Source organism: Nomascus leucogenys, chromosome 10 (assembly GCF_006542625.1).
Source record: "Nomascus leucogenys isolate Asia chromosome 10, Asia_NLE_v1, whole genome shotgun sequence".
NCBI lineage: Eukaryota > Metazoa > Chordata > Mammalia > Primates > Hylobatidae > Nomascus > Nomascus leucogenys.
In genome coordinates this window covers 66266884-66401974 of record NC_044390.1, presented here as the reverse complement: position 1 = coordinate 66401974, position 135091 = coordinate 66266884, and the positions used below count along the sequence as shown (strand labels likewise).

General features: G+C 44.7%; 3 protein-coding genes and 2 pseudogenes across 4 annotated transcripts; 3 read left to right on the top strand and 2 right to left on the bottom strand.

Annotated features, from left to right (window-relative positions):
* Window positions 1–15455: 15455 nt before the first annotated feature.
* PPP2R1A (protein phosphatase 2 scaffold subunit Aalpha) lies at window positions 15456–52019 on the bottom strand. The gene is made up of 15 exons (XM_030821203.1): window positions 51776–52019; window positions 40206–40296; window positions 36216–36316; window positions 30781–31013; window positions 29451–29598; window positions 29172–29327; window positions 26054–26168; window positions 25873–25943; window positions 25283–25417; window positions 21976–22149; window positions 21590–21650; window positions 20711–20865; window positions 19599–19741; window positions 16071–16162; window positions 15456–15914 (listed from the first exon to the last, which is right to left on the bottom strand). Exons 1-15 carry the CDS (start codon window positions 51851–51853, stop codon window positions 15898–15900), a joined length of 1770 nt encoding a protein of 589 aa, XP_030677063.1. The 5' UTR covers window positions 51854–52019; the 3' UTR covers window positions 15456–15897.
* An 18407-nt stretch (window positions 52020–70426) lies between these two features.
* On the top strand, window positions 70427–87947 carry ZNF836 (zinc finger protein 836). Of its 2 annotated transcripts, XM_030821200.1 has the most exons (5): window positions 70427–70737; window positions 72281–72422; window positions 73861–73955; window positions 81474–81600; window positions 84514–87947. In XM_030821200.1, the coding sequence occupies exons 3-5, from the start codon at window positions 73941–73943 to the stop codon at window positions 87180–87182; spliced, it is 2811 nt and encodes a 936-aa protein (XP_030677060.1). In that variant the 5' UTR covers window positions 70427–70737; window positions 72281–72422; window positions 73861–73940; the 3' UTR covers window positions 87183–87947. The 2 variants fall into 2 exon arrangements, with proteins under 2 accessions (XP_030677060.1, XP_030677061.1); XM_030821201.1 differs by lacking the exons at window positions 70427–70737; window positions 72281–72422 and having other exon boundaries at window positions 73808–73955; window positions 84514–87421.
* An 11014-nt stretch (window positions 87948–98961) lies between these two features.
* LOC100604343 lies at window positions 98962–99516 on the bottom strand (annotated as a pseudogene).
* A 2930-nt stretch (window positions 99517–102446) lies between these two features.
* Window positions 102447–127609, top strand: ZNF616 (zinc finger protein 616). Its single transcript, XM_003269872.2, has 4 exons — window positions 102447–102649; window positions 111435–111522; window positions 117942–118068; window positions 124987–127609. The coding sequence occupies exons 2-4, from the start codon at window positions 111511–111513 to the stop codon at window positions 127191–127193; spliced, it is 2346 nt and encodes a 781-aa protein (XP_003269920.2). The 5' UTR covers window positions 102447–102649; window positions 111435–111510; the 3' UTR covers window positions 127194–127609.
* LOC115837165 lies at window positions 107686–107773 on the top strand (annotated as a pseudogene).
* Window positions 127610–135091: the final 7482 nt, after the last annotated feature.

The window sequence follows — 135091 nt, the reverse complement described above, 5'->3', positions numbered from 1 at the left end:
CCTGAACCCGGGAGGCGGAGCTTGCAGTGAGCCGAGATCGTGCCACTGCACTCCAGCCTGGGTGACAGAGCCAGACTGCATCTCAAAAAAAAAAAAAAAAAAAAAAAAAAAGAATTTAGCCCATACTGAAGAGAGAGATGATCCGAGAAGATTAAAATCAGTAGAGCTTCACTAAGGACATGTGGAACCAGGACCTCCTATTTCAGAGGAAAACACTCCCCAAGCCCTGAACACAGGTGTAGGAGAAAAGCATGTGGACAAAACAATCTATTCCTGCCACAGAAAGAACAAACTCTTTTAAAAGTTCAATACTGGCCAGGCGTGGTGGCTCATGCCAGTAATCCCAGCACTTTGGCAGGCCAAGGCAGGCAGACCACTTGAGGTGAGGTGTTCAAGACCAGCCTGGCCAACATGGTGAAACCCCGTTTCTACTAAAAATACAAAAATTAGTCGGGCATGGTGGCAGGTGCCTGTTATCCCAGCTACTTGGGAGGCTGAGGCAGGAGAATTGCTTGAATCTGGGAGGTGGAGGTTGGAGTGAGCCGAGATCGCACCATTGCACTCCAGCCTGGGCTACAGAGTGAGATTCTGTCTCAAAAAAAAAAAAAAAGTTAAACTCCAATACACATATGCATCAGTTTCTTCAACCCAGGAACAAAAGAATAACTGAAAATTGCCCTGCAAAAAAGGCAAATCCGTTTTATCCTCAGACAATATCTAAATCCATGTAGTATTAGAGCTTTCTAGATGAACTCTAGAGTCACTGAAACTCAAGATAATAAGACATTCACTGGCTAAGATAGAGGAGAGTCAATAGAGGAAGAAACCCACTCCCAGGCAGAGCCCATGGACATTCCTGTGACTACAGCATTTTCTCCTACCTTGAACAGAGGCAGTTATGAGTCCTACATCCAAATAGCCACCTCTGAGACCCTTCTCTTCCCTATAGGTTTTCTCCCTCTTCCTGTAATGTCAACCCAAGACTTCACTGGAGACTGCAATTGCAAAGACTGGTTTAGAAACAGAAATTTGGCCAGGTGCGGTGGCTCACGCCTGTAATCCCAGCACTTTGGGAGGCTGAGGCGGGCGGATCACGAGGTCAGGAGATCGAGACCATCCTGGCCAACACAGTGAAACACCGTCTCTACTAAAAATACAAAAAATTAGCCGGGCGAGGTGGCGGGCGCCTGTAGTCTCAGCTACTCGGGAGGCTGAGGCAGGAGAATGGCGTGAACCCCCGGGGGGGCGGAGCCTGCAGTGAGCCGAGATCGCACCACTGTACTCCAGCCTGGGCGACAGCGAGACTCTGTCTCAAAAAAAAAAAAAAGAAAGAATTAGAAATTTAAAAAATAGAAGTAGGCTGGGCGTGGTGGCTCATGCCTGTAATCCCAGCACTTTGGGAGGCCGAGGCGGGCAGATCAGCTGAGGTCAGGAGTTCAAGACCAGCCTGGCCAACATGGTGTAACCCCATCTCTCCTAAAAGTACAAAAATTAACCGGGCATGGTGGCAGGCGCTCGTAATCGTGAGGCTGAGGCAGGAGAATCGCTTGAACCCGGGAGGCAGAGGTTGCAGTGAGCCGAGATCACACCATTGGACTCCAGCCTGTGGGACAAGAGTGAGACTTCATCTCAAAAAAAAAAAAGACTAGAAGTGAAATTGTTTTGAAAAAAAATCCCCAGGATTTCTCTTTTTTTGTGTGTGTGACAAACTCTGTTTTAAATCCGTTTCTTTAGATTCTGTATTTGTCTGTTTGGCACCTGTCCATCACAGGGCCAATTATATTTATTATATTTCCTTATTTTCTGTGTTCTTGGTGCTGTGACTGTGTCTTCCCTGACTGGGCAGAGACTGCCCACCTTGGGGCGAGCAAATTCTTAGAGGTAGAAGTGGGTTTCCTGGAGCCAGCCTTTCCTATGAAAATTTACCCACCCAGAGCCCATGCCCCCAACCCTCTCCTTGTCAAACTCTCACACACCAAGCCAATATTCTGCTCTCCTAAGTCAACACAAAGCCAGGTACCAGACAACTAGGAACAGCCCCTTTTCCCAAGGCCCTCAGGAATGCTTCAATCTGGCCAGTCCTAAACTGTGTACCCTACTCTGCCCTACCTTTCCTTTAAAAATCCCATTGGCCTCTCTGTGTCATCACTCAGTCACTTTTCTAAATTAAGACCCATGCACTGAATAATGTCAGAGCTAGAAGATAGAAGGCTGCTTCTGATGTGGTGAAAATTAAGAACAAAGGGATTTTACAGGAGGTCGAGAAAAATGCCCTCTTTGGTTAAATCCTGTAATTTTAGATTCTGTGAGCATCAGAAATCAGGGAGCAAGATCCAAAACATCTGTGACTATAATATGAAGCCTCACACATGTGCAGTGATTTATATTTACCACCTCCTTTCACGTGCAGAATGCCCTGTGAGACTCACAATATCCCTGCGAGGAATGCCGGCAACGTGCTATATCACTGGAGGATTCGGACTTAGAAAAGTTAATGATTTGTCCAAAGGCAGCAACAGGAAGTTCTGCCTCTAAAACCAATCAATACTCTTCACACTACATCTCAGCACCTCTAATGGAGAAGACCCCTTGGTGACTTTGTTATCCTTTAATTCCTGAAATTGGGCAAACAATATAATGGGAGATGTATCCCCAGATTCTGCTTTCTTTATGCCTCCCTGTGAAGCCTCTCCTTTCTGAGAGGGTCAAGCTGTAAGAACTGACATCCTCAGAGACTGGGAATCTGGAACTCATGAGAAGGAGAGATTATGAGAAACTCATAGAGGTGTCAGCATTGAAAAGGGAGATTCTGCTGGGTGCAGTGGCTCACACCTGTAATCCCAGGACTTCAGGAAGCTGAGGCAGGTGGATCACTTGAGGTGAGGGGTTCGAGACCAGCCTCGGCAACATGGCAAAGCCCCATCTCTATTAAAAATACAAATAGCCAGGCGTGGTGGTGGGTGCCTATAATCCCAGCTACTGGGGAGGCTGACGCAGGACAATCGCTTGAACCTAGGAGGCAGAGGTTGCAGTGAGCCGAGATCGTGCCATTGCACTCCAGCCTGGGTGATACAGCGAGAGTCTCTTTCAAAAAAGAAAAAAAGAAAAGAAAAAAGAAAGAAAGGGCAGATTCTTGCCGTGTGTGTTAATCTGCTCAGGCTGCCATAACAAAATGCTATCGACTGGGTAGCACAAACAACAGAAATTAATTTTCTTAGTGTTGTGGAGACTGGAAGTTCAAGATTGAGGTGAAGGCAGGCTTGCTGTTTTCTCCTTGGTGTGCAGATGGTCGCCATTATGAAGTGTCCTCAAAGTCTTTATGTGCACGACACTCTGGTGTCTCTCTCTGTGTCCATATTTTCCCTTTCTATAAGAACATCAGTCAGATTGATTGGATCCCACTCTAACACCCTCATTTTAATTTAATCGCACTTAAAGGGCTCTATCTCAAAACACATTTTAAGGTACTGGAGATTCGGGGCACTTCAACGTTTAGATTTGGGTAGCAGCACAAAATTTTTCACGTAACACCTTTCAGCGATCCACCCTTTGGCCCCTTTTGGCTGAGCAAAGTGGCTTATGCCTGTAATCTGAGCACTTCTGGAGGCTGAGGTGGAAAAATCCCTTGAGCCGAGTTCAAGGCTGCAGTGAGCCATGACCGCCACTGGGTGGCAGAGAAAGATCCCATTTAATGAAGCAAAAAATGAACTAATCAAGGAATTTAGGATACCCATAACATTAAATGCTTATCATTTTTTTGCGTTGAGAACATTTTAGATCGTCTCTTAGCTATTTTGAAATGTACAATAAATTATTGTTAACAATAATCTCTACTGTGCTAACAGTAGAGCTTATTCATTCTAACCATATCGTTGTACTAATTAATCAAAATTTCTTCACCACCACCACCCCGACTTTTTGCTGTACAGAAGTTTTTGATATAATCCTGATGGTCTATTTTTGCTTTCATTGACTGTGCTTTTTGGGTCATATCCAAAAATCATTGCTTGGACAAATATGATGTAGCTTTTCTATGAATTATTCTAGTAGTTTTATAGTTTCAGACCTTATGTTTAAGTTGTTAATGCATTTTGAGGCAATATTTGAATAAAAATCAGATTTAAAAACCCCAATTTTATTGTTTTTCTGTGTAGATATCCAAATGCATCCTTCCACATCATGTGTTCTTGGCACTATTGTTGAAGTCAATTGACCATGAATGCATGGGCTTATTGCTGAGCTCTCTATTCCATCCCATTGGTCCATGTGTCTGTTTTTATGCTAGTGTCATGTGTTTTGATTAATATAGCTTCGTAGTAGATGTTGAAATCAGGTAGTGTTATACATCCAGCTTTGTTTCCTTTACCCAAGATTATTTTGGAAAATTTGGGGGGTTTTGGGTTTCATATGAATTTCAAGATTGTTTTTTCTATTACTGTGAATAATGTCATTAGAATTTTGATAGGGATTGCACTGAATCTGCACATTGCTTTGGTTAGTAGGGGCATTTTAACACTATTAATTCTTCCAATTCCCAACCACGACATATCTTTTCATTTTTTTGTATATTCTTCATTGTTTTATCAACATTTTATAATTTTCTGTTTACAGGTTATTCATCTCTTTAGACAAAATCACTTCTATGTATTTCATTGTTTTGCTGGCTATTGAAAATAAGATGGCTTTGATTTCTTTTACAGAGTTCATTGTTAGTATATAAAAATGCAACTAATTTTGCTCACCAATTTCATATCTTTAAACTTTTTAAAGTTCATTTATTATCACTTATTATTTCTAACAGTATTTTTGTTTAGTCTTGAGTTTTCCGTGTATAAGGTCATTACTAAACAAGAATAATTTCACTTCTTTCTTTTTTATTTGAATGTTTTATATTACTTTTTCTTGCCTAATTGCTCTGGCAAGACGTTCACCACTATGTTAAATAAAAGTTGGTGAGAGTGTGCATCCTTGTCTTGTTCCTGATCATAGAGGCAAGGCTTTCAACTGTTCATCTTTGAGCATAGTATTAGCTGTGGGTTGGTCATATGTGGCCTTTGTTGTGCTGAGGTACATTCCTTCTATGCCTAATTTGATGAGAGTTTTTATCATGGAAGAATGTTGAATTTTGTCCAATGCATTCAGTGAATCTGTTGAGATGCTTATATGGATTATGTTTTCATTCTTTGTATGTGGTGCATCACATTCACAGATTCGCATAGGTTGACCCATCCTTCCTCCAGAGATAACCTACCACCTCATTATGGTAAATAATCCTTTAATGTGTTGGCTTTTTTTTTTTTTTTTTTTTTTTTGAGATGGAGTCTCACTCTGCCACCCAGGCTGGAGTGAAATGGCACTATCTGGGCTCACTGCAACCTTCACCTCCTGGGTTCAAGTGATTCTCCTGCCTCAGCCTCCTGAGTAGCTGGGCATACAGGCACCTGCCACCATGCCCAGCTAATTTTTGTATTTTTAGTAGAGACACAGTTTCACCATGTTGGCCAGGCTGGTCTCGAACTCCTGACTTCAGGTGATCCACCCACTTCAGCCTCCCAAAATGCTGGGATTACAGGCGTGAAGCCACTGCACAGGTCAATTTTTTATTTTTTGCTAGTATTCTTTTGAGGATTTTTGTATCTAAGTTCATAGGGAATGTTGACCTGTAGCTTTTTCTTGTAGTATCCTTGTGTGTAGCTTTGGCATCAGGGTAATGCTGGCCTCAAAAAAGAGAATGGAAATGTTTTCTACTCTTAAATATTTTGAAGGAATTTGAGAATGATTGGCATTAAGAACACAACACGTCCTGGGCTTTACTTTGATGCGAGTGTTTTATTACTGATTGAATCTCTTTTCTCATTCTTGGTCAGTTCAGATTTTTAATTTGTTTTTGTTTTTCTTAATTTTATTTATTTGAGACAAGAGTCTCCCTCTGTTGCCCAGGCTGAAGTGCAGCGGTGTGATCTAGGCTCACTGCAACCTCCAACTCCCTGGTTAAAGTGATTCTTGTGCCTCAGCCTCTCAAGTAGCTGGGATTACAAGCATGCACCACCACACCCAGCTAGTTTTTGTATTTTTAGTAAAGACACGGTTTTGCCATGTTGGCCAGGTTGGTCTCAAACTCCTCACCTCAAGTGATCTGCCTGCCTCAGCCTCCCAAAGTGGTGCGATTACAGGGGTGAGCCACTGCATCTGGCCTAATTTGTTTTCCTCGATTCTGCATTAATGAAAGATTCTATTTCCTCATGATTCAGTCTTAGCAGATTTTATCTTTCTAGGAATTTCTCCACTTCTTTTAGATTGTCTAACTTGTTGGCATATAATTGTGGATAATGTTGTCTTATGACCTTTTGTATTTCTGTGGTACTAAGTGTAATGTCTCATCTTCCATGTCTGATTGAGTCTTCTTTTTTCTTGGTTTGTTTGGCTAAAGGTTTGTGATTTATCTTTTCAGAAAAGCAATCTTAGTTTCAAGGATCTTCTCAATTGTGTTTTTCTGCTCTCATTTTTTTCTGATTACATTGGATCTTTATTAATTCCTTTTTTTACTGACTTCCAGTTGTTTGCTTGTCTTTTTCTAGTTCCTTAGGGTGTAATGTTAGGTTGTTTACTTGAGAGACCTTTTTTGTTGTTGTAGGCATTTATTGCTCTAATCTTCCTCCTTAGAACTGCTCTTGCTGCTTTCCATAAGATTTAATATATTGTGTTTCTATTTCTGCTTGTCTCAAGATACTTTAAAATCTCTCGTGATTTCTTTTTTGACCCATTGTTTGGGAGCATGTGGTTTAATTTTCCCATATCCCTCCATCTTGAAATTCCTCGTTATTGATTTCTAATTTTGTCCCATTGTAGTAGAAACTAATACTTGATATAATTTCAATTAAATTTGGTAAGATTTGCTTTGTCTTATCTACATGATCTGTCCAGAGAATGTTCCATATGCTTGAGAAGAATGATACTCTGCTACCGTTTCATGGAATGTTCTGTGTATGTCTGTTAGGGTACATTTGGTCTAAAGTGCAGTTCGCATCCAATGATTCCTTATTGATTTTCTGTCTGAATGATCTGTCCACTATGGAAAGATATTTAAGCTCCCTACTAGTATTGTATTGCAATCTGTCTCTCCCTTCAGATTAATATTTGCTTTATATACTAAGGTTCTCTGATGGTGCACATATCTACATTTACAATTCTTATATCCTCTTGATGAATTCACCTCTTTATCATTGTATAATGACAATTTTTGTACCGTTATAGTTTTTCCTTAATGTTTATTCAACCTCTACTCTGTTTTGGTTTCTATTTGCATAGAATATCTTTTTCTAGTTCTTCACTTTCCGTGTTCTTAATGGTGTCGTCTCTTCTCACAGCATATACTTGGGTCTTTTAAAAAATTATTATGATATTCGGTGTCTTTAAATAACTTAATCCATTTACATTCAAGGTATTTATTTATTTATTTATTTGATGGAGTTTTGCTCTTGCAACCTCCGCCTCCTGGGTTCAAGCGATTATCCTGTCTCACCCTCTCAAGTAGCTGGGATTACAAGTGCCTGCCACCATGCCTGGCTAATTTTTTGTATTTTTAGTAGAGACGGGGTCTCAACATGTTGGCCAGGCTCGTCTCGAACTCCTGACCTCAGGTGATTCACCCGCCTCGGCCTTCCAAAGTGCTTGGATTACAGGCTTGAGCCACAGCGCCCGGCCTCATTCAAGGTAATTATTGATAGTTAAGAACTTACTCCTGGCGGGGTGCAGTGGCTTATGCCTGTAATACCATCACTTTGGGAGGCCAAGGCGGGCGGATCACAAGGTCAGGAGTTTGAGACCAGCTTGGCCAATATGGTGAAACCCCGTCTCTACTAAAAATACAAAAAAATTAGCTGGGTGTGGTGGCAGGCACCTGTAGTCCCAGCTATTCGGGAAGCTGAGGCAGGAGAATTGCTTGAACCTGGGAGGCGGAGGTTACAGTGAGCTGAGATCGCACCACTGCACTCCAGCCTGGGTGACAAAGAGACTCCGTATCAAAAAAAAAAAAAAAAAGAACTTACTCTTCATTTTATTATTTCCTCATTGTTTTGTAGATTCTTTGTTTCTTCCTACTCACTTGCTGTCTTTGTTATTAGATGCATTTATGAACTGGTATGTTTAAATTTCTTGCTTTTTATCTTTTGAATACTTACTATAGGTTTTTTGCTTCATGATTAGCATGAGTCTTACATATAACATATTTTACTTATAAATGGCTATTTTAACCTGATAAAAAGTTAACTTCTATCACACAGAAAACACTTTTATTCTTCCACCCACATTTTATATTTTTGATGTTAGACTTCTTTTATATTGTATATCCCTAAACAAGCTAATATGCCTATTATGTTTAACAGTTTTGCCTTTTAGACTTTATACTCAATATATGTGATTACCATACTTCCATTAGTGTTAGAGTATCCTGAAATTTGATTCTGCATTTACTTTTATCAGAGTTCTATCCTTTTACATGTTTCCATGTTACTACTAAATGTCCTTTTTTTCATGTTAAAAAAAACTCCCTTTATCATTTTCGTAAGACAGACCCAGAAGTTATATACTTGCTTAGCTTTTGTTTGTATGGGAAAGTCCATATACAACGTCCTTCATTTCTAAAGGACAGCTTGCTAGGTAAATTATTCTTAGCTGCCAGCTAAGTCTGCTGATAGCTTTATAGATTTCCATTGTAAATGATGAGTCTCTCTTCTTTTGTGCCTTTAAAACTCTGTCTTTGGGCTGAGTGCAGCATGCCTGTAATCCCAGCATTTTGGGAGGCCAAGGCAGGCAGATCACTTGAGGCTAGGAGTTCAAGACCAGCCTGGCCACGATGGTGAAACCCTGTCTCTACTAAAAAATATAAAAATTAGCCAGGTGCAGTGGTGTACACCTGTAGTCCCAGCTACTTGGGAGGCTGAGCATGGCTGAGGCATGAGAATCGCTTAAACCCGAGGGGCAAAGGTGACAATGAACCAAGATGGTGCCACTGCACTCCAGTCTGGGTAACAGATCAACTCTGGCTCAAAACAGAAAACAAAAACCCCTGTACTTTTGTCTTTGATTTTTGACAGTTTATTATAACATGTCTTGCTGAAGTTTTATTTGAATTAAAACTAATTGGAGACCTTTAAGCTTCCTACACCTAGACATTTATATCTTTTCCCAGATATAGACATTTTTGGCTACTATTTCTTTAAATAAGCTTTCTATAGCCTTCTTTCTCCTTTCTTTCTTGAAATCCTGTAATGTGAACTTGGCTCTTTTGATGCTGTCCCATACATCCTGATGACTTTATTTTTTTTATATTCTTTTTCTTTCTTCTCCTCTGAGCACGTATTTTCAAATAACTTATCTTCAAGTTCACAAATTCTTTCTTCTGCTTGTTCAATACTGTTGTTACCCCTCTCTATTGCTTTTCTCATTTCACACACTGGCTTTTTCAGTTCCACAATTTCTGGTTTTGATTAGGTCAGAGTATACATAGATATCTAAGAGATGAGGCAATACAGCTGATATCTGGGTTACATACAGAATAGAAAGGGAATTATAAATGTATATAAAGTATGATGAGAGAATGAAGGTGGAAAGTAAGGAGGCCCAGGAAAGATGAAGTGGTGTCAGGACAGGTGGTAGTGAACCCATGCCCAAAGGATTAAATAAACCAGTAACTAACAAAAATTATGAATTTACAGAACAGCAGATAAGAAATAACTTTCTGAAATGCTCAAACTCCCTCTACAAAACTGGCCAAAATTGGTTGAAACCAATATAGCCAAATGGAGTTTGCACAGACCAAGCATGCTGATGTCACAGCCTGAATTTCCTCACCATGTTTCAAACTCCTCCTAAATGTGTGTATGATGCATGAGGAGACATGAAGAGAACTGTGCATGCCTGAAGACTTTCCAGAGCTCTCCTTTCCTTCTACCTATCACCTGAGAACCCCAGAATCCACCTCCTAAACGTTTTAAAATTGAATTACTGCCTTAAAGTCAGCACAGGGAGACAGATTTGAGCTTGACTCATCTTGAGTCAACTTACAATAAAAAGCTTTTCTTTCTCAAAAACCTGGTGTCAAAATATTGGCTTTCAGTGCCTCAGGGAGAGAGCTCCTTTTGCTTGATAACAGTAGTATAAATTAGACCAGATAGTATTAACAGGGGCTGCAGGTTCATCTTCTTAGTGCCTTTCCCCACCCTTAAGAATCCTTTGGGACTGTTCCATTGCTGTGTGATGCAGGCACAGAACCCAAGAGTGAACATGCTGAGAATTCTCAATGCCAGGCTGCCCAAGGCCACAGTGAGCTTCAGATAAGGGAGAACTATTCCTTTGCTCTGAAAAGACTTCGTGACTCAGGGCTGAGCTCAATCTAAATGACATGCAGCATTAATTTCATTTTCTACTTACTATGTAGTCTGGGGTTCCTCCTGTTTCTCTGCCACCTAGAGATCAATTCATTTTTATCAATATTTGGGAAAATCAGCGACATAAATCAGGTAACGGGACCCTAGACCCAGCCTCCAGTATCCTGCCCTTTGCCTGTTGGTCTTCCAACTTTTCTAAATAAATTACACTAGTACAGAGACACACTGACATGCAGACTCTCAGGAGATACCAGCACATGAGCACTTCAGAGCAGTTTGGGCATGACAGGTATCAGTGAGGGTTAGGGCTGGGGCTTCTGTCCGAAGTTCATAATCTGTGTGTGCTGGCTAGCTCCTGGGAAAATCCCAGGGTTTCTGTGGCCATGGGGGAGATTATTCAGAGAGGGCAGAATCCCTGCAGAACGGTGTCTCCTGGACACGTTTATCATTTCCCTTTTCATGTGAAGGTCTCTGGACCAAGCCTCCATGATACGGCTGATCTGGAGACCAATGTGGACACTGTGAAAGCCTCTGATCACATCGGAGAGTAAGTCCTGGCCTCAGGAAGCAGGCTCCTATCTGACAGAGCTCCACGCTCCTTCCTCAGTAGAAGACCACAGGCTGAAAAAATCAATTGAGAATTGCAAATCTTTTAGTTTCCCAAAGAAGGAAATTTTTAAAAAGTATTTTTATCCATGTTAAGAGTAACAGCAGCTACTCAGGAGGTTAAGGCAGGAGAATCACTTCAACCCAGGAGGTGAAGGTTACAGTTAGCCGAGATCGCGCCACTACCCTCCAGCCTGGGTGACAGAGCGAGACTCTATCTCAAAAAATAAAAACGGCTGGGTGCGGTGGCTCACCCCTGTAATCCCAGCATTTTGGGAGGCTGAGGTGGGTGGATCACCTGAGGTCAGGAGTTCGAGACCAGCCTGACCAACATGGAGAAACCCCGTCTCTACTAAACATACAAAATTAGGCGGGTGTGGTGGCACATGCCTATAATCCCAGCTACTTGTGAGGCTGAAGCAGGAGAATCGCTTGAACCTGGGAGGCGGAAGTTGCAGTGAGCTGAGATTGCACCATTGCACTCCAGCCTGAGCAACAAGAGCAAAACTTGTCTCAAAAATAAAATAAAAGCTTAGTATCTGTACAAAACGTATGAAAAAAGAGGAGTAACAGCAAAGGAACATAGACCTGAATTAACTCAACGTAGAAAGCCAGAGTATTCATGAATAATAAATATCTGCCATTTGCCTAGAGAGTGAGATTGGAGTTCTAGCCCCTCATTCTTATTTCCAGCATCAGGGAAGGTCCATTCTCCCTATTGCTCTAGAATATGCACAGGGTAGAGGAACAGCAGGGTGAGGGCTGAGGCTAAGCCCAAGCTAAGGGGTGGGTGGGAGCAGATTCCCACTCCTCAGCTTCTCTCAGGAGAGGCATGTGCTCTTGGGGACAGAGGACAGCGATTCCCCATGAAGAGTTGGGGTCTCAGGTTTCCCTTCACTCCTCCGAAGTCTGGGAAGGACCCAATTAGCCAACCTAAACTTCAAGCTACTAGTCTCTTACCCTTCCTAGAGGCTGACTGGGAAAAATCCAGCCCTATGAAGCCTGTAACCCCATCACCTTGCAGCTCTATGGCAAGACATCAAGGGAGCAGGGGAAGTCCTGCTGGAGTCAGGGCCTGGCACTGAATCTTTATTGGATTTTCTCTTTTTGGCAAGTTCCTCAATTATTTTTTTTTTTCATATAGAGTCTCGCTCTGTCACCCTGGCTGGAGTGCAATGGCCCAATCTAGGCTCACTGCAACCTCTGCCTCCCAGGTTCAAGCAATCCTCCCGCCTCAGCCTCCTGAGTAGCTGGGATTACAGGCGCCCTCCGCCACACCCAGCTAATTTTTTCACATTTTTAGTACAGACAGAGTTTCACCACATTGGTCAGGCTGGTCTCGAACTCCTGGCCTCAGGTGATCCACCCACCTCAGCCTCCCAAAGTGCTGGGATTACAGGCGTGAGCCACCGTGCCTGCCCTATTTTTTTAAATTTATGCCTCATGCCACCAGCTTGGGTAGGTGAACCTAGTGTCCTCCTTCCCTCCAGGCCTGATGGCCATAGGCAGAATCTTGTCAGTGCCCTGCAGTTCGCTCCTCGGGGCTGAGGCACCACCTCGTCATCTTCATCTGCCCGGGAGAGCCACGGTAATTCTCTTCTAGCAACAACCACAGCTCAAGCACCACAGGCAGATTCTGCAACCTGAGTCAAGGGCATGGTGATTCTAGAGCGCTACTCGTGTGCCCCTATGTATTAGCCAAAGGCATCAAGTGACTCAGCAACCTCATCCGCATCCAGATGTCTGGGTCAAAGCGGTGGAATGAAGGGGTCAGTGAAGATGCTGTTGGCAAAAACAGCCAAAGAAGTGCAGTCATCACAAAAGGAGACAAAATTTGTGTGTGGGCTCTGGAGAACAGTGCTTGTGGAAGGAACCATGAGAAACGGCCAGTGTAACTGCTGGGATTTAGGCCTAGAGACGGGGAGAAACAGGCCAGGGTCGTGCGTCCTGGCTCCACACAGTCTCTCCACCCTGACCCAGCTCCAGCATCAAACTTCAGCTGCTACAGAGAAGGCCAGGTGTATGGAGCAAATAAAGCCTCCAGCCTGGGAGATTAGACACTGCTCCTAACAATGGACTCAATAACTTCCCGTTCATCACCTGATTGGATTCTTCCAACTTGAAGCTCACAGAAGGTGAGTTACTCAGTCCCTTCTCCTGAGAGCACTCCCTCGTAAGACACTTGAACGAGTCTCCACTGGGGCTCTGCTTCTAGAGGACATGACCCAAGACACCAAGCAACTCCTGGTTAACTCAGGACTCTGCCGGGGTTCAATAACTCAAGCTAACCTTCACCCTCATCTCTCATACTCACCATACTCACTCCTGTGGTCGCTAAGTATCACCTCATTACCCAGCACATCCTGGGTATCCATCCCACCTCCACCTCCTGTAATGATCCCATTCCATCACTTGGCCAATCTTGCAGCTTCAACTTATCCCTGAGCCTTGTCTACATACGCATGTCCAATTCTAGACCCCACCTCTGAGCCCTAGCACATCCTCAGCCCTAGAGCCAGGTAGCATTAACCTCACTCTCAGGAGAGAAAAACTGGGTATTTAAGGCAGGACTTCTCAAACTTCAGTGTGCAGATGAACCTGGGCATCTTGTTAAAATGAAGGCTCTGACTGAGCAGGTTGGGGCAGGGGCGAGAGGCTCTGCATTTCTAACAAGCTCCTGAGAATGCAAAGGCTGCTGGTCCACCGCACTCTTGTTGCAATGGACCAGCAGCGTTAACCATGGGGAAAGCCAAGGTTTAATGTCAGACTTTGGTGTTTGGTTACACGTGTGTTCACATTTCTAGAGCAGTGGTTCTCAACTGGGAGAGTTTATCGCCCAGGGCATAAATGGAAATTTCTAAAGATGCTTTTTGGTCTCCTTCAGCCTCATCCCCGAGGGCACAATAAAGTCTAACAAAGAGTAGGGATGTGGTAATATGAGGGCTGAACTGGTGAAATCACCTTGTCACTCAAAGCCACATTTCCCTTCCACCACCTGTGTCAACATGTGCTCAAGCATCATTTCCTCTGCGAAACCCTTCCATGCAGACACCACCAGCCCTACGTCCCTTGCTCCTTTCTCCAGGGTGCTCTGGGCCCCTCCCTGCATCAGTTAGAATTCCGGTCACCTTCAAGTGATGAAACCCCAAACGAACAGGCACTTGACCAGTTTAATTCTCCCAGGTGACAATACTGGCATGGCTCTTCACAGCCGCAGGGAGCCAGGCTCCTTCTATCTTGTCCTGCCTTACTTGACCTTCACTCCTGAGATCATTTTCTGGACCAAGGTGGCAGCTCCTACTCCAGCCATCTGGTCCACATTCCAGAGTGCAGGAAGGAGGAAAGGTGGGGGATCACGCCTTGCCCCGTAAGAACACTTCCGGGCCAGGTGTGGTGGCTCATGACTGTAATCCCAGCATTTTGGGAGGCCAAGGTGGGCGGATCACCTGAGGTTGGGAGTTCGAGACCAGCCTGACCAACATGGAGAAACCCTGCCTCTACTAAAAATACAAAAATTAGCCAGGCATGGTGGCACATGCCTGTATTCCCAGCTACTCGGGAGGCTGAGGCAGGAGAATCGCTTGACCCCAGGAGGCGGAGGTTGCGGTGAGCCGAGATCATGCCTCTAGCTTGGGCAACAAGAGCGAAACTCTGCCTCAAAAAAAAAGAACACTTCCTAGAAGCTGCACATACCACTTCTGTTCAACATCTTTTTGGCTAGAATTTGGTCACAATACCACACCTAATTTCAAGAGACACTAGGAAATTACCTTGAATCCATACAGTCATGTGCCCAGCTAAAAATCAGAGCTTCTATATTAGGAAAGGGAGAATAGACACTGAGAGACAACTGGTCTATCTTGCCATAGTTCTCTCCCTGGTACCATCCTGATTACTCTGAGACCTCCTGGGGACAGGGTACAAGCCCTTCTTCAAGAACACAGGAAATGGCCCACAGGGGGTTCTCTAGCAATGTACAGCTAACTCTGCTTCTCATGTTGTGTACTTCTCATGTTGAAACTATTACACACTTTCCAGGTACTAATTCACTTGGTCCTCGCCACCCACCCTGCAATCTAGGTACTACTGTCACTCTCATTTTACACAATACAAAACTGAGCTCATTAAGACTTAACAAGCTACTTCTGGTCACACGTCTATTAACCGAGGGAGCCACAATTTGGACCCAGGCAGTCTGGTTCCAAGGCACCTGCTCTTAACCCCCCAAATACTCGGCCAACACCTATGAAACTGAACTGCACTACAGGACACCAGCCAGAGCACCTCGTGGACCCTCTACCCCACAGGCCAGCAGCACTCCTGGGGGGATCCCCAGAGAATTCTTTCGGGACATAGGGGTATAATGGGTCCTGTAACAAGATCTTCTCCAGAGAAAAGGGCAGATGTTATGGCTCTGGGGTGGTGCCCCCTCCTCCATGCTGATGACTAAGGCCAGAGGACTGACTACTTCTAGACCTTTATTTATCTGTGAAAAGGGGGAAAATAAAAGGAATAAAATAAAAACAGTACAGTTGACACACAAAAAAAAAACCAATGAGAGGGAGGACGGGAGGTGGAGAAGTAAATGGGGGAGGGGTTCCCATTACAGCAGCAGGATCCAGTGACCTGGGATGCTCACATCTCTCCCCAACTTGGGTGGAGCAGCCCCTTCCTCCCAGGGTTGCTGTCCTGTCCAACCCCGTGCTCCCCCAGCCCGTTGGGAGGTGGACAGTGAGACATCTTCCCAGGCTGGGGAGAGGAGGAACCGTGCTGCGGGAAGGGGCCTGGGGTCAGACCATGCACAGGGAGTGACAGTCAAAGGCCCCCCAGTGTCTCCCCAAAGAGGGACTTGTGGGGGTTGGAGGGTGGACACCAGAGGCCAGTGTTTGCTCCTCTTCCAGCATCAGGCGAGAGACAGAACTAGGAAAACAGGAACAGGCAAGAATCAGAACCACAGCCCTCTCTCTGCCCACAATGCCATGGTACCTCCCCCTCCCAGAAGCTGCTGCCCGCAGGCCTAGCGCCTGTTCTCAAAGTCCACCCTCCAGCTAGGGCTCCGTGCTTTCTAGGTCTTACCAGTCAGAGCCTCCTGGGCAAAGTATTTGACGTCCACATCCTGGTCCTGGGTCAGCTTCTCTAGGATGGGCTTGACTTCACTCTGCAGGGTGCTGGAAAGCGAAAGGAGACAGGGAGAGAGAGGGTAAGCCAGGATGGACTGGGGCAACAGGTGGGGACATCTCTTGAGCAAGAGGGTGTACACAGACATGGACACACCAAACCCAAGGTGGGAGGAGTCTCAAGAATCTGGGACACACACAGGAATTAGAAATCTCTGATCACTGCACAGGAGGGTGACCACAGTTCACAATATTTTGCATATTTCAAAACAGCTATAAAAGATTTTGAATGTTCTCATCACAAAGAAACTGCAACGTTTAAGGTGATAGATACGCTAATTATCCTAATTTGAACATTACACATTTGCACATATTATTGAAACACTACTATACCCCCATAAATATGTATAATTATGTGTCTATTAAAAGCAAAATCAGGCCGGGCGTGGCAGCTCACATCTGTAATCCCAGCACTTTGGGAGGCCAAGATGGGTGGATCATCTGAGGTCGGGAGTTCCAGACCAGCCTGGCCAACATGGAGAAACCCTGTCCCTATTAAAAATACAAAATTAGCAAGGAGTGGTGGTGCACGCCTGTGCTCCCAGCTACTTGGGAGGCTGAGGCAGGAGAATCGCTGGAACCTGGGAGGTGGAGGTTGTGGTGAGCCAAGATTGCACCATTGCACTCCGGCCTGGGCAACAAGAGCAAAACTCCGTCTCAAAAAAAACAAACAAACAAGGCCGAGCATGGTGGCTCATGCCTGTAATCCCAGCACTTTGGGAGGCCCAGGTGGGCAGACCACTTGAGGCCAGGAGTTCAAGACCAGCCTGGACAGCATGGGAAAACCCCCATCTCTACTGAAAGCACAAAAATTAGCCAAGCATGGTGGTGCACAACACAAGAACTGCCTGAACCCAGGAGGCAGAGGCTGCAGTGAGCCCAGATCACACCACTGTACCCCAGCCTGGGTGACAGAGTGAGATTCTGTCTCAAAGGAAAACCAAACAAACTGCAAAAAACCAACCAACCAACCAGCCAATTAAAGGTCAGAAGTATGACAAACAAGGACAGACTTCTCTGGGGCCCCAAACAGGGAGATCAGAGTAGGCTGGGAAAGTGGAACAGAATCTCAGAACCCCCAAGTCTCTGAGGCCCAGCAAATGGATCTTTCATTGATTTCACACATATTCACTGAGGTCTACAATGTATTAGGAGTGAATATGGAGCTAAATCACTCTTGATTTCTGCCATGAGGCACCCGGGCCAGGAGGAAGAGACCAAACTGGTACGTGTGAGGGGAGGGGTAAGTGGCCCCAAGGGGAAGTTCCTGGTCCTCCAGGAGCCCAGAGGAGGCATCCACTCTCATCTATGGGGCCCAGGGAAATCCACCTGCACCAAGAGTCAATTGTTTTGGAAAACAGAGGAGGACTTCGGAGAGAAACTAAAGCTGAGGTTGTGTTCTGGAACACATAGAGAGAGGAATGTGCAGGCTTTGTGGGTCCCCCACTTTCAGCTGACAGCTCCCTGTTCTCCCCAAATAACCACTATTCTTACTTCCATCATCTCAATTCCTTCATTCTGCCTGTTTCTGAACTTGACATAAATGGTGTGTTTCCTTGGGTTTGGCTCCTCACTCAACATGGTATCTGTAAGAGTCACCTGTTGCTGCTTAGAGCAGGCATTTGTTTCATCACTGCTGAATAGTTTTCCACTGCAGCAGTAAACTAAAATTTATCCACTCTACTGTGGACAGACATGGAGGTTGTTTCCGTTTTTATGGCTACTATGAATAAAGCTACCATGAACGTTCTTCTGACAGAAACAGCACTCACTTCTCCTGGATAGAGACCCAGGAGTGGAAGGGCTGTTTCACAGGGTGTTTGTATAACAAGCTTCACCAAATTCCACTCCAGTTCCACTCCCGTTTTCAGAGTGATCAAACTCTGAATGTACAGCCCCAAGTGCGATGGATGAGATTTCCAGCTCTTCTATGTCTTCACCAACATTTGCACCACTGAGTCTTTTTTAATGTTGGCTGTTCTGGGAGGTGTGTAGTGATATGTCACTGAGCTTTAATTTGCATTTTCCTGAAGGCTAATCATGCTGAACACCTTGTCATATGCTTACTGGCTATTTGGAGATCCTTTTTCAAGTGCCTATTCAAGTCTTTTTCCCCCATCTCTTTCTTGTCCTGCCTGATTTGTAGGCAGGTATTGTGGATGAGTCCTTCCTCAGAAACATACATTGCAGACATCTTCCTCCAGTCAGTGGCTTGCATTTTACTCTCAAAATGCTGTCTTTTGAGAAATAGTGCTACATTTTACAGAAGGTCAACTTACCCATCACTTCCTCCGGTTTGCTGTTTAACAAATCTGTGCCTACACTAACTCATGAAGATATTTTCCTACATTTTCTTCTAGGCCCTTTGTTCTTAAAATCTTTCTGGTTCTGGTCTGTCATCTCAAATTCATTTGTTTATGCATTGAGGTGAGACTTCTGTTATTCCTACGTGGGTATCAAACTGCCCCAAATATGTTTTTTAAAATACATACATTTCTCCACTGAACTACAGAGGTGCCTGCTGTTAAACACACGTGGGACTGTTTCTGTGCCCTTGATTCCATCCTATTGGGTGATTTAAATATGCTTGTGTTCACATCTATTTTAATTACTGTGGTGTCATAAGTCTTGGTCTCTGGTAGTATAAATCATCCAACTTTGTTCATTAGAAGTGTCAATTTTCCACTAAAGAACCTGCTAAGATTTAATGGGCTTATATTGAATCTAAAGATGAGTTCAGGGAACTGTCCCATCCATGAATATTATGTAGGTCTGCTTTAATTTTTTTTGAGACAGAGTCTCGCTCTGTCACCCAGACTGGAGTGCAGTGGCGTGATCTCAGCTCACTGCAACCTCCGCCTCCTGGATTCAAGCAATTCTCTTGCCTTCAAGGCTCCCAAATAGCTAGGATTACAGGCGCGTGCTACCACACTGGCTAATTTTTTGTATTTTTACTAGAGACGGGGTTTTGCCATGTTGGCCAGGCTGGTGGTGAACTCCTGACCTCAACTGATCCACCCACCTTGGTCAGCTCTGCTTTAATTTCTCACAGTAGTGTTTTACAGTTTACACTGCAGGTGTTACATACACATCTTTCATTGAATTTATTCCTGGCTATTTGATATTTTTGGTGCAATTATAAATTATACACATACTTATATAAAACATAAGGTGATTTCATTTTCTAATGACTTGTTGCTAGTACATAGGACTGCCATCCCATCACCCCCTCTTTCTATTTCATGCTGTGATGTTCATTTTACAGTTGAGAAGAAAACAGACCTTGAGAAGGGAAGGGAGCCAAGGTCACACAGCAAGCCAGGAGCGGTGCTGGGCCTCTGACCTTGGGCTCTACCTTCAAAGGTCAAAGATTAAGGTGCCCACAACAAGGCCCCTGCCAGTGTGTGCGGGAGTATCCAGACCTCACCTGTTGTCCAGGATGGGCCCTATCTTCTGCAGAGACTTGGCCACATTGAAGCGGACATTGGCAACCGGGTCCCCAGCCATGCGCAGAACTGTGGGCAGCATGTGCTTGGTGGTGATGTCCTGCCCACAGACCTCAGACAGCACCTGGGGGCCAATGAGTGGCAGGGGTAAGTATGCAAAGCTTCTGGCTAACTCTCATTTCCCGCTGCCTCTGACCAGGCCACTCTGGTGATCATCAGGCCCTACAGAGGCTGAGCAATATGGGTGACTCAGTTAGTGGAGTGAATCTCCCAACTCCACTAACACCATCCTAACACCACGTCTCCATTCTGCGATGTCCCAGTTTCTCTGTCCTCAGGCTTCCCTTAATTATTCTGGAGATGGACCTTAATTACCAAGCCCTAGGATCCCTCCTTAGAGCAGTGATCTCCAGAGTGTGGCATGGGAAGACATGATCAGAACACTTAGTTGTATTTATTTTTAAATCCCTTCCTTTCAGCTCTGTGTATGGTTTACACATAAATAAGTAGTACATGAGATAATTATAATCATAGGAAAAGCAAATAGACAGGAGCACTTCCTATCTGTAGCATAACTGTTCTAAGCCCTGTGCGTGTATAACCTGATTAATCTTCACACTCACTAGGCTGTGATTACCAGTATGAATTCCTTACAAATGAGAAGACCAAAGCATGAAGGGGTTAGGTAACTATCCAAGGTCCATAGCTAATGTATGGCGGCACCAGAATTTAAAACTAGGTCTGACCTAGAGCCTGTACATTCACCCACCGCACCACAGATAGAGACACACATTTCACAGGGAAGGAGAGGGGTGCTCATAAAGGTTGAGATCGCTGCTCCAACAGGTCAAGTCTCCCAGGCCCTGAGTCCCTCACCATCCAAGTCCCCAGTCCCAGAGGCCCTATGACCCTGATCCTGGGAGCCCCAACCCCTTGCCTGCAGTTCCCCCAAGGACTCATCTCTGAATAGAAGATCCCCTCCATGTCTCCATTCCCAAACCAGGTGTCTCCCTTGGGGAACCCTCTAGCATCCTTCCTCTCCCCGGCACTCCAGTTCCCTAGGGATGGGCCAGCAGGCAGGTGGAAGGCTCACATTGATGCAGAAGAGCGTAGTCATGCGGTGCAGGTAGTTGGGGTCTCCGGACATGGCCAAGACCTTGGGGATGATTGTGGCATGGGCCCACTCCTTCCCAAACTTTTCCACTAGCTTCTTCAGGTTGCTGGTGGCTGCCTCGCGGATGGCATATACTGCAGAAGGGTGAGGGTGAGACAGACAGGGATTTGGAGGTGAAGAACTGATGTGGGCAAACTGTAGGTCACACTCACCGTGGCTTACAAAGCAGCCCCTAGGTGCCAGGCCGCATGTGAGCCAAAGAGAGAAAAAAGGGCTTACTATGTGCTGTATCTATTAACTGTTTTTTTTATAGACTATCTTTTCAACCACTCCAAGAGGTAGGTTCCACTACTGGCTTCATTTTACAGATGGGCAAACTAAGGCTCTAACAAGTGATTTGCCTAAATTATGTGGCACTTATTACTTCAAACAGGGCTTCACAGAGATAAATATTACCTTTTAGTTTTTTCCTCTCTTAGTGTAAACAATGAGCAATTCTCATAATGGCCCCAAGGGACCAGAATAAGAAGTTTCAAAGAACGAGTGTGGGGCTCATTCAAAGACAGCAGGTGACTTTAGATCTGACAGCCCCAAGGGCAGGATTCAAAACCCTGGTCTGGCTGCTCAGTGGCCCTCTGGCTCTCCACTACACCAGGCAACCCCTGGGTGATCTGTTTTGTCCTCCTCCCACTCAACACTTCTCTAGGACTCTAACAAGCACGGGAGCTGGTCCATACGAGCATCCAGTGGCACGGGGAGTGACTCTAGCCTCCTCCACTGCCAGCCACAGCCCCAGCCAATCCATCCTGCCTTTCTGGAGCTCCCACCTCCTCTTGCTGCTCCTGTGGAGGCACTCACCATGATCCACAAGCCAGGCCATGCACAAGGAGTTAAGTTTCTCATCAAAGAACTCCACTCCCTACAGGAGAAACCAAGGGTTCCACGGTAAGCGTTCCAGGAGAGCAAACAGGGGGAGCTGCTAGCCACACCCCAAGGAACCTACACCCACCCTAGAAAGACCGACACTTCTCAACTTCATCTGAGGTGCTCCTTTCCCTCTTCTCTCTTATTGAATCCAATGCATCTTTTAAAGCCCTATTTCCTGGGTCCCTTCCTTCGACTCCCCAGGCAGTTGTCACAGCCTCCACTAAGCCTTCAAAGCCCCCTGTTTCCCTATCACAGCCCTGGACATACTGCACCTCCCCTGGGGCAGCACTGCCTGGCCCCCAGGCCTCCTAACTCACCAGCTGTCCAGCCAGGAGGGGCATGTACTCAATGATGGCCAGCCGCACCCTCCACTTGGCATCCTCAGCCAGCTCCACAATGGCAGGGAGCAGGGACTGGGACAGCTGCCGGATGCCAATCACCTCGTTCACACAGTCCAGGTTGGAGATGATGTTCAGTCGTACCTCAGGGCACTGAGGAGAGGAAAGAAGGATTCTGAGAGAATGCAATGCACACAGCAACCCAGGACAGGATGGAAAGAGCTCAGCTGCATCAACTTTTATGGACATCTCCCGAGGGCCTATTCCTGTCCAAGCCCAGCTCCCCATCCTGGGGACACATTAACGGCACACAAAACCCAAGCAGCATGGATCACTAAGTCAAGCAGATTTTTAAACCTTACAATAGTATCACAAGAAATGTTTATCCATTTTGAAAGGACTTTAAGAATTACAGTAGGAAAATATAGCACCCTGGAAAAAAACAGGCAGACATGATTCTTCTAATCCTAGCTCTGCTGCTTGCTAACAACGGTTCCTTTCTGGACATCAATCCACAACATGGGAGAAGGGAAGGAAGAAAACTATTTCCTTATAAAAACTATTTTAGTCTAAAAAAATAAAGGAGCACTGAAATGAATCAATAACCAAGTGAACGAGCCTGGCAGGCTTGGGCTGTTGAAACCCTACACATTCCAAAGATAGGACTGGCCCTTGCCCGGCTCAGCCCTTGCTGTGTGAGCCTCAAGGTGCTGAACGCATGAGAAGAGAAGGCTCAGAGACTATACCTTACCCATCTAAAAAGACTTCTTTTTGGTGCACCAATAAAAAGGTAGCCTTTTTCATTTAGACAAGTTTATAAATTCTGGTGAGAGTCAAAATGTGAAATATAAAGTTTATCAATCTAAAATGGAAATCTCAAACATAAGTCATATAAATTCCTCACACCAAGAAAACCATGCTGGTTCTTTTCTTCTAAGAGAAGCTGCCCTGAGACAGGCTGGCAGCCAGCACATGATTACCATATGGTGCTTGCTGAAGGTGAAACTGGAGAAAAAATGCTCCAGTCCTAGCACACTTGCAGCATGTATGGGCTTGCCTTCACACTGGGCTGAGCCTGGATCCTTCCCTGATGCCAGAGGCAAAATGCTCCCCAAAACTCTGGAGAGGTGTGAAATGACATAGCTGACAACTTGAGGGGCTCTCACCTGCCAAATTATGCCCATTAAAGCATCAAAAACAAATAAAAATTGTATTAATATCTATAAAATGATTATAAAAGAAACAGTGCATGTGAAGCATAACTCAGATAAACTACTTAAGTCATAAAATTCGTCATGAACATTAATGATGATTCAAACTTTTAGCAACTGACGTAATTAACTGATTAAAAATAGTACAGTTAATCACCCACTAATAGGGAAAAACAAAAACAGCAAAAATATATTAAAAATAGCGCACTTTTTTCAATGTATTAAAAAATTGACTGTAATTCTGGGGCTAAGAGATTACTCCACTGTAACGGAACTGAGTAACATAACTTTTAGGGGCATGGGGGACTGAAATGTGATGCAGTACTTTCTGTTACAGTATTTCCTCCAACTTTCTAGCACACTGTGTGTGTGCCTGTGTATAAAAAAGAAAGAAGGGGATGGGGAAGAGAGGACTGAGGCTTTTGGGAACAAAGACGTCACACACCAGCAAATGATTGCACCATCTGCCCAGTTTTTCACCACCAAGGCAGAAACCACCATGTGGTCCCTTCTGCCTCCTGAACAATCCTGAATCCTTCTGTATCACTGCAGCCTCGTCTCTACATACCACTTAGTCTAGCCTCAGCCTTCCAGACTCCCACAGCCTCCGGTTTGGTCTTCCTACACTGCTGCTGGCCGCCTCACTTCAATCTTTCCTTCACGTAAGCCTCAGGGTGCCTTCTAACACCAACTCTATTCTGGCTCTTCCGCTTGCCCACAGTCAAGTCCAAACTCCTTCCCCAGTGGTCACCCTGATGATCTCTCCAGTCATCACCCAGCACCGCCTCTCATCCTTTGTAATCCAGGCAACCTGAACTGCCGGGTGTGGTCATGTGACCCTCCTGGCCAATGGGTGTATAGGGTGGCAAGCACATGTGAGGAATCTCGTCCTTCAGAGGACTGGGCCTGCTGTGGTCTGTGCCTGACCCCTCCATGCCAGCTAAGAGATGCTAAAAATTGGAGTAGTTTCCTGAGATTCAGAGACAGTTGAGGTTCAGCAGGGCTAACCCACCAGTGTAGGACCACCTAGACTGTTACGAGAGAGAGAAAAAAAATCCACCATCTAATTTAAGCCAGAGTGTATTCTGGGGTCTATATTATAGCACCTTAGCCTAAACCCTAAAAAACATGAACTCATCCTTAACAGCACCTGTAACACCTTAATGGCATCATGGGACTGCCTGTCTCTCTCCACTGCCAGTCTCTGAAGGCTTTTGAGGACCAAAACTCTTAATCTAGGCTGGGCGCGGCGGCTCACGCCTATAATCCCAGGCCTTTGGAGGCCAAGGCAGGAGGATCGCTTGAGATCAGGAGTTCAAGACCAACCTGGGCAAAATTTTCCTGTCTCTATGGAAAATGTTTTTAAAAATTAGCTAGATGTGGTGGCTCTTGCCTGTAGTCCCAGCTACTTGGGAGGCTAAGGTGGGAGGATCACTTGAGCCTGGAAGGTGGAGGCTGCAGGGGACCATGATCACATCACTGCACTGCAGTGTGGGCAACAGAGCAAGACCCTATCTCAAAACATAAATAAATAATTTTTTTTTTGAGAGAGAGTCTTGCTCTGTTGTCCAGGCTGGAGTGCAGTGGTGCAATCTTGGCTCACTGCAACCTCCGCCTCCTGAGTTCAAGTGATACTCCTGCCTCAGCCACCCGAGTAGCTGAGATTACAGGCACCTGCCACCATGCCTGGCTAATTTTTGCATTTTTAGTAGACACGAGGTTTCACCATGTTGGCCAGGCTGGTCTCGAATTCCTGACCTCAGGTGATCCACCCGCCTCAGCCTCCCAAAGTGCTGGGATTACAGGCGTGAGCCACCGCACTGGCCATAAATAAAAACTTTAAATTTCTACTCTATTTTTCATATCCTTAATGTCCCGGAAAGGACTCATGCAGAGTGCCTGGAGGAATGAATGCATGAACACACAGCTATGCCCACAAACATCCAACTCAGCAAAGATCTGGATGTCTGTTGAGATATCAGGAGATTCCTGGTCAATCTAGGTAAACCCTAACAATCTAGATAGACCCACCTGTTCCCTCTACAAACCCAGAGCTGAGATCCTGGCACTCTTACCTCATCCTTCAGCTGAGCCAGGAAGAGGGGCAAGAGGTGCTCGATGGTGTTGTCTTTGCCCAAGATGGGAGAGAGACCCATGATGACTGAGGCCAGGGCAGACTTGACATGTTGGTTGGCATCGGACACCAGCTCCTGGAAGAGAGAAGGGGTAGGCACAGGGGTCAGCGCAACCCCTGCAGCAGCAAGTGGCCAAGCAGATGCCAACTCCTAAGAGACAATAACCTGCTTCTGCCCCTCTCCTTCATAGAGCAGGGGATGGCTTAGGGTACAGGGGAAATCACTGTTCCTTATGCGTACCACCTACTTAGAGTTCAATGACCCCTGCTCTCAGCAGTCTCCACTCCAACCCCAAAACCCTGTGAATGAGAGGACTCAGTGACGTCTGAGGTTCTAGAAAGTACTTCCACCTTTAAGGTCAGCCTCAAGCTGCAGTCAGGACCCCTAATTGCTTGAAACCCAAGAGCTGCCTGGTCCCAGAGGGCTGGGAACCTAGTTTTTGCAGCTGACTATCCCCAAGGCCTTGTCTCCAGCCCCTCTTTTTGGCAGGCTCGGATCCACTTGGTTCCTTCCATCAAACTCTCTGTTACCTTGATGCAGGGCAAGATCTGGGACATGATCACATTCTCCCGACAGTCAGCTGAGAGGTTTTCACAGAACTCTGTGGACAGGGAGAGGGCGGCAAAGGGAAGTGAGACCTGATGTGCTAGTTCCACCTCCAGCCACTCGGATACCCACCCCACTCGCTGTGTTCCGGCTGCCAGCACCAACCTTTGACCTTGTGGGAGGCTGCGGCCCTCACCTCGGCCTCACAGTCTTTCATCAGGTTCTGGAAGGCAGGGACCAGGTCTGTCTTGGTGATCTCAGGCCCCACTGCTTTCTGGAGCTGCACACAGGAATGAGGAGTGGGAGAGTGAGAGGGCCTGGCAGTTTACTCTGGGCTAAGGAGGCCAAAATCGAAGTGAAGGCACCAGTATTAGGCGCCAGAGCGTGGGCCTTGGAAGCAGTACTAAGATCTAATTCAAGCGCCAAGTCTGGCCCCGGGGCAAGGCTCTTCACCTCGCTGAGGCTCTTTTGCTTCCAAAGAAAAATGAGGACTGCAAGGGCACCTACCTCACAGTGTTGTCAGCATTAAAAATAACAGATTTCCATATTGTTCAGGCTACTGGGGTTAAGTTTTCTGTTACCAAAAACATTTCTGATCCAAAAACATTCAAATGATACAGTGACTGCAACTTTTTGATTTATATATGGCTGTATTTCTTAAAGATCTGTTACCAGAAGTACGAATTACTTTTGTAATGAAAATAAAACAAGAGGCCGAGTGCGGTGGCTCACACCTATAGTCCCAGCACTTTGGGAAGCTGAGGGGGACAGATTGCTTGCGTCTAGGAGATCAAGACCAGCCCAGGCAACACAGTGAAACCCCGACTCTACAAAAAACACAACAATTAGCCAGGTGTGGGGGCGGGCACCTGTAGTCCTAGCTACTCAGGAGGCTGAGGTGGGAGGATCACCTGAGCCCAGAAGGTCAAGGCTGCAGTGAGCTATGACTGTGCCACTGCACTCCAGCCTGGGTGACGGTGTGAGACCCTGTCTCAAAATAAAAATAAAACAATAAAGATTGACAGGGAAGAAGGCACTCTAGGGCCGGGTGCAGTGGCTTACACCTGTAATCCCAGTACTTTGGGAGACCAAGGTGGGTGCATCACTTGAGGCCAGGAGTTCGAGACTAACCTGGGCAACATGGTGACACCCTGTCTCTACTAAAAATACAAAAATTAGCTGGGTGTGGTGGTGCACACTTGTAATTCCAGCTACTTAGGAGGCTAAGGTACGAGAATCACTTGAGTCTGGGAGGTGGAGGTTGCAGTGAGCTGAGCTTGTGCCACTGTACTCGGACCTGGGCGAAAGAGTGAGACTCTGTCTTTAAAAAAAAAAAAACAAACGGGGGCACGCTTGGCCCTGCCTGTTTCATAGCACCAGGCATGGAAAGATGCATGGCTCCTGCTGCAAAGCTGGTTCCTGAAAACCTGGTAGGAAGCAGGACAGTTCATTATGAAGACGGGAATGAACAAGTAAAAATCTTGAAGGACCTCATGATATCTTGGGAAAATATTGCCTTTTATTGATCTTGCAAATATTTACTGAATGTCTACTGTGAGCCAAGAACTGGTTTAACAGCCTAAAATTCCTGCCCTCATGGAATTTTTATTCTAAGACCCAGCGTGACACAGTTTATGCAGCTCAGGAGACAAGGATGGGAAGAACCTTCCCTAACTGTGGTGATGGTACGCTATTCTGAAGCTCTGAGTCCTTCCCGCAAGTGCCAGTGGGAACCAGCATAATTACGGGCAAAGGGCGCCCCAGGGTAGAGTGCCACTCAAGGCCTCTCTGATCCCACCCTGCCCTCTCTCCTGCTTTCTCTCAGGCTGGGCCGTCAAGATCAGGCCTGAATGTTCTTGCTTGCACTTGCACTCACCTCCCAGGGTTTTTTGTCCTCTGGCTGGAACAAAGTTCCTATCTTAGCTCTCACCCACTTATCTTCTAGAACCAGCTGCAACACCACCTCCCCTCGTCAATGCTTCCAAGGCCCCACATCTGTCTGTCTGTCCCACACCTGTTGACACTTTATAATCAAATTTCCCCTAAGTCAATCTTCCCCTTCAGACTGCCTGGCTCCGTGAAGGCCAGGAATGTGCCGAATTCGCTGGCCCAGCAAATAGCTGGTGCTCAGCAAACATGTTTGTGGGATGAGGCAATCTGGATCCCTGTGGAAGGAGCACTGTCCTGAGAGTCACAGACCTGGAGTCTTGTCCCCTTTCTGCCTGGCTAGTAGTGTCACTCTGATCAGTTAATTAAACTTTCCGGGGTCAGGCGCGGTGGCTAACACCTGCAATCCCAGCACTTTGGGAGATAAGGCAGGTGGATCACTTGAGGTCAGGAGTTCGAGACTAGCCTGGCTAACATGGTGAAACCCTGTCTCTACTAAAAATAAAAAAACTAAAAAGGCCGGGCGCGGTGGCTCAAGCCTGTAATCCCAGCACTTTGGGAGGCCGAGGCGGGCGGATCACGAGGTCAGGAGATCGAGACCATCCTGGCTAACACGGTGAAACCCCGTCTCTACTAAAAAAAATACAAAAAATTAGCCGGGCGTGTTGGCGGGCGCCTGTAGTCCCAGCTACTCAGGAGGCTGAGGCAGGAGAATGACGTGAACCCGGGAGGCGGAGCTTGCAGTGAGCCGAGATCGCGCCACTGCACTCCAGCCTGGGGGACAGAGCAAGACTACGTCTCAAAAAATAAATAAATAAATAAATAAATAAATAAAAATAAAAAAACTAGCTGGGTGTCGTGGTGGGCACCTGTAATCCCAGTCCCTCAGGAGGCTGAGGCAGGAGAATCGCCTGAACCCGGGAGGGAGAGGTGGCAGTGAGCCAAGACTGTACCACCACACTCCAGCTGGGCAACAGCACTCTAGCCTGGGTGACAGAACGAGACTCCATCTCAAAAAAAAAAAAAAACAAAACAAAACACACACACACACAAAAACCCCACCTTTTTGGGCTGTGTCTTCCCCTTTGTGAAAGGACAGCTTGATTATGTCAGGAGCACCCCACATGTGCTACCCTTCTCTGCTCCTGTGGCACTTTCCTCCATGTAGCCTTAACTTAGCCTCAGAATCCTTCTCAAAGCAGCACTTCAAGATGCCATGTCAATCAATCAGGATTGGCATATGAAGTGAGACGCAGTTAGATGATCATAGAGATCTTATTGCTCAAACGCCCAATGATTCCGTCGGCCTAATGCTAAACCTGAGCTCCTATATGCTTCCCTTCTGAGGGTATCAGTGTCCCCACCAGTGGGACAATGTCAACGGTCGCTCATCTACCTCTGTGAACTTGTCAGCCACCATGTAGCGGACGCGCCAGGACTTATCTTCAGCGGCCTGGCGCAGAGTGGGCATCACCAGGGCCTCCAGATCCTCCTGGGGCAGAAGCTGGGCGATGTTCACGCACGCCTCCACCGCCAGCAGCCGCACCGAGTCCTGGGGAGAGGAGAGGAACAGGGGGAGGGCAGCAGAGGCCTTGCTGAGCTCTGGGATTCTCCTTCACGGGCAGGGACCACCAGAAGGAGGGGAGAGCAGAGAGGGCCAGGAAGCAAAACTCACCTGCTCGTCAGAGGCCAGGTTGGAGAACATGGGGATGATCTCACTCTTGACGTTGTCCAGCTCCAGCACCTTGGCAAACTCCCCCAGCTTGGAGGCTGCGGCCCGCCGCACCATGGGGGTGTCATCTGAGCACAGGTTCCGGAAGTACCTGGGAGTCGGGGATGGGGATCCTGAGGCAGCAGGCAGTATGGCAGAGAGGAACAAGCACAGACTCTGCAGTCGTGTGGGTCCAGGCTTTAGCTGAATGCTTGGGCAAGTGATGACCCCCTCTCTATCTTCCCAGCCCTATGAAACGGAGCTGATAGTAACAGTACCTACCCCACAGGTCCGCATGAGGGTTAAATGAAATAATGTGTGTGAGAGACTTCGCAGATTGCACATAATAAATCTAGTCAATGGTAAGTGCTGACGATTACATCATGACCATAAATGCTTAACCAACGGGCCAGGCATAGTGGCTCATACCTGTAATCTGAACACTTTGGAAGACCAAAGCAGGAGGATTGCTTGAGCCCAGGAGTTCAAGACCAGCCTGAGCAACATAGTGAGACCCCATCTCCGCCAAAAATAAAAGATGAGCCCAGCGTGGTGTTGCACACCTGTGGTCCCAGCTATTTGAGAGGCTAAGGCAAGAGGAATGCTTGAGCCCAGGAGGTTGAGGCTGCAGTGAGCTATGATTGCACCAGTGCACTTCAGCCTGGATGACACAGCGAGATCTATCTCAAAAAACAAACAAAAAACTGCTTAACTAAAAGGCTGGTCTAGAGCCACAGAAAGGCTTTATTTTTCAGCAGCAATTGCTTCGGTCAAAGATGGCGGGGGCCAGTGTAAGTATCTAAGCATGTGTACAGCCGTAAACCAGAGTTCTGGAGTGAGTCAGGCTCAAACCTGGGCTTGATGGTCAACTGTTTGCAAAGTAGAGGAGCAGGAGGCTGAAAACTGAGGTGGTTTATCTGCCAAAAGCACTGGACCTGGGATAGGCTGGAGATACCATCAGATGTGATTTGCTGAAAGGTTTTATGTTCCAGATTTTGCTCTAAGTGCTTTATGTGTGATAATTCTTTTAAATCCTCACATTAACCAGTGGGAAGGAGGACCTGTCATCATCTCAATTCCTAAGTGAGCAAGGGGGCAGAGGTGGTAAACTTACACTTGGCTGTGTCCAGAGACCAACTCTCAAGGATGTGGCCTATCAGGTGGTAAGCAGGAGTGGGAGTGGAGAGAGTTCAGGGGCGTTTGGGCCCCAGCTAGACCGAAAGGAGTCTGAGGCTTTAGAGAAGGTTCGAGCTGAGGGGGGAGCCTGGAGCTTCCAAGGGGGGCAGAGACTCACTGTCGAAGTTCCGCCTTGACAGCACTGGACACTCGGGGGTAGCAGACAGAGAAGAGGCCGCAGGCCGAGGTGCGGGAGGTGAACCAGTCGCCGCCCGCCAGCCGCTTCACTAGCGGCACAAAGTGCGCCTCCAGGTCAGAGGGCGAGTGCTCGTGTGAGATGGCCCGTAAGGACTCCACTGCCTTGTCCCGCACCACTGTCTCCTCCACTGTGGCCAGCGACTCCAGAGGTGGCTGTGGTGAGAACACGACGTCACTGGACGGCTCCCTCTCCACCATCCCTGGCCCTGGAGCCCCATCCTGCACCCCGTCATGGGCTCATGTCCTCAGAGAAACCTTCCCTATTACCCATTCCAGCCTTCATTAAAATAGCCTTTAAAAATGGTTGCAATGAATGATTCAAAGGAAAAAAGGAATATTATGCCAGCCAGCAGGTCTCTGTCAGCGTGCCTTCCACAAAGGTTCTTATTTAGGGGTCCTTGAAGGAGTTTCACTGGGGTCCATGAACCTTAAAATTACACACGTCACTTTCTGAGGAGAAAGTTCTTAGCCTCTCAAAGTGCAATGATCATCACTGACACTGCGCAGAACATCTATTCACTGTGTGTACTAGGCAGGACCACCGTGTTGTACCAGGGGTGCTTATTCTTCCTCACTGAATTCTATAAAGCAAATCCTGATTTTAAAGAAGAGAAAACGGGCCGGGCGCAGTGGCTCACGCCTGTAATCCCAGCACTTTGGGAGGCCGAGGCGGGGGGATCACGAGGTCAGGAGTTCGAGACCAGCCTGGTCAATATGGTGAAACCCCGTCTCTACTAAAAATACAAAAAAAAAATTAGCTGGGTGTGGTGGTGCGCGCCTGTAATCCCAGCTACTCGGGAGGCTGAGGCAGAAGAATCCTTGAACCCGGGAGGCAGAGGCTGCAGTGAGCCGAGATTGCACCACTGCACTCCAGCCTGGGCAACAGAGCGAGACTCCGTCTCAAAAAGAAAAAAAAAAAGAAGAGAAAACTGAGGTATAGCCTGGCTTGCCCAAGCTAGTAATAGCTACAGGTCAGGATCGAAAACCTGACCTAAGCTTCCCATGAAGAGTTACACACAGCTCTGGTGACTGAATTGGGATCTCATGTTTCTGGGGGACTATGGGGCCCGGGACTGCTCGCTGGTGGTTACTGTGGGCCTAGAATGACTGTACTCCTTCAGATACATATGACTGGCTCTCCACTGTATCCCCAGAGCCCAGCAGCACTCTTAGCACAAGACAGGAACTCTTAATTAGTAGTGACCTACTGAAAGGAGACTCAACTTATCCCAATATGTTCAAATAAAGGTGTGGAGGTCTCTGGTCTGAAATTCAACTTGGGCTGACAGGTATTAAAAGCAGGGAAAAAAAAATCATAAATGGAAATGCCTCCAGGGCCCAGTCAAGTAACAGAATGATGCCATCAGCCAAGGTGACAGGCAGGGGTGGCAGGGGGCGTGAATAGGAAGAGGCAGGCACTGTGGCACCCTGGAGAGCATGTAGCCCAGGGAGGGCAGGTGCTCCCCACCAGCTCCAAGGACTGTCACTATGGGAGAATGCAGCTGGCAATAAGCAAATCTGATTTTCCAAATGCAGCCCTCAAAAAAACTCCAGAGTCTTGTATGTGAGAAGTCTCATGTAACACATGCTACAACACGGATGAACCTTGAAAATGTTATGCCAAGGGAAATTAGCTAATAGTCATAAGGACAAATATTTTCTGACTCCACTTACATGAGGAATCTAGAACAGTCAAACTCATAAAATAGAATGGTGGCTGCCAGGGGCTGGGGGAGAGGGAATGGGGAGTTCATGTCCAATGGGTTTGGAATTTCAGTTTGAGGAGATGAAAAATTCTGGAGATGGATGGTGCTAATGGCTGCACAATGTCAATAAACTTACTGCCACAGAGCTACACACTTTAAAATAATTAACATAGCACATTCTACATATATTTTTACAGTAAAACTATTTAAGAATAAAAACAAATGTTTAAAAATAGCATTTAAAAATAGTTGCAATGAATGATTCAAAGGAAAAATGTAATACTAAGCAAGCCAGCGTAATGTCACTGTCACAGGTCCTCATGCTATCGTGACGTCTCAGGTTCAGGATGGTATCATGGGAGTGTGACCATAGGTGTGGTGTGACTGGGATACCGCAGGGACAGAGTTCCTCTTGTTCACCTCAGTTCTCCCACCACCTGGGCTGGCACAGAGAAGGCACTCAATCAACACCTGCCAAGTGACTACAGGTGGAACTTATGGCAATCTATTATAAGGAGGCCTGGGGACAGAGGCTGAGCAGCAATTATGTAAGCCAAGGTTCTCTTCTCCAGTAGGCTACTGCAGGAGGTAGTTCTCAAAGTGTGATCCCTGACCACCCTGCAGCAGAATCTCCCAGGAGGCCTATCCCAGCGTGGACCAAAACAATCAGAATATCTGGAGGCAGGGCCCAGGAAAGTACATATTTAAGAAACTGCAATTGATGCCTTTGCACAGTGAAGCCTCTCTGTGAAGTCTGGGGGCAAGGGTTCTCAAACCTGGAGACCACCCAGGGTAGGGAGGAGTGTGAACCGCCTAAAATCCTGTGTACTTTTATAAGAAAAGGGTCGGGAATTTAACAGATTCTCAAAGGGATCCATAATACCAAAAGAGTTAGGGGCTGCTGGCTGGATGCAGTGGCTCACGCCTGTAATCCCAGAACTTTGGGAGGCCAAGGCAGGTAATCACTTGAGGCCAGGAGTTCCAGACCAGCCTGGCCAACATGGTGAAACCCTGTCTCTACTAAAAATACAAAAATTAGCCAGGCATGGTGATGGGTGCCTGTAATCCCAGCTACTTGGGAGGCTGAGGCTTGAGAATCACTTGAACCCGGAAGGCAGAGGCTGCAGTGAGCTGAGATTGCAACACTGCACTCCAGCCTGGGTGACAGAGCGAGACTCTGCCTCAAAGAAAAAATAAAAATAAAAAGAGCTGCTGACACAGAAACAACCCTCATACCCAAGCACGGTGGCTCACACCTGTAATCCTAGCACTTTGGGAGGCTGGGGTGGGTAGATCACCTGAGGTCAGGATTCCAAGACCAGTCTGACCAACAAGGTGAAACCCTGTCTCTACTAAAAATGCAAAAATTAGCTGGGTGTGGTGGCACACGCCTGTAATTTCAGCTACTCGTGAGGCTGAGGCAGGAGAATCACCTGAACCTGGGAGGCACAGGTTGCAGTGAGCCAAGATTGCACCACTGCACTCCAGCCTGTGCAACAAGAGTGAAACTCCATCTCGGGAAAAAAACAAATCAAACAAACAAAAAACAATCCTCACACTGCAGCTACAGGAGTCTCTGTAATTAATTCCATTTCACCACTGCTGAGAGCGAGGGCCGGGAGTGAATCTGACACATCTCTGGGTTTCCACAGCCTAGAGACCTTGCTCAATGTTTATGGAATGAAGAAACTACACAAAGCCATTTTCTATTTCTTATAACCTGTCAAAATCCAGGTTAACAGCCACCTCCTCTAGGAAGCCTTCCCTGACAACTTCCCATCCCACCTAAGCAGGTTAGGTGCCTCCCCTGGGTTTTAAGGACCCTCCTGCCTCCCTTGTTTACAGCTCTGAAAGCAACCAGGAGCCCTCTGAGGATAGTACATAGGAGTGGCTAAGAATTAGGGGCCTGGGATCGAATCTGGCCTCTGCCTCTTCCCAGCTTGGGCAATTCACTTAAATCAGCCTGTGCCTCAGTTTCCTCATCTGGGCAATACAGCTAACATCAGTATACAATTGTGTAAGGCTCTTGGGATGTGCGCTGCAGGCAACGAGCAAGCACAAGCTATTCTGATCTAACTCTTCTCTAGTTTCCAGCACTGCCTGGCCCAGAGAGCCCCAGGATATGTCTGCTGGCTGACACGAACGTCAGGCACATCGGTCACAGGGAACTGCTTCCCAAAAGGAAGCGTGGGTTGACTGGGACTTTCCTCACTGAGAATGTTCTGTTGGGAGACCCTGGCCAGGTAGAAGAAGGATCCCTGGGTCCCAGCCCAGCTCCACAGGAAGCCTGAGTCCCAACCTCAGTTGCAGACCCTGGGGGCCCTGGTTGAAGCCTTGGGGTTTCATAAAAATGATGTCTTCTGCTCCTAAGTCCTCTGAGAAGCTACTGAAAGCTATGAATTCACTGCTCAGAAGTCCCACCTGACAAATACCAGGCAGAGGCTACAGACAATTTTGTGAAATTCAAGGAACTCCTTCCAGGCTGGCCCCCAAACCTCATCACGCTCATGCTAAGAAGCACTGTTTTGTGTAAAATGTATGAAATGATCTATTTGTATACAATTTTCTGTGTGTCCATACGCACAAATTATACACATATGCCCAGATGAAGGCTGAGAGACCAGAATTTAATGGTAACTATCAAGTTTCCTTAGATAACGCTGTTTGGGAAAAAACAAAGTGTTATATTTACTCAAATCCCAAGATCCCAACAATGATAAGCACCATTCTTTATACACCACTAAGAGGGAGAAAGGCTGCTGCTAACTGTAAAACACCATCAAGTGCTGGTGCCACACTGTATCTCTAGCAACAGTGAAATACAGAATCACTGGGGGAGTGGGGCAGAGGCAGAGGCAGCAGCAGCGGCCCAGCACTCTGAGAACAGTGAAAACCAGGGGACTAGGCAACCTGTAGGGTCTGCCTTCCTAGGTCATCTTCTCTCAAACAACGCTTCTTGTTGGGATCTGACCCATCTTTGTGTCCCTAGCCATCACCTAGCACAGGACACACAGGCAGGCAGTGGGGTGGGGACCTGGCAGACAGTCAAATGGACAGACCAAGAATCCCAGCTCCGCCATCTACTAGCCATACAATCTTGAAGAGATGCTTAACCTCTCAGTGCTCCAGGTGGCTCACCCAGAAACAGGGAATCCCTCCTACCCCAAAGGCTGGATATGATGTCACAGCAACAATAATGACAACTGCAGTTAACATCTGTTAGTACCTACTAAGTGCCAAGTACTGTGCTAGGGCTCTTCAAGATAATTTAAAAAGGTTTTCATAACCCCATTTTGCAGATGAGAAAGGTACAGCACAGAGAGGTTAAGTAATTCTCTTACAAGTCACACAGCAAGTAAGTGGTAGAACCCAGCCTGACTCTAAACCCACAGCCCTGTATGTAGAATCCCAGGTAAGGCCTGGCACTGGGCACCTACCTGACCACTAAACAGAAAGGATGACAACTGCACCCTCAGTTCACGATATTAAAAGCCACTACTGACTTGTTGGATTAAAGCAGATGTCCATGGCCCGGCTGTTCTGATGTGATCCCCACGCTCTCCGACGTGCTCCCCTCCCTGCCCTAGGCCAGCAGGGCCATGGGCCGACTCTAAGGGGTGGGCAAGAGGACTTTCTGCCTTCCACTCACCAGCAGGCAGTGCACGTACTCTGGGCCTCCCACCAGGGTAGTGAAGGTTCCCAGCTGTTCTGCCAGGGCCAGGAGGACCTCATCTTCATCATAGATGGTATCTGTGGAACCAAGACAGACTTCGTGACTATGCCATCTCAACTCTGACCCCAGCCCAAGCTCAGAACACACGGACTCCATTCTGCTTCCTCAGGCTGTCAGCACTGCTTTCCCATCCGCCCACTTGCTCCCCACTCTCCACCTGGGCTGACACAGAGATTAAGGTACAGGCTTGGCTGGGATGAGAGAGCCGTAAGTCCTGCTTCTGCCCTCTAGCAGGTGTGGAACACTGACTGAGTGATTCCACCTCTCTAAGTCGCAGCTGCTGCGTCTGTAAAATGGTGTTCACCATCCCTCCCTCGTAGCAAGGGTTACAGTGAGGAGCAAATACGACCAGCTGTATCAAGCGCAGAGCATGGTCAACAAGCTTTTTTGGGGTCCAGCTTCTCCCCTCAGCGCTGTTCCCTCTGCCAGAAATTTATTTTTATCCTTGGAGATTCAGTTTAGCTACCCCTTCTTGGAAGACTTCTAGGATGTCCGCTGGAACACCTTCTCTGGGCTCAGTCTCTCTCTCCTTCCATGCCACCTTTACCACATCCTTAACAGGCTATCATCAGCGAGCCCAGGACTGGCTCCTCTCTGTGCCCCAGTTCCTGCCAGAGCTGAGCACAGACAGACAGCAATTCAAGTTTGCTGAAAGAATGAATATGTGAAGGGAAAATCTGTTCTGTCCCTAATGCCCACATCCAAAGGCCTCTCTCTTAAGCTCCATCCTCTCATCCCTGAGGCAGTGCGAACTGCTAATCTCTGCACGGCACAAGCTGCTAATATCCCTGGCATCTATTGGCACTTAAACCTCCTGCATTTAAGTTGGGTATATGGCAATCCAGGAGCCGACTGCATTTCCCAGACACCCTTGCAGTTGGCAAGGCCATGTGACCTTGCTCTGGCCAAAGGGGTGTGAGTGTAAGTGGTGGGTTTAACTTCTGCGTCACCTCCTTACCACAACCCTCTCATTTAAGTACTCACTATCATCATCCCCATTTTATGGTAGGTTCAAATCTTGCTTTACTGTGCGGTGCTTATACAACCATTCACTTCATCTCTCTGAGCCCTTCTCATCCCCTAAATCACAACGGCGCTGTTCTCACTTCATAGGGTTGTTCTGAGACTAAAGGGAAATAAATGCTTTCAGTGAAGAGCTCAGCACAGGGCCCAGTAGGAGGGTTAGTATCTCTGCCTCTTCCTTCGATAAATAAATTCTCACCAATATGACTCCGACTACACTGTTTTTAGGCTCGTTCCCAGCCTCAGTTGCCCTGGCTCCCTCTGCACGCAGTTAAAACCACCCTCCCTGTTTTGTCTCCTGAAGACCTTATGCATATCCACGGACTCAATTCTTATTCATCTCTATCTCCAGTCTAGACCTTATAGCCAAGCAATGCTGCCGAAGGCCAAACACCTGGGAGCTGCCAGCACCTTGCCTTTCCACCAATCCACAGAGAACTATCCTACTTGGAAGGGTTGGCAGCTCCTTCTGAGCCAAGCCTGTCAACCCGCCCAACCTAAGGTCACTCTGATCATCACTAGCTGTCGCCTGGGAGACTGCAACAGCTTCTTACCTGGTTTTCCTGCTTCCACCTTTGCCCCTACACCACCTGATCTCCCAGAACCCAGAGTGACTCTTTCAGGTGTAAAAGAAATCCTGACACTCTTTCATTTCAATCTGCCAATAGTTTCAAAGAAACCTAATCTCACATGTTGTGGTCACTGTTCTTCTCCAACCTCATGTCCTAGTCTCACTCTCCCTTAACAATCTTGCTAAACCCATGGCTACCTCACTGCTATTCTTCCAACACACTGAGCACACATCTGCCTCTCCCCACAGCCTGAAATGCTCTTCCCACAGAGTTCCACATGGCTGGTGCCATTCCACTCAGGACCCTCTGCCATTAAGCTTCCATAAAAACCCAGTGGGTTCAGAGAGCTTCCAGATGGTGAAACACGTGGAGGTTCTTGAGGGTGGTGGGCTCAGGGAGGGCACGGAAGCTCCAGGCCCTTCCCCCCATACCTCACTCTATGCATCTCTTCATCTGTAACCTTTGCAATATCCCTTATAATAAACCAGTGAACATAAGTGTTTCCCTGAGTTCTGTGAGCCTAATCAAACCCTTCGATCAGAAGTTCCAAACGACCAGCGACTGGTGGGCGGGGTTGGGGACAGTCCTGGGGACTGAGCTGTTAATCTGTGGGATCTGACACTGTCTCTGGGCAGACGTGTCGGAACTGAATTAGAGGACAACCAGCTGCTGTTCACTGCTTAGTTTGGGGGAAAAAACCCAGACATACGGTCACCGAAGTCATATTCTGTGTTATGATTGCTGTGGTGTGAAGGTAGAGGAAAGACACAGAGTTTTCCCTACACACCCCGAGTGTTAGGTACTGCTCTTATTAGACTCCTTTACAGACAAGGGAAATGAGGCTAAGAGAGGTAGAGTGACCTACTCAGGTTTTCCTAGCAAGTCAGTGGCACAGCTGCTTATTGCAAACCCAGGTCCCTCCAACATTTTTCCTCTACAACTTCTTCACCACTTTATTATCCTGCCACGCCTCAGCATTCTAAAGCTTTCAAGTCTCCCCAACAGTTCACCAATAGAAGCCACCTGGTTTGGGGCCATTTGTTCAGCGTCATACGAGCAGACACCTACTCTTCATGTAGCCTTCAGTCAGACACACCTGCACCCCTCAGTCACTGGCTGTGCCACCGTAGGCGAGTCACTGCACCTCTTCAGGCTCCAATACCCCATCTGTCCAGTATGGGGAGGGGTAACAATCTCAAGCTCCTTCCTTCCCAGGGTCATCACTAGGTCCAAGTAAGACGATCTCATACACAAGAGTTTAGTGACAAAGCACTCGAAACCTTCAGCTGTGATTTCAGCTGGTAATAAGTATAAAACATGAAGTAGTAATGGGAATAATGATAACAGAGGATTTACTATTAATTGTGGTCCAGTCTGTGTCAGACAGTGTACTAAGTGCTTTACCTACATCCTCACAAACAGCAGCGCGTAGTAACAGCCTGGCAGCTATCGCTTAGGCGGCACGTACTGCACAGTGTCATAAGCACTTTACAGTACCTTAGTCTTCATGTTATTAGGTTACATAATTATGCCCATTTCACCTGTGAAGAATCTGAAGCAGGTAGATGTAAAATATCTTGCCCAAAGTCATATACCTAGAAAGTGGTAGAGCTTGGATTTGAAATCAGTCATTAACCAATGCTGTCAAGTTAAAGGCCAGAATGACTAGATAAATATCCCTTCTCAGTTACCTCCTAACTGCATGACCTTGGGCAAATGAGTCACTTCACCTCTCTACACCTTGGTTTCTTCATCTATAACATGGGGACAGTAGTATTACCTGCTTAAGGTACTGCTGTGAGATCAGCTGGGTGAAATGATGGTGATGTATGTTTACTGAGTACAGGCAGCTTTCTAAACACTTTATATGAACTCAATCCTCACAAGATACGGTGTAGAACACCACCTGGCATATAGTAAGCATATCGTAAGTATTAGCAATTGTTATTAATATTGAATGCTCAGATCAACACTATGGCACATGGATGATTATCCCAATCTACAGATGAAAAATGTAAGAAACAGGTAAACTAACTTGTCTAAAGTCACCAGCTTCCAACTGTTGGAGCTGCAACTCAAACCTCGTTCTATATGCCTCTAGAACCCTTTCACCATCTGTCTGTCTCCATCATTCCAGACCATTCTTTTAGAGCAAGACTGCACTTCTCTGAATCCCTTTTCCCACTCCATAGTGTCTAAAACAGGGCAGACATTCACAAACAATATGTTAAATCCACAAGTCTTCTCTTATATAGCGAAAACCACCTCCCAAGAGTCCCCACATGTGGGCCCCAGGGGTCCCCTTTGTTACCTGTAAGGAAAGGCAGAAGCTCACTTCGGGTCCTTTCGACCCCAAGGGCCAAGGCGATGGTGGACAGCTTCTTGATGCTGTTGAGGCGCAGCTAATGAGAGAACAAGACGAGGAGGGGAGAATGTTAGAAATCCCAGACACGCATGAGTTCTGACAGCTCTGAACCCAGTCAGCCTCTGGAAGCCTTGCTTGGTTACATGTGAAGATGCTCAACAGTAATTTGGCAAACACCCACCAAGAGCCCCTGTGACCTCGAGTGAATCATTAAATAACAACAATAGTAGTGGCAGCAGCAACAAATGCAAAAACATCCCTTGGGTCTTATGGAGGCAACATCTACTCAGTCGCACTTTCCAGGACCACTCTGTTGAAAACTGTACTCCCTCTCCTCTTCTCTCTTCATCACTTTCTCCTGTACATAGTACCATGTAACACGCCAATGCACTGTACTTTAACAGCAGCAGCCATGTTTATAACACGCTTCCTCTGTGCCCGGTCCTCGGCTAAAGACATTCATACACCTGCACCCGTGTCACTAGCTGGAGTCCCATTTTACAGACAGGGAAACAGGCTCGGGGAACAAAAGCCCCTCTCAGGGTCAGACAGCTAAGATCGCATGGAGCAGGATTTAAAGCCAGGATTGCTGGCCAAGTGATTATAAAAGAACAAACAACACTCCAGCCTGGGCAACAGAGTGAGACTCTTTGTCTCAAAGAAAAAAAAAATTATTGTAATAAAATGACTACAGTAGTCACAATACCACTAGTATAGGAGGCTGAATAGCAGCCTCAAAAAGTTATGTCCCAGTGATGTGCATGTCAAAACAGTCTTTGCAGACGTAGTTAAGTGTGTCCAGGTAATATCATCCTAAATGGAGGGTTAACCTTAAATCCAGTGACAGTGTCCTTCTAAGAGACAGAAAGGAAGACAGATACAGAGGGGAAGGCAGGCATGTGAAGATGGGTGGAGAGACCAGGAGATGCATCCACAAGCCGAGGAACACAAGGAATTGCTGGCACCACCAGAAGTCCTAACTTCCAGAGAGGCATGGAATGGGTCTCCCTCAGAGCCTCCAAAAGGAACCAACCCTGCTGAGACCTTGATTTCAGACTTCTGGCCTCCAGAACTGTGAGAAAATAAATTTGTTGTGTTAAGCTACCCAGTTCATGGTGATTTGCTGTGGCAGTCCTAGAGAACTATCATATTTGGCTAACACACATAATAGATCTCACAACAAGCATTTACAGGTTGGGACCTCATTTGATCCTCCAGATCCTAGAAGAAAAGCATGGCTAATATCCTCTTTTCACCACTTTGGAAAGTGAGGATCAGAGAGGTAAACACACCTGCCAAAGCAAGCACCGAGGGGGTGTGGGATCCAAAGTCAGTTGCTCTGATGGCAGGACAGACTGTGGAACTCTCCCCTCATTTCTTCATCACCACGAGGCCTCTCCTATTATTAATAACTCCCGGCACTGTCACAAGAATGGAATGAGCTCATGAGTGTGAGAGTGGGAGGAAGTGCTTTCGTGAGGGGAGAGCGACTAATGGTCCCACAGGTGACCTTTCTTCCTGGATAGAGGCAGAACAGGTAGGGACAGGGTGAGGTTGAGGAGCAAGAGCTCCCTTAGCCTGTTCTGTTCTGAGGCCCCACATAACTGAGATGAGGTCTACAAGTGACTAAGATCTTGCGTGAGTTGGGTTCTCCGGTCCAGGAGTTGAAGAATATCTTTGGGATCACAGACGATGAGCATCTGATGAAGTGTTGTGATGGTCTCTCCTCAGAAAAATGCACACAGTAAATCTTTCATACAGGTAGTCCAAAAACTCACCATTCTGGCATCAAACGGACCTCAGGATAAAGTACTACAAAACCTGCAACCGATTTTCAGCTAAAAAATAAAATGTATATAGAGACAGACCTATAGAAAGATAAAAAACTCATATAGCAAACACTATCACTGACCTGGGGTGTAAGTATAGAGGTGCTCACTGCACTAGGCTAGAAGTCAGCAAAACTTATTCTACACGTTGCCAGACAGTAATTATTTTCAGCTTTGCAAACCTAACTACTGAACTCTGCCTGTGTGGCACTGAAAGCAACCATAGAACCAGAACTAGTGAAGCAAACAGGCATAGCTGTGTCCCAATAACTTTACTTGCAAAAGCAGACAGTGGGCTGAATTGGGCCCATGGACTGTAGTCTGCTGACCCTTGTATTAGTCTTCCAACGTTATGCATGTCTGAAAACTTTCATAATAAAATACTGTTGGGAGGCCAGGTGCAGTGGCTCATGCCTGTAATCCCAGCACTTTGGGAGGCCGAGGCAGGCGGATCACGAGGTCAGGAGATCGAGACCATCCTGGCTAACATGGTGAAACCCCATCTCTACCATAAATAGAAAAAGAAATTAGCCGGGCATGGTGGCGGGCGCCTGTAGTCCCAGCTACACAGGAGGCTGAGGCAGGAAAATGGCGTGAACCCAGGAGGCGGAGCTTGCAGTGAGCCGAGATCGTGCCACTGCACTCCAGCCTGGGTGACAGAGCGAGACTCTGTCTCGAATAAATAAATAAATAAAATAAAATAAAATACTGTGGGGAGTATTGACCTAGTTGCCTATTTCTTTCCTTTGTTTTCTCCAAGTTGATCTGTGTGTTCTTCTCTCAGCCTGAGATATGGGGAAATATACACATGGGCTAGGGCCACACTAGGTGAGCAGCAGCCCTGAGGACGATGAGATGGTGCAGGGAATAATCACAATTAATAACCATAATCATAAATGCCAGTACAATAGCAACAAACATTTATTGTTTGCTACGTACTTGGCAGCATTCCAAGTGATTGACATGGATGATTAACACATTGAATCCTCCTAAATGCTCTGAGGTATGTATTGTTAGCAGCATCCCCACTTCACTGACGCACAGAGGCCAGTGAGGACACTGATGCAGACAGAGGCAAGGCTGTCACTTACTGGAAAGCGATGAAGCCAGGCAGCCTGACTCAATTTCAATATCATACCGTCATTTAGGCAAAAATGTTTCTATCATGAAGCTTCCATAAAAACCAAAGAGGACAGAATTCAGAGAGCTTCCCGGTAGCGGAACATGCAGATTCTTGGAGGGTGGTATCCCCAGGGACGGCATGAAAGCTCCCTGCCCCTTCCCCCATAGCTCACCCTATGCATCTCTTCATCGGTATCCTTTGCAATATCCTTTATAATAAACCGGTAAACTTAAGTATTTCCTGGAGTTCTGTGAGCCACTCCAGCAAATTAATCATACCCAAAGAGGGGGTCGTGGAAACTCCAACTTGAAGCTGGGGATGCCGAATAGGTGGGCCCATGACAATCAGGCTGCTCTCCCATCCAGAGAGCCCCCTTCCTTCCACTGCTGTTCTTTGGGATTCTGCTTTTGGTTTCATTAAAAGTGTTTCTTCAGGCAGACAGCATCATCAATGCTTGAGAAAGGTGGCCTGGGGTGGTACTACAGAGCTGCACGTCTGGGTTCAAGGCTAAACTGCTTACATATTAGCTGTGGAATCTTGGGCAATCCTTGTACCTTTCTGAGCCTCAATTTTCTCATCTGTGAAGTGGGGATGATGATAATACCCACCCTCAAAGGGTTGTCTTGAGTACAAAATGACATTCTACAGGGACACCCTAGCACTAGGGGAAGATTAATAATGGCAGCCATGGCAACCACGCCTCACTGACAGCATCCTGATTTTGTTCAGATTATTAAGAAGGACATTGTGGCAGCTGGTCCACTGATGTTTCTTTCTTTTCCCTTTTTTCACCATGACAGAATAATAACAGTAAATATTTCCTTAGTCTCTACTGTGCCCCAGGCTTTAATGTTTTAACTCATTTGACCCTCACAATCCCATGAGGGAAATACAGAATCCCCCATCTTACAGCAGAGAACACAAAGGCACAGGGAGGTTAACTGCATACAGCTTACTGGTAGCAAAGCCAGGATTTGAATCCCAGCCACCAGGTTCTTAACCAGTACTATGGATTCATATTTGTTCTGATTTTTCTTTTTTGTTGTTCTTGTTGTTTTGAGACAGGGTCTCGCTGTTACCCAGGCTGGAGTGCAGTGGCACGATCGTAGCTCACTGTAGCCCTGACCTCCTGGGCTCAAGTGATTCTCCCGCCTCAGCTACCCAAATAGATGGGTCTACAGGCAGGTGTCACCAAGCCCAGCTAGTTTTTTAACTTTTTGTAGAGATGAGGCCTCACTATGTTGCCCAAGCTGCCTTCAAACTCCTGAGCTCAAGCGATCCTCCCACCTCGACCTCCCAAAGTGCTAGGATTACAGGCATGACCCACTGCACCCAGCTTTGTTTTTTTGGTTTTTCTCTTGCAGAGGGATGGGGTGGTGCCATGAATCCCCTTAGTAGGTCTAATAATGAATGCAATTTGAAAGAGGTGAACATAAACAACACTAGAAGGTATGTATAATAGCAGAAATAACATGTGAACACACTCCTGATTTCCACTGGTGACAGTCACAGGTTTTGCTAACACTACCTATGATATACTATAGCGATATTATAATTCATAACAGAAGTTAAATGTAAGTTAGAGGTTAATGAAAATAAAGATGTTATTTTTGCCATCCAAATTCATGGACCTGCCTGGGAATTGCAGATGATCCCCAAGTTAAGAGCTCCTGCACGGGGCTATACTGCTGTTCATAATCCTTGGTTTTCAGCTGTACACATGACCCCTGGAAAAGACATTTCTGAATTGCCTTTGCATCTGAATATGACTATAAGACTTAACATCTGGCCAATAAAATCCAAGTGGAAATGTTTTGTGCAACTTATAGGGATGGGGGTCACACTTATCTTCCCTCCTTCCTGTCTGGAATGGAGCTATAATGGTTGGGGCTTCGGCAGCCAACTTGGGGACCTGAGGTAACCTGGGGGACATGGAGGGTAGAATGGAGGATACAATCAGCGCATAATGTTAAGAGCCTGGGACCCTGACACCATGAAGTGCACAGGAGCCTGGATTGCCACCAGACATTTTGGTCATCAGTCGGAAATAAACTTCAAGCTCATTTAAGCCCGTTATTTAGAGTTTCTCTACTACTTATAGCCAAACTTAACCTCAACTAACTCTGCATATGACCTAGTTCTCGGCAAAGAGATATACAAGCAAGTCTGCTGAGGAGATTCAGGAGAGATTTTCCTCCTTCATGAAAGGGAGGAAGGGAAGAACCTGTGTCCTAAGCTGGCCTCTGCTAAACTGCACTAAAAAGTGCAGTTCCACTAGGACAGCAGATGCTGCTGGAATCTTATAACCAAAATAGGCCAGTCAAAAACACCACATTTCTGCGATATCTTTGAGCTGACCCAATTCTGTGATAGCTTTGAGCTGCTGAACTTGCTATATGAGAAATAAAAAGAACCCTTACTTGAGTAAACAACTCTTGGTTGGTGTCTCTGTCACATTCCTGATAGAAAAGCTATTAATATCATTTCAGAAACCTTGACTGGCCGTTGATCATGTCATATCCTGAGGAGAATTCCCTGGGCACTGACTATCTCCCAAGTGTGTCCCCACCAAGCACCTGCTACAGGTGCTGTGAAATACAGATTTGGGCTTCATCCCCATTTCCTTGCATACAACTCTTTAAATCTTTGGAATCTCCAAGGCGCTTTTTGTACGCTAATGTTGACTGATACCTTCAGGATGGGGTCCATGGTCACTGGAAAGATAGTCATGGAAAACAGAGAGGCATGATTAAAGGGCTGGGATTTTCAGCCCCACCCCACAACCTCCAGGGATCGGAGAGGGGCTGAAGGTCAAGGTGATCACCAGGTTTAATCAATCCTGCCTACCTAACAATGCCTTTATAAAAACCCAAAAGGACAGGGCCTGGGAACTTCAACATAGCTGAACACACAGAGGTTCCTGGAGGGTGGTGCACCCAAGAAGGGCATGGAAGCTCCACACTCCTTCCCCCATAGCTCACCCTATGCCTCTCTTCATCTGTATTCTTTATACTATCCTTTATAATAAACTGATAAACTTACATGTTTCCCTGAGTTCTGACAGCTGCTCTAGCATATTAATCAAACCCAAAGGCAGGATGGTCATGGGAACTCCAACTTGAAGCAGGTAGATCAGAAGTTCTGACGACCCAGAATGGCAACTGAAGGCGAGGGCCAAGGGCAGTTTTGAGGCCTGAGCCCTCAACCTGTTGGATCCAACACCGTCTCCAGGTCGTGTCTGAATTGAACTGGAGGACACCTAGTTGGTGTGTGCTGCAGAACTGATTGCTTGCTTGGTGGTGGTGAAGAATCCCTCCCCACCCCAACACACAGTTGGTCACGGAAGTCTTCTTCTGTGTTATTGATTGTTGTGTTAAGTGAGAAAACAGGAATTGGGATTTTCCAAAGAGTCCACCCATATGGTACCACGACAGCACTTACCACCCTAGACTGGGACTCTCTGTGTCCCAGCAGGCCTCAGCACAGAGCCTGCTCTGTGGTGAGTTAATAAATAAAATCCACCTTCCCACTATATGCACCTGTGGAAAGGGGACCCACTTTTGAAGATCCACCCTGCATTCAACCCATGGAGCCTTCCATAATATGAATGTATATGGTATAATCCCACATGAAGTATGTTTTCCCTTCACAATCAGAATAAAAGCTAAGGCCTTACTCTGGCCTACAAGGCCCAACACAATCTGACCCTAGTCTACTGATCCATTCTCACTGGGCCTGGCTTGTCACAACGGCTTCCTTGACAGCAACCAAAAAAACAAACAAACAGCCCAGCGTATTCCCAACCCAGGCCTTAGCACTTGCTGACTTGTTCCCACATGGTTCCCCAGATGCCCCATTTCCTCAGGTCTGCTCAATCCCTGCCATATGACTACCGCAGAACAATGCACAAGCCAATTTCACTGCATCTTCACAACCAGGCACATGCTGATTCCTCATCATTATCCCCATTTTGCAGATGAGGAATCTGGGCCCAAAGAGGGGAAAGTACTGCTCCAGGGGCACACAGGGAGCAAACTGGCAGAGCAGGGGTTCAAACTTCAGTCATCCTCAACTCTTCCCTCTACATTACCCACCAGCAAATCCCATCAGCCTCCCTCAACATGTCCTGACTGTAACCGTACTTCCCCCCTGCATGCTAACACTGGTCCTGGGTGCTTTGTAATGGCACCTCAACAGGGCCCAACCCCTATAACAGCCAGAGGAAGGATCCTTTAAAATTATATCAGAACCCATCATTACTACTCAAAGCCTTGCAATTCCTCCCCCTCCCTCCCATCTTCAAGGCCTTCACCTTGGCCCACAGGCCTCACTTGATCTAGTTCTGGTCTAGCCCTCACCTCCCACCACTTTGCCATTCTCTCTGCCTCAGTCACACTGGCCTTTTTGCTGTGCTTTGAATGCATCAAGCATCCTCCCACTCCTGGCCTTTGTACCAACTATTCCCTCTGCCCAGACTGCTCTTCCACGACCTGTTCATTTCATTCAAATCCTTGTTCAACATCACTTCCCCAGAGCAGCTTTCTCTAACCTCCCTATCTAACACAGCAGCCCCAGGTGCTTGCTCTATTCCCTGTATCTGTCTTATTTTGTTTTTTTTTTTTTTTTTTGGAGACAGGGTCTTGCTGTCACCCAGGCTCTCACTGCAGCCTCGATCTCCCTGGTTCAAGCAATCCTCTCACCTCAGTCTCCTGAGTGGCTGGGACCACAGGCCTGTGTCATCACACCAGCCAATTTTCTTTTTTTTTGGTAGAGACAAGGTCTCACTTTGTTGCCCAGGCTGGTCTTAAACCCCTGGGCTCAAGTGATCCTTTCACCTTGGCCTTCCAAAGTGCTAGAATTGGCCAGGCGCGGTGGCTCATGCCTGTAATCCCAGCACTTTGGGAGGCAGAGGCGGGCAGGGAGTTTGAGACCAGCCTGGCAACATGGTGAAACCCACTCTCTACTAAAAATACAAAAATTAGCTGGATGTGGTGGCGGGCGCCTGTAATCCTAGCCACTCAGGAGGCTGAGGCAGGAGAATCACTTGAACCCGGGAGGCAGAGGTTGCAATGAGCAAAGACAGCCTGGACGACAGAGTGAGACTCTGTCTCGAAAAATAAAATAAAATAAAATAAAATCAAAGTGTTAGAATCAGGCTTGAGCCACCATGCCCAGCAATTTTTCTTCTTAGCAATTACTGCCACTGACATCCCATTACAGATCTACTATCTGTCTCCCAAACCAGAATGTAAACCCCACAAGGGCAGCTTTGCTGTTTTGTTCCCTACTGTAAGTCTAGTATCTAAAACAGAGTCTGGCACACACTGATAAATATTTGCTGAACAAATAAATCAAGACTACAGGATTTCATATCCCATGTTCCTTCTAGTATCCTGAACTGTTTCAGACACAATTAAAATATCTGGCATATGAATATAATCAGCAACCGTGTGTCCCATCCCAGACTCTATTCCACCCTTAGGTCCTACTTCCTTTCCTGGCTCCTTCACTTCTCAGCTGCACAGCTTTGGCCATATTATTTATGGTGCTTCAGTTTCCTCATCTGGAAAATGTGGACAAGGACAGGACCTACTTCAAAGAGTGATTGTGAGAATTCAGTTAAGATCGTCAGTATTATTCCTCTGTACTGTACCTAGCATAGAACAAGCACCTACTAATTTGTTACACAGATGGTTTAAGTCAGAGGTTGGCAATTTTTTCCCTGCAAAGGGTTAGACAGCAAATATTTTAAGCTTTCAGGCCATCTCTGTTACAACTATGCAACTCCGGGCTGTAGCACAAAAGTAGCCATAGGAGTTTCCGGACAGATGAACACCTCGTGGTTCCTGGAGGGTGGAATGCCTAGGGAAGGCATGGAAGCTCCACACATCTTCCCCCACACCTCACCCTGCATGTGTCTTCATCTGTACCCTTTGTAACATTCTTTAGAATAAACCAGTAAGCTGCCTAGCTCTGATCCTGGCACAAAGACATCTCCCTACAAATGTTTGCTGGTTAGTGGATGGATGGATGAATGAAAGGATGGGAGGATAGACAGCTGAAGGAAGTGATGCTGGAGTTTAAAAAAAAAAAAAAAAAAAAAAGCTGGCCGGGCACAGTGGCTCATGCTTGTAATTCCAGCACTTTCGGAGGCTGAGGCAAGAGGATCACCTGAGATCAGGAGTCTGAGACCAGCCTGGCCAACACCGGGAAACCCAGTCTCTTCTAAAAACACACACAAAAAAATCAGCTGGCGGGGTGGCCTGCGTCTGTAGTCCCAGCTACTCAGGAGGCTGAGGCGGGAGAATTGCTTGAACCCGGGAGGCGGAGGTTGCAGTGAGCGGAGATCACGTCAGTGCACTCCAGCCTGGGCAACAGAGCAACAAGACTCCGTCTCAAAAAACAAAAAAAAAAAGAAAAAAAAAATGGCCATTACATATCTGTTCCCTCTTCCTGGGAGGCTCTCCCCCACCTTCTCTCAATCTCTTCTCAAACTCTACACCCTCAGAGGGGCCTTGCCTGATTGGCCTACTTAAAATGGATCTGCCCCACCCCACTTTGTACTTGCTGTGCCCTCTGCCTTCAGGCGTATTCTCAAACACGATCTCAACAAGGCCTCCCCTGACCACTCTTTAAAACTGCATCCCCTATCCCCCATCTCTCTTATTTTTGTCTCCCTAATGCTTATCCCCAGCATACTCTGTTTATTGTCTGTCTCTCCTCACTACAAAATAAACTCCCCAAGGCCTGGAGTTTTTGTCTGTCTTGTTCCTGCTATATACCAGTGCTTATAACAGTGCCCTACACAGAATAGAGGCCCAATTCAATATGGATTCACTACCACAACATCCTATTTGTTTCCTTCCCATCACTTTTCACACACTCATCTATTCAGCTCTGTTGACCTGTTTCACACCTGGATCCTGTATAGAAACTGGTGTCTCCAGTATATCCCCAGCATCATATCTCATACATGGCATATGTTTACTGAACAAAAGAATTCATACATAGGATAAATACCTATGAACTAGGTAATTATCCCCATTAAAGAGAAGAGGAAACAGGCCTAGAGAGATTAACTAACTTGCCCTTGTCAATCAGTAAGAAGTGGAAGGGCCGGGAGTACAACCACAACCTGTCTGCCACCAGAAACAGTGATATACCAGGAACCTAGGAGGCGAGACCCGCGTTTGGCAGGTTACCCATTGCACCTTGTTCAATTTTATAAATGGAAAAACAGACCTAAAGGGAGGATGGGACCTCTTTAATCACCACTTCCAATAATTACAGCTAATATTTATCGAGCCCTTACAACAGGCCTGACACCATTCTACTTTTTATTTGTGTCATAATTCGTTCAGTCCCTCACAAGTCCCTCCAGCAAGACCAGGACTACAATTAGCCCATATTTTATGGAACACAGAGACCCAAAGCGGTGAAGTAATCTGCACAAGGTCACATGGCAGGTGGGAAGTGGACTTGCAGTTCTAACTGTTCTCAACCCCAGACCAGCCTGGCTCAGAGCCTTGGGCCACCTCATCCCATAACCAGGAATGTTCATCCGAGCTGGGCGCGGTGGCTCACGCCTGTAATTCCAACACTTTGGGAGGCCGAGGCGGGTGGATCGCATGAGGTCAAGAGTTCCAGACCAAGCCTGGCCAACATGGCGAAACCCCGTCTCTGCTAAAAATACAAAAATTAGTTGGGCGTAGTGGCTCGCGCCGGTAATCGCAGCTACTTAGGGGGCTGAGGCGCTAGGATGGTTTGAACCCGGTACGCAGAGGTTGTACTGAGCCGAGATCGCACCACTGCTCCCCAGCCCCAGCCTGGGCGACACAGAGACTGTCTCAAAAAAAAAAAAAAAAAAAAAATGAAATGAATAAATGTTCATCCGTTTAGCAAATCCTTCACCCCATATCCTGGTCAATGGGAGGATCCGGGGAGGTGGGGAGGCGGGTTTCTACAACCTAATTCGCTCCTCAACTTGGCTAGTCCCCACCTTTGGTGGGGGGGTGTTTTTGCGTCCTCGTCCTCTTAGGACACCTAAACCAAAATGAGAGGCGGAGGAAGAGCAGGAATTAGGATGGCAGGCCTTCGCCTCTCGGTCCCCACTTGGCCCAGCAGTCGAAACCCAGAAAAGAAAAAACCTTCCCAGGTCCCGACCCACCAGGCGGCCCTCCCCTACTTGGAGCAAGTCATGCGCGCCCCACACCCCCAAGAGGCCATTCAGAGGCCACCGCCAATCACGGAGTCCTCCTCTCTCCCCGACCCAGTCCGCCGACCCCAGCCCTGGCTGCAACCTCCCAGGACCGCGGACCGCCGCGCGCACAGGGCAGGCCCGGGACCCTCGAGGCTAGCGCTGGCCCCCGCCCTCCACTGGGCCGACACCCAATCGGGAGCGCCGTCTCAATGAGTCCGGGCACCCGGGGAGATAAGAGACGCACGCTGATTGGCCGCCGCCCGCTTCCGCCACTCCCAGCGAACACTGAGTCTTCTCCGCGAGGGCCGCCCGTGCCCCCAGGTACCCCTCCCCGTCTTCCCCAAGACCCCCGTAGCCTCCGGACCTGAACGTCCTCATTGCGGAGTTCGTCTATGAGCACCGCGATGGGGTACAGCGAGTCGTCGCCGTCGGCCGCCGCCATCTTGGCTCCGTCCCGTTCCTGTCACACTGCGGCCAGCGCTATGCTGAAACGTGGGGGGGGCACCGCTGGGAGGAGAAGTAAAGGCGAGCGTGGGGGCGCCCGAGCCAGTTTACAGGGGCTGCTCCACGGCCATTGGCCGCGCTACGCCGGGCTAAGCTCGCGTTTCTTTGGTCCGCACTAGTGAAGTCCCTCCCACTTCCCACTTGCCATTGGTCGAGTGAACAAGATTTGACTAGTTTGAGCCTAGGAGAGGGGGAAGAAAGCGGAAGTTAGCCGTGTCCTAGCGACCAAGATTGTACCCACCCTGGTCGCTGCTAACAACGACCGAGACGAGCAGTAGTTTCTAGCCAATGAGGGGCGACATGGGGAAGAGGCTAAGCCTGCCCTTTCGTGAGTCCCCGGGAAGGCTTCTGCGCGTGCGTCCGTGGTAATACGTGACGTCCTGTGGGGAGCTGGAGGGTGTGCAGGTTTTGGGTTACCAGGCCGTGGTTCAGCTGGTTGGCTGGCTGGCTCCCCGCGCCTTTGCGCGACAGGAGGAGGGAGTGAGACTTTGATTTGTGCTTGATTTATGCCAAGGCCCAGAGAAGGGAGCGACTTGCCCTGCTCTCTTTTTTCTTTTTCTTTTTTTTTTTTTTTTTTTTTTTTTTTTGCTTTTTTAAAGACAGAGTGTCGCTCTGTTGCCCAGACTGGAGTGCAGTGGCGCGATCTTGGCTCACTGCCGCCTGGACCTCCCCGGGCTCAAACGATCCTCTCGCCTCAGCCTGCAGAAATAGCTGGGAGTAATGGCGCGCGCCGCTAGGCCCGGCCAATTTTTTAAAAAAATTTTTGTGGAGACCGAGTCTCACTGTGTTGAGCTCAGTTGCCTTGCACTTTGGATGAAACCCAAGCCCCTCGGGCTGGTATTCAATACCCTGTCTAGGCGCGTCTCCCACCTCCGTTTTTTACTTTTTATCTGATGTCCTGGAAAATTAGAGCTGCCTGAGCACATCTTGCTTTTTCATGCCAGCAAGCCTCCTTGCCCAAGCTGTACGTTCTGCTCGGGGTGCCTTTCATATTCACTTCTCAGATCTCTGCATAAATGCCTCCCCTTTACTCCCTTTCCTCTCTGTCTTCAGGCTCTGTTCTCTAGGCTTCCAGAGCCACTCTGTCTCTCCAATCCCATCTCTCTCTCTATCTCTCAATCCCGGAGCCTGGGCTGTGACTATGTATTCGAATCTGTTTCCTCCATAGAGTGAGAGCAGGATTGGATCTGACTAATCTCTGTTTTTAACCTCTTCAACACAGCCCCACCCCCCGCCGCAATCTTAGGACCACTCTAACTGAGGGAGTTGAATGGAGATGGGAAGGCCTGGGATGCTCTTTCCTCCTTTATTCTGCTACTTGAAGGGCTAGGCTGAGCTAGCACTCTGACAGGTCTGAATACCCACAGCATCTATTTCTTTTTTCTTTCCTTCTTTCTTTTTCTTTTCTTTTTTTTTTTTTTTTTTTTTTTTGAGACAGAGTCTCGCTCTGTTGTCCAGGCTAGAATGCAGTGGCCCAATCTCGGCACAACTGCAGTCTCCGCCTCCCGGGTTCAAGCAATTATCCTGCCTCAGCCTCCAGAGTACCTGGGATTACAGGCGCCCACCACAACGCCCGGTTAATTTTTGTATTTTTAGTAGAGACAGGGTTTCACCACTTTGCGCCAGGCTGGTCTCAAACTCCTGACCTCAGGATGATCTGCCTGCCTTAGCTTCCCAAAGTGCTGGGATTACTGGTGTAAGCCACCGCACCCGGCCTTTTTTTGAGAGGGAGTTTAGCTCTTGTCTCCCAGGCTGAAGTGCAGTGGCTCAATCTCGGCTCACGGCAACCTCCGCCTCTCGGGTTCAAGCAATTCTTCTGCCTCAGCCTCCAGAGTAGCTGGAATTTACAGGCATGAGCCACCATGCCCGGCTAATTTTGTATTTTTAGTAGAGACGGGGTTTCACCATGTTGGCCGTGTTTGGTCTCGAACTCCTGACCTCAGGTGATCCACCCACCTGGACTTCCCAAAGCGCTGGGATTACAGGTGTGAGCCACTGTGCCCGGCCCAGCATCTATTTCAAATACCCTTACCCACTCCAGTTAGGAAACTGCTGCTCATAAAAGTGGGGATGGGGTTGAATATTTCAGTCCCAGCCCTCCGTATCCCCAGGACTCCCCTCAGCCCCAAGGCCTCTGAGGCTAGGGATCTCTTTAGCTATGCTTGCCTGTCTTGGTGTCAGGCTGCTTGGGATGTTGGGCTGGGGGCCTTTAAACTGCCTAGGGCCTAGGAATTTTCAAAGGCTTATGAGGCATTATAAATCTCAGAAACAAAATAAAAACAAGTTATGGATTCCAAAATGCCAAAACAAAGCTGCAGACTTTAATAAGTATTTAACAAATACCTTTACAAATCAATACCTATACAGATCAGCACCAATGATAATAGCTACAGTAAAGTGTATTCAATAAATTAATTCATTTAACCCTGACAACAACTCTATGAGATACATAAAGTACCAGCATCATCCTAATTTAATGGATGAGGAAACTGAGGCATAGAGAACTTTAGGAATTTGTCCAATGTCTCACAGATGGTAATAGTGGTGCTGGGATTTGTTTGTTTGTTTGAGACAGGGTCTTGCCTTGTTGCCTAGGCTAGGAGTGCAGGGACGCAATCTGTTCCGTGCTCAGTGCAGTCTTGATCTCCCAGGCTCAAGTGGTCCTCTCACCTCAGCCCCCCCAACCCCGGTAGCTAGGACTACAGGCATATATGACCATGCCCGGGTAATTTTTTAATTTTTGTAGAGACCCCTGGGGTCTCACTGTATTGCCCAGGCTGGTCTCAAACTCCTGGGTTCAAATGATCCACCTGCTTTGGCCTCCCAAAGTGCTGGGATTACAAACATGAGCCACCCCACTCATCGGGTGCTGGAATTTGAACCTGGGCAGTCTGCCTCCAAAGGCTTGCTTGACTAAAACTCAGCTTTAATATAATAATACAGGCCAGGTGCAGTGGTGGCTCATGCTTGTAATCTCAACACTTTTGAGAATCCAAGGAGGAAGGATTGCTTGAAGCCAGGAGGTAAAGACCAGCCTGGGTAACATAGCAAGACCCCTGTCACTGCAAAAAAGAAAATTAAGAAAGTTTAGCTGGGCGTGGTGGCACATGCCTGTAGTACATCAGGTACATCCCTGTAGTACTCAGGAGGCAGACGCAAGAGGATCACTTGAGCCCAGGAGATCGAGGCTGCAGTGAGTCATGATCACACCACTGCACTCTAGCCTGGGCAACAGCCAAGATCCTGTCTCAAAAAAAATTAAAATAAAATAGAAATATATATATATATGTATATATATAAAATATTTGATGGGGGATTTTGGATTATTTTACTATGCCTGAGTTCATAGTGGGGTGGGGTGTACAAATGCAAGAGATTCTGGGACTAGTAGACATTCCTGATGTTGGGTCTTGGGCTTTCCTAATCCTCAGTTTCCTTTTTTTTTTTTTTTTTTTGAGACGGAGCTTCACTCTTGTTGCCCAGGCTGGAGTGCAATGGCGCGATCTCAGCTCACCACAACCTCTGCCTCCAGGGTTCAAGCAATTCTCGTGCCTCAACTTCCCGAGTAGCTGCAATTACAGGCATGCGCCACCATGCCCAGCTAATTTTTGTATTATCGGTAGACATGGAGTTTCTCCATGTTGGTCAGGCTGGTCTCGAACTCCTGACCTCAGGTGATCAGCACGCCTTGGCCTCCCAAAGTGCTGGGATTACAGGCGTGAGCCACCACACCCGGCCCTTTTTTTTTTTTTTTTTTTAATTTTAAAAATGTACAGACGGGCGTCTCACTATATTGCCTAGGCTGGTCTCGAACTCCTGGGCTCAAGTGATCCGCCTTGGCCTCCCAAAGTGCTGGGATTACAGGTGTGAGCCACTGTGCCCGGCCCTGATCCTCAGTTTCTACATATGTAAAATAGGAAAGTCTACTATTTGATAGATTATTGCATAAAATATCAGACATGCCAACTATGGATTGTTAAAGAACTATTCATAAAAACCAGTTAGATCTGTATGTATGGAATAAGAGAAATGGGGACGATATATGTTGAATGGAAAGTGGATGTTGCAAAGTGTCTTAGTTCAGGCTGCTGTAACAAAATACCATAAACTGGGTACCTTATAAACAACAGAAACTTATTTCTCACAGTTTGGGAGGCCAGGAAGTCTGAGATCAAGGCACCAGCAATTTAGTATCTGGTGAGGGTCCACTTTCTGATTCGTAGATGGTGCCATCTAGCTGTGTCCTTTTCACAGGGTGGAAGGGAGAAGCAATTTCTATTGGGACTCTTATTTTATTTTTTATTTTCTTCTTTTTAAAATTTGTAACATCCAGCTACTGCGCAATACTGGAATTTTTTTAATAATTTTTTTTTTTTGGAGAAAAAAAACAGTGAGATCCTGCCATAGGGTCTCACTATGTCACCCAGGCTGGAGTGCAGTGGCACAACCACAGCTCACTGTAGCCTCAAACTCCTGGGCTCAAGCAATCCTCCCACCTCAGCCTCCTGAGTAGCTGGGACGCCACCATGCCTAGCTAATTTTTTACTTTTTATTTTTTGTGGAGACAGGGTTTCAAACTCCTGGCCCCAACTGATCCTCCCTCCTTGATCTCCCAAAGTCATGGGCTTACAGGTATGAGCCACTGTGTCTGACAGAATTCTTATAAGGACACTAATCCCATTCATGAGGGCTCCACCATCATGACCTAATGACCTTCCCAAGGCCTTACTACTAAAAATACAGCTATTGGAGAGGCTGAGACAGGAAAATCAGTTCAACCTAGGAGGCGGAGGTTGCAGTGAGCCAAGATGGCACCATTGCACTCCAGCCTGGGCGACAAGAGCAAAACTCCATCTCAAAAAAGAAAAAGCAATTTTCAGGATCAATTTTTTTCTTTTTTTTTTTCTTTTGAGATGGAGTCTCGCTCTGTCATCCAGGCTAGGGTGCAGTGGCGCAATCTCAGCTCACTGCAACCTCCACCTCCCGGGTTCAAGTGATTCTCCTGCCTCAGCCTCCCAAGTAGCTGTGACTACAGGCGTGTGCCACCATGCCCAGCCAATTTTTATATTTTTAGTAGAGACGGGTTTTCACCGTGTTGGCCAGGATGGTCTCGATCTCTTGACCTCGTGATCCGCTCGCCTCGGCCCCCCAAAGTGCTGGGATTACTGTTTTTTTTTTTTTTTTTTAATCTTTGGAAATTAACCAAGAGTTTGCAGCAATCTAGGGATTATATTCAGCGTTCAAGGAAAACAGCTGGATTTTGGGAAGAACAGCAAGCTTTGTGGGTTTTTTTTAACTTGCCCTATTTCGTTGTCCCTCCACTGATCCACAGCAGACTTGAAAGCCAGCAGTCTCCATCAGAGAGGAACAGCAACCTGGCAACCATTGGCAGGAGGCGAACAGGGCTGGAGTCCCTTCAAAGTCCCAGTCCCAGGAAATTATCATTATTTGACCTGTCAAGTAGCCCCCCTGTAAAACCCTACTTGCAATGCTCTTTTTATTTGTCCTGTCTAGAAGCTCACTCAGTCTGAGTAGGTCTCTCTACACTGCCCGGGATGGTCTCAAACTCCCGGACTCCAGCAATCTGCCTGTCTCAGCCACCCAAAGTGCTGAGATTACAGGCATGAGCCACTGTGCCCAGCCAGGGGATCTTTTTGTTCCGAAGATTGATTATTCCCGTGTATTAAAGGGAAACATACACTATGTTGGTAGATAATTCTCCCTGGGCATCTCATGTGTCTTCATATTTTTTAAAGCTTTGGTTCCAAACTTTCTCATCAAGAATGTTTTTTGGGGGGTTTTTTTGTCTGTTTTTTGAGACGGAGTCTTGCTCTGTCATCCAGGCTGGAGTGCAGTGGCTGAATCTTGGCCCACTGCAACCTCCCCCTCCTGAGGGGAGGCAATTCTCCTGCCCCAGCTTCCTGAATAGCTGGGATTACAGGCATGTGCCACCATTCCTGGCTAATTTTTTGTATTTTTTTAGTAGAGACAGGTTTTCACCATGCTGGCCAGGCTGGTCTCAAACTCCTGACTTCATGATCTGCCCACCTCGGCCTCCCAATGTGCTGGGATTATAGGAATGAGCCACCGCGCCCGGCCTGTTTGTGTTTTTTTTATTGTTTGTTTGTTTGAGATGGAGTTTCGCTCTTGTCGCCCAGGCTGGAGTGCAATGGCACCATCTTGGCTCACTGCAACCTCCACCTCCTGGGTTCAAGCGATTCTCCTGCCTCAGCCTCCCAAGGAGCTAGGATTATAGGCGCCCGCCACCATGCCTGGCTAATTTTTGTATTTTTAGTAGAGATGGGGGTTTTACCATGTTGGCCAGGTTGGTTTCAAACTCCTGATCTCAGGTGATCCACCAGCCTCGGCCTCCCAAAGTGCTGGGATTACAGGCATGAGCCACAGCGCCCAGCCAAGAATGTTTGTATAGCAAACGATTTAGGAAGATAGCAATAGAGAGTCCCCATGGCCAAAGGCAGATTTGTTGCCTAACCACTGTAAAAAATATATATAATAATGATGCCTATGTCTGAAGCAAAGGTTGGGGAGGTCTTCCTGTAGCCCCCTTAAAAGATTGCTTTATAAGCTCAGGATTCTTCATTGTGGCACACACTCACTGCATTATACACCCACTGTATGCAAAGCATCTGTCCAGACCCTTTCTCATCAGTCCTGTTGGACTTGAAGTGCAAGGGGATTAACGTGAGTGTCAAGTTTCTGCTTCTTTGCTGTGTTGTCAGTAATAAAGTCTGTTGGACCTAACACCGGAGTCTTATATCTTCTTCAAGCAACCTTGAATTTTTTATTATTTTTATTTTTATTTTTTGAGAGAGAGTCTCTCTGTTGCCCAGGCTGGAGTGCAGTGGCACAATCTTGACTCACTGCAACCTCCATCTCCTGGGATCAAGGGATTCTTGTGCCTTAGCCTCCTGAGTAGCTGGGATTACAGGCATGTGCACCACTAAAAATACAAAAATCAGCCAGGCATGGTGGTGGGCACCTGTAATCCCAGCTACTCGGGAAGCTGAGGCAGGAGAATCACTTGAACCCAGGAGGTGGAGGTCACAGTGAGCTGAGATTGCACATCACTGCACACCAGCCTGGGCAATAGAGCGAGACTTCGTCTCAAAATATATAAATAGCCAGGTGCGGTGGCTCACGCCTGTAATCCCACCACTTTGGAAGCCGAGGCGGTGGATCATCTGAGGTCGGGAGTTCGAGACCAGCCTGACCAACATGGAAAAACCCCGTCTATACTAAAAATACAAAATTAGCCAGGTGTGGTGGCACATGCCTGTAATCCCAGCTACTCAGGAAGGCTGAGGCAGAAGAATCGCTTGAACCCTGGAGGCGGAGGTTGCAGTGAGCCGAGATCATGCCACTGCTCTCCAGCCTGGGCAACAAGAGTGGAACTCCGTCTCAAACATACATACATACATACATACATACATACATACATACATACATATGCCGGGCATAGTGGCATCTGCCTGCAGTCCCAGGTGCTGTACTTGGGAGGCTGAGGTGGGAAGATTGGTTGGGTCCAGGAGATTGAGGCTACAGTGAGCCATGAATGTGCCACTGCACTCCAGCCTGTATGACAGAGCAAGACTCCGCCTCCAAAAAACAAAAGAAAACAGCCGGGCGTGGTGGCTCACGCCTGTAGTCCCAGCTACTCAGGAGGCTGAGGCAGGAGAATCATTTGAACCCTGGAAGCGGAGGTTGCAGTGAGTTGAGATTGTGCCACTGCACTCCAGCCTGGGCGACAGAGCGAGACTCCGTCTCAAAAACAAAATAATATTAAAGGGCAATAGTGTTGGCAACGATGTGGAGAAAGGGAACCCTTGAACACCATTGGTGGGAATGTAAATTGGTAGAAAACATTATGGAGGTTCCTCAAAAAATTAAAAATAGAACTACCAGGTGCTTCAGCAATCCCCCTTTGTGGTATCTATCCAAAGGAATGAAATCAATATCTTGGAGAGAGATCTGCACTCCTATGTTTATTGCCACAATAACCAAGATGTGGAAAAAACCTAAATGTTCACTGATGAATGGATACACACACACACACACACACACACACACTATTCAGCCTTTAAAAAAATGGAAATCTAGGCCGGGCATGGTGGCTCACGCCTGTAATCCCATCACTTTGAGAGGCCGAGGCTGGTGGATCACCTGAGGTCAAGAGTTCGAAACCAGCCTGGCCAACATAGTGAAACCCCGTCTCTACTAAAAATACAAAAAATTAGCCGGGCATGGTGGTGGGGGCCTCTAATCCCAGCTACTCGGGAGACTGAGGCAGGAGAATCACTTGAACCCAGGAGGAGGAGGTTGCAGTGAGCTGAGATCAACATATTGCACTCCAGCCTGGGTGACAAGAGTGAAACTCCGTCTCAAAAAAAAAAAAAAAAAAGCAGGCCAGGTACAGTAGCTGATGCCTGTAATCCAAGCACATTGGGAGGCCAAGGCGGGCAGATCATGAGGTCTGGAGTTCGAGAGCAGCCTGGCCAGCATGGTGAAACTGCAACTCTACTAAAAAAATACAAAAAAATTAGCTGGGCATGGTGGTGTGCGCCTGTAATCCCAGCTACTCGGGAGGCTGAGGCAGAAGAGTTGCTTGAACCTGGGAGGCTGAGGTTGCAGTGGGCCAAGATCGTACCACTGCACTCCAGCCTGGGCGACAGAGTGAAACTGCGTCTCAAATAAAAAGGAAAAAAATGGAAATCTTGTCATTTGTGATGACTTGGACGAACCTAAAGGGCATCATGCAAAGTAAAATAAGACAGACACAGAAAGACAAATAACGTATGATCTCATTTTTTTTTTTTTTTTTCGAGACAGAGTCTCACTCTGTCACCCAGGCTGGAGTGCAGTGGCATGATCTCAGCTCACTGCAAGCTCTGCTTTCTGGGTTCACGCCATTGTCCCGCCCTCCTGAGTAGCTGGGACTACAGGCGCCCACCCCCACACCTGGCTAATTTTGTTTTTTTACTTTTAGTAGAGACAGGGTTTCACTATGTTGGCCAGGCTGGTCTTGAACTGCTGACCTTGTGATCTGCCTGCCTTGGCCTCCCAAAGTGCTTGGATTACGGGCGTGAGCCACCACGCCCGGCCGTATGACCTCATTTGTATGTGGAATCCAAAACAGTCAAACGCACAGAAGCAGAAAGTAGAACAGTGGTTGCAAGAGGCTGAGAGGTGGGAGGAAATGAAAAGGTGTTGGTCAAAGTTTTCTGATGAAGCTGGGGCAATTAAAAAAGCAAAAAGCAAAAAAACAAAAACAAAAAGGAAGGTGTACAAAGTTTCAGTCCTGCAAGATAAACAAGTTCTGGAGACCTACCGTATAACATAGGGCACATGATTAACAAATACTGTGTTGTACATTTAAAACTTTGCTGAAAGGGTAGGTCTTATATAAGATCTTATGTTATCACAAAAGGACAAACAAAACCAAAGCAGAGTGAAGAAATGAACTGGAAGGGAATTTTTGGAAGCAATTGATAAGTTTATGGCATTAGTTGTGATAATAGTTTCAAGGATGTATACTTATTTCCAAACACATGAAGTCGTATACATTAAATATCTACAGTTTTTTGTATGTCAATCATACCTCAATAAAGTAGTTTTTCTTTCTTTCTTTCTCTTTTGAGGTGGAGTTTTGCTCTTGTTGCCCAGGCTGGAGTGCAATGTATGATCTCAGCTCACTACAACCTCCGCCTCCTGGGTTCAAGCAATTCTCCTGCCTCAGCCTCCCAAGTAGCTGGGATTACAGGCATGTGCCACCATGCCTGGCTGATTTTGTATTTTTAGTAGAGATGGGGTTTCACCATGTTGGTCAGGCTGGTCTCGAACTCCCAACCTCAGGTGATCCACCCACCTAGGCCTCCCAAAATGCTGGGATTACAGGCATGAGCCACCACACCCGGCCTAATAAAGCAGTTTTTTGTTTTTTGTTTTTTTTTTTTTGAGACGGAGTCTCGCTCTGTCACTCAGGCTGGAGTGCAGTGGTATGATCTCAGCTCACTGCAAGCTCTGCCTCCCCGGTTCACACCATTCTCTTACCTCAGCCTCCCAAGTAGCTGGGACTACAGGCGCCCACCACCAGGCCCAGCTAATTTTTTGTATTTTTACTAGAGATGGGGTTTCACCATGTTAGCTAGGATGGTCTCGATCTCCTGACCTCGTGATCCACCCGCCTAGGCCTCCCAAAGTGCTGGGATTACAGGTGTGAGCCACTGTGCCCAGCCATGAAGTAGTTTTTATTTTATTTTATTTTATTTTTTTGGAGACGGAGTCTCGCTCTCTCACCCAGGCTGGAGTGCAGTGGCGTGATCTCGGCTCGCTGCAAGCTCCGCCTCCCGGGTTCACGCCATTCTGCTGCCTCAGCCTCTCCGAGTACCTGGGGCTACAGGCGCCCGCCACCACGCCCGGCTAATTTTTTGTATTTTTAGTAGAGACGGGGTTTCACCGTGGTCTCGATCTCCTGATCTCGTGATCCGCCCGCCTCGGCCTCCCAAAGTGCTGGGATTACAAGCGTGAGCCACCGCGCCCGGCCCATAAAGTAGTTTTTAAAAGCTCAAAGAACCCTGCAGAGCTAAGACTCCTAGGAAAAAAAAAAAAAAAAACTTAAAGCAACAAAATAATATTGCCATTTAAAACTAACTGCTCTCATAAGGGACACAATTATGTTAAAGGTAAGACTCACACATTCTCCAAATCAAAATGAGTTTAAGTGTACAAATTGGAGAATAGATTTGGGAGAAAATTGACCTATATAGATGGAGAATATAAAATGTTGAGGGAGAGAGGAACCAGGAGAGAGAAGAGCAGGACAGCAGGGTAAGGGGCTGCATAGGTAGAAGGGAAGAGCTTCAAGCCCCCAGTGGCAGAGCAGCCCAGAAGGGACTGGAAGAAAAATAATTACAATAAGGTTATGAAACTGTTTCCCATGGAGCTGGGTGGCATCTCTTTCCTTGTGTGTCAGCCATACAGTGTCTTTAATAAAGGCCAGGGTTGGGCATGGTGGCTCACACCTGTAATCCCAACTGTCTGAGAGTCCACGGCAGGAGGATCACTTGAGGCCAGAAGTTTGAGGCCAACCTGGACAACATAGTAAGACCCCATCTCTTGCTAAAAAAAAAGAAGGCCCAATATGGTGGCTCATGCCTGTAATCCCAACACTTTGAGAGGCCAAGGCAGGAGGATCACTTGACCCAGGGGTTTGAGAACAGCCTGGGCAACATGGTGAGACCTTGTCTCCACAAAAATATCCAAAAATTAGCCAGGCATGGTGGTGTGTGCCTGTGTTCCCACCTACTCAGGAGGCTGAGACAGGAGTATCACTTGAGCCCAGGAGGTTGAGCTAGGATCACACCATTGGAATCCAGCCTGGGTGACAGAGCGAGACCCTGTCTCCAAAAACAAAAAACAAAACAAAACAAAACAAAAAAACTAGCTGGGTGTCATGGGTGTCCATGTGAAGAGACCACCAACAGGCTTTGTGTGAGCAATAAAGCTTTTTGCTGGGCGCGGTGGCTCACGCCTGTAATCCCAGCACTTTGGGAGGCCAAGGCGGGTGGATCACAAGGTCAGAAGATCGAGACCATCCTGACTAACATGGTGAAACCCCATCTCTACTAAAAATACAAAAAATTAGCCGGACATAGGCCGGGCGTGGTGGCTCACGCTTGTAATCCCAGCACTTTGGGAGGCCGAGGCGGGCGGATCACGAGGTCAGGAGATCAAGACCACGGTGAAACCCCGTCTCTACTAAAAATACAAAAAATTAGCCGGGCTTGGTGGCGGGCGCCTGTAGTCCCAGCTACTCGGAGAGGCTGAGGCAGGAGAATGGCGTGAACCCGGGAGGCGGAGCTTGCAGTGAGCGGAAATCGCGTCACTGCACTCCAGCCTGGGTGACAGAGCGAAACTCCGTCTCAAAAAAAAAAAAAAAAAAAAAAAAAAAATTAGCCAGACATGATGGCAGGTGCCTATAGTCCCAGCTACTCGGGAGGCTGAAGCAGGAGAATGGCTTGAACCCAGGAGGCGGAGGTTGCAGTGAGCCGAGATCATGCTACTGCACTCCAGCCTGGATGACAGAGCAAGACTCCATCTCGAAAAATAAATAAATAAATAAAGATTTGTAATCACATGGATACAGGTGGGCTGAGTCCGAAAAGAGAGTCATCAAAGGGAGATGGCGTGGGGCAGTCTTACAGGATTTGCGTAGGTAGTGGAAAATTACAGTCAAAGGGGGTTGTTCTCTTGTGGGCAGGGGCGGGGGTCACAAGATGCTCAGTCGGGGAGCTTCTGAGCCAGGAGAAGGAGTTTCACAAGATAACATCATCAGTTAAGGCAGGAATTAGCCATTTTTACTTCTTTTGTGATTCTTCAGTTGCTTCAGGCCATCTGGATCTATACGTGCAGTCTTGGGCTCAGAGGCCTGACACTGGGCCTGGTGGCATACATCTGTAATCCCACCTACTCAGAAGGCTAAGGCAGGAGGATCCCTTGAGCCCAGGAGTTTGAGGCTATAGTGAGCTATGATCCACCCCTGCACCACAGCATGGGTGACAGAGTGAGACCCTGTCTCAAAATAAAAATAAATTTAAAAAGGCCAAATGGCTAAGTGAGGCTTTTCTGTGAATGTGGTTTTTGGGGGGCTACTAGAAAGAAAGGCTGTGTTAATTTAAAGCCAAGACATGTTTTACAAGAAAGCTTGAATAGAGGACATAGTAGATCCTGAGAGTATAAATCCCTGGGAATTAGCAAACATTTGTGGGAAAACAATGGACTTTCAGGATGATAGATTCATGAGGTTAAAGTCTAGCACTCTAAGAGTGATGCTAGACTCATATGAGATCTGAGTTACATGTGGAATAAATAAAGTTTTACCAAGGGATATGTTTTTTATATTTATTTATTTATTTAAGACAGAGTCTCGCTCTGTTGCCCAAGTGGAGTGCAGTGGGGCAATCTCAGCTCACTGCAACCTCTGTCTCCCAGTTTCAAGCGATTCTCCTGCCTCAGCCTCCTGAGTAGCTGGGACTACAGGTGTGCACCACCACACCCAGCTAATTTTTGTATTTTTAGTAGAGATGGGGTTTCACCATGTTGCCCAGGATGGTCTCGAACTCCTGACCTTAAGTGATCTGCCCACCTGCGGCCTCCCAAAGTACTGGGATTACAGGTGTAAGCCACCGCACCTGGCCCAAAGGGTATGTTTGATATGATGAGGGGATGGAAGTGGAATAGATGGAGGCTTAGAGAAGAGTGAAGGGACCACATGCAAGTGGCTCACGCCTATAATCCCAGCACTTTAGGAGACAGAGGCGGAAGGATCCCTTGAACCCAGGTGTTTGAGACCAGCCTAGGCAACATAGTAGAACCTCATCTCTACAGAAAAAAAAAAAAAATTAACTAGGTGTGTGTAGCCGGAATGGACCTAGGGGGACTGAACAAAGGAGGGTGAAGGCAGGAATAAAAGACAAAGACAAGAGAGTATATTTGGAAGAAGGGGTCAGGGGGCACTTGCCTCTAGTGGACAAGGACCCTGAGCTTTACACAGTCCTCCTACACAGCCCTCCATATTTATTAGGCAAAAGAGATAGCCAGAGCGGTGGGGGGTTGTCGGTCGGCAGTTTGATTGACAGCAGGCTTGCAAGACGGCATTCTTCGAACATAGGTGCTAGATTTCTCAATAGATAACTTCAAGGAGCCCGATGCCAGGGAGTGAGGCCCTCAGCAGACCTTTTGGTGGCAGGGCAGTGTGAGTTTGCCCGCATCCTGCATTCATGATAAACAGTTTGTTGTTTGATAATATAGCCTCCAGCGGAATGCTGAGTTGGTCATGATCTCTTTGTCCTTTTCCGCTCCCAACAGATGTGGTGACACGTGCCTGTAGTCCCAACTACTGGGAGGCTGAAGTGGGAGGATCGCCTGAGGCCGGGATGTCAATGCTGTGGTGATCATACCACTGCACTCCAGCCTGGGTGACAGAGCAAGACCCTGTCTAAAAAAAAAAAGAAAAGAGAAAAAGCTAAAAGATACAATATTTTTTAGAGTTTAAAAAAAGAACAGTGGGCTGGGCATGGTGGTTCACACCTATAAATCCCAGCAGTTTGCGAGGCTGAGGTGGGTAGACAGCTTGAGCCCTGGAGTTTGAAACCAGCCTGGGAAACATAGTAAGACCCTATCTCTATAAAAAATCAAAAATTAGCTGGGCGTGGTGTTGTGCACCTGTAGTCCCAGAGTCCCAGCTACTTGGCAGGCTAAGGTGCGAGGATCACTTGAGCCTGGAGGTGTTGAGGCTGCAGTGAGCCATGATCATGCCACAGCATTCTAGCCTGGGCAACAGAGTAAACCCCTGTCTCAAAAGAAAAAGAAAAAGAACAGTGAAGGGATTGGGTTGGTTTCAGACGTTTGCTGGGGTTGGCTAGACTGGATGGTGGGAGGAGGGTCAGGGCTCACCTTCCCCTTTTTATCTCTTCTCCACACTAAAGAACCTTCGTGCTGTTCCGTCGCTCTGTGATGCAGGCCTGGAACTCCGGTCTGAGATGCACGCTGTCAGTGTCCAGCAGCTCCAGGCAGCAGTGCCAACAAGCGTGCACTTCAAATAATAGAGAGCCATTTCTTTGTTGGAGGACACTCGGTGCCTATGGCTGAACTCAAACTGGACTCCAGGTGGCATAGATTCCACCTTCCACCTCCTGTGCGGGCTGGAGCTCCTCCTGTTTTTCTGCCATCTAGAGGGGAATCCATTTTTATCAATATTTGAGTAAATCAGAGACGCAAGTCAAGTAAGAGATCACTAGATCCCATCACCAGCATAAACTGACATTTACCTGTTTGTCTTCTTTGCTAAATCAATAACATCAGTGCAAAGAGACACCTAAGATCGGTCTCCTCAGAGAATAACATCCTTCTAGAGATACAGTTTGGGCAGGGCTCAGAGTGATACACAGAGGTTTTTTTTTTTTTTTTTTTCATACAGAGTCTCGTTCTGTCACCCAAGCTGGAGTGCAGTGGCACAATCTTGGCTCACTGCCACCTCCGCCTCCTGGGTTCAAAAGAATCTCTTGCCTCAGCCTCCCGAGTAGCTGGGATTACAGGTATGCACTACCACGCCTGGCTAATTTTTGTATTTTTTTATTTAGTAGAGACAGAGTTTCACCATGTTGGCCAGGCTGGTCTTGAACTCCTGACCTCAAGTGATCTGCCTGCCTCGGCCTCCCAAAGTGCTGGGATTACAGGCATGAGCCATCATGCTCAGCCTAAACAGAGCTTTTATCCAAAAATTCCAATCTATGTATGTGTGGGAGACAGATCTAGGAAAAATTCTAGAGTCTTTCAGTGGTCCCAGAGGAAATTATTAAGGGGCTGCAAGATCCCTGCAAGACAGCCGAGTCCAACAGTATTTGTTGATAAGATACCTTCCCATGTCAGCTGTCTCTAGGCTAAACTTGTGTAATGGTGTTGATCTGAAAAGTAATGCAGAGCCTCTAAAACCCTCTGATCATATGCAAAAGATGAAGTTCTGGTCTCAGGGAGAAGAATCCATCCATAGAATGTCACACTCCTGTGGGTCACAGCAAAGGACCACTGACTGAAAAGTCAATTGCAGATCACATACCGATCAGCCTTCTTTGAGTTTCTCAAGGAAAGAAAAATAGTATTTATTTATTTATTTATTGAGACGAAGTATTGCTCTGTCGCCCAGGCTGGAGTGCAATGGTGCCATCTCAGCTCACTGCAACCTCCCCCTCCTGGATTCAAGAGATTCTCCTGCCTCAGTCTGAGTAGATGGGATTACAGGCGCCCATCACCATGCTGGGCTGATGTTTGTATTTTTGGTAGACACAGGGTTTCACCATGTTGGCCAGTCTGGTCTTGAACTCCTGACCTCAGGTGATCTACCCACTTCAGCCTCCCGGAGTGCTGGGATTACAGGAGTGAGCCACCATGCCCAGCCCTTTTTTAAAATGTATGTTTCTTTCTTACTTAATTACCTACTCATCTGAAGGAAATTTTTTTTTTTTTTTGAGACGGAGTATCACTCTGCCCCAGGCTGGAGGGCAGTGGCGCGATCTCGGCTCACTGCAACCTCCACCTCCCAGGTTCAAGCAATTCCCCTGCCTCAGCCTCCTGGGTAGCTGGGACTACAGGCGCATGCCACCACGCCCGGCTAACTTTTTGTATTTTTAGTAGAGACAGGTTTTCACCATGTTAGCCAGGATGGTCTTGATCTCCTGACCTCGTGATCTGCCCCCCTCAGCCTCCCAAAATGCTGGGATTACAGGCGTGAGCCACAGCACCCGGCCTTGGAAAAATATTTTTTAAAAAATTTTATCTACTTTACAGTTTGGGCGGCTAAGGAAGGAGGCTTAGTTGAGCCCAGGAGTTCAAGACCAGCATGGACAACAACGTGAAACCCTGTCTCTATAAAAAATTTGAAAATTAGCCGGGTGTGGTGGCACATGCCTGTAGTGCCAGTGTATTAGTTTGTTCTCACATTACTATAAAGAAATACCTGAGACTGGGTAATTTATAAAGAAAAGAGGTTTAATTGGCTCATGGCTCTGCAGGCTGTACAGGAAGCATGATGCTGGCATCTGCTTGGCTTCTGGAGAGGCCTCAGGAAACTTACAATTATGGCAGAACGTGAAGGGGAGGCAAGTACTTCACATGCCCAGACAGGAGGAAGACAGAGAAAGGGGAGGTGCCACGCACTTTTTTTTTTTTTTGAGCGTAGGCTGGAGGGCAGTGGCACGATCTTGGCTCACTGCAACCTCCGCCTCCGGGGTTCAAGCGATTCTCCTGCCTCAGCCTCCCAAGTAGCTGAGATTACACGTGTGTGACACAACACCCGACTAATTTTTCTTTCTTTTTTTTTTTTTTTTAGAGACGGAGTCTCGCCCTGTCACCCAGGCTGGAGTGCAGTGGCCTGATCTTGGCTCACTGCAAGCTCTGCCTCCTGGGTTCACGCCATTCTCCTGCCTCAGCTTCCCGAGTAGCTGGGACTACAGGCACCTGCCACCATGCCTGGCTAATTTTCTTTTTTTTTATATTTTTAGTAGAGACGGGGTTTCACCGTGTTAGCCAGGATGGTCTCGATCCCCTGACCTCGTGATCCACCCGCCTCGGCCTCCCAAAGTGCTGGGATTACAGGCATATGCCATCGTGCCTGGCCTTAATTTTTCTATTTTTAGTAGAGACAGGGTTTCACCATGTTGGCCAGGCTAGTCTTGAACTCCTGACCTCAGGTGATCCTCCTGCCTCAGCCTCCCAAAGTGCTGGGATTACAGGTGTGAGCCACCGCGCTCCACCAACAATGATTTTTTAGGGACGTGATTCAGCTCATAACATTCTGTACTCTGGACTCCCAAAATTCATGTCCTTCTCACATGCAAGATCCCTTCACCCCCATCCTAACATCTCAAAAGTCTTATTATTTTTTGAGACAGAGTCTCACTCTGTTGCCCAGGCAGCAGTTCAGTGGTGCAATGACAACTCATTGCAGCCTTGACCCCCTGGGCTCAAGAGATCCTCCCACCTCAGCCTCCCAAGTAGCTGTGACTATAGGTGTGAGCCACCATGCCTGGCTAATTTTTGTATTTTTTGTAGAGACAAGGGTCTTACTATGTTACCCCAGGTTGGTCTTGAATACTTGAGCTCAAGCAATCCTCCCACCTTGGCCTCCCAAAGAGCTGGGATTACAGGCCAGAGCCACTGCTGCTGGCCCATTTCAAAAGTCTTAATCCATTTCAGTATCAAACTCTAAGGCCCAAATATCACCCAGATATTATCTGAATCACATATGGGTGAGACTCAAAGTGTGGTTCATCCTGAGGCAAAATTTCTGTCCAGCTGTGAAACTGTGAAGCCAAAGAAGTTATTTGCTTCCAAAATACAATGGTGGGACAGGCATAGGATAGACCGTCAGCCCTGGAAACCACCCTTCTACTCTATTACTGTGAGTTTGATGTTTGTAGACTGCACATGTAAGTAAGCACATGCAGGATTTGTCTTTCTGTGTCTAGCACATTTCGCTTGCCATAATGTCTTCCAGGTTCCTGGATCCAGCCACGGCTGCACATCACATCTTCACGGAGATCCTAGTTCCCTGACTGCTGAGCAAATTCAGCCTTAACTGGCTTTAGCCTCACTGGCAAGACCCGGTCTAGTCCACCAGGCTCGCAAAAATCGATTTTGACTTAAATCAGTTCAACTTGACAAGAAGAAAACATCTTAGTTTCCAACAGAAGTGGACCACAACTTTAAGCTTTGACCTTAAAGTCTAAAACATTAACTTAAAATAGGCAGGAAGCAACACTGCTTCACAGGACAAGAAATAGTCACAAATACTCCCAAATCAGAAGAACAAAGACTTGCTGGGTGGAAGGCAGAGGGACTAACAGGCCCCGCCCACCAAACAGGCCCCGCCCACACCGCCGGTCCCGCTGAGCCCACCTGGCCCCGCCCACTACCCCATCAGCCTTGCCCCACCCTTTCAGGGTTCCCAAATCAAGCCCGTCTTTCTGCCCCTTCCCTTTTGCGGGTCGCACCCCGCCCAGGCCCTTCCCCGCCCCAGGCCTCTCAGTCTTTTTTCTCAGCGCGTGCAGCTTCCTGCACACCCGGAAGCAGATCGCGCGGGGAAACGATCACAGCCCTGCGCATCATTTTTCGTCTACCCGGACTAAACATTTGCTTCGCCCGGTCTACGTGAATCGAACGTGCACTTGGCAGTCTTCCCTTGTCCATACCCGTTTCCTGGGGATCGCTACGGACCTTAAAATACCAGCAACAGCCCCTTCGCCCCAAGTAAGTCTGATAATTGCTTCCTTTTCGGTTTAAAATTACTCTCTGAGGCTGTTCCTTGCTCCCTGCCTTTCTGCCTTAGGACCATGTAGACAATCCCACTCAGGTCGTGTTCCTGCTTAAAACCCTTGCTGACCTCTGCTTCGGCCCTGCGCCAAGTCGAGTCCTTACTCGGGAGGTGGATTCCCGCCCGTCGCGACCCCGGAGCTTCTCCGTCGTCAGCCCCTGGAGGGGAGCGCCCGCCGTCCGGCTCCTGAAGGAGTCCCTTATCCTCCCAGGTCCTGGGATTCTGCAGACCCTCCCTGTCCTGAGACACCGTACCCCCTGCCACCTTGTGTCCTCCTCACGCCGGGTCCTTTCACTCCCCAGGATTCCCTTTAACAGCCACTGCTTTTCCTGATCCCCCACGTTGGGGGAGGTCACCTGAGTCTGTCTTGTGACACCCAGTGTTCTTCCCAAATTTTACTCCACTGGAAAATATGCTTTTCCGGGAGGTGGGCATCTTATTCCTCCCCTTCCCTACTGAATGTGTGGGTGAGAGGGATCAGGAGAGGAAAAGAGGGGGAGCGACGGAGCAAAAGGAAAGACCGAATAGAAGAGAATGAGGGAGACCCATAAATACACGGCAAAATGGATGATAATTTAGGGATTTGCAAAGAGACAGCAAGAGTGAAAGAGAACGAATGGAGAAAGAAGCAGGGGGAGGAAAGCACAGAGACATTTAGAAAAAAAGGGGGACCTTCAGAGAGATGAAGGGCAGCAAAATAGTGAGGGGCGGCAAAGGAGGAGGCACTGCAGACAGACAGTGGGGAGAGGATAAAAGAGTTGGAGCCGCAGCCGACAGAGCTACGTGGTGCTGGGACTGAAAGAGAGGGCAGTGGGTGACAAGCAGAGTAGAGGGAGAACCACAGCAGGGAGGAAGCCTAGGAAGTTGGGGGTGCTAGAGAATGGGAACAAAGGAGGTGTAACAGGTAAGAGGGAATTTTAACAAGGAGAGCAGAGACGGAGCTTAGATGGGGAAAAAGAGGCAGAAATACGTGGAGATTGGGGACAATCAGAAAGATTGCGGAGAAAGAGCTACGAGAGGTGAAGTTAGTTGCAGAGCATTGGGCAGAACAGACATAAAGAGGAGAAAAACAGAAAAGGGGAGGAAAGTGCAGAATGAGAGAGGGACACACAGAGTAGTGAAGAAAGTGGGAGAGGACCCCATCCAGATGAGCGATAAGTTGATTGGATATGGATGGTGGTTGTAATATTCTAATTTGTGACTTTATACTCTAATTTAAAATTCATTTCTTTAAATTGTACTCATGAGGATGAAAATTACCACTCTTTTCTGTAAGGCTTGTGCATTTTGTATTTATTTGTATCAAAAGATATTTGGAATTTCTGTTTAGCCAGAGGGCATTTAAATTCAGTCATTTGTGGTAACTCTTTTCTCTCCTGGGATGGGGTAGAGGATAGAGTAACCGAGAAATGGGGCAATAAATGACTGTCACTCTCGCTACAAGGTATGTCTTTTTTTTTTTTTTCTTTTTTGAGACAGGGTCTTGCTCTGTCAGACTAGAGTACAGTGCCATGATCTCCGCTCACTGCAGCCTCAACCTCCTGGGCTCAGGCAGTCCTTCTGCCTCAGCCTTTCAGAGTGCTGGGATTACAGACGGGAGCCACCACGCCAGGCCTACAAGGTATGTCTTTGTATGAGTATTGAGAGTCTTATTTTTTTTTTTTGTAATGAATTTACTTTTTTCTTTTTTTTTTTTTTGAGATGGAGTTTCACTCATGTTGCCCAGGTTGGAGTGCAATGGTGCCATCTCGGCTCACTGCAATCCCCGCCTCCCAGGTTCAAGCGATTCTCCTGCCTCAGCCTCACGAGTACCTGGGATTACAGGCATGTGCCACCACGCCTGGCTAATTTTGTATTTTTAGTAGAGACCGAGTTTCTCCATGTTGGTCAGGCTGGTCTCAAATTCCCAACCTCAGGTGATCCGCCGGCCTCGGCCTCCTAAAGTACTGGGATTACAGGTGTGAACCACTGCACCCGGCCTACTTTTTTCTTTGTAGTTCCACTTAATTCATTGTTATTTTGGAAGCTTGAGATAAGTGTTAGTTTATTCAATATCTGCCTTTCTATAAATAATTACTAACTTCTGAAATAAGATTTGGTGGCATCCTATAATCAGCTGATGTCATCCATTTCTAAAAAGATATTGTCATTTTTTTAAACTTTCACCCTGTAATTCATTAAATTTTTCAAATAGTTTCCAAACTGTTAAAGTGTCCAATACAGTCTAGACACCACGGTGTACATTAGATGCCCCTGAACTTCTTCATTTTATAACTGAAAGTTTGTACCCTTTGGCCAAGATTTTTCCATTCTCCCCACCACCAGCCCCTGGCAACAACTGTTCTACCCTGTTCCTATGAATTGGATTCTTTAAAATTCTGCTTGTGAGGTCATACAGTAATTGTCTTTTAGTTTCTGTCTTATTTCACCTAGCATAATGTCTTCCAGGTTCATCCATGTTGTCGCAAATAGCAGGATTTTCTTCTTTTTTATGGTTGAATAAATCCATTATACTTATGTACGCATACTATATATAGCAATATAAATACACGTACACATAAAGATATGTGTATAGACACATCATACATTTTCTTTTTTATTTTTATTGATTGATTGATTGATTTGAGATGGAGTCTCGCTGTGTGGCCCAGGCTGGAGCACAGTGGCATGATCTCAGCTCACTGCAACCTCCGCCTCCCGGGTTCAAGCAATTCTCCTGCCTCAGCCTCCTGAGTAGCTGGGACTACAGGTGCATGCCACCACACCCGGCTAATTTTTGTATTTTTAGTAGAGACGGGGTTTCACTGTGTTGGCCAGGATGCTCTCAAACTCCTGACTTCAGTTCATCTGCCCGCCTCTGCGTCCTAAAGTGCTGGGATTACAGGCGTGAGCCACCATGCCAGGACACCTGGTCTTTGTTTAGGAATTTATTATCCTTGCATCCCCCTGGTGCAGTGGGCTGTCTCTCCAAATGCCGAGGTCTTCCCTGTGGGCATGGTTGTAGTGCAGAAAGGAATGTGTTGTTTCCAAGCATTAAACAACAGATTTTTGACTTTCAGATTTGACTTGTAAAGAATTAATTATATTGGCTGAGAGAGAAGCCCAGAAGAGGAAGAAAGGGAAATAAAAGGAGTCAGGGATGGCTTTTACACAGGTAAAATGATATTCTTAGTGGATCATTCTGTCTCTTTCCTTTTTGAAATGCGACACATTGGAGTTGCGAATCTTCTCTGAGTCTGAAGCATCCTGCCTGACACGTCTGCTGCCATTCACCCATGCCTTCCCTCAGTTTCTCTCATCTCACTTAGGTTCTATCTCACTGCGACCCAGTGACATTAACTTGGGGAGGCTCCACTGGGCATGGTCCTGGGAGAGGCTCACACCCAGACATGGATGGAGACGGGCTATGGGCCCCACAGTGTCAGAGCTGTTGGCAGCAGAGATTGTTTAGAGGCAAAATCAGGACGCAGTCAGCTCTCTGTAGACCAGAAGTAGAGAAGCTGCACACAGAAGTCACATATTAATGTGCAGGATACCTCGTAAATTCTGGAAAAGAGGCCTATGAGGGGAGATCTTTTCTGCCTAATTTTATACTGTACTTGAAGCTGTATGAATTAGTCACTGTTTCTAACTTCAAAATCTTAATGCCTGGGAATGGAATGGACAATTAGATACACACATCAGTGATAGAGGGTGTTTATTTTATCATTGATTTTTTTTTTTTTTTTTGAGACGGAGTTTCGTTCTTGTTGCCCAGGCTGGAGTGCAATGGTGCGATCTCGGCTCACCGCAACCTCCACCTCCCTGGTTCAAGTGATTCTCATGCCTCAGCCTCCTAAGTAGCTGGGATTATAGGCATGCGCCACCACGCCCGGCTAATTTTTATATTTTTAGTAGAGACGGGGTTTCACCACGTTGGTCAGGCTGGTCTTGAACTCCTGACCTCAGGTGATCCTCCCGCCTTGGCCTCCCAAAATGCAGGGATTACAGGTGTGACCCACTGTGCCCGGCCAATCATTGATTTTAAAATATAAAATCAACCTGAATGTCGGATTCATTTAGCCATTGTCGCTATATCCGTCTTGCAGAGACTGCGGTGTTCATGCTGGGACTCTTAGCAGTTGTTTTATGTAAAAAGGTTATAATTTTGCTCAGAGGTAGGAGCAGAACTCCTTTGTTATTAGAGAAGATGGAGCCAAATTCTCTCATTCCACCAATTATTACTGAACATCATATTTCTTTTATTTTAAACATCACATAATATATTTATTTGCAGTAAAAGTCCAAGCAGAGATGCAGTTGAGGCATTAAGAAGGTGGTACAACATGAAGATGATAGGAAAATAATATTTTATTATATATGAAATTCATGCTATGTTAGATTTTAGCTGTTCCTGTCAAAAAAAAAGGGTACCTCTGTGATGATGGATGTGTTAATTTGTTAAACTATAGTGACTTTTTTTTACTATCTATACTGTAATATCATGTTGTATACCTTATATATACCATAAAATTTATAAGCAAACATAAAACACGGGGCATCAAGGAAACATTTCGGTTTTATGCTAAAAAAAATTTATAATCTTAAAAAAGGACATTGGCCAGGCGCAGTGGCTCATGCCTGTAATCCCAGCACTTTTGAAGGCCGAGGCAGGCGGATCACGAGGTCAGGAGTTAGAGACCAGCCTGGCCAACATAGTGAAACCCCACCTCTACTAAAAATACAAAAATTAGCCTGGCGTGGTGGCGCATGCCTGTAGTTCCAGCTACTCGGGAGGCTGAGGCAGGAGAATCCCTTGAATCCAGGAGGCAGAGGTTGCAGTGAGCTGAGATTGCACCATTGTACTCCAGCCTGGGCGACAGAGCTAGACTCTGTCTCCAGAAATAAAATTAAAAATAAAAATTAAAAAAGGACATTAAGGCATATATATTCCAAAAATTTAACTACAGAATATGAAATGGCTCCTAGAATGCAGTAAAAAAAAAAAAAAAAAATTGAGCAAAGAATGGAGATTATTTTATTCTGATTTCTACAAATTAATGAAACGGAAAATGGAAATGCAAAGAGTTATCATTTTCCCCAGATACTCAAAATCTAAGAGAAACATAGTAGTAGGTTTTGTTTCAATGGGTGAGAAATCTCATGTGATGTTGGTGGGAGAGGGCCGCTTTGCAGCTCAGGGTAGTGGAAAATCTTGCCAGATCTAGCAAAGCAGGAAATGCACCATCCTAGAGGAAGCGATCACTCTTTCAAGTGCCCAACCTGGGGGAACCCAGGTTCCTTTCCCTGTCACATCATCCACCATCCCTCACGTTTCTGTGGAGAGCTACTATCGTAAGTTCTGTGGCAAGAGTCAGTGAGAGGTGTCAAGTTGCGTTTACACGTCATTTTGAGATTTCAGAAAACAATTCTTCAGTGAATGTTCTGCTGTGAAATTTTATTTTGCAAGTTTTCGAAGTGTACATATTTTTATGTTAATAAACACTAATAGTTTGTTTTGCATCCTCTTTGGAGCAGTCCCTAAATGAAGACGAATGGGTCTTTTACCGTTTTTTGCTGTTACAAAGAATGTCACTGTGGCTGCCTGTATGCATGCTATCTTCACCACAGATGTCTGAAGTTTCCTCCAGGTTGGGCAGTTAAAAGAGTGAGTGCCTCTTTTAGGATGGCATACCACAAAAGCAAAAATAAATAAATGTTTGCTTTATCTTTTTCTGGAAGGCCTGGCTCACAGTGGGATTATAAAATACTATGTTTCTTTTAGATCTAAGGTTTTCTTGCTTACATTTTCTTTGCATGAATCTTTTTTTGGGTGATGAAGTCTGGCTCCGTTGTCCAGGCTGGAGTGCAGTGGCATGATCTGGGCTGACTGCAACCTCCGCCTCCCAGGTTTAACGGATCCTCCTGCCATAGCTTCCTGAGCAGCTGGGACTATTGGCACTCACCACCAAACCCAGCTAATTTTTTTGTATTTTTCGGAGAGAGGGGGTTTCACCATGTTGACCAAGCTGGCCTCAAACTCCTGACCTCAAGTGATCTGCTTGCCTTAGCCTCCAGAAGTGCTGGGATTACAGGCATGAGCCATTGAACCCAGCCTTTGATTATATTATGGCTTTCAGTAAAGCTTGTTTGTTTGCTTACAGTTAAGTAATGTTATATATATTCACATTATTTATTGGACTTCCAGAATACATATGTTCTTGGTGCTTGATGGTTTGCCATGAGCCCCTTATGCTCTCTTCATTTTTCTCTGTTTTTTATAGTTTTTGTTTCTCTCCCTGTCAAAATCCCCTTTGAGTTCACTGATTCCTTCTTCTGCCTGATTAAGTCAGCTGTTGAACTCATCTAGTGACTATTTCAACTCAGTTATTTTTAGCTCTAGTCTTTCTTTCTTTCTTTCTTTCCTTCTTTCTTTCTTTCTTTCTTTCTTTTTCCTTCCTTCCTTCCTCCCTCCCTCCCTCCCTCCCTCCCTCCCTTCCTTCCTTCCTTCCTTCCTTCCTTCCATCTTTCTCTCTCTCTCTCCCTCCCTCCCTCCTTCCCTCCCTCCCTCCCTCCTTTCTCTTTCTTTCTCTCTCTTTTTTTTTTTTTTGAGACAGAGTTTCACTCTTGTTGCCCAGGCTGGAGTGCGATGGTGCGATCTCGGCTTACTGCAACCTCTGCCTCCTGGGTTCAAGCAATTCTCCTACCTTAACCTCCTGAGTAGCTGGGATTATAAGCACGCACCACAAAGCCTGGCTAATTTTTTGTATTTTTAGTAGAAACGGGATTTCACCATGTTAGCCATGCTGGTCTCAAACTCCTGACCTCAGGTGATTTGCCCTCCTCAGCTCCCCAAAGTGCTGGGATTACAGGTGTGAGCCACTGCACCCGGCCATTTCTCCTTCTTTCTCACTTTTTCTTTCCTTCTCTCTTTTTCTTCCCTCCTTCCCTCCCTCCCTCCCTCCCTTCCTTCCTTCCTTCCTTCTTTTTCTTTTCCTTTTTTTGTGGCAGGGTTTCACTCTATTGCCCAGGCTGGAGTTCAGTAAACGATCCATCTAAAACAACAACAACAACAACAACACACACAATTATAATTTTCTGACTGGGGATCGTGTCCTCTCTGAGCCTTTGCTTGTCATCTCCTAATTGAAGAGGTTTGCTGGTTTCTACTCAGAAGCTCCCCTGTTACCTGTCTGTGCTATTGAAGACTCTGGTGCTGCAGTCAGCTATGGTACTAGCTCTTACCTAGTGTCTTTCTGTGTTACTGCACACACTGGTTTATGTCAATCTTCTTTTTTCTCAGTGGCCCCCTAATCTTTCATCCTGTTCCTTTCAGTGATTATATTCAGGCAAGACAGAAACCAGTTGATATGGCTTTGGTTGTGTCTCCACCCAAATCTCATCTTGAATTTTTAGTAGAGACGGGGTTTCACCATGTTGGCCAGGATGGTCTCGATCTCTTGACCTTGTGAGCCACCACACCCGGGCTGTGGAAAGCAGAATTTAAGAGTGATGAACTGGCCGGGCGCGGTGGCTCACGCCTGTAATCCCAGCACTTTGGGAGGCCGAGGTGGGCAGATCACAAGGTCAGGAGATCGAGACCATCCTGGCTAACACGGTGAAACTCCGTGTCTACTAAAAATACAAAAAGAAATTAGCTGGGCATGGTGGCAGGCACCTGTAGTCCCAGCTACTTGGGAGGCTGAGGCAGGAGAATGGCATGAACCTGGGAGGCGGAGCTTGCAGTGAGCCGAGATTGCGCTACTGCACTCCAGCCTGGGCAACAGAGTGAGACTCTGTCTCAAAAAAAAAAAAAAAAAAAAAGTGATGAACTAAGATGTTTGGCAGAAACACTCTCAAAGCAAATTGTTCAGGTTGCTGCATGGCTTCTCTGACCTGTTTACAGTAAAATGGGAGAAGAGAGAAATGAGTTAAAAACAATTTGTTTTCAAAGCCCAGTGTAAAGATTTGGAAAATTCTCAGCCTGGCCATGTAAAGAATTAAAAGTGTATTCAGGAGAGAAAACCAAGAGGGGTGTAGCCAAGTGGCCTCAGACAAGGAGATTAGTATGGATAGAAGTAAGCCAGGACCTAATTATTGAGACAATGGGAGAATCACCCCAAAGGCATTTTAGAGATCTTTGAGACTGCTGTGCCCATTGTAGGTCCAGAGTGCCAGGGCCTTGAGGGCAGAATAGTTTCAAGGGAGTGGCCCAGGGTGCCCTTTGAACCTGGGAACTCTGATACCTCAGGTCTGTGATCTCTGTATTTCAGAGCAGAGGTCCTTGGCTACCCCACCTGTGGCTGAAGTGGGACCAGGTGCAGACCAGCCACCACTCCAGAGGGCACACACTGTTGGGAGCCAAAAAGGCCAAAGGGATCGTGATGAACTCAGCATTCCACTGGAGGCTATATGATCAAACAGCAAACTGTTTATCATGAATGCAGGATGTGAGCAAACTCACGACTGCGCCTGCCACCAGAAGGTTTGCTGAGGGCCGTCACTCCCTGGTGCCAGGCTCCTTGAAGTTATCTACTGGGAAATCTAGAGCTTATTGTTCAAAGGATGCAGTCTTGCAAGCCTGCTGTGATCCAAATGGCCGACTGAGTTACCGACAATCACCCCCGCTTCTGGTTATCTCTTTTACCTAATAAATTCGGAGGGCTGAAAAAGCTCAGGGCCCTTGTCCACTAGAGGCAAGATGCCCCCTGGCCCCTTCTTCCAAATATACTCTCTTGTCTTTTTCTTTTATTTCCACGTTGACCCCCTTTGTTCAGTCCACCAGGGATCGAGGTCGGTTACAACACACAACTGTAAACCTTGGCAACATCAACACACTGCAAACTAAAAGTGTGCAGAGAGCATGAGATGTGGACTCATGTCTACTTCCATCTAGATTTCAAAGAATGCCTCAGAGATGCTTGGAGCCTAGGCATAGAAATGCCATATGAGTGAGGCTATCCCTGGAAGTCCCCACTAAGGCAATGCTCAATCTAGCTGTGGAGGCAGGGCCAACTTCAGAGAGTCCCTGTTAGGATAAGGTCCAGTAAAGCCCTGGGAGCAGGGCCACCTTTGAGACCCCAAAACTGTAGAGTCACCGGTATGTGATTCCAGCTCGGGAGAGCTGCAGGCACTGTGAGAACTTCCATGTGGGGTGATCCCAACAAAACCACTGGGGCTGGGATCCCCGGGATGTTGGGACCCAACCTCTACTCCAGGATGTCTAGAAGGTGGGACACGGAGTCAAAGATTATTGTCAAGCCTTAGCGTTTAATGTGTATGCCCTGTTGGGTTTCAGCCTTACGTGGGAACAGCTACCCCTTCCTTCCTGTTTCTCCCTTTTGGAAATGAAATATTTAACCTGTGTCTGCCCCACCATTGTATTTTGGAAGCACATAACTCGTTTGATTTCATAGGTTCACAACTAGAAAGCAGTTTGCCTTCGGATGAAATGCACGTTTGAGTCTCACCCATATCTGATTTAGATTGTAGTTAGATACAACTCTAGACGATAGGCTTTTGAATTGGTTGTAGAAATAAAGCTTTGGGAGCCATTGGGATAGAATGTATTTTGTTTGTGAGAAGTACATCAATTTTGGGGGCCAGGGGTGGAATGCTATGGTCTGAGTTTTTTTTTTCTCCTCCACAATTCATGTTGAAACTTAATCCCCAGGGCCCAATCTTTAAATGTTTTGAGGCGTGGCCTTTAGGAGGAGATTGGATCATGAGAAGTCTGCCTTTGTCAGTGGGTATCTCGTCAATGAGATATCAAAAGGTTTATTCTACGGAGTTCACTGCTTTTTGCCCCTTCTGTCCCTTCTGCCGTGTGGGGACACAGCATTCATCCCCTATGCAGCAACAAGACCATCTTGGAAGCAAGGATCATCCCTCACCAGACATCAGTCCTGCTGGCACCTTGATCTTGGATTTCCCAGCCAGCAGAATCATGAGAAATACATTTTTATTGTTCATAAATTACCCAGTCTGTTTTACTTGGTACAGCAGCACAGAGAGACTAGGACATACCATAACCATAATTTAACCATTTGTTTCTTTTGATTCAAGACTGATTCTCAGACATCTGGATTCAGATGCCTGCTCTGCCATTTTCAGGTTGTCGACCTAGGTGACTTCTTAGCTTTTTCTGTGACATAGTTGTCTCCTAGTAACATGGGAACAAATCTCTCTATCTATCTATTATGTTGTTATTTGAATTAGAACATGTAAAGCATTTGGAGTAATGCCCAGCACATGGAATGTGTTCCAAAACTTCAGTCATTGCTGTTGCTGTGGTCATCACAGTTTTTAGTTTCTGACCTTTCTTTAAAGCTGCTATGGACATTGTCATCTCGAAGACACCACTCGTATGCTAGCTCATCTAAGACACTCAGTTGATATATTGAACATAATATCTAACACTTATACAGATAACCACATGTTCATTTCTTTGTATATTTCTTGCATTGTACACAAAAATGAGAAGCGTACACTGATTTACAGGATATCATAATCTCCTATTGAATTTTAAAACAAATTTAAATTAGGGACACATAAACTTCTCACAGATGCCTTGCATGGATATGTGAAAACACACACTTCAATCAAATTGATGTGACAGTTCTCTCCTCTTCTCATTTTATGTATAGATAAGAGCTCTCCCATTGCTCATGTTGAAATGTGTTTTTCATTTCAGGGACCTTTGACATTCAGGGATGTAGCCATAGAATTCTCTCAGGAGGAGTGGAAATCCCTGGACCCTGTGCAGAAAGCTTTGTACTGGGATGTGATGTTGGAGAACTACAGGAACCTGGTCTTCCTGGGTAAGGATAATTTTGCTCTAGAAGTTAAGATCTGCCCTCGTGTATTTTTGTATTTTCTCTGTTGTCTTTCTTGGGAGCCCTTCCATTATTTGACTGAGACTGAAGCCTTGTTGACTCACAAATAAAAAGCTTCATAATGCTGCATCTGGCCTTTCACTTCCCAGATCGTCACACTATCTCCTTTTTGAATGTCTTCCCTTGTTGTCTTGTGCCCATAGTATAATTCCCATATTTAGGTATTAGTCAGTATAATGCTACTTTTTTTTTTATGGAGACAGAGTCTAGCTTTGTCGCCCAGGCTGGAGTGCAGCAGCGTGAACTCAGCTCACTGCAACCTCCGCCTTCCGAGTTCAAGCAATTCTCCTACCTCAGCCTCCTGAGTAGCTGGGACTACAGGCTCACACCACCACTTCCGGCTAATTTTTTGTATTTTAGTAGTGATGGGGTTTCACCATGTTGCCCAGGCTGAGCTCAGCAGTCTGCCTGCCTTGGCCTCCCAAAGTGCTAGGATTACAGGCGTGCGTCACCACGCTACTTCTAAATTAGTATCTCTCTTTTCTTCCAAAGTCAGGATTTTAACTATTCTTTGGGCAATTAATACCCACAGCTCTGCAAGCACAAACGCTGCTGCACCATGCTCATAACTCTTTGCCCTCCCCTCTTGCCCTTCCTCCTCCCTGCCTCTTCCAAACATACTACTTTGGTCCAGATGGACTACCCAGTTACTTACTAGCATATTAATTTTACACTCCCATTATTGCAGTACTCCCTCACCTTCCGTGTTACACTCAGTGTGTAAGGGGTGACCCCTACTCATTCTATTTTCTGAGAACACTGCCTATGTCAATATGTGCAGGGGATGATGACTCAGATACTGTCATTCATGAAGGATGACTGAATAATGTTTTGGCAACACACCTTGGCTCTTGAAGTATTTCTTTCCACACTCTTGGTATTTGGAGTGACCAGTTATCTGCACTGACTGTTTGGCCAGTTTTATTTAAAAACATGTTTGATCCCGGAAACCCAGGTTCATGTCTTACTTTCTTTGTAATTTGGGTGTAGATACATAAATCCTGTGGGCAGGCTTACTGTCCTTATTTGTAAAATAGTGATAATTTATCTTAAGATTTTTTAAAACAAGTTAGTGCTGCTTGCTAGCTTAGAATATTGCATGTTTTATAGTAAAGACTCACAAATTTCTTTGTTTAATAAGGTTTATCAACATTATTTCATGCTTATAATGAGATGGCATATTAGCTTTAACTTAGTGTGGTTAGGTGTAGCAGATACCATAGATAGGGTGGTTTAAACAACAGAAATTCACTTTTCACAGATCTGGGTGATGAGCAGTCCACATGTCAGAGCCAGTCACCTTGGTTCTTGGTGTGGGCCATTTTCCTGGTGTATCATGGCTAACTCTTTCTGTGTCCTCACATGGCAGAAGGATTGCCATGCAAAAAGCAAAAGCTTTTTCACATCTACTCTAATTCCTATTCTGTTCCTGAAATTCTACTTACCATGGTGACCTAATTGCCTCCCAAAGTTCACACCTCCAAGTAATATTACATTGAGGATTAGGACCCCAACATACGAGTTTTGGCAAACAAGTCAATATAGCTGACTTGCACTGCTTGTTAGTGTTACAAATGTCTATTTTTTATGGAAATAGATAGTTTTTGTTTGTTTGTTTTTCTGAGACAGAGTCTTGCTCTGTCACCCAGACTGGAGTGCTGTGGCGCAATCTCAGCTCACTACAACCTCTGCCTCCTGGGTTCAAGCAATTCTCCTACCTCAGCCTCCCAAGTAGCTGGGATTACAGGTGCACACCATCATGCCTGGCTAATTTTTGTATTTTTAGTAGAGATGGGGTTTCATCATGTTGGCCAGGCTGGTCTCGAACTCCTGACCTCGTGATTCACCCACCTCAGCCTCCCAAAGTGCTGGGATTACAGGTGTGAGCCACTGTGCCCGGCCAGAAATAGGCAGTTTTAGAACAGGTTTAATAATTATATAATAAGTATTCAGAAAAATAACTTAGTATTATAACTTCAAAAAATTCTTTCTCATTTTCCCAGTACTATTTTTGATTTATAATTCTAGCTTGCCATTTACATAGATCATTAATTAGTTGAACTTGTTGATATTTAGCTGTAATTTGACATTTATTTGTGCACAATAAATATGAAGTAAATATATATATATATATATATATGTATATAAAAAACTGTTTTCTCTTCTGAGAGAGCCATATGTTTGCTGCCAGTTGGTGTATGATTTGGGGGCATAGTGGAAAAACACTTGTTTTACTGCTAATATATGTTTGCACAACATGAGTCTTTTGGTCATTGAATGTTTGAAACTGGGCTTCCTTAAAATTAATTTGAATTACATGTGATTACTCTTTCTTTACTGAAGAATTCTACTCCTTTTTTATTTGTAAAAATAGAAGATCACTGTGGTAAAGTTTGGTAACTGTCTAGTATAAATGTTACTTTCAGTGTAGTATGTTTTCAATATAAAATATTTACAAATAGTAGTTATTAAAAATAAACAAATAATACTAGTTATTTTTAAAACCCATGTTTGGCCAGGCACAGTGGCTCACGCCTGTAATCCCAGCACTTTGGGAGGCCAAGGTGGGCGGATCACGAGGTCAGGAGTTCGAGACCAGCCTGGCCAATATGGGGAAACCCTGTCTCTACTAAAAATATAAAAATTAGCCAGGTGTGGTGGTATGTGCCTGTAGTCCCAGCTACTCAGGAGGCTGAGGCAGAAGAATAGCTCAAACCCAGGAGGTGGAGGTCGCAGTGAGCCGAGATTGTGCCACTCCACTCCAGCCTGGGCAACAGAGCAAGACTCTGTCTCAAAAAAAACCAACAAAAAAACTCCCATGTTCATTATATTTTGTAGGTATCCTTCCTAAATGTATGACCAAGGAATTACCACCAGTAGGGAACAGTAATACAGGAGAAAAATTCCAAACAGTGATGCTGGAAAGACATGAATGTTATGATGTTGAAAATTTTTACTTAAGGGAAATCCAGAAAAATCTACAGGACCTTGAGTTTCAATGGAAAGATGGTGAAATAAATTATAAAGAAGTGCCAATGACCTATAAAAACAATCTTACTGGTAAAAGAGGTCAACATAGTCAAGAGGATGTAGAAAACAAATGTTTTGAAAATCAGCTTACATTCAGCTTTCAGTCACGTCTGACTGAACTGCAGAAATTTCAAACTGAAGGGAAAATTTATGAATGTAACCAACCTGAAAAGACAGTTAATTATGGTTCCCTAGTTTCACCACTTCAAAGAATTCTTCCTAGTGTCCAAACCAACATTTCTAAAAAATATGGGAATGAGTTTTTGCAACTGTCATTACCCACCCAACTTGAGAAAACACACATTAGGGAAAAACCTTATATATGTAATGAGTGTGGCAAAGCCTTTAGAGTGTCTTCAAGTCTTATTAGCCATCAGATGGTACATACTACAGAGAAACCTTACAAATGCAACGAATGTGGCAAAGCCTTTCATCGGGGCTCACTACTAACTATACATCAGATAGTCCATACAAGGGGGAAGCCATATGAATGTGATATATGTGGCAAGATCTTCAGACAAAATTCAGATCTTGTAAATCACTGGAGAAGTCACACCGGAGACAAACCTTACAAATGTAATGAATGTGGCAAGTCCTTCAGTCAAAGTTACAACCTTGCAATACATCAGAGAATTCACACTGGAGAGAAACCTTACAAATGTAATGAGTGTGGGAAAACCTTCAAACAAGGCTCATGCCTGACTACACATCAGATAATCCATACAGGAGAGAAACCATATCAATGTGATATATGTGGCAAGGTCTTCAGGCAGAATTCTAATCTTGTAAATCACCAGAGAATCCACACTGGAGAGAAACCATACAAATGCAACATATGTGGAAAGTCCTTTAGTCAAAGTTCCAACCTGGCAACTCATCAGACAGTTCATAGTGGAAACAAACCTTACAAATGTAATGAGTGTGGCAAAACCTTTAAACGGAGCTCCAGCCTCACTACACATCAGATAATCCATACAGGAGAGAAACCATATACATGCGATGTATGTGACAAGGTCTTCAGTCAACGTTCACAACTTGCAAGGCACCAGAGAAGTCATACTGGAGAGAAACCTTACAAATGCAATGAATGTGGCAAGGTCTTCAGTCAGACTTCACATCTCGCAGGGCATCGGAGAATTCATACTGGAGAGAAACCTTACAAATGTGATAAATGTGGCAAAGCCTTTAAACAGGGCTCATTACTCACTCGACATAAGATAATTCATACCAGAGAGAAACGTTACCAATGTGGTGAATGTGGAAAGGTCTTTAGTGAAAATTCATGCCTTGTAAGACATTTAAGAATTCATACTGGGGAGCAACCTTACAAATGTAATGTGTGTGGCAAGGTCTTCAATTACAGTGGAAACCTTTCAATTCATAAGAGAATACATACGGGAGAGAAACCTTTCCAATGTAATGAATGTGGCACAGTCTTCAGGAACTACTCATGCCTAGCACGTCATCTAAGAATTCATACTGGGCAGAAACCTTACAAATGTAATGTGTGTGGCAAGGTCTTCAATGACAGTGGAAACCTTTCAAATCATAAGAGAATTCATACTGGAGAGAAGCCTTTTCAATGTAACGAATGTGGCAAGGTCTTCAGTTACTACTCATGCCTAGCACGTCATCGGAAAATTCATACCGGAGAGAAACCTTACAAATGTAATGATTGTGGCAAAGCCTATACTCAGCGTTCAAGCCTCACTAAACATCTGATAATTCATACTGGAGAGAAACCTTATAATTGTAATGAGTTTGGAGGGGCATTTATCCAAAGTTCAAAACTTGCAAGATATCACAGAAATCCTACTGGGGAGAAACCACACAAATGTAGCCATTGTGGTAGAACTTTTAGTCATATAACAGGCCTGACGTACCATCAGAGAAGGCATACTGGAGAGATGCCATACAAATGTATTGAATGTGGCCAGGTCTTTAATTCCACTTCGAACCTTGCAAGGCATCGGAGAATTCATACTGGAGAGAAACCTTACAAATGTAATGAATGTGGCAAGGTCTTTCGTCATCAATCAACACTAGCACGTCATCGGAGTATTCATACTGGAGAGAAACCTTATGTGTGTAATGAGTGTGGTAAAGCCTTTAGAGTGCGTTCAATTCTGGTTAATCATCAGAAAATGCATACTGGAGACAAACCTTACAAATGTAATGAATGTGGTAAAGCTTTTATTGAAAGGTCAAAGCTGGTGTACCATCAAAGAAACCACACTGGAGAGAAGCCATACAAATGTATGGAATGTGGCAAGGCCTTTGGGCGGTTTTCTTGCCTCAACAAACACCAAATAATTCATTCTGGAGAAAAACCTTATAAATGTAATGAGTGTGGCAAATCTTTCATTAGTCGCTCAGGCCTCACTAAACATCAGACAAAACATACTGCAGAAAATCTTACAACAAAATTCAACGTGGAAAAGCCTTTAGATGTTCTCCTAACTTCTGCGTTCAAATAATTCATACCTATTGATATAGTTTGTATATTTGTCACTTCCGTCTGAAATCTCATGTGGAATTTTAATCCCCCTTATTGGAGGTGGGGCCTGGTGGGAGATGATTGGATCACAGGGGTGGATTTCTCAAGAATGGTTTAGCACCACTCGCTTTTTGCTCTTCTTGGGATAGTGAGTTCTGGGGAGATCTTGTTTTTTTGTTTGTTTTGTTTTTTTGAGACGGAGTCTCTCTCTGTCGCCAGGCTGGAATGCAGTGGTGTGATCTCGGCTCACGGCAACCTCTGCCTCCCAGGTTCAAGTGATTCTCCTGCCTCAGTCTCCCTGAGTAGCTGGGACTACAGGTGCACACCACCATGCCTGGCTCATTTTTGTATTTTTAGTAGAGACGGAGTTTCACCACATTGGCCGGGATGGTCTCAATTTCTTGACCTTGTGATCTGCCCGCCTCGGCCTCCCAAAGTGCCAGGATTATAGGTGTGAGCCACCGCGCCCGGCTGAGATCTTGTTGGTTGAAAGTGTATGGCACGTCAGGCATGGTGGGTCATGCCTGTAATCCCAGCATTTAGGGAGGTTGAAGCAGGCAGATCACTTGTGGCCAGGTGTTCAAAACCAGGCTGGTCAACGTGGTGAACAGTTGTCTCTACTAAAATAGAAACATTAGCCAGGCATGGTGATGCATGCCTGTAATCTCAGCTACTCAGGAGGCTGAAGCATGAGGATCACTTGAACCCAGGAGACAGAGGTTGCACTGAGCCAAGATCGTGCCAGTGCACTCCAGCCTGGGTGACAGCGAGACCTGTCTCCAAAAAAAAAAAACAAAAAGTGTATGGAACTTTCCTCTCTCTTGCTCCTATTCTTGCCATGTGACATGCCCACTCCCCTTTTCCCTTTCACCATGATTTTAACATTCCTGAGGCTTCCTCAGAAGGTGAGCAGATGCCAGCATCATGTTTCCTGTAAAGCCTGCAGAACTGTGAGTCAATTAAACTTCTTTATAAATTACCCAGCCTCGGGTATTTCTTTATAGCAATTCAAATATGGCCCAATACATTTACACATGCAGTAAATGTGGCTAAGTTTTAAGGTACTGTTCACTACTCACTTGGCATAAGAATGTACATACTGGAAGGCCGGGTGCGGTGGCTCACGCTTATAATCCTAGCACTTTGGGAGGCTGAAGTGGGCAGATTGCCTGAGCTCAGGAGTTTGAGACCAGCCTGGGCAACAGAGTGAAACCCCGTCTCTACTAAAATACAAAAAAATTAGCCAGGCATGGTGGCGTGTGCCCATAGTCCCAGCTACTTTGGAGGCTGAGGGAGGAGAATTGCTTGAACCCGGGAGGTGGAGGTTGCAGTGAGCCAAAATCACACCATTGCACTCCAGCCTGGGCAACAGAGCAAGACTTTGTCTCCAAAAAAAAAAAAAAGAATACACATATTGGAGAGAAATTACTGAAGTGCAGTATATGTGGCAAGAATTCTATTCAAAGATCAAAACTTGTGGATCTATAGATAATTCATAGTGCAGAGATGCTTTACAAATGAAAAGAGTGTGGCAAAACCTTTACCAGAGTTCAATCACTACTGGACATAAGGGAGTTTATACTGATAGGAAATCTACATGTATATGCCAGAGACTTTCCCCAGGCATCAGAACTCACGAGACATCAAAATATACAACTTTGAGAGGAACCACACAAATGTAATGTGTGTGGTAAGGCTTTTACCTGACCATCAAAATGGAAACCAGAGTATTCATACTGAAGAGCTACCTTACAAATGTAACAAATATAGTAAGACTTTTTAAAAAATCAAATGTTCGACCGGGCTTGGTATCTCACGCCTGTAATCCCAGCACTTTGGGAGGCCAAGGCAGGTGGATCATGAGGTCAGGAGATCAAGACCATCCTGGCTAACACCGTGAAACCCCGTCTCTATTAAAAATATGAAAAATTAGCTGGGCAAGGTGGTGGGCGCCTGTAGTCCCAGCTACTTGGGAGGCTGAGGCAGGAGAATGGCATGAATCCAGGAGGCGGAGCTTGCAGTGAGCCGAGATTGCACCTCCAGCCTGGGCGACAGAGTGAGACTCTGTCTCAAAAAAAAAAAAAGAAAAAAAAATCAAATGTTCATGCTTTTGGAGTGAGAGAATTTATATAGGAGAAAAATCCTATGAATGTGCTGAACATGAAAGGGACTTTAAGCAGTAGTGTGTTTTCAATCTTTACCAAATTCATACTGGAGATAAACCTTACAAATGTAATCAGTGTGGTAAAATTTAAAACCAGTTCTCACAACAGACTACACATCCTTGAAATCATGCTAGGGATAACCAAGCCTGCTTCTCCAAGATTGGCCTGGAATATTACATACTACACAACAACTACAAGACAAAATTTGTTAAAACTCAAGACAGTATGTATGTCAAAGGAGCCAGAACATATGTGGAAAAGGCCAATTCAGTTTATAAAATATTGTATTCAATTTGAGGTTTTTGTTTTGTTTTGAGAGAGTCTTTGGTCTTTCCTCCAGGCTAGTGTGCAGTGGCATTATCTCAGCTCACTGCAACCTCCACCTCCCAGGACTTTTCACATTCCCCTACCCCTGGTTTTTTTTAATGATGATTTTAACTCTCCCCTCTAATGCCTTTTTCTTCTTAAAAATTTTTTGGAGAAAGCATTTTAGAAGAAAAGGAGTCTCTGTTCTTAGGTTTCCTCTGATCCCTCATGGCTAGGACAGTTTATTCCTAGAAAGGGAGGTCCCACGTTATTAGGAAAGCTCACATTTTGCACGTTGTGAAGTCTCATGTCCTGCGGAGAGAAAATGGGGGGAGAAAATGGGGGGAGAAAGGGAGAGAAACAACAAACAGAAAAATAACAATTTCAGAAAATTGACATGGGCCATGTTACTCTGAAGTTCATACATCAGTATGAAGGTGCCTTAGGTATGTAAATAGGCTGTTATTATCTTCTTCTGACATTTAAGTTGTCTAGCTTCGGTTCTCAGGGCTTTAAGAAAGCACAGCTTAGTTTTTAGTGATTTCAAATTAGGAAAAATGGGGGAAGAAAGAGGGAAAAAATTAAAAACATTATTTTGGAGATATGTAGACTAGAAAAGTTAGAATTCAGTCCAAACTGTAGAAAATAATAAAAATTGAACAACGATAGGCAAGACTAGAGTCTAACAACAGATGTACTGTAGTTTTTGAAACATAATTTTTGTCACTCCAGTTTTCCATTTTTACTAAAGACCAATCATGGTATGACTGATTTGCTTTGTTATACTTGGCCTGTTTGTACGTATAAGTGCAGCAAGAATCATTATTTTTCACATAGGCTCTTTATATTGGCTTTGATGGAAGTTTGTTCCACAAAAGGAGTATCAGATAAGACTTTTTAAAAGCCCAGCCATTGCCGTGTACCGCCAAATACCTATGAGTTGGGTAAATTCCTCTCCTCTTGAGGTCCCAAGATAACTTGGAGTTCCTGGGCCTATCAGAAAGGGACATTCTTTACTTAACACAGGTCAGAAACCCTGTATAGGGATGCTGTAGGCAGGGTATGAGGCTAGTTTTCCAAGGGGCTTTAATTGGCTCTATAAGTCAAGTTTGATTCCTTAAAGGAAAGCACACCATTTCAGTCAAAGCCTTGGTAAAATAGCCATTTTCTCTGATGGTATTCTATTGCAAAAGAAAACTTTTTTTTTTTTTTTTTTGAGACAGAGTCTCGCTGTCGCCCAGGCTGGAGTGCAGTGGCACGATCTCAGCTCACTGCAGGCTCCGCCCCCCGGGGTTCACGCCATTCTCCTGCCTCAGCCTCCCGAGTAGCTGGGACTACAGGCGCCCGCCACCTCGCCTGGCTAATTTTTTGTATTTTTAGTAGAGACGGGGTTTCACTGTGTTAGCCAGGATGGTCTCAATCTCCTGACCTCGTGATCCGCCCGCCTCGGCCTCCCAAAGTGCTGGGATTACAGGCGTGAGCCACCACGCCCGGCCTTTTTTTTTTTCCAAGACACGGTTTCACTCTATTAACCAGGCTGGAGTGTAGTGATGTGATCTTGGCTCACTGCAACATCCACCTCCCAGGTTCAAGCAATTCTTGTGCCTCAGCCTCCCAAATAGCTGGGATTATACACATGTGCCACCACACCTTGCTGATTTTCATATTTTTTGTAGAGATGGGGATTTTCCATGTTGGCCAGGCTGGACTTGAACTCCTGGGCTCAAATGATCCGCCTGTGTCAACCTCCCAATGTGCTGGGATTACAGGCTTGAGCCACCATGACCAGCTAAAAAAAAATCTTATTGCACTTATGCAAATAACTATATTGCCATAAGTTATGAATACTCACAAATAGTTTCCAAATTCCAGATAATTCAAAAGCAGAGACAAATATGCACCAAAATCTGTTTACAGGAGTATACTTTCTTCAATTGTTAACAGCTGCCAACAGCTCATAAGAAAAGTTTTCTTGTCTCTGAAAAACAAAACAAAGGATCAGCAACAGTTTTTTTTTGTTTGTTTTTTCTGGGACGGAGTCTCGCTCTGTCGCTCAGACTGGAGTGCAGTGGCATTATCTCGGCTCACTGCAACCTCTGCCTCCTGGGATCAAGCAATTCTTCTGCCTCAGCCTCCTGAGTAGCTGAGATTACAGGCGTGCGCCACCTCCACGCCCAGCTAATTTTTGTATTTTTAGTAGAGACGAGGTTTCACCCTGTTGGTCAGGCTGGTCTCGAACTCCTGACCTCGTGATCCACCCACCTCGGCCTCCCAAAGTGCTGGGATTACAAGTGTGAGCCACCATGCCCAGCCTTTTTTTCTTTTATTTTTCTTTCTTTTCTTTTTTTTTTTTTTGAGATGGAGATTTGCTCTTGTGGCCCTGGCTGGAGTGCAGTGGCATGATTTTGGCTTACTGCAACCTCTGCCTCTTGGGTTCAAGCAATTCTCCTGCCTCATCCTCCCGAGTAGCTGGGTTACAGACACATGCCACCAAGCCCAGCTAATTTTTGTATTTCTAGTAGTAGAGATGGGGTTTCACCATGTTGGCCAGGCTGGTCTTGAACTCCTGACCTCAAGTGATCTGCTCACCTAAGCCTCCCAGAGTGTTGGGATTACAGGCATGAGCCACTGCACCCAGCCAAACCACCTTTTGAAGAGGATCAAAATAAGACAACAATTGTCTGTAAATGACAAAAAAGTCTTAGGACAGCCACTATTAAAGCACAATTGACTAGAACTTTTGGTTACTTCTGTGGCATATAATAATTTTACATAATAATTATTAACATACATGAAGTCATATCACAATTACAGGGATTTCTCATAATTTTGGAACACATACCAATAACATTTATACAAATACAGCCCAAAGAAAACCAAACACCATTTCCTATTTGACAATGCTTTCTGTACGATTTTTATACCAAATAAACTGAATATGCCTCTTTTGGACTTCAGGGAACTAATATGAAAAGATTAATGAGGACCCAATTTAAAGTTTGACAAAAAATATTTGACAAACTTTAAAGTGCTTGATATCACAAAATAGGATCAGAGGCCATTGTAAAATAAGTCCTTCATTTAACCAAAGTGATATCACAAAGATTTCAAAAAAAGGCACAAACCTATATTTTTTGAGAGAGGACACTTAATTTCTCAAACAATAAGCCCTAATAAAGAGAGCATGAGGCCAATTAAATTTGTTATTCAAAATTTTATAAACAATCTAAAATTTTAATAATCTTGCCCATAAGATAAGATTTCCATAAGCCTTTTTACAACCATTATAATCTTTATTATGGAGTGGGTCAATACTCCAGGAAAACCTTGTTAATCTGACACAGAGGCTCATATACTGGTCTTGCATCAGTGTGCCTTTGACATCAATGGTTAATTTATAGAGAAACTGAACTTATTTTGTCTCGCCAGGTAAGCTCTTACAATTTCATGTGCCCATCTCTTGTGTAATAGCCCCTGGACCTTGAGGAGTTGAATAGTTTTACTTTCTTGTCCTGTGTCTCAAGAATACAGTTTATTTTGATTGGCATCTTCTATTAGGTCTGAAAATGAGGCTTTAACTGCTGTCAGTGTTTAAGACTTAGCAGGACTTGGTGTCCTTTTTAGACCCAGACGTCAAAGCTCTGTAACTTAGTGACACAAGGACTTTAAAAGCACATACAGGCCAGGCATGGTGGCTCACACCTGTAATCCTAGCACTTTGGCAGGCCAAGGTGGGCAGATCACTTGAAATGAGGAGTTTCACACCCGCCTGGCTAACATGGTGAAACCTCATCTTTACTAAAAAATACAAAAAAATTATCCAGGCATGGTGGTGTGTGCCTGTAATCCCAGCTACTCGGGAGGCTAAGGCACAAGAATCCCTTGAACCCGGAGACAAGGTTGCGGTGAGCCAAGATTATGCCACTGCACTCAAGCCTGGGTGACAAAGTGAGACTGTCTTTAAAAAAAAAAAAAAAAAAAAGCACATACAGAAAACTACATGGATGTAATAACCTTAATTAAAAATTTTTTTTAATCTCAGTTTTCTTCTAACCAAACCAAACTTAGTAATAATGACATAGGAATTATTTTGATAAAGTGTAAGATCTGTTTATTAGGCCAGTTATCTAAAGGCAAAAGAAAAGACCTTCTGCAGTGCAACTGCTGTTTCCTATGGGGAATGTTACATTGAAAGGAAACATTTCCTTTAGACCTCTCGGATAAACCATTTTGTTGTTGTTGGCATGAGGTCACAACAGTTAGAAACTAAAAGAAAAAAACTTACAGGAGCTGAAAATTAGTTGAAGGATAGAGCTATTATTTCAGGCCTTTTAAAAGAGGAGAGAAAGCTGAAAACAGCAAGACACAATAAAAGTTGAACTTTGTGTAAAAAAAATTATAGTGTCTTATAATTTATTAAGAGTAAAGCAATACCTTAGGAAAATTTTGTATTTTGATCCAATTATTTAGTCTATAAGTGATTTTTTTAAAGATCAAAACCCAGTCACTAGAAAGACCATTGTAATTTCCCTTTAATTTATATACAATTTGAAATATAAAAGGTTTTTTTTTTCATAAATCCTCTTATTAATGACTTACACAGACCACTCATGACATGCTTGGGCACCCACCTCTTCACCTTTCTTCTGCTCCTACCCATTCCACGCTTTATCCAAACTCCAATTCCCTCTGCAATTTTCCTGCCTCAATAGTATTTGGCAGGGATAAGTATGAAATTGCTTGATCAATAAATGCAAACAAAAATGTATGCTGGTAATTCTTAAGACATTTCTAATATTATTTTACCAATACTTTTTTTTTTTGAAAGAGTCTTGCCCTTTTGCCCAGGCTGGAGTGCAGTGTTGTGATCTCAGCTCACCGCAACCTCTGCCTCCTGGGTTCAAGAGATTCTCCCACCTCAGCCTCCCAAGTAGCTGGGGTTACAGGTGCCCAACACCATGCCTGGCTAGTTTTTGTAGTTTTAGTAGAGATGGGGTTTCACCATATTGACTAGGCTGGTCTCGAACTCCTGACCTCGGGTGATCCACCTGCCTCAGCCTCCCAAAGTGCTGGGATTACAGGCATGAGCCACCATGCCTGGCCTATTTTACCAATACTTTTAAAGCTAACTTGTTAAAGATTTTACTTAAGTCATGTGAACTTGAGAAACATTTTGGCTTATTATTTAATTTACAAGTACTCTTTCAGCCAATTTGGTATCTTGTGTCCAAAACACAACAAAATACATGTACAAACACATTAGCACACACATACATTCTCATATAACCAAAGATCATGTAGCTTTTACTTCAGAACTCTAGTCATGACATATTAGTAGAAACTCACTGGTTTTCAAAAAGAGTAACAAAAAGAAATGGCAAACAGTGGATTTTATCTCATTAGAAAATTAACAGTGGACTTCAAGCAGGCAGAAAAGAAAGCAGAGAGATAGAGAACTTGGGAACTTTATAGTTGCAGGCTGACCTTTGGGCTCTGAATTTTCCTTTATGTACTTGTGCACAAAAAGACCATATAAGTTCATGTCACACAAACACTTGCAAGAAGAGGTGCCATAAAACCAGAGGAGTGCCTGAAAGGGGCGTCATTCTTCCTGTTTTCTCCTTGTTCTTAGATTATTTGGTTCCCACTTTTTTTGTTCGTTTGTTTCCTTAAAAGGAGAAACTGAGATGGGGCCTAGGGTTTTGTGGAGTAGGTCAAAGTATGTGCTGCTTGCAAAGGAGACTCCACAGTGTGTTACCACTGAGTCACTGCTGCCCTTCTATGTGTCTCAGTTTCTCCTCCAGAGGTCTAAGCACCTCCAGGAGGGCTCAAAGCACAAGTTACCAGCACCCATATGCACCTCCTGGATTAGTCTTTTTTAAACTAATTTTGTGGGGGTTCTCTGTAGAACCACTACATGTCACGGTGGGTCAACCTCCCAGACACTCCCATGAGGCCCCCGGTCACCTAGGGGTGCCTATCAGCTGCGAGGAGCAAAATACTGTTTCTGTTCGAAGCTGAGGATACTCAGTCACTCATTTACCTATGAAAACGACAGTTTGGATCCTCATGTAAATGTGAACAGACAGGCCAAATTGAAATTGATTTTGAGAGAAAAAGCAGTAGAGGAGACCCCTTTAAAATGCATCTGTGTACTAGAAGAAGGATTCTTTTTTTTTTTTTTTTTTTTTGAGACAGAGACTCTCTCTGTTGCCCAGGCTGGAGTGCAGTGGTGCAATGTCAGCTCACTGCAACCTCTGCCTCCTGGGTTCAAGCAATTCTCTGTCTCAGCCTCCTGAGTAGCTGGGATTACAGGTGCCTGCCACCATGCCCGGCTACTTTTTGTATTTTTAATAGAGACAGGGTTTCACCATCTTGGCCAGGCTGGTCTCGAACTCTTGACCTTGTGATCCACCTGCCTCAGCCTCCCAATGTGCTGGGATTATGGGCTTGAGCCACCAGCCCGGCCACTAGTCTTTTTTAAACAGGTAGGTCTTGTGTGTACTGAGAGTAAGAACTCACTCATTATCATGGAGAGAGCACCAAGCCATTCAGAAGGGACCCAACCCCATTACCCAAGCACCTTTCACTCGGCCCACCTTCAACAATTTGGGTCATATTTCAACATGAGATTTGGAGGAAACACAAATCACTGTCCCTTACCACCAGATACCAGCAACACCACCAATTGTGACAATCAAAAATGTCTCCAGACATGTGCAAACGTTTCCTGGAGATGGGGGATCATTCTTGGAAATACCACCTGCCAGTATAGAGACCAAGAAAGCAGAAGGTGCTAGGGCCGGGCGTGGTGGCTCACGCCTGTAATCCCAGCACTTTGGGAGGCCGAGGCGGGTGGATCACGAGGTCAGGAGTTCAATACCAATCTGGCCAAGATGGTGAAACCCCGTCTCTACTAAAAATACAAAAAAATTAGCCAGGCGTGGTGGCAGGCACCTGCAATCCCAGCTATTCAGGAGGCTGAGGCAGAGAATTGCTTGAAACCAAGAGGTGGAGATTGCAGTGAGCTGAGATCACGCCACTGCACTCCAGCTTGGGTGACAGACTGAGACTCCGTCTCAAGACAAAACAAAACAAACAAAAAGAAAGCAGAAGGTGCTAATGTGCCATATGGCTTTCAACTGTACTTGACAATATTTTGTAAATTCTTCAAAAATGAGTTAGCTGATTTTCAAGAAATGTTTAAGTCTGCAGCAGTAGCTCCTCTGCAACTGATACAACTCATATTTGAGAAGTGGTTTGAGGGGCAACAGCAAGTTAAAATTATAGCAAAGTCCAAATCAAGGCCATAGCCCTAACGTTCTTTGAAATAACCTGCCAGTTGATTAAGGTAACTCTTGTGAAATTGTTTTTTGCAGATGGATGAAATGGCAAGTGTAGTAAATAGAAACTAGACTGTGGCCCAAGAAGTTCAAAATCACTGGAATAAAATTCTGAAACTAAGGAAGTGTTCCTAAATCTCGTGGGTATAGCTAAAGTCATGGGTTTAGCTTTGAAAATGTCCCTATTTTGAAATGGCATAAGAGAAAATGCTATCTTTTGTTTTACTTTTCATAATGTTATACTTTTGAGACTTCTATCAGTCCATAGTATTTTATGAAAACAAAATTAAATTTAGACTTATAATAGTCTTTGGGATGATACATTTAAGTGGGAAAGCAGTAGCTGGGGAAAGCTGCTTACTGCAGAAGGAGGGCATACTTTCTGATACTGCATGAGGGATGTCATCAGGTGAAGTTAAGAACAACAAAATATAGTGGACTGGAAACCTATTCTCAGGAGAACTGTAACCATGAAAAGTACTGTTGTTCATTCTTGACCTGCTGGAACCAGGCCCTAACTCATCTTCTCAGCAAAATTGCATATTTGCTATGGACCAGAAACTACTGGGTACCTTCTTTGTTTTTCTTTTCTGAATGTGAGGGTTAATTCAGGTTTCATTTTTTCTGTTCCATCATGAAATGTTGTGAGTGATGAGGACTCTATTGGGTTCTCAATGAACAGAAGTTTCATGAGACTGTCATGAGATCCTTGCTTGCAACTGAAAGTTATGTTTGGGCTTTTTTTTTTTTTTAATTTTAGAGGAGGTGAATATTTTGTGTGGGCAAAAGAGGAACAAATTATTTCTGATGGAAGCTGCACCATCACATATTGTAATATTTCAAGACAGGGTCTTTCTCAGTCACCCAGGCTGGAGTGCAGTGGTGCGATCTCAGCTCACTGCAACCTCCACCTCCTGGGCTCAGATGATCCTCCTCCCTCAGCCTCCCAAGTAGCTGGGATTACAGGTGCACACCAGCATACCTAGCTAATTTTTGAATTTTTCTGTAGAGATGGGGTTTCGCCATGTTGCCCAGACTGGGAGAAACATATTTTAAGGTATAATTAGCATGTTGTGTTGTTAAAATCTCAGTGATAAACTTGCACATTAGCAACAGAGCTCTTGTTTCCACATTATACAATTTCAGTTTATTTTCTTGTATCATTCCAATGCTTTCCCTGAACTTAAAATAAAAGGGATCCTCCGCATATTAGTGGAACATATTCTTTGCATCTGTTATTTCTCTATGCTTTTTTTGCCACACAAATCTGAGAATGTCACCTTGATTTCTGGATTCTTCAAGTTCTTCAATGGAAGAAATGTAAGTCCATAAGTTGGGTTAAATGGTTTCTAGTAGAGTGTATAATGATAAAAAATTATTTTTAAAATGTAGTTTTGGCTGGGCTCTGTGGCTCATGCCTGTATTCCTAGCACTTTGGGAGGTTGAGGTGGACAGATTGCCTGAGCCCAGAAGTTTGAGACCAGCCTAGGCAACATGATGAAACCCCATCTCTACTAAAAATACAAAAACTGAGGTGAGAGGATCACCTGAGCCTGGGGAGGTGGAGGCTGCATGAGCCATGATTGCACCACCATACTGCAGCCTGGGCAACAGAGCAAGACCCCACGTCAAAAAAAAATTATATTACAGTTGAAAAATCATAGAATACAATGTTTATTATGATAATTCAAATATGCATTGTTAGAGCCTTTGAAAAATGAAATCTTATTAAATTATTTAATATTTATTGTCTGATAAACATTAATTTTTATAGTGCAGGTGTAAAAATACTATAGACAATTTGAACAGTATTTCAGAAGCACTTTCAACAATTATATTGTGTAAAGTGTCCTATGTATGCATGAATAAAGGACACGTATGAAGTATTTAGCATGAGGAAAATTGAGTCTCAACCTAGGCCATCATGAGTTTCAGGAGTAAACATTCAGTATTTTTTTTTTTTGTATTTTTTAAAACCAGAACATTTATTGCATGACTAATCACTGACATTCTTAAGATGAACTGGATGCTGCGACAGCTGCCCTCTTGGGTTTAGGTGTTGTTTCTTCACAGAATCCGTGCCTGAATCTGTGGTATACAATTTTTAGGTGCCTCATTCCACCAGTTCCAGTGGTATTTTGTCTTTTAGCCTTGGCACTCCAGTTATACTTTCTCTTGCGCTTGGCAGGTAGCCACATTTGCCACAGGTCGACTTATGAAGGTGGTAGGCCTTCGAGCCACAGCGGCAGCACAACGTGTGCGTCTTACTGCGACGCTTTCCAAACAATGATGTTCCCCTCGTCATCTTGCTTCTGCGGCCAAGACCAGAGAGACTGGAAGAGAAGGCACTTCCGGTATATCACGCTCAGAAGCTCAACATTCAGTGTTGAATTAGAGTCTGAATTTCTTTTTTGAGGCAGTGTCTGGTTCCAGTCACCCAAGCAGTAGTGCAGTAACGCCATCTCGGCTCACTGCAGCCTCCACCTCCCAGGCTCAAGCAATTTCCAACCTCAGCCTTCCAGCTAGCTTGGACTACAGGTGCACACCATTACCCTTGGCTAATTTTTGCATTTTTTGTAGAGATGGAATTTTGTCATGTTGCCCAGGTTGCTCGTGAACTCCTGGGTTCAAGCAATCTGCCCACCTCAGCCTCTCTCAATGTGCTGGGATTACAGGCGTGAGCCACTGCACCCTGCCTTGTTCCTTTACTTGCTTAGTAAACTTGCTTTCACTTTACAATGTAAACTCACTCCTAATTCTTTCTTGCATGAGATCCAAGAACCCTCCCTTTTGGTTGTAACTGCCCAACAGGTTCTCCTTCCCCGCTGCCTAGACAGAGCTGATTCATCAAGACAGGGGAATTGCAATAGAGAGTTTAATTCACGTGGAGCTGGCTGTACAGGAACCTGAAATTTTTGTATTACTCAAATGAGTCTCCCTGAAAACTCGGGGATCAGGGTTTTTAAGGATAATTTGATAGGTAGGGGTGAGTGAGTCGGGAGTGCTGATTGGTTGGGTAGGAGACGAAATCATAGAGATTTGAAGCTGTCATTTTGCACTGAGTCAGTTCCTGGGTGGGGTCACAAGACCAGATGAGCCAGTTTATGGATCTGGGTTGGTGTCAGGTGATCCATCAAGTTCAGAGGCTGCAAAATATCTCAAGCACTGATCTTAGATTTTATAATAGTAATGTTATCCCCCAGGAACAATCTGGTAAGGGTGAGAATCTTGTAGCCTCCAGCTACATGACTCCTAAACCATCATCTCTCACCTTGTGTCTAATTTGTTAGTCTTACAAAGGCAATCTAGTCCCCAAGCAGGAAGGGGGTTTGTTTTGGGAAAGGGCTGTTAATGTATTTGTTTCAAACTATAAACTAAGTTCCTTCCAAAGTTAGTTCAGCCTATGCCCAGGAATGAACAAGAGCAGCTTGGAGGTTAAAAGCAAGATGGAGTTGACTAGGTCAGATCTCTTTCACTGTAATAATTTTCTCAGCTATAATTGTGCAATGGAAGTTTCAGGTTCTGGATCAGGACCCCTTTCTGGTAACACGAGGGTGGTTATGAATGCATCCAGACATCCAAAAAGTTATCTGAAAGCCAGAGATTTCCTTTCCCTATGGGTTCTTCCCTTGCATGTCAACCCAGGGATTCAATGGGGACCTAGAATTGTGCAGGGCAGTTAGGAAGAGAGAGACAAAAGAGAAGAAGAGGTGAAGTAGTTTTGAAGAAGAGAAAGAAGGTCCCATGCAGCCTCAGTTTTTTTTTCCAACAAACTTTTCATGCTGGGAAATAGGATCCTGGTTTATTTGTGGGAGGGATTTTATGGGAGGGTGAGAAAAAAATGCCCTTTGAGGGTAGAGTCTGTGCAGCCCTAATTGGGGAAAAGGAGTCAGCCTGAAAGGACCAGGAGAAAGCAAAGAGATAAAGCAAATAAGCTATAAATCTGTCTTTCTTCATGGTCCAGGACATATAAACAAAATAGAGGAGCAGATAAGCTGTAGGTCTCTTTTTCTTTATGGCCAAGGACATATGGCCTTTCTGTGGAAAGAACGTAAATAACTCACAAACTTTCTGCTTTCATTTATCATCAAACGCCTCAGCTAACAGAAGAATGCAAGTTAGCTCCCTGCTACCTTGGCCTCCCAAAGTGTGGGGATTATAGGCATGAGCCACTGCACCCAACCAAATCTCCTTTTCTCATGGCTCACTGCAGCCTTCACCTCCTGGGCTCAAATGATCCTCCTTCCTTACCCTCCCCAGTTGCTGGGCCCACACGTGCAGGCCACCATGTTCAGATAATTTAATTTTTTGTAGAGATAGGGTCTGGCTGTGTTGCCCAGGATGATCTCAAATCCCTGGCCTCAAGCAATTCTGACACCTCAGCTTCCCAAGTAGCTGGGACTACAAGAGTGCATTACCAAGCCTGGCTAATTTTTGTATTTCTTGTAGAGATGGGGATCTCACTATGCTGCCCAGGCTGGTTTTGAACTCTTGAGCTCAAGTGACCTGCCCACCTGGGCCTCCAAAACTGCTGGGATTACAGGCCTGAGCCAGTGCACCTGGCCCATCTCAAAAGACTTAATCCATTTCAGTATCAACTCTCAAAAGTCTTAATCCATTCCTATATCAGCTCTTAGGGCGGAATACCCCCTAAATATTATCTGAACCACACATGGGTTAGGATCAAGGTGTGATTCATCCTGAGGCAAAATTTCTGCCCAGCTGTGAATCTGTGAGGCCAGAGAAGTTATCTGCTTCCAAAATATAATGGTGATAAAGGTATAGGATACATCCCCCAGCCCTGGTTACTGTAAATTTGACGTTTGTACTTCGCACATGTAAAAGCACATGCAGTATTTGTCTTTCTGTGTCTAGCATATTTCGCTTGGCATAATGTCTTCCTGGATCCAGCCACGGCTCCACATCAAATCCCCAGCGAGATCTTAGTTCCCTGACTACTGAGTAGCTTCAGCATCACTGGCAAGAGTGGATGGAGTCCATCAAGTTTGTAAAAATCGGTTTTGACTTAGTTCAACTTAAGAAGAAGTCATCTTAGTTTCCAATATAAGTGGACCACAACTTTAAGCTTTAACCTTAAATTTTGAAACATTAAGTTGAAATAGGCAGGAAGCAATGCTGCTTCACAGGACAAGAAGTAGTCAGAAAACCAAAGACATGCTGCCTGTGAAGCAGAGTAAGTACCAGCCTCTATCTCGGCCCCACTTACCCCATGAAGCCCCGCCCCATCCTCCGCCGCGGCTCTGTCACGCCCCACCTAGCCACGCCCACTGCCGTCCCGGCCCGGCTCCACCCTCTCATGGTCCCTTCCCAAGTCAGGCCCCTCTTCCGACCCGCCCCTTGCCGGTCGCGGCTTGCCCAGGCCCCGCCCCCTGGCCTCCCAGTTTTTTCTCTCCGCCGGCAGTTTCCGTCACTCCCGGAAGCAGATTGCGCCAGGGAAGGGCCTCATCGCTGTGTGTTTCAGTCTACGTGGGTTAAACATTGCTTCGCTCCGTTTGCTTGGATTAAACGTGCACTTTGCAGTCCTCACTTCTCCATACCAGTGATCTGGGGATCGCCACGGACGTTAAAATACCCATAGCCCCTTCGCCCCTGCAACAGCCACTTCTCCCCACGTAAGTCCGAGAATTGCTTCCCTTTCGGTTTAAAATCTTTCTCAGGCTGTTCCTTGCTCGCTGCCTTTCTGCCATGTAGATAACCATGTAGATAACCCCATTCAGGTCGTGTTCCTGCTTAAAACTCTTACTGACCTCTGCTTCGGCCCCGGGCCAAGTCAAATCCTCCCTCGCGAGGTGGATTCCCACTAGTCGAGACCCCCGAGCTTCGCCCTTGTTGGCTTCTGGAGGGGAGCGCCCGCTGCCCAGCGCCTCCTTCAGGAGGCGCTTCTCCTCCCATGTCCTGGGATTCTGCAGACCCTCCCTGTCCTGAGACACAGTCCCCCGCGCCCCCTAGTGTCCTCCTCACGCCGGGTCCTTCCGCTCCCCAGGCTTCCCTTGCACAGCTACTGCTTTTCCTGACTCCGCGTTGCGGGAGGTCACCCGAGTCTGTCTTGTGACACCCACTGTTGTTCCCTCCCAAATTTTTACTCCACTGGAAAATGTGCTCTTCCGGGAGGTGGGCATCTTATTCCTCCCCTTTCCTCCTGAATGTGTGGGTGAGAGGGATCAGGAGAGGAAAAGGGGGAGTGACAGGACAGAAAGAAAAACTGGGGAGAAAAAAATGAGTACACGGCAAAATGGATGATAATTTAGGGACTGGCAAAGAGAGCAAGAAAAGAGGACGCATGGAGAAAGTAGCACGGGGAGAAAAGCACATAAAGAAATTAGGGGAAAGGGAGACCTTCAGGGAGATGAAGGGCAGCAAAATGGAGAGGGGCGGCAAAGGAGGAGGCACTGCAGTCAGACGCGGAGGGCGGAAAAGGTAAAAGAGTTGGAGCCGCGGCTGACAGAGCCACGTGGTGCTGGGACTGAAGGAGAGGGGAGTGGGTAACAAAGGAGAGTAGAGGGAGAACCACAGCAGGGAGGAAGCCTAGGAAGTTGGGGGTGCTAGAGAGTGGGAACAAAGGAGATGTAACAGGGAAAAGGGAATTTAACAGGGAAGAGGGATTTTAACGGGTAGCTCAGATGGGGTAAAAGAGGCAGGAAATACGTGGAGGCTGGGGACAATGGGAAAGTTTGGGGAGAAAGAGCAACAAGAGGTGAAGTAAGTTTCGAAGCATTGAGCAGAACAGAGATAAAAGAGGGAATAAAGAAAGGAGAGAAAAACAGAAAAGGGAAAAAAGACACGTGCAGAAGGAGAGAGGGAAACACACAGTAGTGAAGAGAGTGGGCGAGGACCCCATCCAGATGAGCGGTGAGTTGATTGGATATGGATGGTTGTTTTAATATATTGATTTGTGACTTTATACTCTAATTTAAAATTTGTTTCTTTAAATTGTACTCATGAGGATGAAAATTACCACTCTTTTCTATAAGGCTTGTGCATTTTGTATTTATTTGTATCAAAGGATATTTGGAATCCCTATTTAGCCACAGGGCAGTGACTTGATTCAGTCATTTCGTAACTCTTCTTTCCAGGGATGGAGTAGAGGATGGAGGAGGAGAGAAATAGGCAAGGAATGACTGACTGTCACTACAAGGTATATCTTTGGTTTTTTGTTTGTTTTTTCTCTTTTTGAGACGGGGTCTCTGTCGCCCAGGCTGGAGTGCAGTAAAATTATATCGGCTCACTGCAGCCTCTACCTCCTAGGCTCAAGCAGTCCGTCCTCCTCAGCCCCGAAGGTGTGGGATTACGTGTGTGAACCGCCTCTCCAGGCCTACAATGTATGTCTTTGAAGGACGGTTGAGAGTGTTTGTTTTTTGTTTTGTTAATGGATTTACTTTTTTCCTTGTAGTTGCTTTACAGTTAATTCATTGTTATTTTGGAAGCTTGATTTAAATTTTAGTTTATTCAGTTTCTTCTATAATTACTAACTTCTGAAATAAGATTTGATGTCATCCTGTAATCAGCTGATGTCATTAATTTCTAAATATTGCCCTTTTTTAACTTTTACCCCATAATTTAGATTTTTCAAAAACTTTCCAAACTGTTGAAGTGTCCAGTATGGCATACTCACCACGGAGTACATTAGATTCCTCAGAACTTCTTCATTTTATAACTGAGAATTTGTACCCTTTGACCAACATTTCTCCACTTTCCCCACCCACCATCCTGTGGTAACAACTGTTCTGTCCTGTTAATGATGAATTGGACTTTTTTAGATTCTACTTGTGAGAACATAGAGTAGTTATCTTTCTGTGTCAGTCTTATATCGCCCAGCATAATGTCCTCCAGATTTATCCATGTTGTTGGAAATAGCAGGATTTTCTTTTTTACGGTTGAATAATATTCCATTATATAAATGTACACACACACTCTGCATATGTACACATACATAAATATATATACACACACATTTTCTTTACATATTCCTTCATGGATGGGCACTTTGGTTGTTTCTGTATCATGGCTGTTGTGAATAATACTGTAGTGATCATGAGGGGACAGAGGTTCCTAAGTTTTTTCTTTTTTTTTTTTTTTTTTAAGTAGAAGCATGGTCCTGCTGTTTTGTCAAGCTGGTCTCTAACTCCTGGTCTCAAGCGATCTTCCCATCTCAGCTTCTCAGAGTGCTGGGATTATAGGCATGAACTACCACACCTGGCCTAGATGTCTCTTCAACATACCGATTGGATTTCCTTCGGATTTATACCCATAAATGGGATTGCTGGATTGCATTGTTGTTCTATCTTTAATATTTTGAAGAACGTCCATAGTGTTTTTCATAATGGCTGTACTGATGTACACTCCCAGCAACAGTGTACAAGGGCTCATTTTTCCCCATATCATTGCTAACACCTGTTATCTCTTGCCTATTTGATAATAGCCTTCATAAGAGGTATGAGGTGATAGCTTATGGTGGTTTTGATTTGTATATCCCTGGTGATTAGCAATCTTGAGCACCTTTTCATATACCTGTTGGTCATTTGTATGTCTTTTTTTTTTTTTTTTTTGAGACAGAGTCTCACTCTTGTTGCCCAGGCTGGAGTGCAGTGGTATGATCTCAGCTCACTGCAACCTCATCCTTTGAAGCACCTGAGATTACAGGCGCCTGCCACTATGCCCGGATAATTTTTGTATTTTAGTAGAGACGGGTTTCACCATGTTGGTCAGGCTGGTCTCGAACTCCTGACCTCAGGTGATCTGCCCACCTTGGCCTCCCAAAGTGCTGGGATTACAGGCGTGAGCCACTGCGTCTGGCATTTGTATGTCTTATTTGGAAAATGTTCAGGTCCTTTGCCCCCTGCCCCCTTGTTTTTTTTTTTGAGACAAAGTCTTATTCTTTTGCCCAGACTGGAGTGCAGGGACGCAATCTTGGCTCATTGCAACCTCAGCCTCCTGGGTTCTAGCAAGTCTCATGCATCAGACTCACAAGTAGCTGAGATTACAGGCATGTGCCACCATGCCCAGCTAATTTTTTGTGTTTTTAGTAGAGATGGGGTTTCAGTGTGTTGGCCAGGCTGATCCTGAACTCCTGGCCTCAAGAGATCTGCCTGCCTCGGCCTCCCAACGTGCTGGGATTACAGGCGTGAGCCACTGTGCCCGGCCCAACATCAAAGAACTTTAAAAGGCATTCCCTTCCTGACTTAAGGGACAACTTCTCATTGTCCAGGCCTTCTTGTTGTACAGCCAATAAAATACTACAAATCTCCAAAATATTCTTCAGGATGTTTATTGAGGAAAATTCTAGTAAAAGTGGACCCACACAATCCAAACCTATGTTGTTCAAGGGTCAGCTGAATTGAGGAGCAAGGCCTAAGCTGAGCCCACAGGGAGGGTGGGCAGCTGGAGAGGTGGTGCCTTGGTCCTGAGGGCATGGAACCTAGAGCTGAAGCCCAGCAAGCACTCTCGATAGTGACTTCTGAGGGATCTGTCATTTTGGGGGCTACATTTGTTATTTTGGAGTATTTCGGGCTGCACGTTAAGATGGTTATAGATGCATTTTGGAATATCTAAATGTCAATATGGAGAGTTTCCTTGGAAGATGTTGGGGTCTCATTGGGGCATGTGCATCATTAGAGACATCTCTTTTAGTAGATGGTGGTGCCAGTGTTCAAAGATGGGGTCATTGTGAATGGAATAGGGTGTCTTGGGTCATTGAGTCCTCAAGTATCTTTGTATGTATTAGGTCAGCAGGAGTTTATGAGTTGTTGGGGCATATGGGATTTCATAGCAGGATATGGGGAGCACTATGGAGTATCTGGGAAGGGTGTGGACCCCAAGGAAGTTTCTAAACCTGTCTCAGTTTAGGAGGGGAACGTTAGGGCCTCAAACTCTAGTGACAAAAGGCTTTCTTTAGGGAGGGTTTTCTGTGGTGGGTCTATGGCAGGATGGTGACTTAGGGAAGATTTTTCAAAGAATCGGAGAATATGATATCACAATGACCTGCAGCACAAAATTTCAATTGGGACTGTCCTCGGAAGATACAGCTGTTACTTTCTACCTGCCAGGACAGTGGTGATTACTTTCCCCCCACCTCTGTCTGCTGCAACAGTCACAGGGAGCTACGAGGCAAAATGCTTTAAACTCAGTGTGGAACAGGGATATTTTCTCCAGTCAAGAGGGTCCACTAGGTCCTGGGGAGGCAGTTTGGGGAGAGGATGGGTAATGCTCTTTGGAGAATGACAGGCCTAGTAATTGCAAGGTGTAAAGGAAAAAACAAACTTTTTCCTTTCTACTCTCACACTTAACACAGAACTCTTCTGTGGCCAGTGTTGGGGAGTTTTCTCTTACACACTAAGCAATTCTCCAGCAGACACCAGCTAGATTGCCTTATAATTCAATTTAATTCTGGCACTATCTACCTGTAGTTACAGTCATCTCCCACAGGTTGCCCACAGGTTAAGGGCTCAGTCTCACAAGACCTCCCTGGCTCACTTCAGCTATCATTCGAAAGTAGTAGGTTGTCACCTATACTTCTGACCTACTGACTCCAAATTGGCATTCCTACTACCCCATCCAAAGGTTTGATTAATTTGCTAGGATGGCTCACAGAACTTAGAGAAACACATTTACCAGTTTCTTATTGTTGAAGGACAAAATCACAACAAATTCGATCCTTTTGTAGTTAATAAATGTGATGATTGGGTTTTCACACTCATGTGAGATGTGCTTCCCTCAAACCTTGTTACGATGTCGTGATAAGAGGGGAAATTATTACAAATTCATTTTTTAACTCCTGTTCCTGTTTTCTTTTTTGGAGTTTTCTTTTTTCCTAAATGTGGCTTATTTCAAGGGTCAGTTTGCTAATGTGGCACTTAGCATGAGAGACTTCATTCTGGCTTGGTCTGGTAGTGCGGGAGGCTAGTACAAAACAACGGCCTTTCCATGAAAAGGAATAAAATAATGTCCTTGGCCGGGACATGGGTGGAGCTGGAGGCGATTATCCTTTGCAAACTAACACAGGAACAGAAAATCAAATACTGCATATTCTTACTCATAAGTGGGAGGTAAATGATGAGAAAACATGGATACATGGAGGGCAACAACACACACTGGGGCCTACCTGAGGGTGAAGGGTGGGAGGAGGGAGAGGATCAGGGAAAATAACTACTAGACATTAGGCTTAATAGCCGGGTGATGGGGCCAGGCGTGGTGGCTCACACCTGTAATCCCAGCACTTTGAGAGGCTGAGGCGGGCGGATCACCTGAGGTCTGGAGTTCGCAACCAGCCTGACCAATATAGTGAAACGTTGCCTCTACTAAAAATACAAAATTAGCCAGGTGTGGTGGCACATGCCTGTAGTCCCAGCAGGAGGCTGAGGCAGGAGAATTGCTTGAACCCGGGAGGCGGAGGTCGCAGTGAGCCAAGATCACGCCATTGCCCTCCAGCCTAGGTGACAGAGTGAGACTCTGTCTCAAAAAAAAAAAAAAAACCCCAGGTGATGAAATAATGTATACAACAAACCCCCATGACCCGTTTACCTGTGAACCAGGCTGCACATCCTGTACATGTACCCCTGAACTTAAAATATAAGTTAAAAGGAGAAAAAAAATTGGCCTTTTATAAAGTGTAACAACTGCATCATCTATTTTTACCTCTAGGGAATTATTTTAAACAGTGTTTACTGATGGTGGTGTATTGCCCATTAAATGCATGCACACACAGACCCTAAAGCTTACCGTTTCCTTCCACTCTGCCCTAATTAAAACAAAACATACTACTAACTACATTTCTGCCTGGATGAGTACCCCTCTTCTGTGCTAAAATCTTATTTATACTCTCTGTCTTCACTCCTTGCCTCCAGTTCCCTCTTGAATGCATCCAATCAAACTTTCATATCTACCATTCCACTGATAACTTTATTTTTCAGAGTCATCAGTGACCTCCCCATTTCTAAATCCAATGTATTTCTTTTCCTGCTTTAGTCTTTCTTTTCCTGTCAGGTGCTTTCTATTTAATTTTCTTGTCACCTCCCTGACCATTTCATTTTCCTCTGCTGCTGTGTCCTGACTCCGAATGTTTCTCAATGTGGGAAAGACTCATGGCTTAGTCCTTGAACCTCTTCTTATCTCTGTCCACGCCCACTGTCTTTCGTCATCATCTCATCTCATGGCTTTCAGCCCCACTGTATTAGTCCATTCTGGAATTGCTACAACAAAATTCCAGAGACTGAGTAATTTATAAAGAAAACAGGTTTAATTGGCTCACAGTTCTGCAGGCTGCACAGGAAGCATAGCGACATCTGCTTCTGGGGAGCTTTCAGGAAGATTCCAAACATGGTAGCAGGTGAAGTAGGAACAGGTGTTTCACATGGCGGGAGCAGGAGCAAGAGAGAGTGAGGGGGGAGGCGCTACATACTTTTAAACAACTAGATCTCGTGAGAACTCACTGTGATAAGAACAGCACCAAGGGGCTGGTGCGAAACCATTAATCACAAATCCACCCCCATGATCCATCCACCTCCCATCAGGCCCCACCAGTAACACTGGGGATTACAATTCAGTGTGAGATTTGGGCCAAGGACATAGACCTGATCCATATCACCCACCTACACGTCTCCATGTCCCCTGCAGACCTGTCCCCTGAACTCTAGATTCTGTGTCCTCTTGTCTTCTCGGCTGCCAAGGCATTCAGCCGTCTAAGAGACATCTCCACCTTTATGTGTCTAAAGTGACTTCCTAAACTCCCCACGTACATTCCCCTGCGTTCCTGCACATCTCAGATGACGGTGGCCCTTTATTTCCTGGCTTTAGCTTTACATGTCAGGATATATTTGAAATAGAGAAGATATGACATTATATAGAAGGGTTTTAATTCAAATGATAAAGAAAAGTTACATTTACCTAAAATGGTAGGAAAATGCATAGTTTCTGAAAGGGCTGTGAGCTGTGGGAGAAAAATGTTTGAAGACCTCGTCCCTACCTGATCTGCTGCCTTGGGACCTCTCTGACCTCATTTCCTCCCTTTGTCCTCCTCACTCCCTCTGCTCCAGCCACATAGGCCTCTTTCCTATTCCTGGAGCCGAGGGTGTCTACCTGGGCTGTCCCTGTGCCTAGAGCTTTCTGGCCCCTCAGTTGCAGGTAGTCTGGCAAGATTTCCCCCATCCCGAGCAGCAAAGGTGCCCTCTCCCACCAGCATCACATGAGATTTCCCACTCATTTAAACAAAACTTACTACTATGTTCTTTTTACATTTTGAGGATCTGGGGAAAATGGCAACCCAAAGAAAAGTAACTTCGAAACAACCAACCTGCTTTCAGTTTCCTGATTTTGCTCCATTCAGCCCCTTTCAGCTTATGAAGCCAAACTCCTCCCCTTAGCTCACAGTACACTCCTTTCATTTTAAGAATGAGGTGTTGTCTGATTCTAGGATTGCAAATAAAAGCCAATAAAAGCAGGTCCATATTTTCTGCTCTGTGTGTTTCTTTCTGGTCCTTTGCGTTCCACTTTCTACAGACTGGTGACAACAAGGCCCCAAGGGGAGATCAGAGATGGGAGACTGGGGCTGTGGTAGTCTTGCCCCCTTTGAGATGTACTCAACCTTCGCTTCACACTAGAGTGCTAAGGCATTTGTAACACATGGTTCATTCCCCCTTATAGAGATTCTCCTTCCAATAGTTAGGGTGGGGCCCAGCCTCCATAATGTTTAAGGTACCCAAGTTGATACTTTTTTTTTTTTTTGGAGACAAAGCCTCTCTCTCTGTCGCCCAGGCTGGAGTGCAATGGCTTGATCTTGGCTCACTGCAACCTCCGCCTCCCAGGTTCAAGGGATTCTCCTGCCTCAGCCTCCCAAGTAACTGGGATTTAAGGTGTGTGCCACCATGCCTGGCTAATTTTTGTATTTTTGGTAGAGAGGGTGTTTCACCATGTTGGGCAGGCTGGTCTTGAATTCCTGACCTCAGGTATCCACCTGCCTCAACCTCCCAAAGTGCTGGGATTACAGGCATGAGCCACCGCCCCCAGCCCCAAATTGATTCTCATTTGTATCCAGCATTGAGCTTCCAGCCTCTGTGTCCCCCATTTCCAAGGGCAGAGCTCAGCCTGTGACCCACAGAGGTGAGGGGGGGCTGTGCTCTGCATGGGGTTTGATCAGGGATAGGTCCGTGCCCTGAATGGGAGCTCAGTCCAGCCCAGCTACGCACTGCTGCAGCCTGTGTGTGGGCTTCTCCGGGAGGGGAGCTAATGCTGAAGAAAATGGTGAAAGATTCACTTGGTCTTTGTGTAGGAATTTATTATTCTTGCATCCCCCCGGTGCAATGGGCTGTCTCTCCACATGCTGAGTTCTTCCCTGTGGGCATGGTTGTGACACAGAAAGCAATGTGTTGTTTCCAAGCATTAAACAACAGATTTTTTTACTTTCAGGTTTGATGTGTGAATAATTACATTGACTGAGAAAGAAACCCAGAAGAGGAAGAAGAGGGAAGAAACAGAGTCAGTGATGGCTACTCAGGTAAAGTGATATTTTACTCAGGTGAAGTGATATTCTTGATGGGTCATTCTGTCTCCTTCCTTTGTGAAGTGCAGGGCGTTGGAGTTGCGAATCTTCTCTGAGTCTGAAGCGTCCTTCCTGACACATTTGCTCATGCTCATCCATGCCTTTCCTCAGTTCCTCTCATCTTATTTAGATTCCATCTCACCATGACCCAGTGACATGAACTTGGGAAGAGGCTGCACTGGGCATGGTCCTGGGAAGGGCTCACACCCAGACATGGATGGAGACGGGGTGTGGGCCCTGTGGTATCAGAGCTGTTGAGCAGCAGGGATTGTTTAGGGGCCACATCTGGATGCACTGTCAGCTCTCTGTAGACCAGGAATAGAGAAGCTGCATGTGGAAGTCACATATTAATGTGCATAAATACCTAGTAAATTATCGGAAGGGGCCAGGCACCTTGGCTCATGCCTGTAATCTCAGCACTTTAGGAGGCTGAGGTGGGTGGATCACTTGAGCTCAGGAGTTTGAGACCAGCTGGCCAACATGGTGAAACCTTGTCTCTACTGAAAATACAAAAATTAGCCGGTCATGGTGGCAGGGGCCTGTAATCCCAGCTACTCAGGAAGCTAAGGCAGGAGAATAGCTTGAACCTGGAGGTGGAGGTTGCAGTGAGCCAAGATGGTGCCACTGTACCCCAGCCTGGGTGACAGAGCAAGACTTCATCCTCAAAAAAAAAAATATATATATATATGGAAAAGGAGGCATGTAAGGGGAGATCTTTCTGCCTGATTTTATAGTACATTTGAAGCTGTATGAATGAGTCACTATTTCTAAGTGCACCACCTTAATGACGGGGAATTGAATGGAAAACTAGATACAGACATTAGAGCGTGTTTTATTCCATCATTGATTTAAAAATATGAAATCAACCTGAATGTCAGATTCTAGCCATGGTCAGAATATCCATCTCACAGAGACTGAGGTGTTCCTGCGGGGACTCTTACCAGCAGTTGTTTTAAGGTTATAATTTTGCTCAGATGTAAGAGCTGAATATTTGTTATCAGAGAAGATGGAGCCAAATTCTCTCACTGCACCCATTATTATTAAATATTATATTTATTTTAAACATCACATGATGTATTTTTTTTTTGGTAAAAGTTCAAGCAGAGATGCAGTTTAGGCATTAAGAAGTTAATACAACACGAGGATGATAGGAAATAATTTTGTTTTGTTTTTTGCTTTTTGTTTTGTTTGGCGTCTCGCTCTTGTCACCCGGGCCGGGTTACAACGGCGTGATCTCGACTCACTGCAACCTCTGTCTCCCGGGTTCAACTGATTCTCTTGCCTCAGCCTCCCAATAGCTGGGATCATAGGTGTGCACCACCACGCCCGGCTAATTTTTGTATTTTTAGTGGAGATGGTGGGGGCGGTTTCATCATGTTGGCCAGGCTGGTCTCGAACTCCTGATCTCAGATGATCCGCCTGCTTCAGCCTCCCAAAGTGCTGGGATTACAGTGTGAGCCACCGCACACAGCCTGAAAATAATGTTTTATTATATATGAAATTCATGCTAAATGAGATTTTAGCTGTTCCTGCCAAAACAGGGGAAAAAAAAAAAAAGTAACTGAGATGATGGGTGTGTTAATTTGTTAGAACTCTAATGACTTTTTTTTTTTTACTATCCATACCATAATACCATGTTGTATACCTTAAATATACACAATGTAATTTATCAGCAAACAAAAATGGGCATCAAGGAAACATTTTAGCTTTTTTTTTTTTTTTTTTGAGACGGAGTTTCGTTTTGTTGCCCAGGCTGGAGTGCAATGGCACAGTCATGGCTCACTGCAGCCTCCGCCTCCCAGGTTCAAGCGATTCTCCTGCCTAAGCCTCTTGAGTAGCTGGGACTACAGGCATGAGCCACCATGCCTGGCTAATTTTGTATTTTTAGTAGAGACAGAGTTTCTCCATGTTGGTCAGGCTGGTCTCAAACTTCCGGCCTCAGGTGATACACCCGCCTTGGCCTCCCAAAGTGCTGGGATTACAGGCATGAGCCACCGTGCCCAGCTTTAGTTTTTCACAGAAAGAAATTTATAACCTAAGAAAAGGACATCAAGGCGTATATATTTTAAAAATTTAACTACAGAATATGAAATGGCTCCTAGAATGCAGTAAAGGAAAATTGAGCAAAGAATGAAAATTATTTTGGTTTGATTTCCACAAAATAATGAAACCTCCTCACAGTCCAAGGAATTGGAAAATGGAAATACAAAGGGTTTTCATTTTCCCCATAGCCTCAAAATGTAAACAGAACATAGTAGTAAGTTTTTTGTTTTTTTTTTTGTTGGGTGGGAAATCTCATGTGTCATTGGTGTATGAGGACACCATTGCACCTTAGGATAGTGGGGAATCTTGCCAGATCCAGGAAAATAGGAAATGCACCATCCTAAAGAGGCAACCACTCTTCCAATTACCCAACCTGGAGGAACCCGAGTTTCTTTTCCCTGTCACTTTCTCCATCATCCCTCATGTTTCCATGGGGAGCTACAGTTGTTAAGTTCTGTGGCAAGAGTCAGTGAGAGGTGTCAAGATGCATTTACATATCATTATGAGATTTTAGAAAACAATTCTTCAGTACATGTTCTGTTGTGAAATTTCATTGTGCCAGTTTTTCAAAGGTACATCTTTTTATGTTAATAAGCACTACTAGCTTGTTTTGCATCCTCTTTGGAACAATCTCTAAATGAAGACATATGGATCTTTTATAATTTTTCACCATGGCTGCCACAATGCTCTCTTCACCACAGGTGTTTGAGGGTTCCTTTAGGTTGGACAGTTTAAAGAGTGGTTGCTTCTGTTAGGACGCTATACCACAAAAGCAAAAATAAATAACTGATCTTTCTTTGGAAGGCCTGGCTCACTGTGTGATTATAAAATTCTGTGGTTTTTTTAGATCTGATGTTTTGTTGCTTACATTTTGTTTGCTTGAATCTTTAATTTGAATTTTTCTGTATATCTTGTTGTAGATTATATTTGATTATAAAGTTTTAGATTATAAATAATATAATAGGTTCACAAGTAGATTGGCATACCCCTCCATTTTCTTTCCAAAATTATTATGGTTCTCCTTTTACACAACACAGTCACATATTTAAATTCCACATATTGGCCAGGTGTGGTGGCTCACGCCTGTAATCCAGGCACTTTGGGAGGCCAAGGTGGGCAGATCACCTGAGGTCAGGAGTTCAAGACCAGCCTGGCCAACATGGTGAAGCCCCGTCTCTACTGAAAATACAAATATTAGCTACTTGGGAGGCCAAGGCAGGAGAATCACTTCAACTTGGGAGGTGGAGGTTGCAGTGAGCTATCATGCCACTGCACTCCTGCCTGGGCGACAGTGAGACTCCGTCTCAAAAAAAAAAAAAAAAAATTCCCACATATTTTGTGTTTGAATGGCTCTGAATTTTTTCAGTTGCAGGTCTTTATGTCACCATGTCTTCCAAAAAGAATCAAGTTTGTCAGTCTTTGATAATATCTTTATTACGATTTTCATTAAAGCTTGTTTGCTTATGTAAAGTTCAGTAATGTTAGATATATTCACATTATTTGTTGGACTCCCAGAATGCATATGTTCTTGGTGCTTGATGGTTTTTCATGAGCCTGTTAGACTCTCTTCATTTTCTTTATTTTATTTAATTATTTATTATTTATTTTTTGAGATGGAGTCTCACTCTGTCACCCAGACTGGAGTGCAGTGGCATGATCTCGACTCACTGCAACCTCTGCCTCCTGGGTTCAAGCAATTCTCTTGCCTCAGTCTCCCTGAGTAGCTGGGACTGCAGGCACGTGCCACCACACCTGGCTAATTTTTGTATTTTTAGTAGAGATGGGGTTTCACCATGTTGGCCAGGCTGGTCTTGAACTCCTGACCTCAGGTGATCTGCCTACCTTCGCATTTTCTTTATTTTTGGAGACAGAGTCACACCCTATTGCCCAGGCTGGAGTGCAGTGGTGCGATCTCAGTTCACTGCAACCTCTACCTCCCGTTCAAGCGATTCTCATGCCTCAGCCTCGGATTACAGGCATGTGCCACCATGCCTGGCTAATTTTTGTATTTTTAGTAGAGATGGGGTTTCATAATGTTGGCCAGGCTGGTCTCGAATTCCTGCTCTAAAGTGATCCTCCTGCCTGGCTCTCTGAAAGTCCTGGGATTACAGTTGTGAGCAATCACGCCCGGCCCACATTTCTTTTTAATTCTTCAAAGCCAAGATGTAAATTGCCATTTCTTTCATGTAGGTTTGTAGAGATTCAGTTGGTTTCTTTTTATAGACCGTATTTCCCTGTTTCTTTGTACGTTTTATTGTCTTCTTTTGTGACTTCAGCATTTGAAAAATCAGCTGCCTCCCCAGATTTGGTGGCTGCTTTGTTCAGGGAGGACATTCCAATCAACTACCCTAGATTCTGGAGACTTCCCGTGCTTTTTCTCTGGGCCTTTGCTTGTCATCTCCCTATTGAAGAGGTTTGCTGCTTTCTACTCAGAAGCTCCCCTATTTTCTGTATTATTGTAGATAGACTCTGGTACTGCAGATATCTGTGGTACTAGATCTTCACCCTCGTGTCTTTCTGTGTTACTGCAGACACTGGTTTATGTCAGTCATCTTTTTGCTCAGTGGCCCCTAACCTTTCATCCTGTTCCTTTCAGTGCTAGCACAGGAAGTCACCACTAGGGCAATTCTCAGCCTAGCCATGGAGGCAGAGACACCTTAGAGACTCCTTATTAGGGCAATGTCAAGGGGAGCCCTGGAAGCAGGACCACCCCTGAGACCCCAGAACTGTAGAGTCACCAGTATGTGATCCCAGCTCGGGAAACCACAGCCAGTGAGAACTTGCATGTGGGTGATCCCAACAAAACTAATGGGGCAGGGATCCCCAGGACACTGGGGACCTAACTCCTACTCCAGGATGTCCAGAAGGTGGGACATAGAGTCAAAGAAGATTATTGTCAAGCCTGAAGATTTAATATGTGTGCCCCATTTGAGTTTCAGACTTAACATGGGAGTGGCTACCTCTTCTTTCCTGTTTCTGCATTTTGGAGTCGAAATATTTCACCTGTGTCTACGCCACCATTGGATGTTGGAAGCACTTAAGTCGTTTGATTTCACAGGTTCACAGCTGGAGAGCAGTTTGCCTCAGGATGAAACACATTTTTGAGTCTCACCCATATCTGATTTAGATCATAGTTAGATGCAGCTGTAGACTATAGACTTTTGAATTGGTAGTAGAAAAAGTTAAGACTTTGGGGGGCCTTTGGGATGGAATGCATTTTGCATGTGAGGAGTACATGAATTTTGGTGGGGCAGGATGGAATACTGTGGTCTGAGTGTTTTTCTCTCCTCCACAATTCATTTGAAACTTAATTTCCAATGCCCAATCTCCAAATATTATGAGGTTTGGGTTTTAGTAGGTGATTGGATCATGAGGGGTCTGCCCTTATCAATGGGACATGGTGTTCTGGTCAATGAGATATCAAAACACTTATCCTACGGAGTTCACTGCTTTTTGGCCCTTCTGTTCCTTCTGCCATGTGGGGACACAGCGTTCCTCCCCTCCAGAAAATGCAACAAGACACCATCTTGGAAGCAGGGATCATCCCTCAGCAGACATCAGTCCTGCTCGCACCTTGATCTTGAATTTCCCAGCCTACAGAATTAATGAGAAATATATTTCTATTGTTCATAAATTACCCAGTCTGTCTTATTTGGTTATAGCAGCACAGTGAGACTAGGATATTCTGTAACCATAATGTAACTGTTTGATTGTTTTGATTCAACTCTAATTCTCAGACATCTGGGTTCAGATGCTTGCTCTGCCATTTTCAGGTTGTTGACCTAGGCAAGTTTGTTAGCGTGTCTGTGACACAGTAACATGGAACAAGTCTCTCTCTCATAGGCTATTATGTTGTTATTTGAATTAGAACACGTAAAGCATTTGGAATAATGCCCAGCACATGGGGAGTGTTCCAAAACTTTAGTCATTGCTGTTGCTCTGGTCATCACAGTTTTTAGTTTCTGACCTTTAAAGCCGCTATTGACATTGTCATCTCTAAAAACACTACTCATCTACTAGCTCACCTAGACACAGTTGATGTATGGAACATAATATCTAACACTTTTTAAGGGATAACCATGTGTTTTTCTTATTTGTGTATTTCTTGTATTGTCCACAAAAAGAGAAATATACACTGATGTAGAGAATATAATAGTCTCCTATTGTATTTTATAGCAAACTAAAATTAGGGACCAATAACTTTCTTACAGATGCCTTTTATAGATATGTCAAAACACACACTTCAAAGTGATGTGATAGTTCTCTCCTCATTTTATGTAAACAGAAGAGCTCTCATATTGCTTCTTTTTGAAATGCGTTTTTCATATCAGGGACCTTTGACATTCAAGGATGTAGCCATAGAATTCTCTCAGGAGGAGTGGAAATGCCTGGAGCCTGTGCAGAAAGCTTTGTACAAGGATGTGATGCTGGAGAACTATAGGAACCTGGTCTTCCTAGGTGAGTATGATTTCCTTCTAGAAGTTCAGATTTGCCCTTGTGCGTTTTTGTATTTTCTCTGTTGTCTTTCTTGGGAGCCCCTCCATTATTTGAGACTGAAGCCTTGTTGGTTCAAAAATAAAAAGCTTCATAATACTGCATCTGGCCTTTCACTGTCTCCTTTGTATATATATTCTGCTGCCTTGTTTGTATATCAGTGGTGGTTCCAGAGCTGAAGTTCGCAGAGAACTTTATGGCAGAGTTAAAATACCCAGTTCCCTGTTTTCTGTCCATGTGCTTTTTTGTTTGTTTAAAACAGGTTCTTGCTCTGTTGCCCAGGCCAGAGTGCAGTGGCGTGATCACAGCTCACTGCAGTCTCTGTCTCCTGGGCTCAAGCAATCCTCCCACCTCAGCCTCCCAAGTAGCTGGAATTATGGGTGCGTGCCACCATGCCCAGGTAGAGACAGGGTTTTACTATGTCAGTCAGGCTGCTCTTGAACTCATGGGCTCAAGGAATTCTCTGGTCTTGGCATCCCAGAGTGCTGATATTATAGGCTTGAGCCAGTATGCTTGGCCTATCCCTGACCCTGTGATCTGCGCGCCTCAGCCTCCCAAAGTGCTGGGATTACAGGTGTGAGCCACCACACCCGGCCAAAGCTTATATTTTTTAAGTCCACATAATTTGTTTTAAGTCACCACTACTTTAATCTGGTGCATTTTCATGTATTATAAGTGAACTTTGTTTTTATTTATTTAATAATCAGTTCCATATTTTTGAGGATGCTCAGTTTTCTTTGTTTTATGTTTCTTTTTGAGGTAGTGTTGTATTGGGGAATGTATATCATTTTATATATTTTACAAGATTTCTTTCTTTAGTACAGATGGTATAGCTCAGCAGCAGTTTCTCTAACACTTACACAAACTCCATAGTGTTGTAATAAGACAGTTTCAGTTATTCCTCTTACTGCCATTTCTCCTGACTTAATTCCTACTATTAAATTTGTTAATGAGACTGGGCATGGTGGCTCACGCCTGTAATCCCAGCACTTTGGGAGGCTGAGGCGGGTGGATCACGAGGTCAGGAGATCGAGACCATCCTGGCTAACATGGTGAAACCCCGTCTCTACTAAAAATACAAAAAATTAGCAGGGTGTGGTGGTGGGCGCATGTAGTCCCAGCTACTCAGGAGGCTGAGGCAGGAGAATGGCATGAACCCGGAAGGCGGAGCTTGCAGTGAGCAGAGATTGCGCCACTGCACTCCAGCCTGGGCGACAGAGCGAGACTCCATCTCAAAAAAAAAAAAAAAAATTGTAAAATTGATTACAGTTCTTTTCATTGGAAATTTTTTAATACCTTGAATATATTTTTTTAATATAGTTACTATCTTAATTGTAGAAATACCATGAAAGAAATTGGTCATACTTTGTTTTTTTGTTTTGTTTTGTTTTGTTGTTTTTTGAGATGGATTTTCACTCTTGTTGCCCAGGCTGGAGAATAATGGCGCGATCTCGCCTCACTGCAACCTCCATCTCCCAGGTTCAAGCGATTCTCCTGCCTCAGCCTCCTGAGTAGCTGGGATTAAGGCATGTGCCACCACGCCTGGCTAATTTTGTATTTTTAGTAGAGGTGAGGTTTCTCCATATGGGTCAGGCTGGTCTTGAACTCCCGACCTCAGGTGATCTGCCCGTCTTGGCCTCCCAAAGTGCTGGGATTACAGACGTGAGCCACTGTGCCCAGCCTGGTCATACTTGTTATATGAGACACATTGCTTTTCTGTAGTAAGTTTCAGTTTCCTAAATATAACTTGCTGCATTTTCTTTAAATCATACTTTTTTTTTTTTTTTTTGGAACAAGTGCTATATTATAATTATTCTCCTGTCTACTTTCAAGTCCATCATGTTATGCTGAATTATTATTTTCAAATCTTACTTTATTATACATATAGCCCATTTATTGCACTTCAAGGACTTCTCAACTGATGTTTATAAAACCTATATATTTTTTCCCATCATGCTTAGGGAATGAGGAATAAATTTTTTTTAAAAAATTATATTTTATCCAGAAGTGTTTTTCCTAAGTTTTCTTCTAGGATTTTTGTAGCCTGAGGTCTTACGTTTAAGTCTATATTCATCTTGAATTAATTTTTGTGTATGATGAGAGATAGGGGTCCAGTTTCATTCTTCTGTATATGGCTAGCCAGTTTTTCCAGCACCCTTTATTGAATAGAATGTCTTATCTCAATTGCTTTTGTTGACTTCATCAAAGATCAGTTGGTTGTAGGTATGTGGCTGTATTTCTGGGTTCCGTATTCCATTCCATTGGAGATCTGTGGCTGTATTTCTGGGTTTCCTATTCCATTCCATTGGAGATCTGTGGCTGTATTTCTGGGTTCCCTATTCTGTTCCATTGGAGATCTTCTATTTTAACAGAATCATTTATATCTAACAATTTTCTCTCTTAACACTGTTTTCTCTGCATACATAAGTTTTGGTATGTTCTATTTTCATTTTCCTTTGTTTTGAGATATTTTATCATTTCCCTTGAGATTTCCAATTTGACATATTGGCTGTTTAGGAATATGTTGTTTCCATGTATTTGTTGATATTCTAATTTTTTTTCTGCTGTTGATCTCTACTTTTATTATGAAGGGATAAGTTACGCTTTATGATTTCAGTCTTTAAAATGTGTTAAATGAGGTTAGCAGTTTGAGACCAGCCTGGCCAACATGGCGAAACCGCATCTCTACTAAAAATACAAAAATTAGCTGGGTGTGGTGGTGCGTGCCTGTAGTCCCAGCTACTTGGGAGGCTGAGTCAGGAGAATCGCTTGAACCTGGGAGGCAGAGGTTGCAGTGAACCAAGATCATGCCACTGCCTTCCAGCTTGGGTAACAGAGCGAGACTCAGCCTCAAAAAAAAAGAAGTGTTAAAAAGTTTTATTTTTAAATATTTCTTTTGAAGAATGTTCCGTGTGAAGTTCTGAAAAAATTCATTTGTGCTGTTTTTGGGTGATGTGTTGTGCATATGTAGGTTAGGTCCAATTTAACGTATAGTTTAGGTTGCCTATTTACTTACTTTTTTTCTGTCTGTCCTATTTATAAAAGTGGTCTGTTGAAATCTTTTATTATTACTGTGGAACTTTTCTCCCTTTAGTTATGTTTCTCTTGCTTCATATATTAAGGATCTCTAATATTAGGTGCATATATAACTGTAATTGGTGTATATTCCTAGTGAATTAACCCTTTAATTATTACATAATGCCCTTTGTCTCTTGTACCAGTTTTGACATAAAGTCTATTTTGACTGATACCAGTTTAGCCACCTCTGATGTCTTTCTGTTACCATTTATAAGGGATATCTTTTTTCACCCTTTCAATTCAGCCTGTGTGTGTCCTTCAAATAAAAATGAATGTTTTGTGGATAGCATGTAGTTGGAGCCTGTTTTTAAAATTCATTCAGCCAGTCTCTATCTTCTGATTGTGGAGTTTAAGCCACTTACACTTAACGTAATTACTGATAGAGAAGGACTCACTCTTGCCATTTTGCTGAATGTTTCCTATATCTCTTAGTTTTTTTGTTCTTCATATCCATTACTGCATTTGTGTTTATTTAGTTGATTCTTTTGTCTTGACATACTTTTATTTCCATTGTGTGTGTCTTCTATACATTCTTTGTGGTTACCATTGCAATTACAGAAAACACTTTAGATTTATAACATCCTGTTTTAAACTGGTAAAAGTTTGACTTCAGTCACATAGAAAAATGACTCCTTTACTGGTCTGCTCCCATGTTATGTTTTTGATATCCCAGATTACTTCCATATATACTGTGTCTCCATGAACATGTATTTAAACCTTGACAACACTTTCCTGCTTTCTTAGTTTTTTCAGACTAATATTTGCCTATTTTGCTAGGGTTTCTTCTTCTGCACCCCAAGTCTCCTTAACATTGTTGTACTATCAATAAGGTTTTATGTTGTCTTTTTGTGTGTGTACAAAATAAATTCATCCATCTCCTCTTCATGGCTGTTATCAAATTTTTTCTTCAGGATTATATTGTAAGAACATTTTTTCTCATATCTCCTGATATGTAGGGTTGTTGAGCATATGCCTGGAAACATAACTCATGGGACATTCAATTTGATAAATTTCATAGCATATATTATACAGACATAAGTCTGCTTTCTTCCCATATCCTCACACTGCCTCCTTTTTAACTGTCTTCCCTTGTCTTGTGCCCATAGTATAAGTCCCATATTTAAGTATTGGCCAGTATAATGCTACTTCTAAATTAGTTTCTTTTTTCATCCAAAGTCAGGATTTTAACTGTTCCTTGTGAAATTATATACCTACAGCTCTGCAAGCACAAACCCTGCTGCCCCATGCACATTACTCCTTGCCCTTTCCTCTTGCCTGTTCTCTTCCCTGGCCTTTCCTAAAATAGTACTTTGTTCCAGACGGAATACCTGGCTACTTACTAGCATATTAGTTTTACACTCCCATTATTGCCTAACTCCTTCATCTCCCACACTACTCTCACTCTGTAAGGGATGACCCTACTCATTGACTTGATCACTTCCTTTTTTTTTTTTTTCATATGGAGTCTTGCTTTGTCACCCAGGCTGGAGTGCAGTGGTGTTATCTCGGCTCACTGTAACCTCCACCTCCTGGGTTCAAGCAATTCCCTGCCTCAGCCTCCCAAGTAGCTGGGATTACAGGCACCTGCCACCACACCCAGCTAATTTTTGTATTTTTAGTAGAGATGGGGTTTCACCATCTTGGCTGGGCTGATCTTGAACTCCTGACCTTATGATCCACCTGCCTCGGCCTGATCACTTTCTGAGAACACTGCCTAAATAATTATGTGCAGGGAATGATGACTCAGATACTGTTATTCATGGGGATGGCTTAGTAATGCTTTTGGCAACACAGCATGGCTCTTGAAGCATTTCTTTCTACACTCTTAGTATTTGGGGTGACCTGTTATCTGCAGTACCTGCTTGGGCAGTTTTTGAAAAAAACATAGTGTTTGATCCTGCAAATGTAGGTGCATATCTTACTTTCTTTGTAAATTGGATGTAGATACATAAATCCTATGGGCGTACTTACTGTGCTTGTGTGTTAAATAGTGATAATTTACCTCAAGACTTTTCAAACAAGTTAGTGCTGTTAGCTAGTCTAGAATATTGTGTTTTTTAGTAAAGACTCACGGATTTCTTTGTTAAATAAAGCATATCAGCATTGTTTTATGTTTATAATGAGATAGCATATTGGCTTTACCCTAGTCAGCATGGCCACCTATAGTAGATATTGTAGATTGGGTGGTTGAAACAACAGAAATTCCCTTTTCACAGATCTGGGTGGTGAGAAGTCTAACATGTCAGAACCAGCCATTTTGGTGCTTGGCATGGCATGGGCCCTTTTTCCGGTTTACCATGGCTTCCTCTTTCTGTGTCCTCACATGGCAGAGGACCTAATTGCCTCCCAAAGACCACACCTCCAAATACTGTCACATTGAGGATTGGGTCCTCAACATAGGAATTTTGGCAGACATAAGTCTTTATATCAAAGCAGCCTTCATTGTATCTGTAAGTTTTCATTTTGTAGTTTCTTCCAAACAGTGTTTGTTGTCTTTTATCTTAGTTCATATGCTTTTCAAGTAGAAATCTCTGTATGATATATATTTTGTGGCCAGTTAACTAGGTAATTAGAGGCAATGAATAGGACCAGGTGTGGTGACTCATGCCTGTATGTAATCCCGGCGCTTGGTGGGAGGCTGCAGCAGGCAGGTTGCTTGACCTCAGGAGTTCGAGATCAGCCTGAGCAACATAGGAAAACTCTGTCTCTACCAAAACTACAAAAAAATTAGGTGGGTGTGGTGGTGAACATCTTTGGTCTCAGCCATTTGAGAGGCTGAGGTGGGAGGATCGCTTGAGTCTTAGAAGTGGAGGTTGCAGTGAGGCAAGATTATGCTACTTCACTCCAGCCTAGGTGACAGAGTGAGACTCCATCTCAAGAAAAAACCACAATAGATAGGGAGTTGCTCTATTGATTGTTACATAGTTGTAGGCATGAAATCATAGTATTTTTCCTTCCCCACTTTTTATTTTATATTATGTCGCATATTTACCTTTCTCCCATCCAAGTAGTAACCAGGTCTGACACTGTTAGCTTCTGAGATCAGCTGTGTTCCAGGTGGTATGGCCATAGACATATTTATCTTTCTTTTATCCTTAAAAGTCAGTGATCTCAACATATTTTCTAGTTATCATATGCTGTCTCTAGAATATATGTTCTTGCTTATTATAAAGGGAGAATTGTTTAGAATTCCATACTATAAATTTGTATATTTGCATATGATGCAAACTTGTATATGCAATATACAAATTTATAGTATGGAATTCTAAGTATACTGTATATTGTATTTTACTTACCTGCTGGTTTTATCATGGGTTATTAGAGTGTTTTATTTATTAATTTGTATGATGGTTATTAATTAGTTGATCTTGTGAATATTTACCATTACACTATATCTTGCTGTAGTTTGGCATTTGTTTGTACACAGTAAATATGAAGTAAATATATATAACTTTTATTCTCTTATGAGAGAGCCACATTTTCTGCCAATCGGTTTGTAATTTGGTGTCATTGGTTGCAAAATACTTGTTTTAGTGCCAATATATGTTTGCACAACGTAAGTCTTTTGGTCATAGGATGTTTGAAACTAGGCTTTCCTAAAATTAAATTGAATTACACGTAGTCACCCTTTCTTTACTATAGACTTCTGTTCATTTTGTATTTCTAAAAATAAAAGATCATGGTGGAGAACTTTCACACCTGTCTAGTATAAACATTATGTTTAGTGTAGTATGTTTCCAATATAAAATATTTGTTTATCAATAGTAGTAGTTTAAAAAAACTCCTGTTCATTATATTTTGCAGGTATCTCTCCTAAATGTGTGATCAAGGAATTACCACCAACAGAGAACAGTGATACAGGAGAAAGGTTCCAAACAGTGACACTGGAAAGACATCAAAGCTATGATATTGAAAATTTATACTTCAGGGAAATACAGAAACATCTACATGACCTTGAATTTCAATGGAAAGACAGTGAAACAAATGATAAAGAAGTGCCAGTACCCCATGAAAACAATCTTACTGGTAAAAGAGATCAACATAGTCAAGGGGATGTAGAAAACAATCATACTGAAAACCAGCTTACATCAAGCTTTCAGTCACGTCTGGCTGAACTGCAGAAAGTTCAAACTGAAGGAAGGCTTTATGAATGTAATGAAACGGAGAAGACAGGTAATAACGGTTGTTTAGTTTCTCCACACATTAGGGAAAAACCTTATGTATGTAATGAGTGTGGCAAAGCCTTTAAAGCAGCTTCCAGCCTTATTAATCATCAGAGGATACATACTACAGAGAAACCTTACAAATGCAGTGAGTGTGGCAAAGCCTTTCATCGGGCCTCACTACTAACTGTACATAAGGTAGTCCATACAAGAGGGAAATCATATCAATGTGATGTATGTGGCAAGATCTTCAGAAAAAATTCATATTTTGTAAGACACCAAAGGAGTCACACTGGACAGAAACCCTACATATGTAATGAATGTGGCAAGTCCTTTAGTAAAAGTTCCCACCTTGCAGTTCATCAGAGAATTCATACCGGTGAAAAACCTTACAAATGTAATCTGTGTGGGAAATCCTTTAGTCAGCGTGTCCATCTTAGACTTCATCAGACAGTTCATACTGGAGAGAGACCCTTCAAATGCAATGAGTGTGGCAAAACCTTTAAACGGAGCTCAAACCTTACTGTACATCAGGTAATCCATGCAGGAAAGAAACCATATAAATGTGATGTATGTGGCAAGGCATTCAGACATAGATCAAATCTTGTATGTCACCGGAGAATCCACAGTGGAGAGAAACAATACAAATGCAATGAATGTGGCAAGGTCTTCAGTAAACGTTCAAGTCTTGCAGTGCATCGACGAATTCACACTGTAGAGAAACCTTGCAAATGCAATGAATGTGGCAAGGTCTTCAGTAAACGTTCAAGTCTTGCAGTGCATCAGAGAATTCATACTGGACAGAAAACTTACAAATGCAATAAATGTGGCAAGGTCTACAGTAAGCATTCACGTCTTGCAGTGCATTGGAGAATTCACACCGGCGAGAAAGCTTATAAATGCAATGAATGTGGCAAAGTTTTCAGCATACATTCACGACTTGCAGCGCATCAGAGAATTCATACTGGAGAGAAACCTTACAAATGCAATGAATGTGGCAAGGTCTTCAGTCAGCATTCACGTCTTGCAGTGCATCGGAGGATTCATACTGGAGAGAAACCTTACAAATGCAAAGAATGTGGCAAGGTCTTCAGTGACCGTTCAGCTTTTGCAAGGCATCGGAGAATTCATACTGGAGAGAAGCCTTACAAATGCAAAGAATGTGGCAAGGTCTTCAGTCAATGTTCACGTCTTACAGTGCATCGGAGAATTCATAGTGGAGAGAAACCTTACAAATGCAATGAATGCGGCAAGGTCTACAGTCAATATTCACATCTTGTAGGGCATCGAAGAGTTCATACTGGAGAGAAACCATACAAATGCAGTGAATGTGGCAAAGCCTTTAATCAGGGCTCCACACTCAATAGACATCAGAGAATTCATACCGGAGAGAAACCTTACAAATGTAATCAGTGTGGGAATTCCTTTAGTCAGCGTGTCCATCTTAGACTTCATCAGACTGTTCATACTGGAGACAGACCTTATAAATGTAGTGAGTGTGGCAAAACCTTTAAACGGAGCTCAAACCTCACTGCACATCAGATAATTCATGCAGGAAAGAAACCATATAAATGTGATGAATGTGGCAAGGTATTCAGGCATAGTTCACATCTTGTAAGTCACCAGAGAATCCACACTGGAGAGAAAAGATACAAATGTATTGAATGTGGCAAAGCCTTTGGGCGGTTGTTTTCCCTCAACAAACACCAAAGAATTCATTCTGGCAAAAAACCTTATAAATGTAATGAGTGTGGGAAATCTTTTATTTGTCGCTCAGGCCTCACTAAACATCGAATAAGACATACTGGAGAGAACCTTACAACTAAAGTCAATGTGACAAGGCCTTAGACGTTGTCCTAGTTTCTGGAATCACCGAATAATTCATACTTACTGATATACCTTGTATATTTACCCCTTCTCTTGAAATCCCTGTGGAATTGTAATCTCCAGTATTGGAGGTGGGGCCCATTGGGAGGTGATTGGATCATGGAAGCGGATTTCTCAAATTGAGAAAGATTTAGCATCATCCCCTTGGTGTTGTCCTGGCAATAGTGACTTCTCTTGAGGTCTGGCTGTTTAAAAGTGCATAGCACTTCCCTGTTGCTTGCTTTCATTCTCACCATGTGAAATACCTACACCCCCTTTGCCTTCCACCATGATTTTAACCTTCCTGAGGCTTCCCTAGAGGGTGATCAGATGCGAACACCATGTTTCCATTTAAGCCTTCAGAAGTGTGAGCCAATTAAACTCTTCTTTATACATTAGCCAGCCTCAGGTATTTTTTTGTAGCAATGCAGTTATGACCTAATACATTTACACATGCAGTAAGTACACCTAAGTGTGAGCCAATTAAACTCTTTTCTTTATACATTAGCCAGCCTCAGGTATTTTTTTGTAGCAATGCAGTTATGACCTAATACATTTACACGTGCAGTAAGTACACCTAGGCAGTACACACTGCTTACTAGGTGTAAGAATATGTATACATATTCCAGGATGTATACATCCTGGAGAAAAATCACGGAAGTGTAATACGTGTGGCAAGAATTCTACTCAAAAGCCAGAACTTGTAAATCTAGGTAATTAAAAGGGCATAGATGTATGAAATGAAATGAGGGTGGCAAAACCTTTACTAGAGTTCAATCACTACTTGTCATAAGAGAGTTTATACTGAAAGGAAATCATATAAATGTATGTGTCAGAGGCTTTCATCAGGCGTCAGAACTCACTAGGCATCAGAATATACATCTTTGAGAGGAACCACAGAAATGTAATGTGCATGCTAAGGTTTCCACCCGAACATCAAAATGGAAACAGAGTATTCATACTAGAGACAACCTTACAAATAAATGGTTTTAAAAAATGAAATGTTCAAAGACCTGGAATCAACCCAAATGCTTATCAGTGATAGACTGAATAAAGAAAATGTGGTACATATACACCATGGGATACTATGCAGCCATAGAAAGGAATGAGATCATGTCCATTGCAGTGACGTGGATGGAGCTGGAAGCCATTATCCTCAGGAAACTAACACAGGAACAGAAAACCAAACACCACATGTTCTCACTTAAAAGTGGAAGCTGAACAATGAGAACACATCTACCCAGGGAGGGGAGCAACACACACTGGGGCCTGCCGATGGGGGTGGGAATGGCAGGGAAGTGGAGCATCAGGAAAAATAGCTAATGCATTTTTGCCTTAATACCTACGTGATGGGTTGGTAGGTGCAGCAAACCACCATGGCACACGTTTTCCTATGTAACAAATTTGCAAATTGTGCACATGTACCCAGAACTTAAAGTGAGACAAAACCAATGTCCACGCCTTTGCAGTTTGATTGAACGTATAGAGGAGAAAAATCCTGTAAGTATGCTGAACATGAAAGGACCTGTACGCAGTAGTGTGTCTTCAGGCTTTACCAAATTATTCCTACTTGAGAGAAAACTTGGAATTGTAATCAATGTGGCACAAATTTCAACCAGTTTTTTCAACAGACTACACATCTTTGAAATCATACTAGGGATAACCAAATCTGCTTCTCCAAGATTGGCCTGGAATATTACTACAGAATAACTACCAGACAACATTTGTTAAAACTCAGGACAGTATGTATTTTAAAGGAGCAAGTGCACGTGTGAAAATGGCTCATTCAGTTTATAAAATATTACATTAAATTTGAGATTTCTTTTTTTTTTCTTTTGTGACAGTCTTGTTCTGTTCCCCATGCTGTAGTGCAGTGGCACCAGTTCACCTCACTGCAACTTCTACATCCTGGTTTCAAGCAATTTGTGCCTCAGCCTCCCAAGTAGCTGGGATTACAGTCATGCCACCATGCCCGGATAATTTTTATATTTTTTTGTAGAGATGGGGTTTTATCATGTTTGCCAGGCTGATCTCAAGCTCCTGGCCTCAAGTGATTTGCCGCCTTGGCCTCACACATTGCTGAGATTATAGGCATGAGCCACCACACCCGGCCAATGGGACGTTCCTTAAAACAGCTACTAGACTATGACCTTTATCCTAAGGTTTGAAGTCTATCATCTTCCTTACATATCCTTCATTGTGGTATCTGGGAATGAATCAACAAGATGAGAGGGCCTCCTTCATTCAGTGTGGTTCCTTCATTTCCATGCTCCCTGAAGATTAAGGTCACTGAATTTTAAAATTCAGTATTCTGTGAGTTACACAACATGGAGTAACTGGGAGAATAATGTAAGTTTATGATGTAAGTCATGCTTGTGTTCAAGGTGTCCATTAACACGTAGAGTGCCACTTTGGGTTGTAGGAAATAATTGCACAACCAACTAACTGAAATACCAGTGAGGACATTGATGGAATATTAAGTGTATTCATGGGAGGCAAGTGATAGGTTACTAGGGATGGATTGTGTGGGAGAAATAATGCAGAGGAAATGATGGTCATCTCCATTGAATGACAGCTGTTATATAGCAAAGATAAATGTAAAATTAGTCTTATTCTTAGAAGTGGAAGACAGCAGTTATCAGAGGACAATTTAATCAAAAGAATCAAAATAGCATGTTCACAAGCCAGATTCACATTGAAGCATTTACTCTATATTTTACTGCTGTTACATTCAAAATGTATCAGAAGTCTCATGGTTCAATTAATAAAACGTTACTCGTTTTCGTAACTCAGTGATGTTCCTTTCACCAACACAGATTTATCCCACCTTAGTAAAGAACTTCTTAACAGACACTGCATTACACTCTGCTGGTTAAAATAACGTGCGACAATTGTTTTCTATGGCAAAATCAAACAACATAGATTTTTGCCCATACCGTAGCCACCCTTTAACCCACAAGATGCCTTCCAGGTGTCCTCTAGTGGATACCTGAAAGTGGATGGTACTGAACCCTAAATATATAGTTTCAGTCAGTCAAGTTTTGAGGTGTGACAGCAAAGCTAGTACTGATTATTTTTATTCACACTTGTACAGAAGATTTATGATAAATCTTAGCATCTTCATCTATATTTTTTTCTTATTAAATCAATAACCTTTCACTTTTTAACTTAAAGGAGGCACTTTACAGCTTTCTTGCTTTCCCTTTTTTTTTTTTTTTTTTTTTAGGGGGCTTTGCTATGTCACCCAGTCTGAGTGCAGCGGTTATTCACAGGTAAGATCTTAGCACACTGCAGCCTCAAAAAGTGGCCCTCCCGCCTCAGCCTCCAGACTACCTGAGACTACAGGTACATGCTATTTTGTCTAGCTTACAGCTTCTCTGAGATATCCAAGTTGCAAGCCTCACTACTTTCGTGCTTTGGGGCCATAATTAAGTAAAATAGATACTTGAACACAAACAACACAATATTCTAACAATACTAACTGAGATGACTACTAAGTGACTGACAGATGGGTAGGTTATTCTGTGTGGCTACACTGTATAAAGGGATGATTTATGTCCTGGGCAGAACAAAGTGAGATTTCATCACATTAGTGACAACAGTGCACAGTTTAAAATTTCTGAGTTATTTATTTTGGGAATATTCCATTTAATGTTTTTGGACCACAGTTTCCATTGGTAATTGAAATCATGGAATGTGAAACTGCAGATAATGTGGGATGACTGTACCAATGTGTTAGGGGGAGGGAGCCAGCGGGTTGTGAGATGTCAGTTTGTGATTCTGACATAGCAGCTTTGCAAAAAACTGCAATTTGTCAATTCACCAATACTGATAATGTGCAAGCTTGGTGAGCTAAGAATATTCCTGAAAACCTTTGTTCCCACTGCCAATTCCTGGGGACAGTTATGAGTTCCTAATGACGTCACCACAAAGACATTTTGGAGTGTTTGGTAAAGGCTGTTTCTTTTCAGTGATTGCTGGAGGCAGACGGGATCAAATAAAAATAGAACATTGTGGGCTCCCAAGGCTGAGGTGGAGCTGGAGGATGCCGGCCAGACTGCGGAGCAGCGGTCTTCCTTGCGCACATGCCTGAAGTTCACGTGGGTGTTTGAGGAAGTGGGGATATAGCATTTACTGAAAAATTTATGCTTAAGAAGTAAAAAAATGGCAGTCTTCCTAGATAATTTTCATTGGCCAGAATGTGAATGTATTGACTGGAGTGAGAGAAGAAATGTTGTGGCATCTGTTGTGACAGGTATATTGTTTTTTACAGGCTGGTGGATAATGACGCAGCTGTGGTGTATTGTAGGCCAGAACAGTTGAACCATGCCTTTCACACATGTGGTGTATTTCCCACATTGGCTTTCTTCATGCTAAATGCTGTATCCAATGCTCAGGTGAGAGGTGATAGCTATGAAAGCGGCTGTTTAGGAAGAACAGGTCCTTGAGTTTGGCTTTTCGTTGGTTTCATGTTGATGTTTGGGGTACTTACTGCTTCCATGTGGATTCTTTTTGGTGCATATGTTACCCAACCACTCTGATCTACAAATTTGGAAGAACTGAAGAGCTATGGACCTGAGATCACTTCTTAAATCACATTTTCCTTGTGTTATATTCTGTTTGTAGATAAGTTTTTATCTTAGTACACGTTGCCAAATGGAGTAGCTTGTACATTAAATGTTTTCTTTCTTTACATTTTTATGTTGTGTTATTTTGTCTTTGTTGTTGTTGTTGTTGTTGTTGTTTTTGAGACAGAGTTTTGTTCTTGTTGCCCAGACTGGAGTGCAATGGCATGATCTCAGCTCACCATAACCTCTGCCTCCTGGGTTCAAGCAATTCTCCTGCCTCAGCCTCCCAAGTGGCTGAGATTACAGGCATGCACCACCACACCCGGCTAATTTTGTAGTTTTAGTAGAGACGGGGTTTCTCCATGTTGGTCAGGCTGGTCTCAAACTCCCAACCTCAGATGATCCACTCGCCTTGGCCTCCCAAAGTGCTGGGATTACAGGCATGAGCCACCACACCCGGCCCATGTTGTGTGTTTTTAAAGTTTTATGAAATTTCTGTTCTTCATTTTTCAGTGTATAGACTGTTAATATGTGTATAATACAAGACTATATGGATTGCATAATGAGTATCTGTTTTTTATTCCTGAGATTTAGAACTTGATCCATTCCCTGAGCCAGGGTTATATCATCATGTCATTTTAGAAGTAACCACTCTCTCTCTGGCCGGGCGCAGTGGCTCACACCTGTAATCCCAGCATTTTGGGAGGCCGAGGTAGGTAGATCACCTGAGGTCAAGTTTGAGACCAGCCTGGCCCATATGGTGAGACCATGTCTTTACTAAAAATACAAAAATTAGCCGGGCATGGTGTCGGGTGCCTGTAATTCCAGCTACTTGGGAGGCTGAGGCAGGAGAATCGTTTGAACCCTGTGGGTGGAGGTTGTAGTGAGCCGATATTGCGCCACTGCACTCTAACCTGGGTGACAGAGTGAAACTCCATCCCCCCCTGAAAAAAAAGTAACAACTCTCTCTCAGTATCTCTAATTTCTGAAGATGTGCAAAAAATATAGCTTCATATAGCTGGAATGAGCACTGAGCCATAAAAGGTATTTCAGCAAGTTGTAATTTATTTTGGCCTAAAAATGAGGTTTTGTAAAGGAAAAATGTTTGTTCTTATGTATGAAGAAGTGCACATTTATATAATGATTTTTTAAATGCCCAAAGGACTGGTTTGAAAACCTCTTCCAAGAATTCCTGTAATATGACCTTATGTGAAAAGGGATAATACATGATCAAATAAACTCAGTTTTTTTATGGTTACTGTAAAAAAGACTGTGTAAGGCAGCTTAGCACCATGCTTCTCATAAAAGCAGCTTAAATTATCCACTGGGGTTATCTTTTGACAACCTGCCATTATCTGGTGTTACACAATTCAATAGCAAGCAAGTTTGAGACAATTGCAGTTTAAAAGCATGAACCATATAACAAAAAGTGGAATAATTAAAGATAAGCCACTTCTTCTCAAAGGGAATTATCACCTAGTGAAAAATTACGCATTTCATCTACTCAGTTACTGCAAGCAAGTCTCTCTGCTCTAGCTCTCAAGCTTTGGGGGAATGTCCCTCCAAAATATATCTTCAACTTGGAAGTTCATACTCCAGTCAAAAACTCCTTTTACTGAGTTTGCAGTACTGTATTTGCATGTGTGTATTTCTCTGGACCTTTATTGCTACTTTTGCTTTCCTTTGTTACACAGATTTTGTGTTGCGTTTTTTTCTCCAGAGGGGTGATATAGAGCCTTGGTTATATGAATAATACCCAGTGGTAGTGTCCACAGCTCAAATGCCAGCCCATTTGGCATCACTCCTCTCCTCTCTCTGAAAGGATTTATTGTGTGCAGAGTACGAAGTAGTTGTGGAGCTCTGTGCCTTTGTCAAGATACCATCTTGTTTGGTGACTTCTTTCTTTGTTGTTTTTCCTTGAAAATGTCAGTAAGCTCTGTTATGCTTCTAGCAAATTGTAAGACTATTTGTTTCCACCCTCATAACCTATTGCAATAAATATTATTTCTCACACATTTTAATATTGTTAAGTTTGTTGGAGAAAACAAACCATAAAAATTCATTTGCTGTTCAGTTTTCAATTAAAAAAAGAAATAGAACATTGTTAATTTCTGAGACTTGATGGACAGTAATATGGAAAATCTTTTCTTTTGCTTATTTGTGCATCTGCATCGGTGAAATTTCTTCTGATGTTTTTTTTTTGAGACGGAGTCTCGCTCTGTCGCCCAGGGTGGAATGCAGTGGCGCAATCTCAGCTCACTGCAAGCTCCGCCTCCCAGGTTCACGCCATTCTCCTGCCTCAGCCTCTCCGAGTAGCTGGGACTACAGGCGCCCGCCACCACGCCCGGCTAATTTTTTTGTATTTTTAGTAGAGACGGGGTTTCACCGTGGTCTCGATCTCCTGACCTCGTGATCCGCCCGCCTCGGCCTCCCAAAGTGCTGGGATTACAAGCGTGAGCCAGTGAGCCACCGCGCCCGGCCCTCTTCTCATGTTTTTAGCCTATTTTCTAATTCAGTTTTTTTCTATGATATACTTTACTTTGTAGCTCAATTTTTGGTTCCCAGCAAAATTTAGTGGAAGGTACAGAGATTTCTCGTATAGCTCCTTCCCCCACATATGCATAGCCTTCCCCATTGTCAACATCCTCCTCCAAAGTGGTAGATTATCACCCAGCATCCCTAGTTTATAGTTGGCTCACACTTGTACATTTTGAGAGTTTGGACAACTGTAAAATGGCACATATTCACATATTATCGTAACATACAGAGTACTTTGACTACCCTAATAATCCTCTTTGCTCAATCTAAATTTGTGTATTTCTTTCACTTCTGTTACTTGTTGCTTCACATTTTGCAGCTGTTTTTTAGTGCATACACACTGATGGTTCTGAAATCATCTTTGTAAGTTGACATTTTTTATCATGTAATTTCCCTGTTTTTCCCTGTTATTTTTATTTTCTCTGAAGATTACTTCTTTTGTTTCAGTCAATTTCACAAGTTTATTTTGCCAAAGTTAAGGATGCTTGCCTGTGACACAGCCTCAAGAGGTTCTGGCCACATATACCCAAGGTGGTCGGAGCGCAGCTTGGTTTTATACACTTTTAGGAGATATCAATTAATATGTAAGATGCATGTTGGTTTGGTTTGGAAAGGCAGGACAAGTCCAAGCAGGGAGGGTGCTTCCAGGTCATAGGTACATAAAAGACAAAGGTTGCATTCTTTTGAGTTTCTGGTAAGCATTTTCAAAGGAAGCAATCATATGCATTTATCTCAGTGAGCAGAGGCATGATTTGAATAGAATGGGAAGCATGT

What these genes read in the sequence shown, in the direction of transcription:
- PPP2R1A (XM_030821203.1), bottom strand. Translation starts at nt 51,853, where the DNA reads ATGGCGGCGGCCGACGGCGACGACTCGCTGTACCCCATCGCGGTGCTC. An exon ending in AGTACGTGCACTGCCTGCTG is followed by an intron (nt 31,014 to 36,215) that starts GTGAGTGGAAGG and finishes TTCTCACCACAG; the next exon opens with CCACCTCTGGAGTCGCTGGC. An exon ending in CTACGCTCTTCTGCATCAAT is followed by an intron (nt 19,742 to 20,710) that starts GTGAGCCTTCCA and finishes ATTGGCCCCCAG; the next exon opens with GTGCTGTCTGAGGTCTGTGG.
- ZNF836 (XM_030821200.1), top strand. An exon ending in CAGGAACCTGGTCTTCCTGG is followed by an intron (nt 81,601 to 84,513) that starts GTAAGGATAATT and finishes TATATTTTGTAG; the next exon opens with GTATCCTTCCTAAATGTATG.
- ZNF616 (XM_003269872.2), top strand. An exon ending in TAGGAACCTGGTCTTCCTAG is followed by an intron (nt 118,069 to 124,986) that starts GTGAGTATGATT and finishes TATATTTTGCAG; the next exon opens with GTATCTCTCCTAAATGTGTG.